The sequence below is a fragment of the Thermobia domestica genome, chromosome 17, assembly GCF_964235325.1.
Source record: "Thermobia domestica chromosome 17, izTheDome1.hap1.1, whole genome shotgun sequence".
Lineage (NCBI taxonomy): Eukaryota > Metazoa > Arthropoda > Insecta > Zygentoma > Lepismatidae > Thermobia > Thermobia domestica.
This window is the reverse complement of record NC_137470.1, coordinates 45094240-45238418: the sequence shown is the minus strand read 5'-3', so window position 1 is coordinate 45238418 and position 144179 is coordinate 45094240. Positions and strand designations below refer to the sequence as shown.

General features: G+C 35.0%; 1 protein-coding gene across 1 annotated transcript; it reads left to right on the top strand.

Annotated features, from left to right (window-relative positions):
- The first annotated feature begins 27653 nt into the window (after positions 1 to 27653).
- Positions 27654 to 129566, top strand: LOC145673855 (uncharacterized). Its single transcript, XM_081743629.1, has 2 exons — positions 27654 to 27780; positions 127876 to 129566. Exon 2 carries the CDS (start codon positions 127893 to 127895, stop codon positions 128823 to 128825), a length of 933 nt encoding a protein of 310 aa, XP_081599755.1. The 5' UTR covers positions 27654 to 27780; positions 127876 to 127892; the 3' UTR covers positions 128826 to 129566.
- The last annotated feature ends 14613 nt before the right edge of the window (positions 129567 to 144179 follow it).

The following is a 144179-nucleotide window of genomic DNA, read 5'->3' as shown; positions in this document are numbered from 1 at the left end:
GTCAGGAAATATGGATGGCCCTCCAGGCAACAAAAGGAAAGGGCGCGCCAGGATATGAAGGTCTGCCGTACGCGTTCTATAAACAATACTGGACTTTTCTTTCCGATACCCTAGTCAAGTTATTTAATACATATTTACAGGGAGGCCCCATCCGCGGTAATGTCGGAATCACAATCTTTATCCCGAAATCCGCCACTTCCCAGACTGTACAGGAGTACCGACCCATCACTTTACTGCCTACCGATTTGAAACTTTTTACCAAAATTCTGACGGCACGTTTAAAACCCATATTGCAAAAGTATATTAGTCCATATCAGGCAGCCACCCACCCCAAATGTAACATCTATTATGTGTTACGTTCGTTACGGGATTTTATAGCGTACGTGCAAACTCGGCGCATTAAAGCGGGGGTCCTTGGCATAGATTTTTCTTCCGCATATGACTGCGTTGATCACGGGTTTCTTCTTCAAACTTTAGACGCTTGGGGATTTCCTCCTGCATTTCAACAAGTCATAAGACAACTATACCAATCGGCCCAATGTCGAGTACAGATCAACGGTCATCTTTCTGACATATTTGCTCTTCAACGCGGATTACGGCAAGGTGATAGCATATCGACGAGCCTCTTTGTGATAGTTCTAGATATCTATCTCCGGGCTCTGGCTAACATTACCTCTCCCGGTATACCGGAATACCATCAATTACACGTCTTCGGATTTGCGGATGACGTAACCTTAATAGGAACTACGCCCAAAGATATGCTCACCGCCATCCGCATAACTGACGAGTTCACCCAGTGCTCCGGCTTGGCATACAATAAACACAAGACCAAACTCCTGTCATTTCACGGATTCTCACTACCCTCTTTACCTGATTCACGCTCTCACATTCCCACGGTTGATGTTTTAACAGTACTCGGCATAACTTTTCATAGCGATGTACGCAAACAAATGGATGCTGTCTGGCGTCCTATAGTTCATCAGATTAAGCAGATGCTATACTTACAACGGTTCCGAGGTCTGCATATCATACATAAGGTCCAATATCTTAACCAGTATGTTGCTGCTAAACTTTGGTACTACGCGCGCACCTTTCCCCTCCCTTCTGTTTACGCTCGCCAAATTGAATCTGTATTTATGTGGTTTCTTTGACGGGGCTACTACTTCCGCCTCCGCCACAACACTATTTATCTTCCTCGCAGCGAAGGGGGCCTTGGACTCGTAAACATTCGTCTTAAAAGTCAAGTTTTATACATGCTAGATGCGTATCAAGACGTTGAGCCCCACATGGACTATACACGGGTGTGGATCGAATGTTTCTGGCCCGAATACTCCCAACCAAGGAATCCGCCTTTCTGCAGATTTGGCAAATTATGTCCTACCTATGTCACCAATCTTGTTCAAGCATGGACATATTCTGGTGAGCTTGCTTCCCCTACTACATATACTCACCAAACCTTATACCAGCAATTGTGGAGAGCGTCACTTGTAGATGTGAGAGTCCGGGTACAGGATATGTTCCCCAATAAACAATGGCGCCATATTTGACAAAATCTAAGAACCAATGTCCTCCCTTTGCACCCACAAGCGGTATGGACGACCATCGTTCATCAACTGCCTGCCACACAAGAACGACTTCTGCGCATTGGACGTACCACAACCCTCACCTGCAAATATTGTGGCCACTCTGACACACTATCCCATCGCTACATGTCATGTTCAGGTGCCGATATTATTTGGAACCTCCTCCTTCGTATGTTGAGCTTGATCTGCCGTACACCTGTTTCTTTATTTACAGTCGATCTCCTATTCTTTCCTGCATTTCAGTATTACCCAAAAACCAAACATAATACGGTCCTCTGGTTAGTTGGTACCACATTGTTATATGTTCATCATTCCATGCCGTGGAATGATGAATGCTTATATTTCGACTTTCTACAACGGGAATGCCGCAAATATTTTTCAGTCGATCTCGAAAGACAATCTTTCAGTGGTTTTTTGCAAGCAGCTCTGTCCCACCTGTCGGGAAAGACCGGGAGGCCATGAATTGTGCTTGTGGACATTTTCCTTGTTATGCATAACCATTATCATCGTACAGCGGAGTAGGTTTGCTCAGAACCACATCTTGGACTCTCTTCCCAGTGGTCGGTCCTAGATTACGCCTATATTGTCTCCATGTAATTTTGCTATGTAATATTAGTGACAGAGTACAATAAATATTCAGTGGTTTGGGTCGATACACTATCAATCACATGTCTGTGAGTTCAAACCCCCTTAGCAAGTTGTTTATTTTTTAAGTGTCTTCCTATTTTCATCCGGAGGCTGAAAATATTTCTTTAAGTAACTCATTGAAAACTTCTTTTGTTTCAAATTCGATTAGAACGGAACATTATATGAATTGCGAATCTTAAATCCATAGCTAAAAAAAATGAAGTATACTCACTACTCCATTATCCTCTGATTTGTAACGAAACATTATTTATAAACAGTGGTGACTTCAGAAAATTATCCTCGGGGGGAATTTCAATATGCGGGTGGAGGGCAAACATTGGTAGTCCACATTGAGCACGATCGAATATATGGTCCTGAAGGCGGAAATTTCTTAGCTCGAGAGGGGTCTCAAATTCTCCCTCAGATCACGTCCTGAAAGCATCATTGCTTAAAAGCTTTTCGTAACAAATATAATATTACACTTGTTTCTCGTTCTACATTTAGAATTGGTAAAATCATAACTTATAGAGGATTATAATAAAAGCATAAAAATTACAATACCAATCATGTATAAATTATCCTGTAAGTTACCAACTTTGGGTCAGATTAAAACTCAAATATTTGTTTTCGGATTGCACTTAGAAGTAAGTCCTCTCTATATAATCCTGATTGGAAAGCCATGTATAACACTAATTAATTAATCAATATTTATACGAATATTTTTTTATTTTACTATTTTTACTATTCAATATTATATACACTTCATTTCCAAAATCAAAATTTCGAAAATGTATATTGCACGAGTACAGACTCGGAAATAAATGATTATTTATCATATATATTGGTCTCTATTCGAAATTCTATTTAATCGAATCCGACAAGAACACAGACAGAAATACCGAAAACAGGTGAAAAAAAAGAGAGAAAAAGGCGTTGTACCCGGTGGGGACTCGAAGTAAGTTCGATTGGTGCTTTACAAGCAGAACGCCTTAGACCACTTTTTTTTATTTTTTTTATTTATTTCACATGAATGTTAATAGTACAATGTACAACACAGCATATCAGGAGAAGTAAATCACTTCATAGAGAAAAATAAAAATACTACATTATTGTTGGACAAGCAAGATGCGTAAGAAATTAGCAAACTTTTTTGTCTCTATTTGAGGAGTTGCATTAAACAAATGCAATCTCCGAGTTTGTAAGTACCAAATAAAATCCAAATATGACAACTTAGTAGGATATTGTAACATATAGTATATATAATGTCCATTCAACCAATTAATCGCATTTAGTTTGGTCTGCGGGTACCAGTAATAGTCTGGAAATCGTAAGATGGAGGGAGAGAATGTAGATGGTGGCTGTCGACAAATAAGTCCCAGCATTCGACACAAGGCATCCCAAATTTGTCTTGTGAAAATACAGGACGTGATGCGATGGAGTAAAGTATCAAGCTGACCACATAAAGAACACTCCTCTTTCACTACACGATGGATAGCAAATAATTTCTCATTTGTAGGCAATAAGTCATAAATAAGGCAGTACCATGCACTTCTAACATCGGCTGTGAGACACTCTGAATTACAGTTTTTCCATATACGTGACCAATTATACCGCGGAAATTTGTGACACACTATTGGACTAGTACTCGCATACACTGGTTTTATTAACATCGAATACAGTTGTTTGGAAGACAAATCACTGGGATTATCTTCAATACCACTGTAAGCCCAGTAATGAATAAGAGTACGTGCATAATCAGGGATCAATTTATAAAAACGAATTAAAGGCGGATTATTCGGAAATATATTTTCTGCCCAAAAGTGGAACCACAGATACGTATGAGTCGTTTGGTCCATGTAATAGCGGTAGGTTGTTCGCATATACAGTGTCTGACATTTTTTTCTAATATTCACTAAATTGAATCCACCCGCAGAACATGGAAGATAAAGAGTATCTCTATGAATTCGAAAGAACATGTTCGACCATAGAAAAAAACCACATAAAGAATCCAGTTTTTTTGCATACAGTTCTGGTAACGGGTATATATGTGCGACATACCAAAGTTTGGAATAAATATACGTATTCAGGAACCAAGTTTTCTGCAGTAAATTCAGTCGACGATACTTATGTTCTTTAGTTAATAAGCGAATCTGCTGTACGATTGGATCCCATATTAAATTGTAAGAGCACTGTAAATCACAAGAGAAACGTAGTCCCAATATTTTAACACTATCGGCTATAGTATAAGTATCCATTAAAGGAAAATAGTACAGGTGGGCATCCACATAATAAAACATAACCGTTGATTTCATATAATTAATCTTAGCTCCACTCACATTTTGGTAGTCGCGTAAGCAGTCTTGGAGATAACAAAACTGCTTCGGTGTCGTTCCCATTAAACTCACATCGTCGGCAAAAGCTTGCACATTTAGTACTTGAAAATCATGTAACTGAGGTTCATGGAGTTGCATCAGTTTTTGTAGTAAAACGTCGAGAGCAAAACAATATAATCCCATAGATAACGGAGATCCTTGTTGAATGCCACAATTAATATGGAGAGGGGAGGTGAGATGCCCATTTATTTGCACTTTTGCCGTAGCATGTGTATACATTGACTGTACAACCTGGACAAATGAATGAGGAAAACCATATGCACGAAGGACCGCAAATAAGTAGTCATGAGATAGACAATCAAACGCCTGTTTAAAATCAACGGATAAGAGAAAAGCAGGATTCCGTTTAAACTTATAGTATGCTGAGATATCACGAATTTTACTAAGCGCTGCAAACACATTATACTTCGGATTTAATGCGGCTTGGTAGTCACTAATAAGCAAAGGGTATATCGCTTTAAGGCGATTATCAAGAACTTTTTGGAAAATTTTGATATCTGTGTTAAGTAGCGTGATGGGACGATAATCATTAACAGTAACTGCTTTCGCTTTCTTTGGAATTAGTATTATTATTCCTGGATTATCGGGTATGTTACGTTGACAGAGCATTTCATTATATAATTCGCATAAAATATCCTGTAAAATCCCCCAATATTGCTTGTAAAGTTCATAAGGGAAGCCATCAGGCCCTGCGCATTTGCGATCTTTGCAACTGTTAAGCACACAATAAATCTCTTCTTTCTGTATAGGTGCCATAAGGGTATTAAATAAATGTTCAGGTACTTGAGGGAGTGACACTTGTAAATATTCACTAATAGTGCGCTGATCCTTGGTAATTGGTCCATACATGTCACTAAAATGATTAAAAATAGTTTGATGAATACGATGAGTGTCTATCAAAAGCCTACCATCTTCTGTCTGAAGAGAGTTCACATATTGAGAAAGTCGCTGTTTTTGGTGACGCACATAATGGTAAAGAGACGGTTGATCATTGGGAAGTACATCACTCGTGTCCATTGTGACATAATATTTCTGAAGTAATTGTGATTGGACACTGAGAATGCGTGCTTTAATATGATTGATCTGTTGACGATTGGTAGGGCTACTAGGATGATTCCAGAAGTCATTTAAAACACGATAATAATATTCCAGGGTATTGTGTATATCCTGCTTTCGTTCACGACCTTTGGACCTGAAAAAAACACCTATTTTCGGTTTAACATAACGATTCCACCATTGAATGATATTTGAAAAATATTTTCTTTGCTTTTGCCAATATGTCCAACGCATATGAAAGTCGGTACGCACATCACTATGTTGTAAAAGGGTAGTGTTTAATTTCCAATAGCTTGATCCGTATGTTGGTCTAATAAAGTTCTGAAATTTTATAGTACAATAAAGGGCAGCATGATCACTGAACGGTGGAACAAGAATATCAATTTCGACGACCTTATACACGTGTGTATCCGTGGTATAGAACCTATCGAGCCTGGACATCATTTCCGAATTTTTGAACTTGAATTTAGGGAACTGCCAATGGAACCACCATACATCTCGAAGCGATAAAGATTTCACAAAATTCTGAAATGCCATGCTAGGACGGAAGTGAGAAGTCGTGTCCCGTTGTTGTTCCAACGTGTTGAGGTCACCACCCACAAGAAGGGAACTAGAATCAGCCGGTAAGAGGGACAATATATCTTCATTATAAAAACGTTCACGTTCAACACGTTTGTTATTGCCTGATGGACCATACAGATTTAACACATAAATGCCATCAGTGTAAACACTGATACCACGTCCCGATGGAATTCGTTTCACTTGAGAGTAGTCAATACCAGCTTTCACTAGGATCGCAGTCCCACGGGCATTGGTACCTACATTTACAATCGCACTGTATGTGGGAAGAAAACTGAAGTCAGAAAAACTGACTTCTTGTAGTAAAACGTATTCAAAATTATGTTGTTGAATAAATAGTTTAAGGCTCTGCTTATAACGGGCAGACTTGATACCATTTATATTTAAAGAACAAAATTTTCTTGCATTTGTTTGAAGAAAAGGGGGAGGGTTTGACATCACAGCCGGATTGAACTGCGGAACCTCATATATGATATAAACTTCGGCTGAACATATAATTGACAATATCGGAACGTAACTCCCTCCAAATCGACATAACAGAAAAAACAATAATAGTAAATACAAAACAGAAAGAAAACACTGCTTCACAGAAATGCATTCCATAGTTGTAAACAAAAGGATGGTCGCAAAACACCTGTAACAGACACGCACAAAAGGGGAGGGAAACACTCCAAAGCTGGTTATGTAACAGACTGCTTCGTTGCTTGGACGTGGTGTTTATCGCCTGAGGAGGTCTCCTGGATTTCAAGGCTTGGTTCAACGTCGCTATTCTGAGTCAACGACTCGTTTCACTTCCACTGTCTGTAACCGTACGGCTGTCCTTGGACAACACTTTCCTCTTCTTCCTTAAAGAACGTCTAGGGAGTTGAAAAGAACTCGGCTTCAATTGTTTTTCGTAACGAGGGGAGGGAGCATTAATATCAAGTGAAGCAGAAGTAGATTTTTGATTCTTCGTATTTTGGAGGGACATGGCATATGTATTTTCACTAATTGGTAAGGCATCCTTCGGTGCAAAATCTGAAGTATGCACTAAATTGTCTGGGTTCGAAGCTGACAACAGAGGTTCTGGGAAAGTTTCTTCACATGACGGCGGTTTGAGAGCAGGAAAGGCAGTAAGATCGGCAATTGCAGGCATGAGACTATGAGAGTCATGATTGGTAGATGTAGAGGGAGGAAAATGGTTAGAAGACTGCCCTAAAGCATGCGTTCCTATTTTTCGTTGAGTCGGTAATCCTCCAGTGGACAAATCAGTCATTTGTAAAGCACTCGGTCGAGAATCGGGTCGAGGTGAAGCACGGGATGGTACTTTACACTGAGATAGTACATGATCAATCCCCAGACATCGGAAACACGTTTTGGGTTGATTAGAGTAAGCAACGTATGCAGAGTATGACATCACTTTAAGTTTTGAAGGAATTGTTTTTTTTTAGAATCATATATACAGAGCGAATCCCATTCAAAATGGCATATTTATAAGTAGCACTCCACTTTTCGTTAATAATTTGCTTGATTTCACCATATTCACTCAACACATCATGAAGAAAACTATTGTCTACTTCAAGAGGCAAATCAAATACCCGAACTTTGAGGTAATTGATTTCAGCATTCGAAATACGAACAGTGCTGCGTACCCCATTTGAATGAACATAGGGAACAGTTTCAGGTAACTGACTCAACACTTCATTAAACACAATATCATTTTCAAATTTCACATACAAAGCAAAGTCCTCATTATGCAGCTGTAAAGCGACTGCTTGGTTCATAACGTGACTGAAGTTTTCAGATAACCAAATATGTATGTCACTCGGACTAGGTTTTATATATCGCATAGAGCGGTCGAATTCAAATTTCACAGTATTTTTACGAATTGAAAGCATGGCTTTTCCAATAATCACAATCCACAAAAGAAAAAAAAAGACTTAAAGCACACAAGCGTTAGGCACTTATCGTGATAGCACAGGAGCAAGTCGAAAGCACTTCCACACCTTTCGACGTCCACCGGTGAACTCCTCCCACTCGGCCAACCTGACCATGTGCAAACAAGCTCGCTAGTATATACCACTCGGCTATGGTAACAACTAGTGATTCTAGCAAAGGCTTCGAGTAGTAGTTCTTATTACAGAATAACATTTTCTATTGCCTAAAATTTAATCCTAATTTACTTTGATATAATATATCTATTAATTTGTTTCATGAATGTTTTCGTTACTTTGATGAATGATGTATGTTGTTGATGTAGATTCTATTACACGTTCTTTCGTAAATATTATAGAAAGTATCAGGGTTATTTATGATCTTTTATGGAAATTAACTGGCGCATGCGCAGTACACACAGTTCAATTGGAAGGCGAGGAAGGAAACGCTAACACACTATTAGAATGTTTCCCTCGCAAGCAGTAGTTCCCAACCAAGGGACAGCGGGACGCACTTCGTCCTCCTGGGGGCGTGAAGGGTTTACGAAGTCCCTTCGTTGTCTTATATTTGTTGAATGATTATACACAATATCCAGTCACATCTTCTACACATTTGGAAGTGATAAATCGTAGTATAAATAAACCGTCCTCCACAGAGTGATTCTTGCTTTTCCAAGATTATAAACTGAAACACTTTTTATTTCAATAGAATATAAAAGTTTCAATGGGAGGGGTTACAACCCCTCAACCCCCTGGGTCTTCGATATGTCACCGCCTAAACTGTAACTTTCAAGTTAGAATCGAAAAATGGAGACATGTGACCTACTAAATATATTTTTAGTTCATTTTACATTTTCATAAATAAAATATCCACAATTACAATGGCAGTAAATGCTAAGTAATTATTATAAATGTTTGTACTTTCATTTTCCCTCTTTCTTCTCAATTGAGCTTGAAAAATGTAAAAAAAGGGAGCTTAAGAACTTCAAATATTACCGATATTTTAGCGTATTACGGAATTATATTTAATAGAATCGAGCAGGATCACAAACTGATACGTCAAGAAGAGGTAAAACGAAATTGTACTAGGGAGGGGTTCGAACTACTCTTGAATGGTGCCTCAGAATCTCTAGCCGAATGCCTTAGTCCACTCGGCTAATGTGACAAGTTGAAAATATGGTAAGCGTGTTTCATGTTCAATCTTTTGTTACAGTATGAAATTTATTTTGTATTCTCTGAAGTTTAAGCCTATTTTGGCCTGATGTAATAGTCTGTTGAAATTGTTTTATGTTTACGGTATTCTTCACTTTGACGAATGATGTTGTTAATATAGGTTCTATTACGTATTCGTTCATAAATATTACAGCAATTGTCAGGATTATTTATCATCTTTCATGAAAATTGACTGGTGCATGCACAGTATAAACAGAAAGATGCACTTTACCGACATTTGTCATACACGCCAGAACGCAAATTTCTAACAGGTTCTCAAAATGCCTCGTTCTAAAGGTTGTGGAGAACTGTCTGTTGCTCTGAGAGGAGAAATCATAGGCTGAGCAAACATGGGACAAACTGTGCCTCAGATTGCTAGAGATCTGGGATATGACAAGAAAACGGTCAAGAAATGGGTTCAGCGACATGAAGAAGGTGGTGAATGGTTCAGGTCTCGGTCAAGAAGTGGAAGGCCAAAAGTGAAACTGCAGCTCAAGATCAAGTTTTAGTTACAGAAGTAATCAACAGACCTCTACGCCATACGTCAATCCTCTTGGACAAAGCCAGAGAATATAATTGTTCTCACGAAACAATAATAAGAAGATTATTGGGGGCTGGTCTACACTGTTCAAGACCCGCTAGGAAGACTCTCCTGACTGAAACTCACAAGGCCAGACGAATGAAATGGGCACAGAATAACATAACCCAACCTGAGTCATATTGGGACTTAGTCATCTGGACCGACGAGAAGGTTTTCAAGTCTAACCAACAAGGCAGAGTTATATTGTATAGACCGCGCGGAACCAGGTATGCTGAACAAAATATTATCAGAACTTCTTGTTCAGGACGAATATCAGCACACTTTTGGGGATACATGACGGCTGCTGGTCCTGGAGATTTGGTTGCGGTGCCTGAGAGAATGAACAGCAGTGTTTACATTAATATCCTCGAAAATACGTTGTTACCGTCCTTAGAAAGAAACGTTCCCGAACAGGAAGAATATATATTTATGCATGACAACAGTGCTGTTCACACTTCCCGGCACACACGAGAGTGGCTAAATGAACATCCAGAGTTAATCTGTATTGAGTGACCCCCTCTATCCCCAGATTTGAACCCAATTGAACATCTGTGGGCCTACATGGTGCAAGAATGGGAAGAGAGACGTGAAGACAGAGACCAAACGTTTCTTCAAAATCATGTTATGGAACTGTGGCAACATTTTCGTGACACACCGTCGTATTGCTCGAGACTTGTATCTAGTATCCCCTCCAGACTTCAAGAAGTTACTGACTCTGGAGGTGACTACACGAAGTACTAGTGTGTTATTTCTTGTGTAAACATTTATTTAAGTTTCATTTATTTATTATATTTTTTCAAGAGCAATACTTTCGTCCTTCATTCTTTTCCTTTGCTTGTTTACTTATTAGTTCGTTAAAACGTACAGGAAGAGTAGTATATCTTCAAAAAGTATTTGTGAATTTACTTTGAACGTTTCTAAGAACACATTTACTTTTTTTTTCTTACTCTATATCATGCCCAATATTACTTTCATTTCAGTTAATTAATAACTTTATTTCACATCTCGGATAAAAGTATTATTGTCTTTTTAACGACATTTTTCCTTTTGATTGTGTAATTTCTAGTTTCATTGAATTATCTCAATTCGAATGAGTAAATCACATTTTGTTTATTGTCCCTTCCTTAGCTAAGTTCGAATTCGAGAACAATGTGGTGTAATACAGGCCGGTAGCCAGCCCAAAAATGTAGGGGGGGGAGCGGCTGAAGTTAGGGGGCCCGAACCAACCATATTATAGTTCATTTGCAAGCCTACCGTGAAAATTTTAGAGCGGGCCCGCAAACATTTAGGGTGGGCCCAGCCCTCTAGACCCCCTGGATACGGGCCTGGTGTAATATACGTTCTTTATTCTTCATATTGTGCAGTAATGACAATATTAATTATTTTTCATGAGTCCAGTTGATTACTGTGAACTTGGACAAACATTAACCTGGTGATTCTTTACGCAATGACAAGCGTAAAATACATTTTAGCTGTTCTTTATACTTCACAGCGATGAAACATTCTAACAGTGTGTTAGCGTTTCCTTCCTCGCCTTCCAATTGAACTGTCTGTGTACTGCGCATGCGCCAGTTAATTTCCATGAAAGATCATAAATAACCCTGATACTTTCTATAATATTTACGAAAGAAAGTGTAATAGAATCTACATCAACAACATACATCATTCATCAAAGTAACGAAAACATTCATGAAACAAATTAATAGATATATTATATCAAAGTAAATTAGGTTTAAATTTTAGGCAATAGAAAATGTTATTTTGTAATAAGAACTACTACTCGAAGACTTTGCTAGTATCACTAGTTGTTACCATAGCCGAGTGGTCTAAGGCGTTCGAGTTGTAAAGCACCAATCGAACTTACTTCGAGTCCCCACCGGGTACAACGCCTTTTTCTCTCTTTTTTTCACCTGTTCTCGATGATTCTGTCTGTGTTCTTGTCGGATTCGATTAAATAGAATTTCGAATAGAGACCAATATATATGATAAATAATCATTTATTTCCGAGTCTGCACTCGTGCAATATACATTTTCGAGATTTTGATTTTGGAAATGAAGTGTATATAATATTGAATAGTAAAAATAGTAAAATAAAAAAAATCGTATAAATATTGATTAATTAATTAGTGTTAAACATGGCTTTCCAATCAGGATTATATAGAGAGGACTTACATCTAAGTGCAATCCGAAAACAAATATTTGAGTTTTAATCTGACCCAAAGTTGGTAACTTACAGGATAATTTATACATGATTGGTATTGTAATTTTTATGCTTTTATTATCAGTGGCGAAGAGTGATAGTTTCAAGGGGGTAGGCCCAATGTTATAATAATAATAATAATAATAATAATAATAATAATAATAATAATAATAATAATAATAATAATAATAATAATAATAATAATAATAATAGTAATAATAATGTTTATTTCTGTGCAATGAGCAGCCTAACGGCAAAAATACAGCACTTGATGAGACAAGATAAACACACATTACATACAATGTAAGCTACTACATAATAAAACAATGATAAAATAAAGTAAAATAATATCAGATTAATAATTCCTTGTCAAATTAACACCAAATATTTTTTAGTCTCAAAATAGTTGTCATAAATACTAAAAATAATATTTGTCAAGCTCTAAAATTCATGCTTTTATATTGATAAAAATTAAATTAAACTAAATTAAAAGAATTAGTCAATCTTCTTAAAATTAAAAATTTCGGATTCAAAGGAACTAATGTTGATCTATTTCTTGTATGATACATTGGTACTCTTATACCTATATTATGCAAGCAATATTCACTATGATAGCTATTATCTAGTAGTCGTTTAATAAAATCTCTTTCAATAAGTTTGTCGCTCAATGCCTGCAATCCCCAAAATTGACACCAGTATTCATAACTACATGAGTAGTAATCTCTATTCATTTTATGGCAGAGTAACCTAATAAAACATTTTTGTACTGACTCAATTTTGTTTGCCAATGTTATACCTATACTATTCCAAATAATAATAATAAACCAAACCATACTCTATTACTATAATAATAATAATAATAATAATAATAATAATAATAATAGTAATAATAATAATAATAATAATAATAATAATAATATCTGCATTACTTATATCATCTTGTAAATTAATTCCAAATGTCAGTTTTTCTTCTCATGAAATATATCAATTACTTTCTTCTTGAAAGCTGTATTCTTGACTAATATCCTTCAGGGTTCATTTCTGTAGCGATTGAAGCTAGCACACTAAGTCTGTTGTCACTCATTATATTCCTCTGGAATGTTTTGATTTTCTTCGGGGCACCTATGCGCTTGTCTTACATGGTGTTGTAGTAACTGGAATGCTTGAGTACACATGTAGCAAACGAAGTCATTATAGGTACACTTCTTGCAGGCCGTTTGATTAGATGTATTGAACAAAATTAACAGGTCGAAGATAGTGCTTTCCGTCGTAAAAGATGACTGTCAGTTCATTCCGCAGCTGATTAGCGTTGAAAGTGGGACACAATTTAAGAAGATTGTCTAGTTTCGTCCTAGCAAAATCACTATTGTAATCCTGAAACTGTTCACAGTTAAGTAGTTCTTAAGATTCCAAAGAAAATAAATCACATCCACCGGAGTTTCAAGTATATCCAAAATTTCGTAGGAAAGTATTTTTAAGCTTTGTTTTTCCTTATCACCGAACTGCAACGAACTAATATTTTAACAAATCATGTACAGTTTCTTGTGAACGCGCTCAATGTTTGCATCACTCCTTTGTTGCTAAGCGTGACATGCTGAAAGTATATTTTCTTTTGCAATATATGAAACAGATTATCGATAGACATAAAGGGCCTTATGCAGAGTCGTTTTTGACACGTGATTAGTACCATATTAAAGAGTTCGACTAACATATGTTTCCTGCACTAGTCAGGCCTTTAGTATAACGCTAATCAAGCGTCAAAACGACTCTGCATAAGGCAAAAATATTTTAGTACAGAAATTCACGTGAATTTGTCTTGTGCTTAACATAATTGTAGACCATCGACAGCACCTATTCGATCCGGATCTCAATTTTCGTAATAAAATTCACGTATGTGACTCATAGCTGATCTTAATTCGCCGTAATGCAATTTAATTGTTTCACTTGGGTGTGATCGAGTGGGGAAGATGGACTATCACATTACCTGAGTTTCACAAAAAACATATGCTGTTTCGTATACTTGTACTGAAACATACTCTGCTTGTAAAATTTCGTCTTTAATTATATTGTTCAAAACACATGACAAACACTGAATCAAGTCATTTTGTATGTTACTTACAATATCTCAGAAACACACACTGTCTGGTCAATTCTAATAAATACAACGAGTTCAGTATCGTATGGGTATGCGTCAACGTAACGGAATAAAGGAGAATTAGTTTGTGATGATAGGCGTAGCACCTTTACAATCTCTTGTAACAGATTTTGCGTTGCGTTAGAGTCCGCAAACTTAAGCAAAGTTGGTACGGAATGGGGCTCACATTCTCTTGCTCTTTATTTGTTTGACATATCGAATCGAAATCGAAGGTCTCGAGTGAAATGCTTTATGTAGAAACGAATGTCGAAAAGCGCTGAGGCCGGTCTCTTTCGCAGCTTAATACCAACACGTTCTGTCGCGGAATTTTCTGAGTGGCTTGGCAGTCGTTCTACTGTCGCTTGAGCAATGCCATCTGTACAGGTGACATTGGCTTGAGACACTGCTCGCTGAGCCTCCCAGCAGTGGTGCTAACCACAATTTCTTTATCGGACAAAAATATTTTCTCAACTTTGAAAATTATTATACATTCTGTGCAAGGAAAATGAATTAATTATAAATCATAATTTCTGAAAGTAAATGGGTAGGCCGGGCCTCAGGGCCTCTTACCACCCTTCGCCACTGTTTATTATAATCCTCTATAAGTTGTGATTTTACCAATTCTAAATGTAGAACGAGAAACAAGTGTAATATTATATTTGTTACGAAAAGCTTTTAAGCAATGATGCTTTCAGGACGTGATCTGAGGAAGAATTTGAGACCCCTCTCGAGCTAAGAAATTTCCGCCTTCAGGACCATATATTCGATCGTGCTCAATGTGGACTACCAATGTTTGCCCTCCACCCGCATATTGAAATTCCCCCCCGAAGATAATTTTCTGAAGTCACCACTGTTTATAAATAATGTTTCGTTACAAATCAGAGGATAATGGAGTAGTGAGTATACTTCATTTTTTTTAGCTATGGATTTAAGATTCGCAATTCATATAATGTTCCGTTCTAATCGAATTTGAAACAAAAGAAGTTTTCAATGAGTTACTTAAAGAAGTATTTTCAGCCTCCGGATGAAAATAGGAAGACACTTAAAAACGAAACAACTTGCTATGGGGTTTGAACTCACAAACATGTGATTGATAGTGTATCGACCCAAACCACTCGACCGTTTTGAGTGCCTCTGCACCTATTCTTTTGCCTTTTGTTAAAGCAGTTTACTGTTCCATACTCGCTTTTTTTTATTCCGATACGACTATGAGTTCTCAGTAAATATTTGGACGTTACAGCTCTTGCAATGTATAAAAGTGTTTTTAGAATAAATCACAATCGATATTATGTCCTAATAACATACATAAAACAGGTTGAATTCGTGAAATGATTGAGGTTGGACTGAGCGTAAATGTTTTCATAGTTAGGAGCCTGGAATATGCAACGTGGGGATTTAATTTTGTGAAATTTGGTACATCGTATTGCTTACGTTTATATTTGGCTGGAATAATCAAAACCAATGACGCAATTTCATTTGACAATTCTCAAATTATCCTACAAAGTTTAAATGTACCAATGTCCTGGACTCCTAATCCCATCATAGGTCAATAACTGATCACGTGATCATACTAATATTTGACAGTGATTTACCCAAAGAAAGGTATACCACCCAATTCTAAGAACAATTACGAATTATTGATATGACAATAAGAAATGTACCCCTCCCAAAATTTAAGATTGGTACACAAATACACCTGTGTCTTACGAAAAAGTAATAAATCCTGTACTTATTCAATAATAAAGCCGTATCAAAAAAATGGGTCAATAACCTTCAAATTTGAGTATTTGGCTATAAGAAGAACACCAACATCTACAACGGGTCCTAGAAAACGTTTACCGAATTTTGTTATTTGATAATTCCCAAATTTAAAAGGGCACACAAACATATAAAGGTAATAAACCTCTGTACATATTCATATAACGTGCTTATCAAAGTGGTCAATAGCATCCGAAATTTGATTTTTGGTAGTTCTTTACCCATGAAAGGGAACGAGGTGGATCATCAAAATTTATAGTGGTACATATTGAAGACCTGTATTATGATACCAAACGCTTATATTAAACAATTCCTAAAACTGAGTGGATGAGCCAAGCTACCTCCTCCCAAATGTTTAAAGGGCGGATCAATGTACCCATGTCTTATGATAGGAAATGAATCCATATACATGACCATATAATCATATAAGGTAATAGAACCTCATCAAAGGGGAGTAATTGGGCCAAAACCAAACACGTGGTACAACATATAGCTTATGTTTATATTTTGGCAATTTTTTTACCCATGAAAGTGAACGATGTGGACCACCCAAATTTATCATGATATATTTGAGGCATGTACCATGATACCGAATCCCCCTCCCGGGGTGCATCAATGTACCCATGTCTTATAATAGGAAATGGACCAATATATACATGACCATATAACCATATAAGGTAATAGGACCTCATCGAAGGGGATAAATTGAGCCAAAACCAAACACGTGGTTGTATTAAAATTTGGCAATTTCGTACCCATTAAAGGAAAAAAGATGAACCACCCAAATTTATACTAATCTATATTAGGGTCCTATACTATAATACCAAACATGTAAAAGGGGCAATTTCCAAAATTAAAGGGGTGGGCCAAAGTACCCCTCCCAAACATTTAAACGGGTGCACAAATGTACCTATGTCTTATGATAGGAAATGAATCCCCATACGTGACCATATAACGATATAAGGTAATAGGACCTCATCCAATGGAATAAATTAGGTAAAAAACGAAACACGTGGTACAACGTATTGCTTACGTTTATGTTTTGGCAATTTTGTACCCCTAAAAGGGAACGAGGTTATAGTAATATATATTAGGGTCCTATACTATTATACCAAATGTTTAAATTGGACAATTTCCAAAATTTAAGGGGTGGGCCAAGGTACCCCTTCCAAATTTTTCAAGGGGTGCATTAATATACCCATGTTTTATGAAAGGTAATGAACCCCTGTATACGCCCATATAGCCATACAGGATAATAACACCTCATCAAAGGCGATAAATTAGGTCAAAAGACCAAACACGTGGTTGTACTAAAATTTGGTAATTTTGTACCCATGAAAGGGAAAAAGTTGGACCACGCAAATTTATAGTGATACATACTAGGGTTCTAGACTATTATACCAAATGTTTAAATTCGGCAATTTCTAAAAATGAAGGGGTGGACCAAGGTACCCCTCCCAAATTTTTAAAGGGGTGCACCAATATACTCATGTCTTATGAAAGGTAATAGACTCCTGTATACGCTCATATAAACATACAAGGTATTAGGACCTCATCCAAGGGAATAACTTAGGTCAAAACCAAACACGTGGTACTACGTATTGCTTACGTTTATATTTTGGCAATTTGGTACCCCTAAAAGGGAACGAGGTGGACCATCCAAATTTATCATAATGCATATTAGGGTCCTATACTATAATACCAAATGTTTAAATTGGGCAATTTCCAAAATTTAAGGGGTGGGCCAAGGTACCCCTTCCAAATTTTTCAAGGGGTGCATTAATATACCCATGTTTTATGAAAGGTAGTAGACCCCTGTATACGCCCATATAACAATATAGGGTAATAACACCTCATCAAAGGGGATAAATTAGGTCAAAAACCCCCGAAATTTGACTTTTTGGCAATTTTTTACCCATGAAAGGGAACGACATAGACCCCCAATACTGATAGAGGTACATACTATGGTTCTAGGCTACCATACTAAATTTTTAAATTTGGCAATTTCCAAAATTTAAGGGGGTGGTCCTATGTACCCCTACCAAAATTTAGGGGGTGGCCATGGTACCCCTGCCAAAATTTAGAGGGGGTGGTCCTTTGTAGCCCTAGGTCATTGACCCCGGTCCAAGGTCATTGACCTTTGACCTATGACGTCACAATGAGTCATTCGCGCCAACGGGGGGGGGGGGGGGAATACTACTCTCGAAGTACCCGAAGACACGAATGTTATTTCACCCGTAGACTAAAATGGATGACACGTCCATCCTTATTCACATGCCGTAATCAATGTCTCCCTTAGCGTAAAGGACATAATAATGGAACGTTAAACTGATAGATTTCATTTCACTTTCGAATCACATAAGCTCCCACATCAAAGGTACGTATAATATGGCTTTAATCATTCAATTTTATCATGCAAAAGACAAACTTACTTTATTGCGGTGCACAGTGTCTCAATGATAGAGCGTGCTTACCTCTGGTTCTTAGTGTCCCTGATACAATCCCCGAACGAGTAAATTTCTGGTGGACAACATCGTATCCGTGAGTTTTCTGATGATACTTTCCTTCCGTATTGTAATTGCACCTATTATACCATGGATATTCACTTGCTTTAATCATATATCTCCTTTATCATAAAGGCCATATTTGTAGGACGTTAAATTGAAATATTTTATATATTTTCTCTCTCTCTCTTTTACTGAGTATTATCAGAATTTCTGTTCATATAAAATAATTGAAATGTTTTAAAATTTACGAATCACGATAAGCTTTCAGCTTCATAAGATCTATCGTTTGATATCAATTCTAAATACACACACAGAGATACATCACCATTTTTATTATTAACATACAAGTGACGTGTTTTCTCCGCATACGTTATACATGTGTTCCTTACTTTATTTCTTACTTTATGTCTAACCGAAAAAGAAACCTTCTTAACACGTGGTTAACATCATCAACAAAGAGTATCGAAAAATGCAAGTCTTCCTGGTGTTTATGAAAAAAACTTTACCAACAACCATTGCCGGCATTGGTACAGAAAGTTCACAACAAAATACATCTCACAAGGAAGGGTCACGCAGTGGCTCCGCTGAAATCCGAACGAGACAATTGTGTTTGCATTTGATATTTTATAACTAGATGAATCTCAAAGTTATACGTGCCACCGGGAGGAATATCGCGAGTTACAACATATTTCGTAATGTAAGAACTACAAAAAAATAATAAATAAATAAATAAATAAATAAAATAAATACCTGGCAGAATAGTTTTAACCGAGTCATTTGCTCGGAAACGGTTGGGTAAGTGGAAAACTCAGGCAACACGTATCCCATCATTTTCAACGACAAACTTTTTGGGGTCAAAAACTTTGTTCCAGGCTCCCCCGCAGGGTCCCAGACGGGGTCCAACTCAAAATTTTGAAATGGTAAGGGGGGTTAAGTGGCACATCATTTGAAAGTTGTTGTAAAATGAAAGAAAATGCAGCAACTCTCGACTCTCTACAACAACCCTGTGCAAAATGGCGACGGTTCAAAGTGTAAACAAAAACTTACTTGAAAAGTCCATGGTCACCCCTATAAATCGGAAACGGTGAGACAAATGTGAAAACAGGAAAGGATGTGTGGCATTATTTTCAAAGTACAACGACATAAGTGAAAACGTCTTGTCCCAGAGTGCCCACAGGGTTCCAGGTGGGGTCCAACTAAAAAGTTTCAAATGGCAAGAGAGGTAGGACATCGTTTGAAAACTCTTGTTAACTGAAAGAAAATGGAGCACGTCCCCACTTTCTACGACAACCCTGTCCAAAATTGCGGCGGGTCAAAACGTAAACAAAAGGTTAATTGAAAATGTATAGCCACCTTGAATCCAAGATGGCCGCTTAAAATCTATATCGAAAGGAACCTGCTGAAGCTAGAAAAACAAATTTGGCATTAATGTTGATTAGTAAGTGACTAAACTATGCAAAATGTTCAAAAACGCGACATGTTGAGTTCAAAATGCCGCACTATGTATCGAACGCATATGCAGCTCACACCACTGGTGTTAGAGAAGCGAATGTTTATGGTTAATAGTAGATTTCCACAAAATATCAAATAATATAATCTATAATCCAATATGGCTGCCAGCGTGAAAAATGAGTTTGTATATAAATATGTTATTTCTTGGAATACTGTAAGCACACCAACAAAGTTTGACGCAGCTCAATGTATTGAAATGACTTACACATGTTTGGTACTAGTCGCCAATCTTGGAAATGACTTTTTTTTTTTTTTTTTTTTTGCATATTTGGTATTGCTTGAAGTATTGCTATCAAACCAACGAATGACATACAAATGTAACCATCACGAATACGTTAGAATAGATCCCTCAACCTACTGGTGCAGCAAGTTCTTCCTGTATGAACTACGTATGACAAAATTAGAAAAATACCCGAACGTATTCAACGTTTGTTTAGTAGTATGAGTAGGAAGTCAGAGTTGTGTGTTCATCGCATATTCGTTATATTCAAGTAAATAATGTCGAGAGAACCGTGACGAACGTGCATTAAGACAAAATCATATATGTGTTGTCACCGAATGAAATAATAGTTGAAATGAATCGAAATTCAATTGTTCTTTAGTCTTCCTACTATTTATAAATACATAATAGAGAAAAATAGAGATTTAGATTTGTACTGTTATGAATGACATAGGTTTCAAACGGCCATCTTGGATTCAAGGTGGCCATAATTTTTCAATTAAGCTTTTGTTTACATTTTGACCAGCCGAAATTTTGGACAGGGTTGTCGTAGAAAGTAAAGACTTGCTCCATCTACTTTCATTTAACAAGATCTTGCAAACGATGAGCTTCTTAGCCTCTCTTGCCATTTGAAACTTTTTAGTTGGACCCCACCTGGGACCCTGTGGGCATCCTGGGACATAACGCGTTAACATACATTGTTGTACTTTGAAAATAATGCCATACTCCCTTTCCTATTTTCATATTTGTGTCACCGTTTCCGATTTATAGGGGTGACCATGAACTTTTCAATTAAGTTTTTGTTTACATTTTGACCCTCCGCCATTTTGCACAGGGTTGTCGTAGAGAGTCGAGAGTTGCTGCATTTTCTTTCATTTTACAACAGATTTCAAACGGTGTGCAACTTAACACCCTCACCATTTCAAAATTTTGAATTGGACCCAGTCTGGGACCCTGCAAGAACCCTGGGGCAAATTTTTTATTCGAAAAAGTGTGTCCTTGAAAATGATAGGATACGTATTGTCCGAGTTTTCCATTTACCCAACCGTTTCCGAACAAATGACTCGGTTCAAACTATTCTGCCAGCTTTTTAGCTTTTATATTACAAAATACGATGTAACTCACGACATTCCGCCCAGTGGCACGTATAACTTTGGGATTCGTCTAGTTATAACAGATCAAATGCAAACACAATTGTCTCATTCGGATCTCAGCGGAGCCACTGCGTGACCCTTCCTTGTCAGAATTCTCTGCAATGTGCCTGACTTAAAGTGCCGGATTCCACGAGCACCTCTAAGCAGCAAATTGAGCAAAGCGTCAGGCAAATTGCGCCAAATTTCCCCAACACTCCCATACATTCCTTGCCTAAAGAACTTGATGAAAGATCTTGTGTAACCGATCAAGGGAAAAAGTTCGAAATTTCTGTTTTAGAAAATAAAACTCAGCCGACTAAGGATTTCAATTTTTCACGAACTGCAAGGCGATCTTGTCGCGAGTAATTGTTTCATACGTTCCCTGGTTGCATTATGATGCAGTTAGAAATTATGTTTTGTGTTCTGATTGTATAAGGCATGTCATTTGACAGATAAAATGCTGATGCAAGGAGCAGAATTGTTTTTTTTTTCGCCATAGGGTACAAGAACTGAAAATAGGCCACAGACAAATTCAGAGCACATTAGAAAAGTGGACTCAATGGTCCGAATAATGTCCGTGTGGGCATTTCCAGTTAAAAATATGTATATAAAATTGTAACCAGATGAGAATGCTCCAAGAGCATTGCCAGAACGAACTTAAAAAGAATGGAGAGATGGAGCGGAAAGGATAACTGTCGTTGTTCTTAGATGTAAATCATTTTATCCGCACCTTCTTCTTTTACTTGCAAATATTAGCAAAATATAATCTCTCAATGATTTACAGTTCTCGAGATATGGCTGCTTTAATATCTAGAAATTGGAACTTTTTTGGCCAATATTTGGGGAACGGTGGCCAGTTGACCAGTAGACAGTTAATCAGTGCCCACCGGTTATTATTTGGCACCAAATGTTCACCATCCTCTTAGGTATCGACCAACACCAATATGATCTCTGTGTGACTTACGATTCCCGAGATTTCATTCCTTAAATCTCTCGAAATCGGTATATTTTGGCCAATATCACGGAAACGGTAAGTCATAGAGAGATGATATTGGTGTTAGTCAATCCGTAATAGATTGCTAAACATTTTCTTACCGATATTAATTGATGGCCACTATCCAACTGGCCACTGACCAAACCGGCGGCCAGTTGGCCAGTGGCCACCGGTTACTATTTGGTTCAAAATATTTACCATCCTCTTAGGTATTGATCAACATCTATATCATTTCTCTACAACTTATGGTTCCCGAGCTATTGCTCCTTAAATATCTAAAAATTGGCCATTTTTTGGCCAATATCATAGGAACGGTAAGTCATAGAGAGATTATATTGGTGTTAATCAATATCTAAGAGGATGGTAAACATTTTGGTACTGATATTAACTGGTAGCCACTGGCCAAACCAGTAGCCAGTTGGACAGTGGCCACCAGTTACTATTTGGTACCAAAATATTTACCATCCTCTTAGATATTGATTAAGATTATTGATTATGAATATCATCTCTTTATGACGTACGGTTCCCGAGATATGCCTCCTGAAATCTCTGGAAGTCCACCATTTTTCGGGAAATATTTCGGGAAAGGTATGAGTGACTCGAAAAGTTTAATCACTTCATGTGATTTGTTTTTGATGCTCTATCGAATGCAGGGTTCAAAATTGAAAAAAAAATCCAAATAACAGACAGACAGACAGACAGGCACACAGACATTGAAAATTCAGTAATGAACTTTTTAAATTCGTTGAAAATTGTAGTTACAAACAGGCATTTTTTGTAAGTAGTAAAATTTTTACTATTTTATTTGTTTTAATTGTGATTTAAGTGATTGAAAATCTTTGCATCATACCAGAATTCAGCACAAAACTGGTACTTCATTTATTAATCTTAAAGATGTAAACCAAGATGCTTCTCGTAGATGGAAATTTTACCTTCACGAAACTGCATTATATTATTATTATTATTATTATTATTATTATTATTATTATTATTATTATTATTATTATTATTATTATTATTATTATTATTATTATTATTATTATTATTGTCCAACCATGTTACATTACGAACATATATTTGTATTACCTTACCTTTGTCACATTCGCACGTCTATTTTCAAGACAGCAGTTCAAAATCAGTTTGCCCCCTCACCTCAACAATATTTCCGACGCCACTTATGGCCATAACTCTGTAACGATGCATTTCTCGACATATGGTAGTATAAACTTTTTTTGCTTCTCCGCCCATAAGGAATCGACCGATGAAATTTTTCCGTACTTTTTTGTTACACCCCGTATATACCAATCAATATATCACATCAAGCTCAAGTAAATGACATCCTGGAGTGTAAATACTTATGCATTAAAAAACAGTCCATCTTCATGCCGTTAAAAGTACGTCAATCGTAGCCAATTTGATGATCAGATGAAGCTAATATTTTTTTATTCTGCTGGAATAGATAACTTACTGTGTTTAATTATGTACAGCATGTGAAAAATATCCACTGCCAAGTTTTAGGTTGCATGTATAGCTGTTTGTTTTGTCCTAACTGTGACGCATGCACTCTAAAGAGTAACATTCATATTCCTCGCATTAATACGCATGGCCTTAACAGTGACGCACACACAACTTTTAATTTAGTGGATTGAGACTCCTGAAAACATAAGAGAACCCCGGGAAGACATGCGGACACAATTCTGTCCACCACAAACTCACTTGGGCTGAGAATGTGAAGGAAATGAATTAGGCTTACATGAAAATAAATGTGAATCATAGAATAGTCTATGCTTTCTTTACCTGCCAGTTATGCTTTTTAGAGCCAAAAATGAAAATTTCGGAATCTTACACTTTTGTTGTCACTAGAACTGAAAAAAAATATCCGAATTGAAAACTTGCGTCACTCCTATCAGTAACCTACTAAATCAGTGAAGTCCCTAGTAGCAGAGACAACTTGCAAAACGCTTGCTGTCAGCTTGAATTGAAAGTCGGCCAAGCTTGCATCCAGCTTGATTGGAAAACATGCAAACGTGCCGCAAGCTGGATACCGGTAACGAAAAAACGTCGGGGAAACCTTGCGTTCAGTGTTCCATTCAAGCATGAAGCAAGCGTTTTACAAGTCAAGAGCCAACGAACGGCCACTTATGCTATGATGCTCTGCGAAGGGTCTAAATCATCGCTTGCAAGTACAGTACAACGAAAGGCAGATTGTATGAAAGCATGCATTTCAAGTGCAAGCGTAGAAAGCGAAAAGCCAACTGGTCGAAAGCTTTCTTGCTACTAAGGGCGTTTTTTCTCATGAAGGAAATATATCCTCACCAGTGCCTGCCTAAGCAATAACTACATTTTATGTTAATATTTATTTAATCAACTATTTACCATCGGGAGGCCGCGGTGGCTCAGTGGTAGAGCACTCAACTCTACTATGTGAGGTCCTTGGTTCGATCCCAGCTCGCACCAAATATGTCTTGTGGTCCACAAATGCCGTGTTCGTGGGCTTTCTCAGGGTTCTCACGTTTCCCCCACTTTTTTCACTCCACCGTTTCATTCATCATCGTTATCACCGTCTTCCTCTCACTCGGTGCATAATCCCATAACTCAGTAATGAAATCAGGAGAGGAACATATATGTGATTGCTTGCTACTGTTCTACACCTACATATGGTTATATATTATTCTAGTGCCTATTTTGCTTATTTATGAGAGCTAACAATATAGCTTTCATTCTAATCGGTTAACATAGATTCAGGTTCACGTTCCGCCTCCTCAACTCTTAAATTCCAGGCCAATTTCACAGTTGTAATGACGGCACATATTTTCTTGTTGTGCTCCTTGATCAGCACAAATTCAGCAGCATTTTTTGTGATTGCGTTTCATCTCAATCGGTTGACTGGAATTTATTATTATTATTATTATTATTATTATTATTATTATTATTATTATTATTATTATTATTATTATTATTATTATTATTATTATTATTATTATTGTTGTTGTTAATATTATTTGGCGTGCATTTATGTAACAGCTCAATTTTTTGACCTTGTAGATCGCCAGCATTAATTGGGCATTAGTTTTTGATTTATGTTTTAAAATTATTGCGGGTCTGGATAGGGCCACGTTTATGGACGTAAGTCTTCTTGGAATGAAACAATAAATGGCGCTTCCAAACTAGAAGGGTATTGTCCTCGTGTTAAGCAACCAGTTGCAGTGTTACGTATAGCAGGTTACCGGATATTTTAGGCGCTTTACTTGACTGCATGGTAAAAGCTATTGTTCCCTAACAACTGCAGGGTCCTGTAGAGCCGCAATGAGGCCTTATCGGATAAGAATTTATGATCAAAAACTATTCCCCCTTGATGTCATGTCACTTCTCCAAGTTGGGCACAAACTTACCTAAATATCGTGTATGAAAGTGGTAAGTTTGACGTTTGCAGTCCTATCTCAATGCACTGTTTGTTGTGTAATTAGAAGCCATTTAAAAATTTACGATGCTGGAGTTTCTTAGCCTTCGATTTATAATATGAATGTATGGCTTTCATCTTGGAATAGTTCCATCAATAATTTTAAGTATATATCTTAGAAATACTCCATTTAGGTACATCCTCGAGGTACTGAAACTTGAGCCAGTCTTCTATAACTGTTTCCTCTTACCACAAATAAGTCGATGTATAACGGCTGTTGGGAGAGAAATACACACACTTCAGATATTTTTTACAATTAACCAACATGTAATGTTACTGAAAACAAAGCAATAACGACTATTAATTGGGGATATGGACTGAAAATGTCACTTAATATTACAAATGTAATTGTTTTAATATGTTTAAAAGCATGTTTACAAAATTTGAACTATATTTTTACTTTAGAGTGATCAAAGGAGAGAAGAAGGTATGGTGATCATGCAAAAAAATAATAAATTAGAGATTTTAACAACTGTACACATATCATGATCAATAGCTACCGAGAAAGTGATTTTTAGAACTCTGACTGTCCATTTGTCTCGATGTGCACTCGCCTAGGATGCGCACTTTTGAGCCCACACCGTTCAACGTATTTCAACCAAATTTTAAATTTAATGTTTTTATATTCAACATATAATAAAAGTTAAATATAAACAAATAGAGCTCCTAATTAAGCTTTATCCTATAGTGTGCAGCGGTGGCGAAGACATGGACGCTACATTTAGTAAACAGTAAAACTCAAGAAACTGTGTATGGTAAACTAAATACAATGCTTTCGTTTAAATTACATATATAAAATTTTAATTTCATAGATACACCCATTGTATATACACAAACAGCAACGATACATCAAATGAATTTTTTTATATACTGCCGAGTCCTATGAAACGAACTTTTGCGTATTTTAATTTTAAGTAGGCAGTAGCGTTGCTCGTCCCCCCCCCCAAAAAAAACGTATATATATTTATGCATGTTTAAAAATAATTTGTGACGAATATAACCTTAGTTCATTTTATCTGTTTCATGCGCACCCTAGTTTCCAGCGTAAAATTTTGAAAATAAAAAGAAAAAACTATTTTCAGTTTTGAAGATTCAAATCAGATGGGTTTTGGGTAAAATGTAGAGAAATAAAATCATCACTAGAAAACCAAGCTAAGATAAAACTGTTTTGCTGATTTATTTTGATATATCTACCACATCTTAAAGGCACTTGGAAATTTGTTGCATATGTATTGGTATGGAAATTTACGCGAAAAATACTCGCTACGTTTAGACAAAAATTGTGCTTTCGATTTCAAATTTCTCATAAAGAAATCATAAATAGCATACTATGACTCTTAACTATCCGCACATCTAGGACGATTTGACAGCAATAACATTTTTTTTTTTCTAGTTGTTTGCGCGATCTGTTAAGATTGATACTGGCTGGTTAAAACGTTGAGAATTTCCAACCCTGATGTAACAACTTGTTCAAATGGTTAATGTTTGTTTTCCCGCCTCATTCAGCTCTACACTCATTTCCCGCCATACTGATTCCCCGCGAAAGTTATTTTCAACTTTAAATTTAAAAATAAAATTCAGATATTAAAGATATGAATATGTAGAGTGTATATTTAATAACGCATTTTAATTAACTAGTAATAATTTTATTCATTGCACAAATAAAAATAATTTTCAGGGGGATAACAAAATGTTCAGTGTCTTCTGCCGGAGCATGCGCAAGAACGTCAGAAAAGGATTATAGCGTCGCGGCGCTGAGAGATGCTTTCTACTGTGCTCTGGACGTCTGTGAGAAAGTATCAAGTTGTTTCTTCAGTTGTGGGTTAGTTTACATGTGATTGGTGGTTTGTGTGGAGTGGAAGTGTGAATTAAGTTTCACCATTTGCTGAACATACAGGGATATCTAAGCAGAAAACGTGGTAAGATGGTTAATTGTATAAAGATATCAATTAGCATATTTCAACATATTCTTCAGTTATTTTCAAAACTGAAATATTTAATTTTAATGTCGTTTCTGTGACTTGTATGCATGGGCAACGATTAGTGGGGGGGGGGGGGCAAAGAGGGGCAGTTGCCCCCGCACTTTTTTGAAGTAACCCATAATGTATATAGTTTCATTTAGAAAAGTAAAGTTTTTGTATGCATTTACTGCTTCATAGAAAAAAATGGTGTCATATATTTGCCGTTCCGTCAGTATGTACTGGTTGTCTTCCCGTGGAGTAAAGAAAACTACAGGAATTGTGTTTTAAGGTGATCTGGTACCCCTAGCAACCTTGAAAGTTAGTCCATTTAAAAAGCATAGCAAAGTTTTTCACTGTTTTCTTCTTTATTATTAAAGTTACAAAGGTCAAAATTTGAACAAACCTAGAGGAGACACATATCTATGCCTTGTGTGTTTTAGATTTTGAAAAAAACACAGTAAGGAAACTTTTATCTTCAACTTTGAAAACATGGCAACAGTAAGACCTGAACTCCCTGCGACGGTATAGTTTTTCCTTTCCGCCCGAGTCGAGCGGCAAGTTCAGTTCTCTGCCTCGCTCATGTTGTTCCAATCAGGTGACTCATAAACAGCGGTACAACCGAAACCTTCTTTTCTCATCTCTCTCTCTCTTTTTTTTTCTTTCTTTTCATTCTGCGAATTCCTGGGAGGGTAGTTGTCATTTGTCAGCTTACCATTTCCGCAAAATAACATAGTATAGATGTCAGTTTGTGATCTTTGGGAAAGATTATAGAAAAAATATTGTTGGAATCAATCTAGGACAAAATTACCCTTTGAAAGCGAGGTCAAAACCCTCTCTTCAGAAATAATTGAAAGATATTTACATGAATATTTTTTGAGGGAAATATGATCAAGTGAAATGGCATGTGGGCAAAATTCCTGGGGCCTGCTTTTTTAAAAATCACTTTCGTTCTTTGTTGCCTGTCCACATGGCCACTTCTATACTATCCCCTAGAACTTTTTTAATTTTTCATGCACATATGTCCGGTGACAATACAATATTGTATAAATTACCATATACTCATGTGTAATGTCTATATCTCCCTTTTCCTGGAAGCGGAGAAGGAAAAAAAATATAGATCCATGTAATGTTCACACTAGCATTTCCTAATTTTAGATTTTTTTTCTAATAAATGAAGTTCGCAGGGCACCTGAAGGCTGTGAGATTTTACCTGGGTATCATGTGCATAGATACACCCTCGATCAAATTCGTGTGAAATATCTTGTGTAAACTTTCATTGTGAGTTCGAACAGAAGAGAACCAAGTATGATAAAGCTGGGTAACGGCTCACACAACATTTTATGTTCTTGTAAGTAAATGATGTTGGCTTATTTTAAAATTGAGCATGATTAGGGATGCGCACGAGACAAGATTTGTGGTTGTCTCGTCTCGAAAATTTACTGTAAAAGTGATGTCTCGACTCGAAAAATTATTTCTCTATTGGAAGAGCCGTGTCTCGACTCGTCTCGTGCGCATCCCTAAGCATGATTTAGTAGTAAATTTATTTTGCATTATACAAATTTGTTTAAATTATGTAATATCTGTGAAAACCTTGTTGACCAGGCTCGCAACCAGCCACTGAAGTTTGGGGAGCATAAATATGCTAGGGGGACAATCGTAACAATTCTGGGTCTCCGTATCAATGTCATACGGATGCATTGTGGTTTGAGGGGCTAAAAAATTTAGGAAGGGAGCAGTCCTCCTAACCCCCGCCGTAGTTGCACAACTATGTAAGTAGATTCCTCAGTACCGGTACTTTATTTCACAAAATAAACACCACTACTTTATTTCGCAAAAAAATTCTTCTACGTTATATAAAAATTGGATAACTCGACGGGTCAGTGTGCGAATTGAATATTTTTTCCAGGGCGGATGAATTTCACTCATATACGCACCCAGCCATCACACACGTAAGAGTGGGGAAAAGTTATTCCTGTCTGGAATAAAAATTTTCTCTTGCAGGGGGATAAAAATTTCTCAGAGGAGAAATCCCTGGCATCCCCTCGTCAATTAGCACACTAGACGGGCCTCTCACAATTTATAAGGAAATCGACGCAAAAGGCTGTAAGATGACACTTTTCATACCTTTTCTTTTCACATGACATATTTTCAACTCCAGACGACACAGGGACGGATCCAGGATGGATTCCTGAGGGATGGGGTAGTGGTGAGTTGTAACACTGCTACTTAGGGTTACTTTAGTTTTATTATGTACAGACTTGAACTTTAGCATCACTGGTGCTTGTGCCATTGGAGGTGGCGAACGACCCTTCCCTCAGGATCCGCCTACAAGTCTCTATGCCATCCCTACAGGATAAAATAAGATACGCAAGCATGTTTTCCACTTATGTTTGAAGGCATACGCGGAGCCAGAAATATTCGTTAGTCGGGTTTAAATATAGAGCCCCTACTACTACTACTACTACTACTACTACTACTACTAATAATAATAATAATAATAATAATAATAATAATAATAATAATAATAATAATAATAATAATAATAATAATAATAATATCCGCTTAGTATTGTGTTTCGTAGAACAGATGTAGACTTCTTCCTCTGACACTGTCCGTCTCCATATAAACATTTCCCACCCCCACCGCCACATTTTTAGATTCCAATCAGTCTCGGTGGTCCGTCTCTCTGTTTATTGTTAATTTCACTGGAATGCATTTCTTTATAGTCTTCAATCTTTGCATAAAATTAACAGTCCTCACCTAAAAGATGTGTGGTGTAGTGTGCGACGCAATACTTCCCTCTGGGAAACCCTGGAAATGTACGTATTGCAATTGGGCATCTCACCTGAGTCTCCCGTTTAATCAGTAAGTACGCTGGGAATTTTATTTTGTGAGGTGTTTAAAATCCAAGAGGGAGAGCATTTAGAATAGTGATACATATTTTTACAGAAACGCAAAGGAAGCAATACATTTTGTTACGCCCAGGGATGTGTGTAAAGAAAGTTTGGTTGGTGTTAGGGGGTGTTTATGGGGTTGGGAAAGATTTTAAACAAAGAAACTTCATTTCCTAACCTTCTCTGGATTACAGGGGTGCCCACAGTCAGGTTTTGGGGCACAGGTTGCACCTATGATTTTTTTTTTAGAGGAGGGACATAATTTGTCATTGAAAGTGGAACAATCGAATTTTAATTATACCACAATGATGCTTTTATGAACACGAGTGGCGTATTTAGGAATTTGTTTCGGGAAGGGGTATGCACAATACGAGATTAAGCACTTATATTTTTCCTTTTAGGTGCCGACAAATTTTAATGGAGTTGTGAATATAACAAATTTATTTCGGGGGGGGGGGCTTGAGCTCGATAGCCACCGACTGATGAACACTAAGTATGAAGGAGAACTTAGCATGAATAACATTTTTAAATAAGTAATTGTCATAATAAAGAATGATAAATTTGGGGGGAGGACAGTAAATGGGAAGGATGGTAACCTTCAGGGGAAATTAGGGACCTCTGCCTGGGTGTGTATATTCTCTACTCATTTACATTTTCTAAACATTGTGATGTGTCGTCGTACGTATATGTAAGCCCCTTCTCCACACAGGAAGATTGTTGTTGATCCAAGATGAAAGCTAAAATCTTCTCATTTCAATAGATATGAAAGGAGGGATTACAACCTGCACCAACACATCTTAAAGTATGCCACTGTTTGAAAGTATTTCTTTACTAATGTACATACTTTCCAAGAACTTCAGTTTGATGTGTTAGGTCCTATATATCGTTTCTAGCTATTTATCATTTTTAGAAAATATTTTTTCTGCATTTATATGCTTATCTACCTATCTCTCTCTCTCTCTCTCTCTCTCTCTCTCTCTCTCTCTCTCTCTCTCCCTATATATATATATATATCTTACTTCTATCCAGGGATTTATTTGTAGCCAGGGAAGCCTGGGAATTTCCCCCCTTCTAAGTTTTGGTTTCCCTGTCTCTAGATTTAATTCTATCTACCCAGCCTGGGAAGATATTTTCCACCTTTCTTACTCTATACAATCGATTTTAAAGTACAATAATTCAACTCCATATTTTAGTAACAATTCTTTACTTTTTTAGTATGTTTATTGTTGCGTGCTACGCTGGTCTTGTTTATAGAATTGTTTTCCGAAGAAAAATCTTGCACCTGATACCACTGATTATCACACTTCATCTGAGTAGCACAATAATAATAATAATAATAATAATAATAATAATAATAATAATAATAATAATAATAATAATAATAATAATAATAATAATAATAATAATAACATTTTCAGTTATTAGTGAGTTGTCACTGCAGTTGTGAATTGGTATAAGTCCACCAGCGGCCGATTTTGGAACTAAAATACAAACAACAGTGTTTCTAACCGGATCACTTGTAATTAATCTATCACAGTTGTTTTTGCCCTGATCATAATAAACCACTTCACGCATACGTTCAAGTTAAGACAAACAAAATTTCAAAAGTTATGGAAGTTATTTTCAGAACATTTTAATGGACTGCAAAAAAAAAAAAAAAAAAAAAAAAAGTACATACACCCTCCATATTAATATGACAATAACTTGCGAATAAACTAACCTCAGTGTTGTACAAAGGAACACTGAGAACTTCGTAGCATTAGAGTGTAAGGAATTCCTACTTCATCTGTTAACGAAACCTCGAAGTTCATCTTTGTGAATGAAAGTTATACTTTGGCAACTTCGCTTTCATTGTTTAAAGCAAGTTCTATTGTGTAGTTTTGAGATAAGGCGTCTTCGAAATTGCTACCAATTTGGACCATGTGATCGATCGATTGACAGTACCTTCAGTAACAAATTTGCATTGAGATCATTTTCGGATGTGCTGCAAAAGACTGGTGAGAGAGAAACTGATAATCTAACCGCCTCCGAAGGAGATTTGGATCCGCCCCTAATTAAGAAGGTAGATAAAGATAACTTTCTCTGATATCTAACCTGTCATTATTTAGCATGGTTTGGTAATTTAAAAATCCAGTATTTCTACCATATTTTGAAAAAAATATTTAAAAGAAATAAGCCCAATGTTACATTGAGGCGGTAGGGGAGCGATTAAAATTTAAAGTGGGGAGCCTGACAATTGATTTCTTATAGCTCGTGAAATTCAGAAAAAATGAATTTCATATTAAAAAAGAAATACAAAATACATTTTCAGGGTAACCCTTATATTATTATAAAGTTAATGGTACTTTTGAAATTGATTAGAGTGAATAGATAGGTATTTAAGTAACAAAACCACTTGCGTAAGTTTTTCAAAATATCAAGTTAGAAGAACGAAGTTTGTTTTCCACTGCTATCTCATTGCTCAAAGATACCGGCGATGAAACAATTGGCCGGAAATCTACGTAGCACATTTTAGTACTTACACTTGAAATAAAAATACAGCTGTTTAAAGACGATTGATTACCTTTGTCTTTGAATTTCATATGTGCACACAGGATTTGTTAAACAAGACCGTACATCTGATATGTTTGAACTATATGCAACTTATGCTCACGGGCTAAACTCAGTCTTCTGAAGTCAATCGACAAATGATTACGTATTACAGACACAAGGACAACACTAGGTTCCCAAGTTTCAAAATTATATTGTGTATGAAAACAGATAATAGAATTAATTCTTTGTCACAAGAGAACTAGGGTCTGAAAGAAATTCAGAGGGAGTTCAAAGGGAATTTCTATACTCATAAATAAAAGTTGTGAATTTATTGTGTATTGAACCAATGATATTTATGCTTACATTACCCATACACTGATGTTTTATCGATACTTTTATTTCACATTTACCAAAAGGCTGGATTACGATTATAATCCTAAAAGAAAGATACATTGTAATCAGGTTTTACAAGGCAATCCCGAAAGACAAGCTATCCAATCCCGTAGCCCTTTAAAAAATTAAGGAAAATTTCATCTTCACTTCCTTTTCCCCAAAGGGTTCACATTAATCGAAACAATGAAATGAAATTTCTTTAGTTTAACGTCCCATAATTATGCTCTTTATGCTAGAGGAGACAGATGATTAATGAAAGTGAAACATTGTAAAATTAATTGTTGGGCTCTCACAGAACCACGTACAACAAAGACACATGCGCTAGCCAATAGACCAACGGAGAGAACTTCCACAGTTCTCGAGTGGAAACGTATCGGAACTCTTTCTTGGCTACAACTCAAGAAAATAATTTAGTTGTCAATCGATAGACCTACATTAAAACAAATACAAGCATCGCGAGCCTTAACTTGATTTAAACTTACAGTTACAAGATATTGCGCAAGTACCTAAGCTACCAACCCATAATTAATATTTTAGTCATTACATCTTATTACTGAGTTTTACAGGTTTCTACTGTTTTATAATGAAATCAAATAAAACGTAATCATTTTTTTAATATAATCTGCTTAATACACGGTAGAAACTCACTTGTATGCTATCTTGTTCTTAAATTGTTAATTTCCATGCATATGCCATTATCCACAATAGGCCTACATCTGCATTACTGCAGGAATAACCATTACTGCATTCAATAACAACTATATAATTTATGGAGTTCTTTATTAAGCGAAACAGATTAGGCTACTTATAACATGTAAACTGCAACTTTTGAAAATCGTTGGATACACTGTAGAGCAGCGTTTCCCAACCTTTTTCAACTTGCGGCACACTACAGATGTAACTTGAATTCTCGCGGCACACTCATAGATATTATTATTATTATTTTATTCGTAAATATAAAATACAGTGTTTTTTGTGATTACTGATCTCACAGGGAAGAAAGCTCGATCGCTGCTTCCCCCCCCCCATGGTAAATCATTATGCTTATTTTTCATTCTAGTGTAAAAATAGAGAACAATTGCACTGAAATATAGGACTCAGGTTTTTAGAAATACTCTTTCTTTTTCCAAAACTGTTTCCAACCATTCACTAACAAGGAAGATCATTAAATAACGAACGAACAAACTATTCTCTTGTACTTTAATAACACAAATGTAGGTAATTTGTATACAAGTTTGCTTTACTGTAGGGAATGAATGATATTTTAATATTTCAAGTTACAAAATATTCTGCAACAATAAAGAGGCAATAATGGTCATAACAATGATAACAAATACTTTACTCAACGTTGAAAATGTACACAAAGGTTACACAGTATGAAACTTATAATTTATTAACATCCTTGATCTACATTACAATTTTTAAATATTTTATGAAGGTTAGAAGTGTTCAATAATATTAGTAATGTAACATTATTTCAATAATATCTATTGGAGGTTGCAATTGTTTAATAATAATATATGAAGGTTACAGTTTTTCAAAATTAAGTGAAACAAGTTGCTGCACGAAGCAAAATTAATGTGCAACTTGAGCTTGAAGTTCTTTCATAATCTTCAATTGTGGACTGATAGTTGTTAAACACAGCCTCATGTCGTGTTACGGAGTTAACAGTTGTGACCCGTTCTTACACTTGATTTTGTTCTTTGCAGAAAATCCTGCTTTACTTAAGTAGGATGTAGAAAAGGGAATATGAACTGTGTAGAAATAGCTGGATATTCTCTCCGGAGAGAAATCCAGAATGATGCCTTGTCTACTTGTGAGTGCTGGAGCTTCAAACCTCGGTCATTCCTCAAATCGACCAATTCACTTTTTTCCTGTACATTTAATTCTGCTGACTGTAGGATAGAAGGTGCAAAGTACTCCCTCACCCAGTCAAATGAATTAAACTGAAGCGTAGGAAAATACTTCTCAACATTGGTTGGTACACAACAAAGACAATGTGTCTGAAATGAGTAGAGGTCTGCGCGGATGCGGGTACCCGCGGATATCCGCATCGAAACGGGTATCTGCGGATAGATATATTTCGTTTCTATGCGGATAGCGGATAAAGTTGCGGATATGGTTTCCTACATCCTTTCCTTACCCAAAAAACGCTATGAAATTTGTGATGATGGTGGAAAGAGCACTAAGAAACGTTTGTTTTGAATTAGAAGTTTTAAAGCCGGTTGAAAAATGACTAAAATCAAAATAGGTGTGTTTGAAGGTTGTGATTCAGTGGAAGGAAAAGGGCAAGAAATTACACGAGAAAGTTGTTCTTTTATTGCTCTTTTCAATGCTATTTAAAATATGTCTAAAATATTTTCGAAATCATGAGTATTATAGAATATGTAAGTTGTATATATTTGCTATCTCACTATCTGCGGATGCGGGTGCGGATAGAGATCCTGCGGATGCGATATTTTATATCCGCGCAGACCTCTAGAAATGAGTGTTGAAAGGTTTGTGTCAATTTTGAAGCACTTTGTAATCTCAAATGTCACATTTGTTTTGTTTTCTAATTCTGACCTTCCAAAATGAGAGTTTCTCCCTAAATGAGAAAATTTTGTCACTTAAGATTAGGATATTTTCCTTTTTTTCCTGCATGCATTTGTTCAGCGTATTCAATATTTGGAATATGTCGGTAAGAAAAGTAACTTTATTGCACCAAGAATCATTACTAAGGAGATCGACATTTTCACTTTCTTCTGACAAAAAGAATAGAAAAAGTTCTTCTTTAAGTGCATAAAATCTTGACAATACACGACTACGAGACAACCACCTTTATTTCGTCGCGGCACACCAGCGGCCCATTCGCGGCACACCAGTGTGCCGCGGCACACCGGTTGGGAAACGCTGCTGTAGAGTGACGCTCTCCGTTCCCCTGTCTCACCGCGCTTACCTAGAAACTGATGTAAACACTACACTAGCGCCCTCCACGGAAAACCGCACTAATATCCTGGTCAGGTAATAATTTCTTCGTTCACAAGCATCTTAGAAAGAACATAAGGAAATGGATATTAGACTATATTTTAATAAAGGAAAAGCTCCTGACGATTAAAAGGCAAGTAACTCCGATACACAAAGTAAGAAAGTAAGAGGTTTTCGTGTTAATTGTGAATGAAATTCGTGTTGAAAAGACAACTGTGATATTTAGAACTGCCTATGTTATTGCGCAAAATCGTCTGTCGTTTACCGTGTATCTTATTAAATAGTAAGAAATAAATGGAATGAACCTCAAACAAGTTCTCTACTCTACTCAAGTGTTCAAATATTATTGACTTTGTAGCTACAAAAATGAACGAAAAATGACCCAGTATCTTGCGAATTCCGATCAACTCTTCGCCCTAATGATGGACGAATCCTCCACTGTGTCTCATAAATCTGTTCTCATGGTGTATATCCGTACTGTAGTTAATCAGGTGCGTAGCAATATATTTTTAGGTTTATTTAAGATATAGGTAACAATAGGCAGAGAGGTTTGTGATTTCATAGTTAAAATATGTGAAAGTATGAATCTTTCCAAAATGATACTACGGGAAAGACTTAATTATAGCAGTTTGTATTGATGGCGCAAATAACATGCAAGGCGAAATAATGGTGCTGTTTCTTTACTACAACGAGAATTAGACACCAATTTATTCGTGTTTCACTGCATGAGTCATAAGCTGGAACTGGCTGTTCACAACGTTGTAAATATGATTTCAGATATGGTCCATTTTCAAAGCCTTGTAGAGCGATTGCACAGTGTTTACTCTATGTTCCCGAAGAACAGGAGATAAATCGAATTAATATCACAATAACTAAATATTCACTTCTACAATATTACTGAAGTTTTAGAATGTACGGTGGTTAGGCTCTTCATACCGTTCAATAGAAGCATTGCGGAAGTCCTACCCTGCGCTAGTGTAATACTTTCGAGAAGCTTCTACAAATTTGCAGAGAAGCTTTCAGCAGCGTGCAATATTTTCAGATCTGTACGTAAAACTCACTAAGTGAAATTTTGTTTATGAAATGTCCATGATCCGAGATGCGCTGGAACCTTTACATATCCTTAGCCTGTTTGTACAAGAAAGGTCTGCATCCCTTGTAAGGTAATAAGCAAAATTGAAAAACTGTAGTTGTTCTAGAAGCGTTGAAAGAAAAAGGGGCATGTCCATGGAAGAATTACGTCAGTTTGAAGAAATCTTCAGTTTTGTAGAGTCTCACTGGCAAAACCCTTAGACAATTCTCTTGAGAAGTACCAGAAAAGATTGCAAGGGTCTAGTAGATAACATACGCTCGAAACGTTCAGTGGGGCCGAGGTTTTGCTACAATCCAATTGGCGAAAAGAATTGTCTGCAAGAATGTTAAACGGCGGCAAAGAAGTAATGAAAATTTCAAAAATAAAATAAAATAAAAAATGAGAGCATAAGATGAAACCTAATATTGGCCCAAATCTACAAAATCTTAACATGGAAATCAGTGTTCTTCCAGTTTCTTCTGCAGAGTGTGAGAGAGGCTTTTCCAGCTTAAACTTCCAGCATACTGATACTAGAAACCATTTATCTGTAAAAACCCTCGAATTTATTCTTTTCAGTGTACCAGATATTACCTCGTTCAATGCAGAAAAGTATGCCATCAGCTGGGTAAGAAATGGACATCATGCTACTACCAACAAAACCAACTGGGAAAAAGACGATGTAAAAGAACCTCGTATTGCTACACTATTCTACGTATTGCTAAAGTGAGGTATGGTGTGAAAATATTGTTAATTTCTAAAGACAGTGTTAGATAACATGCCGTAAATCATGCTTCAGCTTGACCCTGTCTTTGTTCAATTCTGGATTCATTTTAATGTCAGTATTTTTTGTTGGCCAAAAGTTCACTTTTAGCAGAACATTGATAGGTACACACACCCCTGAATCTAATTTTATTAAGTACAAGGAGCAAAATGGTAAAAAAAAAAAAACTTATGATAATAAGGAATGACATTTAGTAGAGTCTTTCCCCTTCTACTTAATAAAATTAGGCGTAAGTATAAGTGCACCTATCACTGTTCTGTCCAAAGTAAACTCTTACCTTTTGTTGTATTTATTGTTCGAGCGGGGAATTTGGTTTTTAAGGACCAAATCAGAACAGACTAAAGAATTACTTGTCATAGCAAAACCGTTTTACGGAGCAGTGTGACACTTGTTATGACAAGGTGTGCAGATTGCAATGCAACTATAGGGCTTTTACTGGATGCTCTACACTTGTCCTCAGCAGTAGGACGAAAAGTAGTAAGGTAACTAACGCATGCAATCTAATCTACCTATCCAAATCTTATCTAACGTACCTATCCATATTTATCATAAAATTGTTTTTAAAAAAGTTTAAAAAATTATGAACTTGGGGATCTCCTATCAAAATAGTACCATAATTTCAAAGTAGATAGGTTTAAAAATAATGTTATCCCAACCCCACTTTAAAGTTGTTTTATTATACGAAACACAATCTTGTATAAATATTCCCCCTTCTACAAAATCCACAAATAAATCACTGCTTCTATCTGTTTACCTGTCTATCAACCGTTCGATTTATCATCTTTCATTCAACATTCAAATACTGCATTGAAATAAAGGTATATAGAAACGGAAGAAATAACCACAGAAATGTGAAACACAATATCACTTCTTTCTTCTCTTTTCTTATGTTTCTGAAGCCGAAAGTCGTGCAATATTTTTCCTCGGTCGGCAGGAATTTCTCGCTTTCCGTTGTCTTTTCACGGCACATACATTTGTACTGCTATCCCTCCTGCTGTCACTCACAAAGTGATTATCCGTCGACATTCACATTTCAAGCAACCACGACTCGAAGGACAGGCAGAAAGACGACCGCTAAACGCGGACAGGGAGGTTCACACAGGAGTCAATAGACATTTCAACAAAAAGAGACACCAACTCAAAATTTGAGTGGGAGGGTGACATCTGCGTTGCCAAGTTTTTAAAGTCAAACATGGAAGCTTTTTTACTGTGTTTTTTTCAAAATCTAAAACACACAAGGCATAGATATGTGTCTCCTCTAGGTTTGTTCAAATTTTGACGTTTGTAACTTTAATAATAAAGAAGAAAATAGTGAAAAACTTTGCAATGCTTTTTAAATGGACTAACTTTCAAGGTTGCTAGGGGTACCAGATCACCTTAATTGCCACAGATTATAACCCCAAAATTAACCTATTGGAGCACAACAATTTCAGTATATTTTCACTTCTTACAAGGGCTCGATATATTAGTTAGCATCTTTGAAACTAATTCAGAGAGCATTTCGCGAAAGAAAAAAAAGTCTTTCATAAGGTATTTTTTAATTGCACAAAAATTGACAGTTCCTAAAATATATTTTTTTCTTTCTAAAGTAAGGGGAAAAAGCGTAATAAGAAACAACTTCTATCTTTTCCATTGTTTTGTGGTGCATTATATGAGTGAAATTGTATGTTAGGGGTGTACGGGTGTATATACAATTAAATTTAGTGAATTCAACATAATTCTAGGTTTTAGTGTTAGTTTTTATAACTGGAGTATGGAGTGATTCTAAGTATTGTTGTGTTTTGATGTGGTTCCTGAAAGTGAAAACTGCACCTAATGGCAACGAACATGTTTCGGGAAGTTGCAAAAGCAAATATTTCTTTAAATGTTTTCTAAGAGTAATAACATAAATTTAATAGCATGTGTGGAATTAAATATTAAGTTGTTCATTAATCCCTGTTTCAATATGACTTTTGCAAAATAAGCATCATTGTTTATTACTTTGATTAATATTATCCTTTCTATTTATTTGTTTTGCAAATTTGTTATTCAATAATCTGATCACACAGTTTTCCACACAGAATTTTAAGATGTTCATGAGCAAGGAATCAAATCCCTTCTTACACTTTTGTTGTTTAAGAGTACAAAGGGTTACTACCTACCTGAGTTGCTCTTGCTCTTGTCAATTTACTTAATAAAATATGAAATACTATATACGGCATTTTAAATGAAAAAGATAGTATCCTGTTACCTATACAACCTTTTGTCAAACAAAATATTAGAAACAAGCAGGAAAACTAACATTTATATTCAAATATTCAGATCATGTCTTGTCCCCCCCCCCACTTTTAACGTCCAACCGCCACTACTGCTTGTATGTTCCTCTCATAATCTCTAATGTTCGATTAACTTTATTTCTTTCTAACATTCTTCAATGTTATTTTGTTTAGTCATAAATACGTTCTTTACTTCTTTTTGATTATTTTGATCTCTATTGATATAGTGAGCAATATATATATTTGATAATAGTTTCTAATATTGCTTTCTCTTATGAATTGAAAGGTTCCGGGCAATCAACGTTGTACCACATGAAAACTTTGTGCCAACAACTAACAAATAAATACGCATAAAACTTCTAGGAATGGATTACAGGAAATGTGTCTTCACGTGCTCAGTTCGTATCGGAGGAACAGCAAATCTAATTTTGACCTTTTCTTTGTCAGTGATGCGTAGTTTTTATTAAAACAAAGAGAGAAAAACTTAGTAGGAAAATGAGTGTTATTTACATATTTTCTTGAGCCCTGCAATTGCGTTTACGTCATTTTCTTGTCAAGTAGTGCTAAAAGTTGTTATATAACTACATTTAATATTTCTGCAATAGCCTTTTTAACCTTTGAAGGTAAAATATGTTTGTCACCTCGTAATGCCTAGTTTGTAATTATATTTTAATACTTTCTCAAAGTTCCAAAGCTTGTGTTTCCTTATACCACATTGTCTGTAGTTGAACCAAATTGAACTAAAATAAAAATGCCATCAGATTTTCTTATAATTTAGGTGAATCAAATAGCAAAACTAATAATAATTACTATTCTCTGGTAATTTTCGAATTAAAATTCTGAAATGCCAAAATTTAAAAGAACATGCCTGGATTTTTCTTTTCAGTAGATTGTTGAGTTGCTGTTTTGTTTTACCCACTAATATTAGAGTATAACTTTCAATCAAAATTATACATTTCACACATTGTCCTCTTCATCATTGAAAATGTACGTTCTTCATAGTAAATTAGAGTTTGAACTTGGTTATTTTTTGTTAAATTTTGCTGAGCATTGAATAATTGACCACAATTATTATTTTGCTATCATTGTAAGTGTCAGACGCTTGGTGCATCTCGCGAACGGTTTGTTCATTTGTTTGTTTATTGAAATATGGCATCCCTTTTCAGCACTGAGACTGTTTGAGACGTGAATCTACAGTTTAAAGTGGATTCCAAACCACCGTAATGTGTTCAATGCTCCCCAACCGGTAGTCGAACCTAGGATCACATGCACATTAGCCATTAAATGGAACTGGAAGGCTACATCTTCCGATATCCTGGTTGGTCCTGGCAATGTGGATTTGATTATTTTTATGAACATAAATTCAAGATCCTAAAAAAGAGTAAAAGTATTTTATTTTTTTTCTTTTATTTGATATCGAAAAAAACGGTTGTGTACTATAGCTTTTTGAAATAAAGCATCATTAAACATTCCTTTATAGCCCCATGAATCATTCAGAGGCCAATATTCAGTCTTCATTAAATCATTTTTCAAAGTCGATTTTTTATGGAAAGAAAAGAAAAATAATACATTCTGGGACAGTCAAGCACCAAATAAATACTATTTTTTTTAGGTGTTACACTTAAGATTAATAACAACTATGAAACAACAAGCATGTGTCTTTTTTGAAACGGAAAGCACTTGTTTTCGGGTTGTTTCTTGAAACTAAATTAGTTTGTGCTAGTTAAAATAAATGAGGGATTCGGGGAAGCATAATGGTATATCCCATTTTCTAATTTTTGAGTAAAATGGGAAACAAGGTTCAATATTCCCATGCATTTCAAACTAGGATGTTATAATATAGAGGATTAGTCCATAGCTATCTTTGACCGTGTAACTCGATGAAGCCGAAAAACAAGCAAGTGTCACTAAATTGATTGATTTCTCTCTTTTCTACCATTAATGTTCGCTTAAATCATTATGTTCTCCGTGTCTGAAAATATAGTGTTTATTGCGTTTACGTTTTTTTTTTCTTTTTAAATCTTTGCTTTAACGTTCAAAATGATTACATATACAACTTACGGGTTAGTGTTCATTACATTCAATGGAACTCGCTCTTTTATTGTCATTGCTGCTCACGCTCGGGCTCACGCTATTCAATGAGGATCGCATTCATTAGACTCCCTGAAGCTCGCATTCACTAATGTCCTCGGGCGTGTGCCTGGAGCTCACTACACTCAGTGAGGCTTGGGCTCACTTTAATCAATGGAGCTCGTTTTCAATGACGTCAGTGGGGGTTTCACATATTTATGTTCGGGTTTATTACCTTCATTGAGACAACACTCACTATTCTTGTTGAGGATCGCGTTCATTTGGGTTCGTCCTCACATTTTTCAATAAAGCTCGCATTCGCAAGCCCTTTTGGACCTTACGCATTTTTCGGTTACTTTCTTACTTGGATTCGGGATAGCTACACTCAAAGCGGCTCGAGCTTACTCACGTCAATAGGACTTGTACTTATTTGTGGTCGGGTTCATTACCATCAATGGGCCACGCGATTACTATGCTCGCTGAAGCTCGTTCTTACTGTTCTCGTTCAGGCTCGCGCTTACTCGGGCTCCGGCTCACATACTTCAATGAAGTTTGCACTTACTGACTCTCGGTCTCACTTCCTCCAGTAAGGCTCGCACTCGTTATTCTCTTTCGGGCATGTGCTTACTTGGGCTCGAGCTCACTAACCTCAATTGAACTCGTGCTCACTCACGCAGGCTCCGTTCTCCTTAACTGAGCTCGAGCTCACTGACATCACTGGGGCTTGCATTCTTGTGGTTCGAGTTCACTACTTTCAGTGAGGTTCACACTTACTATTCTCGTTGAGGCTCGCACTTACTTGCGCTTAGACTCACATTTTTAAATGAGGCTCGCCGTCATTAACCTCATTGGAGGTCATGCTTACTAATCTCTTTCGGACAATCACTTACTTGGGCTCGAGCTCATTGCATTGAGTGAGGCCTGGACTCACAAATCTCAGTTGGAGCCGTGCTCACTTGCGCTCTGTCTCACTTTCCTCCATTTGGCTCGGGCTCTCAACCATCAATGGGACTTGAGCTCACTGATATCAGAAGGGCTTGCATCTATTTTGGTTCTCTTTCATTATCTTCGATGGGGCTCGCGCAAATTATTAACATTGAGGCTCGTGTTACTCGGGTTCGGGCTCACATCTTCCAATGAGGCTTGCACTTACTAGTGTCCTGAAACTCGTGTTCACTATCTCAATATGCATTCGTGCTCAAAATTATAATCTCGGTGGGATTGGACTCATTTAGGATCGCGCTCATTAATTCCATTTTTCCTCGTGCTCGCTAACCTCTAACGGGCTCATGTCCACTACCCTCAGTGTGGGTTGCACGGGTTTATTACTTTCAATGGGACTCTGGCTCAATCGGGATCGTGTTGAGTAATTTAATTTGTTCTCCTGCTCACTTTGACTCGGGTTCCGTTACCTGAAGTGGGCTCGTGCTTTGGCTCACTTCTTTCAACTAAGCTTGGGATCACTACTCTCCGCTGTACTTGCTCCCATTTGAGCTCGCGAGCAATAATTTCGTTGGAGTCATTACCTTAAGTGGAGCTCAAACTAATTACTTTCAGTGGAACTAGCGCTCACTCAGGTTCGGCCTTACTAGCCTCAATTGGATTTGCCATAAGGCTCGCTTCCAATTTTTTGCTTAATATTCAAAAAATAGCAAGTACTATCTTACATTTTTTTTGAACTTGAGCTTATGGCACATTGATTATAAGTTGAGCCAACAAAGATGGTGAGATAGATTTGGCGAAACTGTGACCTATGGCTTCCTGATTTTGCAGTACGGTCACATCCTCTGTTTTATAACATCCTTGAATCTAATGCAATGACACATACCATACAAGGTTCCCCTGCCATGTGCATTTACAAAATTAAACTACCTACATACTGTTCTATGTTTCAATTCCAGCCCCTTCCACCTAATAGATCAATTTCACCGGAAATAGTGCTTACCATTATATTCACCCCAGCAATTCAAATATGTCGTGAATAATTTTACCTGTTTAGCTCTCTTTTCTTATATACAAATACTGTAAGAGATATGTAAGATTTGGTCATGGGGGTTATGCACTTTTATGCATCATTTTGTCTACTGTAAAGTACAGTCAACGACAAAAATTCTTTCCGTTTGATGAAATTAGTTTCATAAATAGCTTCATGGTGGAAGGACAATTTGAGTACAGTTTTTAGTAAATTAAAAACTCTGTACGTTACAGACATATCACCATTGTACCTTCTAGTCATACCACCGTTATTCCCAAAATAAATTTTATCAAACGGAAAGAACTTTCGTTCCAGTCTGTAAAACCAAGAAACGAAAGCGCCATTTTATGAAATTTTGAGCTCAATGGGACTGTATCTGTTATAGTTACTTCAATTCGTTAACTTGACTGGTTGGTTGACTGAGTTTAGCATTCCTTTCAGGACCTGGACTATAATGAGACGTGTAGCTAGAGTTTAACGTAAAATTCGAATCACATGTTTTCGCACCATCTGGAATCGATCCCAGGTCTTTCAATCCGAATGTGCATACGTTCAACATAGAGCTAGGAAGGGGCTCCTACTTATAGTCATTAAGGGGATGGCCGTCAGTTGGGGAATACCAACACTTCTAAGCTTAAAGCGGTGTCAATTCTTCCTGGAAGTGAAGGAGTTGGCGTAATTAGTACTAAGTGAAACTGTGGGATGTATGGAATGTATATCTGTAAAAGCTTAAAAAATAAGTAGAATAATTTGACGAGAAAGGTCTAAGTTTATGAAGTAAGGTGTGAGAGATATGTGAGAAGTGAAGGGTTATTGTAAAATTTGATTGTGTTTTGTTAAGCTCTTGTTTGGAAGTAAAAGTTGTATTGTTCAGTACTCATGGTGGACAGCATACAGCTGAAAGTTGGTCCATCAATGTGCAGTGCTTCTAACTTGCATAAAATATAGTTAAATGCAACATATTCATTCGGGGTATTCTCGACACTCACATTTGGGGCACATTCGACAAATGCTTTCCCCCCTAACGTTGTGATTTTTAATAATAATATATCAAAAATACTACATTATTATTAACATATTGAGAATAGAATGTCTGCATCCTTTTTCGATTGCATGAGATGCTCCGGGAATTTGAACAAAATGTCAGTAGCTATAGAGGCCGAAAAGAATGCAGTGACGTTAAGTGACAGCAGGGGTGTAGCCAGCAGGTTTGTGTAGGGGGGCCGTCGTTTTTGAGGGAGGGCCAGCTACAATGTACAAAGCCAAAAAAGTATTGCTGCTAGTGTTTTTGAGGTCTGAAAGAAAGGAAAATTTTGGTTTTCTTCTGGAAAACTAAAAACACTATTTTAGCTTATTATTATTATTATTATTATTATTATTATTATTATTATTATTATTATTATTATTATTATTATTATTATTATTATTATTATTATTATCCATAAATTATATTCAAGATAGTTTTTATTATGCTTAATCAAGAACTACTGCCCGGGACCAAACGCTATACTTTTGTGCATAACTATAATGGTAACCAAGAAGGTTCTGTCCCTTTTCGTGGAAGTCTGTGTTCAATTGGACCTCACATCGTGAGTTGAATGCGAGTGGAGCTAAGGCGAACGTCAGTTGTTGGTGTGGGTATATCTAACATACTACCTGGTTGTGGTAATTCAGACACACCGTGAACTTGCGTAAAGACAGAGGGAACATGGCACATCCACAGAGCGTCATAAGAGCATGTATGCTGAACGAGTTCAAATGGAGGTCAAACGCCGCAGTAGCGGGACAGACGATATGCCAGGCCTTTGTTGAGGGTGTCGTGACGACGTGGACATTGCAGCGATGGTTTAACAAGTTTAAGGACGATGACGAAACACCCGAAAACACCACGTGCCAGAAGACCAACACATGTACAAAGAGGAACTGGGACTACAATTCAGTGTGTGGAGAAACCATTCGGCAGCATATCCATCAACTTGTGAAGCATTACAAGTTGGGTCAATGGGTCTCACATATTTTGACTTCGGGCCAGAAGGCAACGCGGCAGTCGTCTGTATTTATTTACTGTTTCGGAGCCATTTCTGGACAGGGCATTGACATGTGATAAAAAGAGTGTCATATACGAAGCTCCACGGTGCCGTCATTGGTTAGTATCCCATGAACCGATTTCAAAACAGCTAAACCAGCACTGTACCAGAATAAGGTCCTTCTGTGTGTTTGGTGCATCGTGCATCTGGAACTGCTACCAGCTGGTCAGAGTATCAATGCAACTGTGTAGTGTCAGCAGTTGAGCTGTGCTCAACAAAAACTCAAAACTCTGGAGCCATTGCTTCTAAATTGCAAATGGGTCCTCGTTTACGGGACAACACTAAGTCCCACGTGGCTAAGATGACTCAGGACACCATTTTCCGCCTTGGATGGAAAACAATATTGCAACCACTATATTCCCCGGGTATTGCACCGTCCGATTATCACCTGTTCTATTCTTTGAACAATCACCTTAGAGGACGCCAGTTCAAATCCCTAGTAAAAGTCCAAAATGCACCTGATACTTTCTTCGTTTCACGGCCCACCAAGTTCTACCGCGATGGATTGCATGGCCTTCCAGAACGTTTTCAGAAGGTCGTCCATGCTGATGGGGACTATTTTTTTATCTTCCAGGTTAGGTGACATATTAGTGTTCGAAGGAGGTGGGTGAAAAAGCAAAAAAAAAAAACTTTTCTTGGTTACCTTTATATTTAATTTTAAGACCTTGTATACAGAACCTATCTACACAAGATTGATTTTCTTTGAAATTTCACTTAATTTCTTTACGGTTTCCTGACAAAAATATTTATTATTCGTGACTAAAAAAACATAATTATTTTATTACACTGAGTAGAAATAAAAGAGAGAGCGAATGAAATCCAAATTGAATAAAAGCAGTTTCTAGCCAAATTTTCCATCCTCTATGTCTTTTAAAGCACTTGTTAAAGCATATAAAAATATACTGTACTTACAAATCAGTTTAATACCTTTGTTTTATGGCTGTATTTGTGGTACCTTATTAAAACGCTTGTCTTCAAACTGTCAAATATAAATCGCAGTAAATTGTGTAATCTGCTGTTACAAAAAAAGTATCCTATTTTTCAATTTGTATAAGGAAGAGATACTATACTATTTTTCGATCGGTATGGAAAAAAACAATATTTCTCCTTACTATTTTACCATAAATTATTAATTGTCAATAAACTTTATTACTTTTAAATGAATGAAGCAAGATAATTTTACTATGATGTTTTAAAAGCTGATCCTTTGGGGGGGGCAGGAAACCATTTGGGGGGCCCGGCCCCGATGGGCCCCTCCTTGGCTACGCCCCTGAGTGACAGGTTATTCAAAGTTAACAGCAAGAAACATTTTGGTGAACATACAACATTTGCTGAAGAAGACGAACACGTGCTAGAAGAAAAGTTAATTATATTAGACGCGTATGGGTTGACCCATGAACATAAGATGTGGTAATGTAAAGCGAAGGACAATAGTGTCAGACTTTTAACATCTACACAGAAAAATAGTAAAATAGAAAAATCAAAAGGTAGTGAAACATAAAAGAAGGTACAAATACATAAAAATGTTGCAAAACACAGTAACAAAAATGTGAAAATTCAAAAAGAAAATTATTGTGCTATCTGTCGAGTTTTTTTTTTGTTTTTTTTTTACGGCGAAAGCAATTCCGCTGATTGGGTTCAATGTAAAAAATATTATCAGGCGTTTAACGAGGACTGTGTTCTTTATCCAGACGATCCCTTCTTTGTGTGTGTGAACAGTGTGAAATCTCACACATATATGAGTATAATGTTTGTTCTTTCCTGTATATGCAGCTAACACTAATATTTTAATCTATAACCATACTTTTGATAACATATGATTAACATAAACTAGCAAATAACTTTTCATGAAGTACAGAATTTTTGTGCTCTCTGCACTAGCTCACATTTAGCATATTATTATTTTTTTTTTTTTTAATTCTTGTTTCATATATTTCTTGTAACTCAACAAATTTTGCTATTATTCTTTCCCTCACTTGTAGGTCAGTGACATTTTAAAAATATTTTCTGTAGCTGTAAATAAAGACATTCTACATTCGTAAACTTAAATATTCTCGTGTTTGTTTAAAGCTCATGAATTACTTTACGAACAGTAATGTGCGTTGTGGAATTATTAGTGACATTATCATAGTACCTAAGGTTTTAATGTTGATGTCGATATTACCCCAACAACCAGTCGGTCTTCCGTAGAGTTGGGGAAGGCCGACACTTCTTCATTGTTCATTGCAATTATGGCTCCACAGCCACACATAGCTTTTGTGTAGCATGTATTGTATCTGTCAAGTAGTTGAAACAGTATACTTAACCATGGGCTATAATTCGTTTCTTTAATAATTCGTTTCAATCTTGTAGTAGTGCAAATGGCCTTAGGGTGTCGGCATTGCCCCCAATGACCATACATCTATATAATTAAAACTGAATATAACGATGTTTGATACTTAAATCCTCCTAGACAGCTTTTAGGTGGCTCAGTAGTGAAGCGCTTACCTCTAGTGCGTTCGATCTCCGGCCAAATAAATTTGTGGTGACAACATTATGTTCTAGATTTTCTCGGGATACTCCCGTTTCCTCCCACATTCTTATGCCACCAATCCTTTCATCATCATTCACTTGTTTTATAGCCTAATCGTGGGGTATTAAACCGAAATATTTCATTTTTTTCATATTATATATGATTCTCAGTTTTAAAACGATATTAAGACAACAAATCAGTGCAGTTCTACTGAAAATTTGTATCTTGTAATCTGTGTAACATATTCCTGAATGTATAAACCACGTCTTTGTTCAAAAATACTATTTGATTTACCAGAAAGGAGAGGATTAAGCAAGCATTGTTTGTTTATCGTAAACAGAAAAGAGGAAAACGACTTGTGAAAGAATTTGTCTGTCATTTATTTTAGATGTTTTACACAAAATGTTAAACTACTATTATATATGTTTCCATGATTTTATGCCTGGATGGTGGTGGTTGCAGGGTGTTTTAAAATTTACTACTAAAGATGTTAAAGTAAACTAATGTGTTTTATCTTTTCATAGTTTGCACTGCATGAACTTTCAAGTTAGGTTGAATATACCACTATTCACTTTCCTCTCTTTTATTACTGTTGACTGATTTTATCCCATAACAATAGATTTTTTTTTTAAATCCTGAAGATAGCACCCATTAAGTCATATTAAAATAAAATACATTTGAAGACCTGGATTGGAAAAATCCCAAGTCCACTTTCAAGTTGTTTTCTTCTCCCGTCAGTATCTATGTTCCAAAGGCTATTCATTTGCATAGCACTACAGCCTAAGTCCAACTCAAAATCCTATTTTTAATATAAAATTATTTCAGCTGAATAGAATTATGATGTTCTTATTCAATTCAGTTAAGGTATTCAGAACGTTTTTATATTTTAGGCGAATCAGATCGCTGCAATGGCAAACTTTAATGACATATCATTTGTATTTGACTATAATGCTTTATTTGACTTAAGTCCCAAATAGCAAGAATCCAAAGTTAGGCACTTCTCAGACATTTAACAACAACAGCATTGGACTCTTTCGCCCGTCTTTTGTAGTCACTGTGTCAATACTTTCTTTTTTTCTTCTTTAAGGCACATTGTCACGCTACAAGAACTTGTAGCTGTCATAAAAAAAAAAAAACTTGCAACCCGAACTTTCTATTTACTGTTTAGATAATGCAACTTCCTGAAAGGAAGAAAGCTACCTCCATCCATGCAGCACTGCATCTAGTGGACAAACAGTGAACCTTCTCTTAAAAACGTGTATTTTGGCGGACTTCTTCTTCCTGTCCAAAAGAATTCATAGTTTCGGAAGCGGATAAACTGGTTTTTCCTTTATGTTAGCGGGAGGGCGATAGCATGTAGCAAGCAAGACGTCAAAGAAAGTTGCACCTGGTTCAACTCCTTGCAAAATGAAAAAAAATGCTGTGTGTCTCTTTCAAGACTGTGTTTACATGGTGAAATATGGTAGGGTTTCAAAATATTTTTTTATTACAGCTACAATTTCTTGTAGCTTGACAAGACCCTTTTAGCCTTTTTATTTCGTTATATTTTTCTATGTTACATTACAGTAATATGTAAATCACAAGAATCGCTCAACAATATCTATAGCCCGACACAGTGGTCCCATTTCAGAATTTTGCTTGGGGGAGATTTCTATATAATAGAGTTTCACATTTTTCATTGGTATATTAAAATGACATTAATTATTCACACTTTTGAATCAGTGTTAGTATTTTGAAAGAAATTTTCCTAATCTGAGGAAATTTCATAGGTAAAGTTAGCCAAAAGAGAAAAAGGGATTTTTTTCGATAAAGCATGGAAATCCAGGGAAATTCTCGCCCAGATTAGTTGACCAACACAAATATTTAATTTTTTCTTTGTTCTTCAAAAATGAACCAATATGATAACAGTAATGTGTGCATCTTTTCAAAGTAGCATAACTTAAGTTGAGTTGATTTTAAGTTTAACGTCTCATTCAGCAGCGAGGCTATATGAGACGGAACCTACTGATTAAAGTAGATACTGAACCACGTGAGCTCCCGCTTAGCCACGAAGGGACTCTAAAGTTGCATAGTTTGTACCCATTTTTGGCTGGGTATATATGTTTGTGTGTATTTGCAAAAAAAAAAAAAAAAAAAAAATGGAAGGAAAAAGTAAAAGAAACAGAAGCTAAAATCAACTGAATAAAACAAGTGTGGTTGGCAGTTCCTTTAAATTAGCTAAATTAATCTTATCGCATAACTTCTATCATATGAATAGGATATTCAATAAATCAGGAAGAATTTGACAAGAAAGGGAAAATTTTGTGTCAGTGGAGGGGAGTTTTCTTAAAAAAAAAAAAACTACGAACACTCCTTTGAACATTTAACAGTACTTAACAACGCAAAAATATTTCAAACTGAAGACCTTGATTGAAAAGTAACCCAAATTCACATATAATACACATATATATACGTATATTTTTCACGTTGATATGTATGTTTCATGCAGTTGGAACGTTGAGGAGTGGCAACAAGGAACATACTTAATAAACAAACCACAGGAAGAACACTTCCAAACAATACATTAAATATTATAACGTTTTATTTTTCCTTCCGAAAGAAAATACTCCTGTGACCTTGAGATATTTTTCAATTCAGGTCCCTTAGTTCAGGAAGTTGCATTTGAAGAATAGATAGATAGAGAAACAGACACATAGACAAGCCGAAACTTGAGCGGAATAGAAGAAGATCACTTCAATCATAATATAAATATATTTATCTACTATTTAAATTATTATCCTGGATAGTAAGATCAAGATGTGTAGTATAGGTGGAGCACGTTCTTAGCATATACAATACAGGTGATGATCATGGAGATGTGTTTCAGAAGAGATATTTGTACTTGTTAAGCGAAAATATCTATGTGTAGACCTAGAAGATAGGTTGAATTGGAGTTTAGCGCCACGTTCAACAACGAAATATACGAGACGTGGATCTACAGCTTAACGTGAGATCCAAACCACATGGAATCAAACCTGGGACTCCAGTTCCGAAGGCGCGTACGCTAGCACATAGTCACTAGGATGTTTACACCTATGACCTCAGGAGGGTCGGTAATAACAATCAACAATGGATTAGCTTGCTGTAGGATGTAATCAATTCTATAAGTTTCGTTTCATTGGCGATGAACTTTCCGGTTTCTCCCACTAACCAGTGAGTCTGTTCATATTTCAAAAAAAACAAACAAACAAAAAAAAAAACTCGATATAAATAATTATTGCAATCACTTTGATTTAAATCATTTCACCATATAACGGACAAATGGAATAAGAACGCAACACATCCTTCGGAACTGTCCACGTTTTATGTCCATGACATCAGGAAAACGTCTTGAAAATAAATATATGATTAGATTTCTTTTCTGACAATCTGTAAACCTAAGACTTTCTAAAACATAATATGTATAGAAAGCATGTAGCTAGAACGTAAGATGAGTTTCCTACTGGGGACCTAATCGTCACTTACTGATTTAAAGTTTCATAAGACGCTTTTGATTTGGAGTAATATGTTCATTTTATATTATTTCACTTTATGACAACACTTGAAGGCAAACTTGCAATAAACAATTGCTAAAAAGGTACTGTTGGGCTGGGCATCATTAAAGTGCTGAATATTCAGTTTTTAGGACTGATTCTATATGAGACTTAAATCTTTTTAATCTTGCCATGCGATCCGAACCACATTTTCCCTTATTGGAAATCAAACTCAAGTCTTCCGAATCAAATGGGAATAAGTAACCATTTAACTGACTGTAATTTTAGGTATGAAACTAACAAAAATAACTGAGTTTTGTGAGCTACTCAAGAGGGCTATGGCCGGTCGAACAGTTTATGAGTTAATGACTGCTCAACACTTCAAGTTCCATCAACGTCATTTCTGGATCAGAATGTCCTACCTCTTAATTCTATTCCCTCTTCAATTGATCCATAATGTCGACTCAGTTTCTGGGCAGTAACTTGTTTAGGACACTCTTTTCGGCGGGACACAGCATTGTTTCATCTGTTAATCAAGGTTGGATACCACGTTAACCTTTTGGTTACAATGGAGTACGTTGAACTATCCGGGCGTTATACTATGCATTAACTTATTATGCTATGCGGATAATCTAACTAAGTTTCAAGTCAACAAGTAGCATTCATTACTGTAGCCATTTCTTCGTTGTCTTCCAGCTCACTGTTGATGAGATGTCAGTCCTGGAGATAATTTCTGCTGGGCACCCTGTCTTTATGAAATTGCTGAATTCACTGGCGTATGCAAAAGAGGGATTTGCACAGTTTAATCCCCTTTAACAAGATGATATACAAATTAAATATTTACCATATTAAGATACACTAAAACCAAGTTTTTTCTTAAACAATACGAGCTTAGGTGTTTGGTCTCTAGGTGAAAATTTGAGCACGCCACTGCATGAATTTAGAGTAAAAGAAAATAGTCACGGACAACAAATCATTACTTCAAAACTATATGAGTATGTGCGTATCGGCAATGGAGTTTAGTGAAGTGCAAGGGGTTTCTGGTTCGATCCTTGGGTTTGTAATGGACAACAGAGTGACGTGAGTTTTCTCGGATCCTTCCGTCTCCTCCCACATGCTAAATCCCCGAATTATTCATTTTCATTAATGATTCGTTTCCTTTACTTAAGGAAATAATCGTGGGACGTTAAATTAAAAATGCCATTTTTATACCGCTAGCTCTGAGTCATCTTTAATAATAATAAAATAAATTGTATGTGTGTGTTTGTCGTCAGCTTTCCGAATAGATAGGAGTCACCTAGAGTCATCAAATTTAGTAAACATACAGATCTTTACCAGCTTTAATCACATTCAAAGCTGTTCCCCCATTTTTGGCCTGCGAAGGAAGAGTACAAGAGACGAAAAGTTATGTACGTATCTTATCTTATTATTTCTAAGAGTGGCTTGCCCGTACGAAACCCACGTTATAACTTTGATATGCGGGCTTACATAACAACACAGTATAAATTGAATGGTTATAGAAGCAATCTTCTTCCTCTTGTTTCAAACCAGGTTTCGAACTAAAACCAAGCAACTACGGATGCTTACTCCTCTTATCCAGGTTCTGAGTTAAATCCCGGTAACGACGAGTGCTTACAGCTAATATGTTGAAACTAGCCTTTGGCTAGCTGCGAGCTCCGCCCCAGATCCCCGAGTTTGCTCGGCCTACGACTTTGTGTCTCTTATGTATCAGAATCTGCATCAAGGGTGAATTTCGTGCATTTGCTCCTTATCATCTTCTTGGAAAAAAAAAAAAAAAAAAAAACTTGCGTTGCTCAGAAAAATATCACATGCGATTTCCAAATACTTGTAAAATAACACATAATTGCACATTTTAGTTACATTTTTTATTTAGACAAGGCTGTAACGTAATGCATCCTATAGGATACACTGCCAGGAATGGTAGTCACAAAGTAACAAAAAATATTCAAAAACATTATGTATCCCTAAGGATACATTGCCAAGAAGAGGGTTAATTACATTTCCTAAATTTGACCCAGCTAGGGGCTTCGCCCCCTGACGCGCGAGTTTACTTGGCCTACTGCCTCGCACCTCTTAAACCTACAATTCTATCAAATTTCAAGTATATTTTCGTACTTCAACTATCTAAATGAAAATATTTTGTATCCCAAGAAAACCTCCATTTAAATAACATGGGAATTTCCTCATCCCCTATTTATACCCATTGAAAACTAAAAATATTCAATTTTGGTAATTTTCTTGTGGGTTAGTCCCGGAGAGCTGCACACCGAGCCGGTGCTAACATAATAGAAGATACAGGGTTTACCAATAAGAATGTCAGAACGCTAAAATAAGATAGGATGGAAAATAAAAGTGTTAATGAATTATTATTATTATTATTATTATTATTATTATTATTATTATTATTATTATTATTATTGTTATTATTATTATTATTATTATTATTATTATTATTATTATTATTATTATTATTATTATTGTTATTATTGAAGGATGAGGTCAATGGCGTTTTGTTTTGAACATAATGTCGTTCAAACTTACTCCTCTGATTCGATGGATGGAATGTATTCTGAAGGTCCAATTTTACATCGCTTTTGCACACATTTTTCGCGTTGAATTGGCAGTGGTGCGTTCAATGTTTCCTTTCCGTTCACGAATTGTTATGGTTTATTTCCACACACCTGACACTTGAGATAACCCCATTGAAAATAATCCAGAGAGAGAGAGAGAGAGAGAGATCACATGATCTGGGCTGCAGGTTCGCATAACCATTTCTCAACTAAACTCGTCCGGGCAGCTTTTCGAGCAAAATAATCCATTCTACTCTCCGAAGCATAGGATGTCGTTACAACACATTATGTTCAAAATGTTATGGCATTCACGGACGTTCTCAACGGGAATCAAGAGGGGTCAGTTGCCTTCCCTTAGGATTTTCTAGGAGTGTTCAGTTCCTAGAAATAGATCTACATGCTAAGACGGAGACATACTAATTTGCTTTCTCACATGCTACAGTACTTAATATCTGTATATTAAATACTGTAGTACTATAGTTTATTTACTGTAGCCGATAAGGATATATGCGTAAATAAGTGTTGTTTTATATGATATATTATGGGCACGCGTGCGTCGAAGTGTGCGAATACTTGCAAATGCGCTTGTCTTTTGCACCCTTTTGAAGAAAGCCTAACTCATTGATCCTTTTCCACAACTAAAAAAGAAATATTTCATTATCACTTCTAGTTTCCTTTCTATCTAATTTTAAAGTTCTGAAGTTCTTGTTGGCAAATTCTTTATGCTCGATGCAAAATATAACGCAGCATAGCATATCTACCGTGTATAAAAGCACAGGTGGCACGGTGGCTCAGTGGTGGAGTCTTACCTTTGGTATGTAGGGTCCCTGGTTCGATCAACGGCCAAGTAAGTTTGAGGTAGACAACATCGTGTCCGTGGGTTTTCTGAGGGCACTCCCGTTTCCTTCCATTAGCTCATTCCACCAATTCTTCATCATCACTTACTTGCCTAAATCATCCGTCTCCCTTAACATAAAGGGCATAATCGTAGGACGTTAAACCGAAATATTTCATTTGTGTATAAAAACAGAACGATAAGTATTCAACAAAACCATTACACACCGAAAACTATGAATTGGACATCAATATCACTCATTTTCAATTATTTTTGAATGGCAAACACTTGACAACCTTCCCTCTCCTCCATGCCGATAGGGGTCACTATACATCTCAGCAACCCCGAACACTATGGATTGGATAGTAATATAGGTCATTTTTGGTTATTTTTACATGTAAATGACCGAGACAACTTAGCAATCTGCATAAAAATGAAGGCAGAGAGTATCTATGATCATAATTAAGATTGGTAGTAGCAATCCTAACTGGTTAACAGATAGATAACGGCATTTCAGTCACAACATGTTCTACAAGGAATGCTCTATGTTCAAATGCAAAGCATACAATTTGGGATAACAACGTAGATAAAATCAAATAAATGATGAATTTACTGATTAGTAAACTACTGTAAAATACGTCATAGATAGAGGAGATATTTTGCTTCTTGTTCGTCAACAAATGTTCTCTTTATTCCACAAGGAACATCTTTGCGAGTAAATCCAAAAGAAACACTTCAAACTAGTTCTCCATAACTATCGTTTAATCGGCGAAAGTTTTATCAGTTTTTACTTTTAAAACAATCAGTACTGCTTAGCTTTAAAAATGTGAATTTTCGCTCACCAATTGCTAACAAAAATTTAAGTTTGGGTTTCACTTTTTAAAATTTAACGTCGTTTTCAGCAGCGGGACTATGTGAGACATAAACCTACAGCTTATCGCTACCGCGAAGAATGGAACGGAGAATCCCACGCCAAAACCACGTATGCGAACTGCTTAGACACGAGGGAGCTCTCGTGAAATATAAATGTAGTAGAATTTACAACTTCAAGTCATATGTTTTACAAATATTCTAGAGTGTTATAACGTCACATAGACATAGAGCCAAAAGTACCCAGGTAATATACATTTTTGTTGTAATGATTTCCTTATTTTTTTTTACTTACCCCAAATTTTTCAAAAACTTATGGATCGTAACACATGCCATTAGTATCATTCAAAAGCCTGATTCAATCTAAAAACAACTATGTACGAACCAAGAGCCTAAGGTGAGAGCAGGCCCGTGCTGGGATAGTAATGAGGGCGGTGGAGAAGTCTACTGAAAGGGCGCCCATACAAACATATATATATATATATATATATATATATATATATATATATATATATATATATATATATATATATATAGAGAGAGAGAGAGAGAGAGAGAGAGACTTTGAAAGAAAGTATGGGCGCCATTTTATATCAAAATCATCATCAAATTTGTTTTAGTATTAACGTAAATAGCTAATTTGTGGAAAAATCGAATCGAAATCATGTTTACTAGGGAAATACATTTTAGTTCCTGTAATAACATTTCTGTCAAATAAAAAGAAGCTAAATATATCAACAAATTAATATAGCTGTATGTCCTATGGACACAGGAGGTTCAGTGCCTCGTTTAAAAAAGCTCTCCATTGATTTCTGTCCTTAGCCAACTGGATCCAGTTTCTACTTTATATTCCAGTCTCTCCGAGAAACATTTTAATATTTTACTCCCATCTGCGCCTTTGTCTTAGTAATGGTCGTTTTCCTATTTAGATTTTCAGTTAGAACTTTGAAAGCGTTTCTATTTTCTTCCATTCTGGCTACATGACCTGCCCATTTGAGCCTTCTAGACTTGATGAACTTAACAATGTTTGGTAAACGTATAAATTATGCACTTCCTCGATATGAAGTTTCCGCCATTCCACATTCCCGTTCCTCTTGGAGTCCGAATATTGGTCTAAGAATCTTGTTTTCAAATACTTTCAGTCTGCGATTTTCCCTCAGAGTCAGTCAGGGGCGGATCCAGGGGGGAGGCGATCGAGACAATTCCCTCCAGAAAAAAATTCTAATTTTATATGTATAAATAAAACCCATCCCAAAGTTTGGAGCCCTTAAAAGTAGCAGTATGACAAGTAATGCTGTCGAAATCGTTTTTTGAAAAAAATGGAAAATCGGTTTTTGAAAAAAGTGAAATTTCACAAAACCGAAATGTCGGTTTTGGAAACCGTTTTTGCGGTTTCGGTTCAGAAAACCGGTTTTCTCAAAAACCGAAGACAGCAGATGTCACAAAAATTCGACAGCACTAATGACAATCTACCGCTTTCCCCAGAAGTCCGGTCCTGGATCCGCCCCTGGTGTCAGTGGCCATGTTTCGCATCCATACAGCACAACAGGCATGATTATCGTTTTATATTTTTAAGCTACAAATTCTTCAACAGCAATCGCGACAACAAAAGATGTTTAACTGAATAATAACACAAAATCCCTGCTTTTAGTTGACATCAAATTTCTTACTGATTATAGTTTTGGTCTGTTAATAACACCGCTGTGCAATCTGAAAAAAAATATCTGATGTTTTGATTTTGAATGTTGTTTCCCTCTAATTTTGAGACGCTGATTCCAAATATGTAATCGGTTCTTCTATCACGTCTAGTTTGTTCATAAAAAAACGAAAACCAGTATGTCGCATTTACACAATATATTTATATTTGTACACTATATGAAAAGACCATTTTCATGCTTATGACTAGTATGTAATTACCAAAATTGCTTACAACCACTGACAATGATACTCCTATTAATCAGGAAGAAATTTCCTTCGCTTTGCACTTCGCCCGTACGTATCATCAGCTATATTTTCAATTTTCAGGGACCAACAGAAGTCTGCCATCATGTTCGTAGTCCACCCACCATGGTATCTTCGTTCCATGTCCTTTAAATCTTGGTGAAAACGTTGACCATGTTCTTCTCTGTAAAAGCCAAGATTGTGTGGGAAATAGTCCAGATTAGGAAATAGAAAGTGTAACTTCACACTCACCTTACATTCTAGTTTCCTGAAATTGTCCAACATGGCGTTCACAATGTGTTTGTAATCTGGAATCCTTGTATTTCCTAGGAAGTTTTTTTTATAACATCCTTGTAGCTGTGCCAGGCTTGCTTTTCTGCTTGGTTCATTGTAGGGTCAAAATTCGGATCACATATTAGTTTCTTGATCTGGGGTCCAGTAAAAACACCTGCTTTCAGTTTCTCCAGGGTTATTAAGTACATACGTAAAAACATTACATATGTACTTAAAACATGCACCGTCCTTATCCAGAGCAGGTACGAACTGGTGCATGATACCCAACTTTATACGAAGGGGAGACTTTTGTAGGTTCTACAAGCGGCACATGTTTAAGGTTCTAGGTTCGGGGTGTGAACGGTCATGTGGTTGGCCACTCCCACCTTTGCCAGTGTTTTTTTTGTCGCGACTGTCCCATTCGTACAAGATGCAAGGCATTTTCGTGTTCCCAACTGTAGTCCAAGTAAAAGGTTGATAACCTTGAGGTCACCACATAAAACCCACTCATGCTCGGAGTACATTACGCATTGCAACAAAAATTGCAAACTTTCGTATGATTCTTCACAATAGTAGAATAAGCAACTGGTACAGAACCAAGGACATTCCCGTTGTGGAGTAAAACAGCTTTCAGGCTGGTTACAGACGAATCTATGAAAGGTTTTCAGTCTGAAGCTTCATACTGTACACCAAGCCACGTAATAAGTTGTGCTATATTATTACAGTAGATCATAGACCTTTCTTCTGAAAATAAAGACACTATTTCTTGTTCCCAGGATCTGTAATGTGAAATTTTTGTTCTATGTAACAATAAATGTCTGGCTTTCAGTATGGACCCTAAAAGTTCTGCACGCTCTTTTGGTAACACAAGATCACGTACCAAGTCATTCAGTGCTGTCTGTTGTCACTTTTACTGGGTACGTAGTCGTCTGTATCTGACCCACTATTGTCTGTTGTATCACGTAACATTTCCTTTCGCGGCGATGTACTGCTTGATGGACGAGACGGTACAGACAAAGTTTCGTCATGTTTGATTGGTCGCATTGCAGATCTCAAATTAGGATACACTATATCACGTTTGTTCTTGGCACTGAAACCTTGCACTTTCACCTGACGTGCTAGGACTAAACGGATTGTACCGTTGAACTCAGCGCAAAAACTTCGTTTAGGAACACCTATTCATTCGAAAACATCATTTTTGATGCAGAGCAGTGTAATGATCCTAGATATTTGAAGGTATCCACTTTCTCGAAAGTTAGTATTATTTGAGATTTTAACGCATCCATACAATACAGTGCTATTACGACCCCAACAAACTTCCATGTATTTAGTTTTCTCTGCATTTACTTCTCACCCCATATTCCTGCAAGCGTTAATTAAGATTTCTGCATTCCTTTCTATTGTTCTATCATCTATTAAATGTACATCATCAGCGTACGCCATAACCTGGTAAATACAATTCAGCTCTAGGACCTGATTGCAGTCTTTGATTTTCCATACAGTGTTCTTCAGAACAAAGTTAAATAATAATGGCGGCAACGCATCTCCTTGTTTCAGGCCATTTTCGATGTGAAAGCTCGTGGATATAAATTTTCCTACCCGGACTTTACTTTGGAATTTATTTAAACATATATTAAATAATCTACCTTTTTCGGTATTCCAAATTCTGTAAGTATGTACAATATTTGCCTCCTATCCGCGTCTAAAGTCAATAATTGATATGCCAGGATATTGAATTCCCATTTCTTTTCAAGTATTAGTCGAATGGTAAATATCTGGCACATAGTTGATCGATTTTACCTAAATCCGCTCTGATAATTTCCAATAATTTCATCTGTGTATGGAGTCAATCTTGCTCATAGAATGTTTAGGAGGATTTATTGGATGTTGACAAAATAGAAATTTCTCAATGATTATTACAATCAATTTTGTTGCTTTTCTTCTGAACTGGGACAATGATTCTTTTCACTCTTGTGGTAATTCCTCCTTGTTTCAGATAAGGAGAATGAGTTAGTGTATCTTGCTGTAGAATTCTTCCCCTCCAGCTAAAATTAGTTCAGCCAAAATTTCGCGTACTCCCGGAGATGTGTTTATTTAATTTTTAAATAGCGATTTCTGTTTCTGTCTGGTTAGAGTCTGGAATGTATGGTTATGCTGTGTGCATTTCACTTTCTCCATGAACATTAGTTATTGGCTACGTGTTAAGTAAACAGTCAAAGAAATCTTTCACTGTATTTAAGATGCTATCCTGATCAGTGAGAACTGTTCCGTTGGCTTTCTTTAATGTATAAGCACGACGCTGATAGTCTTTCTTAAGTTCATTGATGAATTTATACATATCCCGAATGTTTTTGTTTTTACTATTATCTTCAAGTTAATTAAGTTTTGCTTACAAAACTCACGTTTCTTTGTTCTAAAAGTTTTGGAAGCTTTCCACCAGATGACAACGACATTTTATGTGGTTATTGCGTTCGGATTTTGTAGCCAACGCTGTTTCTTCTGTTTTCTCTTCTCTGCTACTTTAGTGCATTCCTGGTTGAACCATGGTTTGTTTCGACGTATTTCTGCATGCCTCAATATTTCTTTTGCTGAAATTTTAATGGTATTTCTAATTTCCGCAAAGTATCCTGAACACTAGTGCACTCCAAACCTTCTAAAACCGAGAATCTATTCGACAATTCAATCTAGCTACACTCTCACCTGACTCTCCTCTAATTTATTTAAATTAAACCGCTCCGTTTTCAGGTATGGAATATTTTCTTTATTCAACGATTGTCTCTCTTATTATCGCTGCTACCAGGTGGTAATTAGTATCACAATCAGCTCCTCCGAACGACCGAATATCAGTTGTGCTAAACTGTTTTCTTCTGTCTACTAAAACGTGATCAGTTTGACTATGTGTTTTTGCATCTGATGAAGTCCAATTATATTTATGAATGTCGCGATGTGGAAATTTTGTAATTTTCACGATAAGGTTTCTGGATGCTGCAAAGTTCACGAGTCTAACGCCGTTGTCACAACCTTCCTTATGCAGACATTTATTCCCTATAATCGGTTTGAAAATGCCATCTCGTGCTAACTTCACATTGAAATCGCCTAACAAAACTTTCATATGGTATTGCCGGAGATGATCAAATACCCGTTCTATTCTTTCGTAAAAACTGTCTTTTTTTAATCGTAATCCTTGATTTCTGTTGGGGTATGTGCATTTAAAACAATAATATTATATCACGGACCCTTAAGAGAAGTAAAACAAAATCTATCAATAACAAATTCAACCCATGTAATTGCTGATATTATTCGTTTATCAACGAAAAACCCTGCTCCTAGTTGGTAATTTTTAATTCGTTCCCCGTAAAAGAACGTAAAATGTCCCGACTTGACTCCTCTGACTTCCTGATATCCCACTAGGTCCATTCTATATTTCTAAACTCATTCGTTACACATTTTAACCCGCCTGCCTTATAGGGACTTCTTATATTCCATGTTCCAAATCTCATGTCGATTTTACTTTGTTGAGTTCGTGCCAAGTTAGTAGTTCGAGGATTCTGCGAATATATCTGAACAAGCCTCTTTTTACAGGATGAGGTTGTTAGCCCCACACCAAATCCCCTAGCTGGAGGATAATCCCTTGCCGTCTGTCCGAGACTGCTTATTCAGTATAATCGCAGCTAAGCTCTAGAGGCCTTCTCCTTGATCTACAACTGAGGACGCGCCATGCCGTGGTGAGAGGAAGACCACATTTCACGGAAAGTAATATAGCTATATTTTAGAAATACAATAGGTACTGATTATCTGAACACTCTTTAAAACACACAGAAACAATCAATATGCTCGGATATATGGATACATATTAAGACTGTGGAGGCTTCGATGCCGTGAAAATCGTAAATTAGAGACTAGTGTTAATGTAGTATTTCATGAATGCATCGTACGTTTGACTATCCGAAGTATTCTTGATGTATCACATTGTTTCATTTTATAGCTACATAACTTTATAATATTTTTGTAATTTATTATACTCTCTACTTGTTCTCTGCCAATAGCAACTGTATGAATTTATAATATAAAACTGAAACACAGAAGAATAATTTTTTTTTTTTAAATATAATGTGATATTTCGCAAGGTATATTATATAAATGACGCAAAGCTGGTATACAGGATAACTAAAACCACTTACCTATAATGTGATGTTTCATAGGGCGCCTGATGTAAAGGGCGCACTGTACCGTTCATGAGTTCTTTACCAACATTATCTGAATGTAGGCTATTTATTGTAAAGAACTGTGGTATATAGAAGAATAAATAAAATCGTTCATCTTTGATGTGGTTTCGCAAGGGCGCACTGCACCTTTCATGGGTTCTTTATCAATAAAATTGTAAGAATTTATTGCTAAAAACTTGTACCTTTATTTATATCGTGATGTTTAGGAGGGCGCACCGGGACACGTCCCTGTGTCCCGGTGGGCCACCACGGGCCTCGGTGAGAGGTATGATGACTCAATGGTAGAGCGCTTAGCTCTGGTGGTTCGATCTCCGGACAAGCAAGTTTGTGATGGGTGGCATCGTGTCCATGAATTTTCTCCTGGTATTCCCGTTTCCTCATTCCACCAATGCTTCGATCACCATTCACTTGCTTAACTGGAAGATTTCATTTTATTTCAAGAATTTAAGGTATTTACGATATGAGCACAAGCTTCCTAAGTGAACTTCCATCATTTCCCTTTTCAAAAAAAAAGTTAGTTTAAATCTAATTAATTAAATTTATCATAATAAATATGGAACGCGTATGCATTTGCAAACGTTTTGCAAAACGTTCACTTCCATGTAGTCATTTAGAGTATATGTCTCATGGTCCTTCTGGATCTACCTTAAACTCTATGTCCACGTCTCGCTGCTGAAAAGGGATGCGAAACTTAAAAAAAAAATAACTGATCTCAAACTCTAATAGCAACAATTTCCCACAAGACATAGTATTAACACAACAATGAGAAGTCTCCTTTCTGTTTCAGTAGTATATTTTTTTTTTTTTAAAAATCAAATTGATCACAAACTAGCACCAATTCCCCGCTTCGCTGGGTTAGAATAAGAAAAAAATAGTAATATTTCCGTTAGTCAGTCACTTATTACTATGAAGTGTTCTATAGTATAGTTCATTTTCGATTATTTTTATTTAATAGTTCATTTTCAAAACGTCTCTTGTCCGTTTTTGATTCAAAATTCAGATAGTGAATAATCTGAGATTTATTTATTAACTTCTACTGTTATTTCGTTTCAAAATCCATAGGAAATCTGAAAATATGTTTTCTAAGGATTTTGAAATTAAATCAGAGTAATTACAGCTAAAATTTTAAAAGGATTTCTAGTTTAAACCTCGCCTGAATTGTGAATTAAAAATGGACAAGAGATGTTTTGAAAATGAATACATTATTCGCTCCTCTCTTCCAAGTTACGGGATTGAATTTGGGTTTAAATAGCATTGGAAGTGTGACTGTTCATCTCAACGACACCGAAAACTATGGATACGACACTAATAGTGGTCATTTTCGACCCTAATAGCGGTCATGTATATCCCTCCTAAAGTTGCACCATGAAACTGAAGTGATGAAAGCCATCCCACTCTCGAACTTCATCTATGTTGAAAATTTGATCGAGATCGGTTGGGTGGTTCAAACGTTGTTAAGTTACACAGTCACTTTCATTTATATATAGTTAGATAAGGAACCATGTTCAGATCTCTTCTTTTGCCGTATTAACGGACACTATCGTTTAAAGATAAAACGCATGGCTTGTAAAGTATAATATATCAATATGCAAATGAGGGGCTGCAGAGGCTCAGTGGTAGAGCGTTCAACTATGTATTATGGGGTCCCTGGTTCGATCCTAGCTTGCGCCAAGTGAGACTTATGATGGACAAACACCGTGTGTTTTGGGGTTTCTTGGGGTTTCCCATTTCCTCCGCTTTCATCATTCCGCCATTTCGTTCATTTCTCATAATCACCGTGGACCGCTGGCATAATCGCGGGACGTAAAACTGAAAGATTTCATTTATATATATATATATATATATATATATATATATATATATATATATATATATATATATATATATATATATATATATATATATGATTTCACTTCATTTCTAGGGTCAGAACAAGATGTTGCCTAAATAGGAACAAGCTAAGAAACGGAAAAAGAAAGATAATAATAAGTATAGTCACAAAATCTACTGTCAATGCTAAATAGCAAAAAATGGCAAGAGATATCACGATGAATCCCACGAATCACTTAGTCTTACTGTAGGGATTATCAATTTTAAATCCATGAATCAGTAATCACTTTTTTACTATAGAATTATCTTTCCAATACGGAATCCTACAAATAATTATATTTTCAGGACAGAAGTAACTACTTAAAAAAGAAAAAAAATCTCAATTAAGTTTGTGCAACGCAGTAGTGTTTCATGCTGTCTAGAAAACTTTTTGAACCGTTGGAATCATTATAGAGCTATATAGGGAATGACGATATTTTCTTTACATACTAGGGTTTGCTCCACGTGTCCGTGCCCGTGTCTCTCTGGTTTCTTTTGCCCCGACAGCCTTGTTTTTTTCTTTATAAACCCGATCACTTGTGTTTGCTCCACCCAGTGTTAATGATATGTGTGTGCTTTTGTGGCACGTCCGTGTCCTTGTTTGTGACATGTCCGTGTACGACTGGTTTTGTTTGCCCCGACAGCCTTGTTTTTTTCTTTATAGACCCGACCACTTGTTTGCTTCATACAGTGTTAATGACATGTTCGTGTCCCTATTTGGTTGGTTTTGACAGCCCTGTCGCGGGGTTTTCCTTTGTAGACTTCCCCTCGCTTTGTATGACTGCCTGCTAGTTCCGCTGCGCCACGAGCTAATTATATTTTGCTGTTTGTCGGTTCTTGTATATTTTAGCTCAGGTAAGAAGAGAAACTTACTACATACCTTTTCACTTATCCTTTGATGACACGCCCGCTACTTAGGTGATGTTTATTTTCCTGGCTGTTTATTGTCGCCCGCTGGTTCATTGATGTTGGCAATCTTCTTTATGACGTAGTAAAACTTGATACCCAAACCGAAATCGAAGAAATATTACGATAGCGCAATTGAAATTATTGGCTTTTAGGGTATACTTATAACCTCGGTTGAGTATTTTGGTTAAGATCATTACTGAATTTAATAAATAATAATTAAATGCGTGAATATATGAATTTGATAATGTAATTTAAAAAACTATAGAATATTGGGTCCTATTTATTGGAGAATTTTACTAAAAGTAAGAAAACTACATTATTGTAATATGGATATTTCTATGATACGTGTCAGACATACGGAAACTACCCGGAACTACATAAGTTTACAAGCTGACGTTTGCATGCTGGTACTTGTATGTCGCTTTCTTTTAACGGAAACATGGGTTATTTGACACTGATTGCTAGCACAGCGTTTGATTGTAGGATATTTGCTGCTCCTTGCAAGTTTGAACTACGTTCTTTATACGCAGCAATTTGCATTGTTAATACAGTCTGTATTGGAATTTCAGTTTATTTCCATTTATTATTATTATTATTATTATTATTATTATTATTATTATTATTATTATTATTATTATTATTATTATTCGAATTATGAAAATAAGTATTATCTTACGCAAATAGGATTGGAACTTAGGCTATCTATATTATTAGTCCGTTATGATATTTACTATCTGTCATGATAGATATGGCTGGGAGAGCGTTAGTTTTTTGTATGTTACAGAAAGTTATTATAAATATGTGATTGCGTTTTCTAGTATAATACGGTTAATATTTTTATTACTAATTGCGGAGAACATATGATTTCAGTTTACTTTGGGATTGTGTTATTTAGATTTTTAATGTTTAGTGTGTGTGTGTATCCTAAGAGTTACATAATCGGTAACAACAAACAAACAATTTCAAAATGCGCAGTAGACTTGTTTACCAACCTAATGCCGCGCTGTTTAGATTTCATGTTGCTTATGTGTAAGAATAGACATTCCATACATAGATTGCATATTTTTGACACTGGTATTGTACTTTAGGTATTTTGGAGGGATAATTTTTCAAAGATATAAACTTTTTGTTCAGTTAGATATTTATTTGTTTCTATTTAGTATACAAACAACGCTGCAATTTTTAAATTACCACATTAATGCACGTACATTTAAAAGACAAGAACCGAATTTAATACTTTATAACTAATTTAAAACAACTTGAATTCAAAATAAGGGCTACATTACGCATTATGTAAGGTTAAGCGTCAATTTTATTAATTAAACTTTGAATTTACAATCGCACTACCTTATAGGATGTGTGTAAGATATACTAACACACAACTATTTTACTAGAATTTACACTAGTTTCAAGCCATTTCGCTTGCATGAACTTAACATTCGCGGTTTGATTTACATTGGACTTATTTGGATTATGCTTTGAAATTAGAATTCTTTTCTTTATAGTGGGAAACTTTATATTTACGATTACTTGGAAATCTTGTCTCTACGTCTGAACGGAATAGACGTTTATTGCATGATAATAATTGTTTTTGTAAATGAAATAGATATATGTATACTGAATAAAAATATGAATACAGAAATATTAATTTTACCGATACTTTCATTAGGAATTGCAGTAATAATCTCATGCACTAGAGGTTACAGCCGAATACTTAATAATCTTTTAAGTTTCATGACCTACGATTCTAGTGTAAAGGACACGCTGATGATGAGAAATGAATAAAATGATGGAATGAGAATGTGGGAGGAAACGGTTGAACTCTGAGAAAAAAACCTATGCTAGATATTTGTTCATTACAAACATATATGGTCCAGAAATGAACCAAGAGTATAGGCGCTACTAATTAGGTAGTGTGTTGCCTATAAGTAAGAATAGAGAATATTCTTTTGTTTGGAAAAAGATTGTTGCTAATTGCAGGGCTGAAAAGTTATCCACTTTATGTGATAGTCGGTGTTGCAGAACTACTTATTATGTGGACTTACAATTGATTACATTGCTAAGATTATTTATTTAGGCGAAGATCTTAGTTGAGGCATTTTATAGAGAGGAATTAGTTTACGCTTATTGATGAATGCATTATTACACTTTCAAGTAAGTATAGTGAGGATATTTAAATTTGCGCTCTCAATTGGAAGCGAATTACAAACCTTATGGTTAAAACTTGAATGTGCTAGCTGATTACTTATTTCCAATGCTACACATCATTAGTTTATTACATAATTTTGTAATTGAGTTGATGTATATACATTTAAACCGCTTTGTCAGAACCACGGTAGGTAAAAATTGTTTTGTCTTGAAATTTTATGTTATGTGTCTCGATTGTTTACCGTAAAAATATTTTCTCTTGCAGTATATGAGAAGTTGGTAGATTATTTGGCAAGGTTTTTATTGAAGTTGGAAATTAGATTGACATGTAATGCATATATATACACAATGTATATATTAGAATTTGGCATAGCTTGTATTATATTTATGATGTAGAAGGTTATCACGCAGGGCAAATATTTGAAGATTTGATTGAATAATGCTTGTATTTGCTGAAGTAGGTTGTTTAGAAGATTATTTTTTGTACAGAGATACAGATTAAGTACATGCTATTACTCTATGATAGTAAAAATGATTGATACTTTATTGTTATGATTATAGATATATGATTATTTGTTTTGTAGGAAAACAATTTGCGGAAACTTGCGTGAAACAAGATTTTTGATTGGAAGATAGAACTTTGTTTGATGTTATGTAACTGACCCATACATGATGATTACAACTTGTTGAATTATATACATACTATCCAAAATTGAAATGCGTTTTCTGTATTATATTAATGTAACAATACCAGGAACAACTACAAATTAATTTGTTATAACTTATTATTATGCCTTATTAGAAATATTTAATCAGAATTGGTAAGTATATTTGAAATAAGATTGATGACAGAGAACTATGCTTGAATTTAGCAATGATTAATATTTGCTTACAATATTGACTAGAGCTTTAATTATGTGTTATGATACCTTCACTGATTTAATACTTTGTTGCAAACATATTACACACATTTTAGGATATATTAGGCTGTTTAACTATTTGATGGTAGATATTACAGTGCGATTAGAATTTATCTTATATTTGAAATATGACACAATATTAAGTATGCAATATTGATAACTAATATTTATCTACGACTTACTAGGAACACAACTTCAGCCTATAGTTTCTAGGTTTAAAATTAGTACTTTTCTTTTAAGAAGTAGATGATTACCAAGTTTTAAGAGCAAGGACAATTGATTTGCACAATAGTACAGCTGTTATGCTAGATTGGACATATGCTATCTATAAAACTTTAATTTATTTCTATTGCAATTAGCAGATAGAAGTACCTTATTTTATAAATACTTAGTGATACTGATTCCTTTAATCATCTATAAAGGGCATACTTATTAATACCATTTAGATTTGCTGGGTTGGAATCAAGTAACAGCGTTAATTATAACCAATATTATGATCCATATGTACAAAGTTTTTTTTAATGTTGAGTTGATAACATCGTAAATATACGTTAGGGACTTATTATGTACTTGGAATTATAGGTTTCACTAAGTAATTCTATGATTATAAATTATTACGATTTTGAGTGATATATTGTTATGTTTTGCTTTTATAATAAGAACTAAATGGTTTAGAATACCACGCATTGACTGATGGTTGTTGGAATGTTGTTATCTGTTTAGAATAGAAGGCAACGCAGATAGTAGAAGTATTAAAATATTTGAATTAGTAGAATATAACTGACCGACTGGCATATATGGTTTATATTATAATACAGGGTGCGGCACGTAAAACCGGCTCGTAAAGTGAACACATAAAATGAAATGTAATGTATTGAATATGACTACTCACCTTCACAGCAGCCTTCACAGCAGGTGCTGAAAGTATCCTCCGCCCACTTCAACACACATGTGAGCACGATTGAGTCGATTCATATATACTCTTGTCAGTTCTTGTGTTGTAATGTTATTGGTGACATCCTGGATCCTGGTCTTGAGTTCTTCAATTGTGTGTGGATTTGTTTCGTATACTCTTCCCTTTAACAGTCCCCATAAGTAAAAGTCACACGTGGACAAGTCTGGTGACCGAGGAGGCCACAAGCCTTTGCTGATTGTCCTCTCTGGTGTAAACATCTCATGCACAAGGGACAATGATGCAGCTGATGTGTGGCATGTTGCACTGTCCTGCTGAAAGTAACATAACTGACGCTTCTCTTCGGTCAAGTGTGTATAAAACTCCTCCAGGATTCCCATATACACGTCACTGTTCACTGTCGTCTCAAAGAATATGGGCCCAATAACGCGTGTGGCGGAAATGGCATACCAAACACCAATCTTCTCATCATGTAAGGGTACCTGGTGGATTGCGTGTGGATTTTCTGTCGACCAACACCGGTTGTTTTGGGAATTTACGTACCCAGACAGGTGGAACCACGCCTCGTCACTCAGGATGAGCATTAGTGGATCCAAGAAACCACTGGCAACATTGCTCAACAGCCAAGAACAGAAATGCACCCTCTTCTGCAGGTCAGGCTCCTTCAGTTCTTGCACAACACTTATCCGGTACGGTTTTAACTTCAGTCCCCTTAAAACACGTCTGCAACTTCTCTCACTCGCATGGACCTGTTGACTTAATCTCCTGGTTGGCTTTCGAGGACTCCTTGTCATTATCTCCACCACCTGCATCTTTAATTCAGGTGTGCAGACAGATGGTCGTCTGTTCCTGGGAGCATTTTGAACCGATCCTGTACGCCGCCATTTTTCAATCAATTCCTGAATGGTGTTTTTGCTGTCGCAGAACGTCCTGGAAATTTCTCCCGAAACAAATTCTTTGTTTTCACAAAAGATCCAGTGAGAATGAACCCTTCAACAATGGCAACACGCTCGGGTATCGAATACGGCATTATCACACACTGACACTCACCCGGCTTAACACAACGAGGCCTTTTTCTCAACTGGTTACGACAAGTTTCACTGGCTGCGGCTGCACGTGACTGCTGCAGGTCACGTAAGTTGTCCCGACCTCGACACGCCATCTCTTGGTAGGAAGGTAGATTATTTAAGTGTTGCCAAAAACACAATATACAAGAATATTACGACGGGCCGGTTTTACGTGCCGCACCCTGTATAAATGGGTTGGAATTTTATGTCATGCTAGGTGAAGAGTATATTACTGACATTTATTTTAATAGATAGGCAGGCCAGCACAACTAGTGACAGCTATTATTTTGTTTAAAGCTATTTAAGTATGGTTGACTGAGGGATATGTTTTGTTTTATAATAAGATATATTTGGTTTACATATATGGAAGCGATTTTGTTTACTGCATTTGTCACTTATTCATGTTAGATAGAAGGCAGGACAACTAGCGCCAAATATTGACTTATTTTAATTAGTAAAATGCACGAATGTCAGATTGATTTGCTTGTTTTTATAATGCGATATAGCAAGATTCCATTTAAGGATGGGTATTTTGATTAGCACAATATTGAAATCTAATCATGTTAGATAGAAGATATTGCAAGTAGCGACATCTACAAACCCTTTTGAATTATTAAAATGCCTGAATGTAAAACCGAATTGTTTGCTCCTCCGTGGCTAAGCGGTTAGCGTATGCGCTTTTGGCGTGGGAGACCCAGGCTCAATTCCCGGCGGGAGCTCGTTTGGTTTGGATTCCACGTTAATCTGTATTTCCACGTCTCATATAGCCTCACTGCTGAACGGGACGTTAAACCTCAAATCAACTCAACTGAATTGTTTGCTTTTATAATAAGATATACAAGATTACATCTAAGGATTGATATCTGATTAGTATAATACCAAGGTTATTGATGTTAGATAGGATGCAATACAACTAGCGGCATCTGTTCACTTAATTGAATTATTAAAATGTGTGAATGTCAGACTGATTTATTTACTTTTTATTATAAGATACATTTGGTTTGAATTAAAGTTGGATATTTTGATTAGTACAATACCAAGATTTATATATGTTAGATAGAAGGCAATACAACTAGCGACCTCTACTAACTTACTTGAATTATTAAAAAACATGATTATCAAATTAATTTGTTTACTTTTACTTAACAAATATCAAGTTTACATGTAGGGATTGATATTTGACTAGTACAATACCAATATTATTCAAGATAGATAGGAGTCAGTACAACTAGCGACAAGTATTGACTTATTAGAATTATTAAATGCATGAATGTTAGACTGAATTGTTTTACTTCAAATATTTGTTTATCAAATCATAGTATCTTTTATAAAATTGACTGTATACTAACAAGGTGTATAGGCGTTAAATATGACTGAACATATCCATTAACATGTGTTACACTTTGTTTAAATTAAGAGATTCATGACTGACAGTCTAAGACGCCTTGCTTTTCATACTAAAGGACTAATTATTTTGAATAATAAATAAATAAATAAATACTAGTTGATATGCATTATAAGTTTGTTTAACACACCTTTATCTACCATTTAACTTGCTATTTATATCAACATGTTATTGTAATCGTTTTCATTTGTTAAAGAAAGCTGATATGATAAATATAATTGTATAAATGTAGGTAAATTGAAGTTATATATGTGTTGGTTGCATACTGAATAAATATTGGTTTAATTTATGAGTTGATGATGAAGGGTTGAATTACACTCTAAATTTTATATTTTATATCAGTAAACAACATTAAGGATAACTTTTAGGAATATGGACAAATTTTTGTACTGAAGATCATTATATTCTTATAGAACAGACGTTCTTTTTAGAAATGCAGAAGGTTTTACAAATCATAAGGATTATTTACAACTAATTGGATGAGAGTTGAGCTCATGATGTGGAAATATATCAGGAGAATACGATGGATGAGAAATTTCTTGTTATTTTTACTTATGAAGAGTCTTTATGTATCTTTGTTGGATAGGGACATCAAACATTTTTATTTCAGATTGATTGTAGACAAAACTATAGACTATTTTCAGTTCTGACGAATTACATGAAGATTATTTATAATATAGATTATGGTTGTTTAGAGTATCAATTGATCTGAAGCTTTGAAATCCTATCAAGACAATGTTTGTTAAAGGATGAATGTTTCGATTATTTTTATAAACATTCTGATAATCGTATTTTAATCAAAGAATCAACACAATGTAGGATTTGTTTATAGTTTCAACACATAAAAAGAAATAAGCAATTATTAAAAAAAAACTATAGGCCTTTTTTATCTTACATGACAGTTTTGAGATTATATTGACATTAACAATTGCATAAAATGGTTTTCATTATGATGATTCGTTTATTTTTCTGCAAGACATATTTTATGTTACGTCTGTTGATCCTATCTGATCAATATTGTGACAAATGTTTAACTGTATTGTGACATTTGAATGAAAATGATAAAATGATTCCAACCAATTTGGTTATTAGACATTTATGATTATTGCCGCTCTTACTATTGCTTCTGGACTTTTTATGTAGAAGGAAAAATGATTTCAGCAAATTGTGCTTTGTGTGCTAGGACAATACATCCTGTTTGCTGTTCTAATCTTGTTCTTGTATTTTAATCTACATTGTTGCATTAGAGGATAAATAAGGTTTTTCTTCTTACACGTTAAACTAGTACTTACACATTAAATTACACATTTTGCTCATATAACTCTATATTATAACGAAATGTTGGTATATGTTACTTACAAGATGAGGACATTACTCATTTTGTGTGGAATACATATTTTTTTTCATGTTCATATTACAAATATAAAATGGGTATCAGTCATTTCCTCAAGTATGTTTTGCCCAAGCGTTAAAATGTTGGACATTTGCTCAACTACCTTATCTTGCTATTGATCATGAACTTGAAATCCATGATAGGCACGAAAATCTTGACTAATGGCCAAAACGGAGGGTTGAGATTTTCATATATGATAAAATATACGCAGGGTTGTCACAAGTTAGTTAAAAATTTTACTATGATTTTTTATTAATAATATTGAATGTTTTTCATGAATCATTTATGTGAAAGATCTGAATATTCCTTATGTATGTGCATGCGCTTGCAATTTAGGACTCAATCCTAGCAGTTATCACATTCTCAGTATCATATGTTCCATATTACGAAGGTAAAACACTGTATCTGAGCAATTCAAGGTAAAAACTGGATTTCTTTCATTGCTTAAAAGACTTTTGAAAAAAAGAATAATTAATTACAGACGATATTTATTTAAAACAAACTGTCCTTTTACACCGTATGTACGAATTCTTCAATAAATCACATTTTTTTCTTAGGTTATGTCAGTATAATTCAAATGGCTCATTCCGTTTCGCCTACGGACCTTCCAGCAATATATATCATTATCTCAATCCCATCGTAGATGTAGGCCAAACAGGCATTCCAGTTTCGCCTACACTCAATCGACAAGGGATATTTAGTGAGAGTTTTTTTTTCAAAGATTTATGAATAAGTCTAGTTTTCAACGTCAGGCAACAGTTTTGACGTGATTGACTGATTCTAACCAAGTGGGTGTCGTGCCACTAGTAGTTCAAAAGGTCATCATTTCAAAACAGATATAAGTTCTATTTTTTTATGGGCTCACAGAACAATTTAAGCTTAAAACGGCGAGTGACTAGCTATTCAAGATCAGTTTCTCGAATTTTACAAGGCTGGTCGATACTCCGGTGATTCTGACTGTGAGAGATGAACCATTATGCCTTCCAACTGCCCTGCTAGTAAAATTTCTTAATGTAATTTTTCATCCTTAGTGGTGGGTGGAAGTAACTTTGTAGTTTTTCTGCCTGAATGCAGAAGTACTTGTAATAATGCAAGTAGAGTAAAACTGAGGCCCGGAGTGAAGGTTCAGGATAGCATGAATGCGGGTTTATAAATTCAATTTTGAATGTTTGATTCATGTCCAGGGTGGTGTGAAGTGAACGGAGTCAATTCTCTCCCTCGTTCTTCCTGTTTCAATAAATTGAATACGAGTTTCTCTAAATGAAGTGATGTAGCTGTTTTGCTTTGATAATATTTAACGCAGGTCTGGAGTAACGAGCGGAATACCTCGAATGGAAGCTAATTGCACTCCAAATCTGAATTTCTTTAAACTTATTTTAGCTAAATTATTTTTATACCAAATTTCTCATAATGAAGGTATTAGTTTTATAGGGTTAGTGGGCCAGGATGAGTCTTCAGTCAAGGCATAACGTTTAAAGTGAATGTAGTGATAGTAGACAACGTCTAGATTTGAACGTTGCTGAATCACATTTAAAAATATTATGGGGACTAACACACTCAATTTACCTCAATCGTAACCTTAAAAATAAAGTTGAGAAATTTAAGCACAGAAACTTAGTAACACATGAGAGAGAAGTCAAACTTACTACAGCATTTATTAATTAGTATGAGAATTTTAGACAATAAACGGATTACTATGCAGTGTTAATTCTGGAATTCTTTTCTGAAAAATTCAAGTTAATTGGTTTAATTTATTATTCCCTAGATTAATTAATTTCCATCGATTTAACTTGATTGAAAAATCACATGACTGCATTTAGTCGATATATTAATATTTTAGTTATCTCTATATTGCGTTTCCACCTCAAACACTCAAAAATTTCCTCAAACTATAAATATCCCTCGTCGAGCGAGTGTAGGCGAAACATGAATAGGCGAAACGGGAATACCTGTTTCACTTACAGATAAGATGAGATTAATATAATGATAGAAGTTGGTGGAAGGTCCGTAGGCGAAACGGGAAGACACCATTCAAATGGGTTATGAGCTGTATTGAAGGAAATTATATTAAATTTTCCATTGTTTGAAACAAAATGTTTTATGCGTAGAGTGTAACGAAGATTGAGAATAGTGTTAACCAGGAGACAAGATTTAAGGCTGTTTCGTCTTGAAAAGGAGGCGTGAAAGTGTTGTCTTTAAAAACGTGTTTAATGGAAGAGTTCGGTGTCATCTCGAAAAATCTACCTCGACATTATGTTGGGTAACACTAATACCATAATCTATATAAAAGAGTGGAAGTGATTCGCTCATCATCGCCTAGATCATACTTCTTTAGGTAAAAAGAAATGTGAAATTTGTACAGAATATTCCTTGAGTGTACTCCACTAGCTCACAAAGAAACGAAAGAAAGTGTTTATGCTATCGCGAGCACATAATATTCGATGCTGCGTTGTCATGTTTGGATTTGTTTTACAAATTATATAAGAGATGGTTTCTGTTACATAAAGAGGCAAATATCAAGAAATTAGACGTTTATTATAACACGAGTAATTGCTACATTTTGATTTTTGAAAAATATGGGAAGATGTTTTTGTAAGAAAGGGTAAATAGCAAGAAGTACAACATATACGTACGTAATATTATTATATAGTAAATTTTATATCCACGGTTTGTCTTTAATTGACATTTACCCATTTTTAGTTCGCACTTATAAAAAATAAAAAAAGTGAGCACCAATATAAGAACCGGCTACCACCACAGTATAAGTGCCGCTAAATGTGTAACTTTCGTTAAGGGGAAGATTTAAGTTTGTGTACCAGTTTTAGACAATTTAAAATAAGACTCTTGAATTTCATTTATGGACAATTATCCATGCTGTTCAACTTTAAAATGACTACCTTATGTTAATGGAGAACAGCAGTTTACATTTTTTAAATATATGCTGACAATATGAAAGTATAAAGACATGATACGTAATATGTTGACTTATCTCAAAATTCTGTTTTCTTCTCCTGCGCGAAATAAATTAACTAATCTTGTACCCAATGATAATGCAATATTTGTTTCGAGAGTTGTGGATGGTGATTTTGAAAAAAAAAATCACTATTGCCAAAAACTGTTTGACACAATGGACTATCATTGCATCATATTTTGTGCACTCGAGGTTTGTTATTTATCTTGATCGCACATAGGCCCTTGTTTGTGCGCTCCCGGCCTACACTGAGAAAAATCCATTATCCGGACAGCGGTATATTGTACAAATACAAGGATTCGTTATGTTTACTAAGGAAATCTGTACGGAGCGTACTTTATCCATATGCTACACAGGTATTGCCTTTTACCCGCTTAGATATTACATCATGTCGCTGCAGGATGTCTGACATCTAACAATCTTCTGTATTTTACATACGTATACGTATGTTAAATACTTCAGCTATATGTTATATACGTCCATCTGTGTGTGAGGTCCTGACCTCCTATAGACACCTCTTTCTTGCACCATAGATGACGTCATGAAACAACGGTCGTTTGCTTGCGAGTTGGTTTATAAACGAGGTTGTTTACAAACGGAAAAGAAGAGTGGAAGGAAACAAAAGCCTGGGTAAGTGCAATAGTAAACTATCACTTTAGTTAAATATTCCATTAATTATATATTCCTTTAGTATAACTTGCTTTAATATAGTACTAAACAAGTAATGTGATTTATGACTACAATTCTTACTATTGTAACTCGTTAATGGTTGAGGAGAAAGGAATGGGTAAATCTGAATTTTGAGAAGTCTTTGAATATTAATGTTTTGTAACTTTTTACATTTCAATGTACTCAAAATGAATGTTATGTGTTTATTCATTCCTTTTTATATGTGACGGTTTATTACTTGATGGAGATTTACTACAGGACTGCTTAACATAATTGCTAAGAAACCGTTTTCAGCGCGAACATTTTCTTGTGTAGTGAATGAAGATTTAGGATTTAGATTTCTGGGCTTTCGGCATCAATGACCTTGTTAGCCCGTCACATGTGAGTTATGACGTCCCTCGGTGAACACACTATCCGGGGAAAGGGAAGGAAGCAAACGGCCTGGGACCTATATGTTGGGTACCACCCGGCATTTGCCTGGTGTGAAATGAGGAAAACCCAAAAAAGCCTCATTCAGGATGGCTGGACTTAAAAGCCTTTGATACTTTTTCGACCGAGTGCCCCTACCGGAATCGAACCTGGGTCCGCTCGTACCGAAGGCGAGAGCGTTAGCAACTACGCTACGCGGAGCCACTTGTGTCTAGAAAATTTATTTTTACTAGGATATTTGCAACAAAATTTATTTCATTTCTTTGTTTATTTTTCTTTTTCTTTTTGTTTTTTAACAATAAAACAAAACATATTTTACAGCCTCACTGAAATTTAAAAACAGCAGTCAGTTCTTTTTGTTTTGTTTTGTTTTGCTTGTTATGTTCTCTAGTTAAGAGTCTTCATCCCGGCGAAATTAAAATACCGCTAATTTTACAGTAATTATGTAATATCATCAAATAGATAAAATATAATCGAAATGTGGAACAAAAGCGCCCTAGACAATATTATTTTACATGAGAAACCATTATCACGACTCACTTATCTGCTTTTGATTTCGAGCCATTTTGAAAATCGGCATTTATTTTCGCGTTTCTGAACAGCTGAAAACGGAAAGCCACTAGGTGACTTGTGATAACGGTACCTCACGCAAAATAATATTGTCTAGGGTGCTCTTGTTCCATATTTTAATTATCTTTTATTTATTTGAAGATATCAGATAATTACTGTAAAATTAGCGGTATTTTAATTTCGGCGGGATGAAGACTCTTACCTAATGTTTGAGTTACTGAGAATTAAAACATTATTATTATTGTTTCATAATTTTGGAACCAAAAATTAGATGTTTTTATTTTTTTTCTTGTGTTGACGTCATTGTGGCAAGTTGGGGTGTTTGTATCGTACCTTGGCATTAATTTGGTTACTAGCACTTAGTTTCAAGGTCATAAGTTGCAGACCGCTTGAACCAGCTACTACACAGCTTGAAGAGTTAGGAGTGTCAGGCGTTTGACTTGCAGCTTTCGTTACAGCGTCTAAATTGCAGTATTGGATTGCGTCCAGCTTCTATCGCTGGTAAAAAAGTTATATCGCTTTCGTAATATGGTAAGAAATACAATGTAACAGTTAGGTATAGTATATATGACTAGTTTAATCAGTCGGAAATTACTCTGTTTCCTTGTCTTATTCTTTCGATTATGTTTAAGTACTGTTACTTAATAGTATTGTTTCACTATTTCTAGAAGGAATTAAGTATTAACGAAGTAAAGAATAAGCAGAAGCCCACTTTGATTGACGTTTACTATTTCTCATACTTCATTGAGAATGTTTTGATCCCCAATTGCGCAAACTTCTAGTATATGTATGTATGTATGTATTTATGTATATATGTGTGTGATTGATTGATTGATTTTTTGAGTTTTACGTCCCGTTCAGCAGCGAGGCTATATGAGACGTGGACCTACTGATTAACGTGGAATCCGAACCACATGAGCTCCCGCCGGGAATCGAACCCGGGTCTCCCGCGCCAAAGGCGCGCATGCTAACCGCTTAGCCACGAAGGAGCTCTCTCTCTATATATATATATATGTGTGTGTGGGTGTGTGTTTGTTTCTTTTTTTGTTGTTGTTGTTGCTTACACTGCTTTAGAGATGAGCTCCTTCATGGCTAAGTGGTTAGCGTACGCGCCTTTGGTGTGGGAGACCCGCGTTCGATTCCCGGCGGGAGTGGTTCGGAGTCCATGTTAATCAGTAAGTCCACGTCTCATACAGCCTCGTTGCAGAAAAGGATATTAAAATCAACTCAGCACTGCTTTACAGGTGGAGTTGTTTGATTCAGGGTTCGAATGAAGCTTTTTACGGGAAGCAGGCACATAGCCGAGGGGTGGGTCCAGACCCCCCCCCTTTGGATCCAGAAATGAAAAATATTAAGGAAAGATGAAACAGATGAATCAGCCTCAAAAATATAAAGCTACAAGAAGCGTTTGGTTACTCTTTCTTACGAGGATCTTTGTGTGGAGGAAACGGGGGGGGGGGTCGAGTTGAAATTGGATATTATTGTAACGGAACATTCCGAATTCCATCTAGCTCCATGTTAACCCTATGCAGCGGCGCAAATCTGTCTTCAACATTGAGAGGGACGCGTAAGACAGTTCTCATAATTTTTTTAAAGATGTTCAAAATATTTATGAAGTTGAAAAACAATGCTGCGGAGGATCAGGGGAGCAGAGTTATCTTCAAAATTGTGAGGCGGGCAGATTGAAGGCTTATTCTGGGGTGGGGACATCATTTCATCTTACTTTCCTTTGTGGCAATCGGACACAAATCATCACATTTCTCCCCCAAAAACGCATTTCAAATCGGATTATTGAGGGGAAAGTCCCCCCACACTTCTAAGATTGGAGGGGACATGTCCTCATCCCCCCGGAATTTGCGCCGGTAACCCTATGGACTAAAATGACGATCGATAAACCGGTTCTTTCAGATAGCCTGTCAGTTAGAACTTAAGCAATGCCCAGAATTACCAATAATATGAACCATTTTGAATTTCGCGGCAACACTAATCCATTTTATAGGATGTCTTTACTCCCGAAAGAGATCTCGTTGCTATCCTTGACGGCATTAAACTAAGATAAGAGAAATAGAAAGAAGACGAGAAGAACCGAGTTCGAATGACCTCGGAAGACTATGTCTTTGTTAATACTTTTTTCTATTCTTTTACGCAAGATTTCTTCATAATTCTTTAATTAAAATACTTACTAACATATCCTCATTTTATTGTCCTAACAAATCAATATGGATATGTTGTCAGTAAAATAGTTTAGATTGATCGATCCCCTGGTGTTGTAACCACAGTATTTCAAGTCACGCACCCCCTTCCATTACGAAATCCTGGCTAAACGAACGAATATATGCTACCAGTAAAATAGTTTAGAATGATCGAACCCAAACGAAGCAGGTAATTAACATTAGTACTAGGTATGTGTAGACTAAATGAGGTGATTTGGTTCGTGACCCTTCGAACAATGTACGAAGCGGATGCAAGCAGTTAGTACATGGAGTTAACTTACCTAAATTTAGATTTCGCTTTCCGAAATCTTAATGGATGTATTAAGTGATTTCGTTACTTACACTCTCAGTCTCTAAATACAAGGATTCAAAACACATTTTCGATTCCAAACTATGACTCTGCTAGACAAAGAAAGCATAGGCCAGTGTATGTTTTACTTCATTTTCATATACGTGCTTGTAGGTTTTCTCGGGGACTTGGTTTCCTCCCACTTTCTCATTCCACCAAATATTCCATAACCATTAACTTGCTTTAATCACCGTCTCCCTTAGCCTAACAGCATAATCGTGGGACATTAAACTCAAAGACTTTATTTTTATTTTGAAGTAATTACTTTTCTCTCCCTTATTTATTTTTAATTTAATTTCTCTTTCAATTTCCCTCTTTTAGGAACATCAACATAATTTGCAATTCTTTCTCATTATAATAACACTATTAAAAGTCCCATATGCAGCTTACCACGTTGTAACCCAGCGGAAACGGATGAACAACGAATATTGTCGAAAATATGTATGGCTTACAGCGGCGTAGCGAGCATTACAAGATTGGGAGGGGGATGAAACTTGAAATTGCCAAGTCTTGGTTTCTTTTTTAAAAAAAATGTCAAGTCTTGATAAAAAAAAATGCCAAGTGTTTCGAAAATCTTACAAACCCTGTGGAAAACTATTACAGGAACCTTATTTTCATATTCGTTCCATTTCATGCCCTGTCTGAGACACGAGTAACATCAGCCCTTGTTCCGCTCTCGAGTCCAATTTAACATCTAACCTCAGGATCATTATCATCACCCACGATGCACAACTGTTAATTTGATAACTCATGGCTATGTCAGGTAACCTCCGCCAGCTAATCTTCACGAGAACCTTTAAAGTTACAATCAGTTGTAGAAATGCATTTTAAAACGTAGAATAAGGTAGGATATATTTACTGTTTGTGATGTAGGAGTGCCTAATTTACATATTAAACATTCAATTGAGGGGTTCAGTGAGGACCAGGCTAACCTACATCCAGGTCAAGATTGAGATTTTGACGGAACAGCATACCAATGTCATTAATTGACCTTTGCCTCAACCACTTGTCGGTGTAGCTTGTCCTGAGTTAGGGGCGGATCCAGGGAGGGTCTATCGCCCCCAAGAAGAGGAAACTTTGTGTATTTTAATATAAAAAAAAATCTACCCAGAGTTGAATCTCTTAAAAGTAGCGATAGCTTGTAAGTAGTGGCATTACAACCCACCGCCCCCCAGTAGTCCATCCTGGATGCACCCCTGTTGTATACTAAGCCAAACTATGAATATCAGTCGTATCCTTTATAACGTGCTGTTTTCATTTGTTTCCTTTTCTTTCAGAAAGTTAAAATTGTCAGTTAGCCTAGTCTCTCGCTAAACTGTCAATTGTGACAAAACACACCAATAATTGTTGATGCCAACTAAAACATACATATCCAAAGCCTACAAAATATATCACATTATTTAAGTTTTTTTTTAATTGCTTGCAATGTTTTTCTTCGTGCCAAGCATCCGAAAGTCATCTTGAATTCTGACCTTCTCATTTCAATACAATTCTTTGAAGTGTAAAACTGCACAGCTTTTTTTTTTGTTTTTTCCTCTCTCTCGCTCTCTTCAGTCCTTCAGTCTCCCCCACTTTGATTTCATGATTTCGCACTCTGATGAAAAGTATTAAACACCAAAACGGAAAAGTACTAATATATAACCTCTCTTTTAGTAGCCCCTCCAACCACGCGCCCGGGGCACGTGCCTTGCTTGCTCGCCCATAGCTCTGTGAGCTATATAAGTAACATACAATGCGCGCGCATATGTAAACTTGGTGCCAGCTTTGATTCTCGCTGAGAGAGTATACATATAATGTTGGTTCGAATTCCATCAAAACCGTAGGCTCATTTTTGTGTAACCTTGGTAGTGAAGAAGACAGTAGACTTCAACAAATATTCCTGTCGGGCCTCGATGGCTCAGTGTTAGAGCGTTCACCTCTGGTGTTTGGGGTCTTTGATTTGATCCCAGCTCGCGCCAAGTAAACTTTGTGGTGGACAAACACCGTGTGAGTGGGTTTTCTCGGGGTTCTCCCGTTTCCTCCCACTTTCTTCATTCCACCATTTCAGTCATTATATCATCATCAGCGTCTCCTTTAGCCTAGCCGGTATATCCGTCGCACGTAAAACTCAGATTTCAACAAATATTCCCTTTCCAGCAAGACATTAGGTTAAATTGGAAACAACCAGTAGCGTAGCCAGGATGTGTGTTTGGGGGGGGGGCCCAAGTGCTGTTATAGGTACATATAGAAAAATTACAAACAAAAAAATATATAAACATAAAAATGTATAAAAAATTACAAACATCAAAGTACCAAAGTACATTGTCGGACCTCTTTGGGGGGGGCCCGGCCCCTCCGGGCCCCCCCCTTCCCTACGCCACTGGAAACAACGATCTAGATCACATACTTCCAACTTCATTATTGATACAACTGTTATATACAGGATGCATCAGAAGTCCCTTGTCATCCTTTCTGAAAACTACAGGGATGTAGTTTCATTGAGTGCGAGATAAGAGATACACATTAGGCCCAGAAGGATACTTTCGGATTACATCACGCGGACGGTCGCCATCTTAGATTCGAAATTGTAATACGGATGATAAGTGGGTAGTGTGATACATGGCCATGCACTAAAATGTTCTGAGGATGTCAAATGTGCAATCAGATATCATTTAACTTATTCTGGTGAAATGTTATTGGCAGTGAACCAAGTGAGAATATATGTAGTATGACATACCCTTCTGTTTTTTTTTCAGTGATAGAGACATACCGTTTCTGGTTTTTTAGTGATCAAGATATACCTTCAGGGAAGAATAAATGCTAAATACCTTTAATAAATCCATTTTTATATATTGACAAAGATTTTATTTCTCATGTAGAAGTAACTTCTAAGTTGACAATACTGACATTTTTTTTTACCTTTTTCTACCTTTTGTTTGTAAAATGAGGTGTTTTCAAAGAAGTTCATTAGTTTATATTTTGATGTGCCATATTGAATTGTTTCTTTCGTATGTTGGTATGTGTTGTCTTGTCTGAAGTCTTATAAGCGTCGTGGTTTGAGCGTGGGCGGATTTAGGGGATTGCAGTGGGGGCGAATCTTACGGGAGTTTGAAATACCCCTCATTCGAGTGTGTGGTCCAGGAGTTTTCCCGCTGGAAATTGTTATTAAAAGTCGGTTTTTGAGCACTTTCGTGTATAATTCTCTGATACAAGGTAAGGGGCTATTTTTTTTCAGAAAGTTGTTCACGATGGATGGATCAGTCTCTCCATTTTTTCTCCGTAACTAAAGAGGCTTTCCAGTGGTTTTCAGACATTATGTAAATAGAAATGCAATCTTGTAGGCTTCACACTTCACTGCATTTGAACATTTAGATAGCCGATATGTCGAGTCAAAATCGTAATAAAACGCACCGCCTCTGATTGTTCCCACTTCGAACACATTTCCCTGTTATAGTCAGGGGTAAAAGCGAGGGGGAACGCGGGAGACACAGTTCCTCACCTCGAAAAACATGTACGGCGTCTCCCAGACCCTAAAATGGTACAATGGGCAAAGATAGGCAGGAGGAACGGCGTGGAGTGATGCCGCTACCTACCGTCCCCCCACCTTTTCAGGTCCACTTTTACCCCTGGTTATAGTATATGTTCCACATGTTCCTACTGAGCAATAAACATTTGCAGAAGCTTCTTCCAATTAATGTGGACACAAAGTAGGATATAGGGTCAAACTCGTGCACAGACGATGGCCATACTTTGTTCTAGATGATAAAAATTATGAATATTTACTGCACAAACCATAGGCTTAACATGTCCACAAAGCTAGAAATTGAACAGCGTTAGGTCCGGTGATCGGGCAGCCATTCAACTGCCTCTCGTCGATCAACTCATGTTTTAGGGAATTGTTCAAGTAGTGACGCACCACGAATCCATAATGAAGAAAGCGCCATGGTGTTGAAAAAACTGCGAGAATGTACCATCCTCGGGCATCGCAGCTCGCAATATCTATCCCTGTACGAGCGTGAGGTATTATTCCGCAGTTAATTTTATGGAATGAAAAAGTGACTGATTAGACGTATTCCTCATTTATCTGCCAACACCATAATTAATTTTCTTTGCGCTGGTCATGTTGGAGGGGTCTTGCACGCGGGGTTGTCAGGTGACCAATTGTGCATGTTCTGCCTATTAACCTTCCCATTTACGTAGAGGTCAGCTTCATCTGAAAAGAGTATTTGGATAAAAATGTTAGAGTTTAACCATAATTACTCGATAACTCGGTCACAAAACTGCACTTGGCGACCAAGATCGTTCTCGTGGAGATGTTGCTTCATTTGCACCTTGTACGGATGCACTTATACACGCGCAGACCCTATAACTCAACCCACATTGCATTAATAAATGACGTGTGCTCCTTTGGGGCCACATCGAGAAGGAAGTCAGCACTGCCGTAGGCGTTGCTTCATCTGTAGCTGTCTACGATCGTCTGCTACGACGTATGTCCACGAGTGTGCCCGTCTCCTCAAATTTAGTTAATTACTGTGACACTGCAACATGTAACACAGTCACATTGTGGATGATTCTGTTTGCAATCGGTAACCACTGCACAGGCACTCCTCCCGCCCCACAGTTTGAATATTTCGATACATTCCTCACGTTCTAACGGTATGGTTCTACATCTAGAAGAAAGAGGTAAATACAACGTTCAATTGGCAATAACTTTTCACCAAATTAAGCTCCATGGAATCTGATTGCATATTTGACATACTGAGAAAATTCTAGCCCGTGGCCATATATATATATCACATTACCCACCAATTTATAACAAACAAATTTAATCCAAAATGGCGGCCATCTGTGTGAGTATTCCCAAACGGCCTAATGTATCATCCATCTCACATTCAATTAAACTACACCCGTGTAGAATTTAGAAAGGAACTTCGTATGATGTATACAGGGTGTTTCGAATGTCCCCTGACACAGAGTAACTCTGTTATCAGTTACAACAAAATGTAAGAGGAAAAAACATTTCTAAATATGTTGTTTTCAATCTAAAGTGAACACTTTTTAAATCGGAGGAGCCGTTTGGGCTGTACTCTTTATGCGGCCAATGTGGAATGAAAATGCAGTGTTACCATTTACCTGGACCCACAACATATGTGAATGAAGTTACTGTTTGAAATGGGCCATCGACATGTTAACGTAAAAGACAGTAACTTCATTCACTTATGTTGTGGGTCCAGGTAAATGGCAACGTTGCATTTTCATTTAACATTGGACGCATAAAGAGTGTACAGCCAAACGACTCATCCGATTTCGAAAATTCCTTCAACTTACATTGGAAACATCATATTTGGAGACGGTTTCCCAATTACATTTTGTTGTAACTCTGATAATAACCGAGTTACTTTATGTCAGGGAACTTTTGACCCTTTTGTCAGGGAACCTATATATCTTATGGAATATATGTTTGATGTCCCTATAACTGTAGTATAATTTTGTTTAAATTTACAAGTTATTACAAGTAGATTCTGACTTACATGCGTAAGAGTTTGTATGTAACTAACTAATGAATTGTATTTCATGAAATTTACATTGAAATATTTAACACAAAATCTTTTATATTCATGCTTAGTGACTTGGCTTTGGACTGCAACTGATTATTGTACCCCATTATTGCTTGAGAAGAAAACCGATGTCCGAATCTTCATTTGGAGAAACCAAAGTTCTATTGGAATGCTGAGGATTGCAATTATTAATTTCTAGACTTCAAGGTGCGTAAATTATATCTAGGTATATTCTGTGTTTATTGTTATAATTACTATTACTATTATTGGGTTTAGAATCAATCAATCAATCAAGTACTTCGTGATATTTTAGAGGGATCAAGATGGCTGCCAGATAGATAAATATTTGAGCGTCAGGCCCTTATTTCTTTTCAATTTTATATTTAATCAATGTCTATTTTTCCCCCTCATTATTCCACCAAATCGTATTCCAAGATCATCAATTTTCAATACTCATTTGGGACTGTCAGCATACACAGCATAACCGTAGGACGTAAAACAAAGATTTATTTTTATTTTTCGTTTTCATGTCTTTTCTTCATAGCTGTGAAAAATAACGCCTTCAACATCAAAAATTTGTATGCTACTTGCCTGCATTCGAGCACAGTAATCAACTATTTGGACATTACGAAGCAAAGCAGGTCTACTTTGCAGTTAGCATAGTTTTGAAAGGATGTGACATAATGATATTGGTGTTGCGATGTTCAGCACCGTAGATAATTAAACAGTGCTAGTAAATAAATTTGTAACAATTGTATTGGTGTTTAGCTTGCATGACCTCTAGACGGGCCATTTTTTTACAACATATTGTTACTTGTACTCTATATGAGGGGCCGCGGTGGCTCAGTGGTAGAGCGTTCACCTCTGGTGCTTGGGGTCCCGGGTTCGATCCCAGTCCCCGCCAAGTGAACTTTGTGGTGGACAAACACCGTGTGTTCTCGGGGTTGTCCCGTTTCCTCCCACTTTCTTCATTCCACCATTTCATTCATTACTCATCATCACCGTCTCCTTTAGCATACCCGGCAAAATCGTGGAACGTAAAACTCAAAGATTTCATTTCATATAAACTTTGGTGCAAAGTAACCCCATAGATGAAGATATTTTGCACCACATACAAAAAAGCATGTTCAACATACTAACATAATGTTTATCTGCAATGTTTTCTCTCCTGTATTTATACATTTCACTTTTTACACAAAACTGCATGCAGTCTACAAATATTGATGTTGGAATTATGGTACCGGTATCAGTACTTAGTATGAATTATCGATATTTGTAAAGAAAATTATGTATTTTCTGGTACCGAAATAGGAGCCACATTCTGATAGTTTAGCATGACCCACAAAAATGGCAACTGAAAAACACAAAAAATCTCCGTGAACAGATTTGCCTTGGCTGCTCTTTATATCCAAGAATATCTTCTCAACCGTAATCAGTGGAAGATTTACGGGATTTGGGGCTTTCAGGCTGAAGCCCACCCAAATTGCAGGATTTCTTTTTAAAAAATCTAATTTAGTCATTCCTATGCGTATGCCCGTCAAGCCCTTCAAAACGTCTAGTGATTTCTAAATAAACGAAGTATTTCTGTGTGAAGTCCCTCTCAAACTATTCTTCTGAATCCGCCGCTGTTCGTAATTTATTTTCCAACAAGAAATCCATTTCGACATCTATCTAAAGAGGAAATTTTCCTAAAGTTAGACGGGAGGAGGTGCCAGTAGTAAGAATTTCCCATTTAAGGGGTTACGTTGACCCGGTGCAAAGTAACCACGATTTGAGGCTCAAAACAGCCTTCTCCCAGTGTTATTTTTCTATGACTTTACAATGTTTCACCCTTCAGTTTCAACTATTGCTTGGAAGTCCCATCATACACAGTAGAATTCAACGAAACCGACTTAACTTTGACGGAAATTCTGTAGGTGATATCTTCCAAATTTTGTCTGCATTTACAGTGAGTACTTTCCATACCTCTACAACAACAAACCCTTCAGGTGATTAGAACTGATGTTAACCGCCAACATTATAGCCAAAATCCAGTTAGATGTTCTATCTTACGGTGGCAGTTGAAACTTTCTCTTTACAGTTCATGGGTTTACCGACGGAAGACTGTGTAACTGTTTTCGTATTTTGTGCGAAGTTAACCCTGAAGTGCAAAGTAACCCCGTCTTAAGGTACTTACAGATTACCTAGGTAGTTAGCAATTTTCAAATTCTTTTTTAAGGTGGTAACAGTTGGAGCCAAGGGATGTGCGATATTTCGATCGAACGATTAATATTTTCAAATATCAAACTATCGATATCGAAATTTTTGACCGATATATCGATGTTTTTGATCTTTATCAATTTCTATATTTTCCATTTTTTATATTGCTTATATTTTGATATTGCTGTATTTTTTGATATTTCGAACAAGTTTCAATAGTATTTCAATATCGATTATCTATTTCAAAATTTGGATATCACAAAGCCCTATCGAAACCCCTCCGAAATGAAGTTTTTGTCTATGGCCTGACTAGGGTTGCGCACGGCACGAGACTAGACAGAATTTTTGTTACGAAATTCGAGACGAGACATAGCTCTTCCAATAGAAACAGATACAGATTTCGAGAGGAGACAACTTTCGCGACATCTTTGCGAGAGGTGACAGTCTCAAATCATTTCTCGTGCGCACCCCTAGCCCATATCGTGCGTTATCAAAAAGCATGTTAATGAGAAATAACAACATGTAAATACAATATAGGTAGTTAAAAACATTTTTGTTTTCATTCTTCAGTAATGCATTATTATTAACCTCAGTATTTTATAGTCCATTCTTAATCTTAAGGTGATGTATAATTAAGTTTTGAATTCGGTTAACTTATTTTGTTTCTCAAATTGTTTTAAAAATGTATGTACAAACATGTTTATTTTCATTCTTGAGTGCTTAAAGTCACTATAGTTATTAAACATAGTATTTAATATTGTACTCTTAACGTTAAAATAATATACAGTTAACTTTTGAATTCAGTTAACATTTTTCTTACTGAAATTGCTTTAAAAAAGTATGTAAAAACGTTTTTATTTTCTTTCTTGAGTGCCAAAAGTGATGCACAGTTATTAACATTAGTACTTTATACTCTATTCTTAATTTTAAACTGATAAACAGTGCGTTTCTGAATAAATTATGTCAAGTTATTTGAGTGGCGAACACTGGTAGAAAATTCTGACTACTACTGGAACATTTTGATTTTAAGCTGACGACTACTGGTGCAAGGATTTTAAAATATTGGTTTTCCTTCAACGGCTACTCCTTTTTGAATTCTGACTACATGGTCATTATAGGAAGGATCAGTGAGTCTTTCCAACTATGGTACAGCTCCGACAGATTCACGATGCTCAGAGAAGAGACAAAATAGTATGTTCTCAACCTTAAAGTGAGAACCACTGGCGTTTTTACCCTGCTATGCAAAAGTAAGTGGGTACTCCAATGGGGTTCCAATGCGGTACCTAATTTCTGCATTTTAGATATATGGAAATGCATGTGTGTAAAATGTAAAGAACTGATATTTGTTTACTGAAAACTGCAACTCGGTAAGCCTTACGGATACCGAGATATGGGAAAATAAAGAGCGACACGATATGTATGTGGGGCTTGGGGCTTGCATACTTGAAGGTACAATTTGGAAAATGAATTAAAATATGACTAAGGCTTTCAAGATATTGTCAAATAAAGGGAGGACCATTACAAGTATGAGATTTTCGTGTTAGATGATAAAATTTCCGAAACCGGTCATGGAAAGTTAATAAGCACCAGTAGCAATTCCATCTTCAAGTAATTAGATATTTCTATGGGGTGTTAGAACATCGTACAGTCTACTAAGATTAAATTTTAAAAGCTTTTGAAAATATAACTTGACATTTGTAAAGAGTATTAGAAATATGTAAGTATAAATATGTTTACCTAAAACTTCCAGCCGTTACATCTAACATATAGAGAAACACCGTAAAATAAAAGAGTATGAGATGTTGAAACTTCGGAAAAATTATTGGTCCCAACAAAATTAAATAAGATGGTACTTCTATGGGTTAAGTGAGTATCTCATTACAATTTCGATGGAAAGATTAGTTCTAGGTTTTCTTCAGGCAGTTCCAAAGGTTCATCGAGCTGTGTAAGAGAGTGAAAATTCCCTGTGAATATCTAATATAGTAACCAAAATATAACGAGTCATATGTTTTATGACGTAAAAATAGAGATCTTTTAGGATTTGTACTTCTGGGTCTTTGCTATAAGAAAGAAATTCAAAAACCTACTGTATATACCTTAATAGACAATTAAATCAGTGAGGACACAGTAACTTCGTGGTGGGGTGTTTACCTAGTATGTTTTGCAGAAACTACACTGGAGTATTCTCTTAATCCACAGAGATACGATCACACTTAACTGCCCATTTAATTTTAAAATGAAATTAAGGCAAATGAATGTTGATGATAGAATTGATGGAGTGCAAAGGTGGGAGGAAACGGGAGTACCCCGAGAATACCCACGAATACGATGTCGACTACAAACTGACTTGGCCGCGGATCGAACCAGGGACCCAATACACCAAAGGTACGCACTCTACCACTAAGCCACCGTGCCTGCACCCATTTAATTGTCTATTAAGGTATATACGGTAATTTTCTGAAATTTCTTCTTCTTACAGCAAAGACTCAACAGTACAAATCCATGTGGGTCTCCATTTTTACGACGTCATAAAATACATAATTACTTATATCTCGGTTGCTATATTAGATATTGACAAAGAATTTTCATTCTTTTTGTACGCTAGGAATTATCACGCTTGGATTTACCCGAAGAAAACTTCGAGCTGAATTAATCTTTCGATCGGAATTGCCCTGACGAGTGTGAGGTATTCACTTCACCCATATAAGTACCATCTTATTTAACTTTTATTAAGATCAAAAGTTGTTTTATGAAATTTCAAGATCTAATACTCTTTTATTTCACGGTGTCTCTCTAGCTGTAAGATGTACTGGCTGGAAGTTTTGGGTAACTCTATTCTCTTTTCTAATACTCTTTACAAATGTCAAATTATATTTTCCAAAGCTTTTAAAACTTAATATTTTTAGACCCATGATGTTCTAAAACCCCATGGAAATACCCAGTTACTTTAGGATGAAATTGCTACTGGTGCTTATTCAGATTTCATGACCGGTTTCGGAAATTTTACCACCTAACACGAAAACCCCATAACTGTGTGGGTCCTCCCTTTATTTTACAATATCTTGATAGCTATTAGTTATATTTTCATTAATTTTCTAAACTGTACTGTCAAGTATGGAAGCCCACATACCTATGGTGTTCCTATTTATTTCACCATATTTCGGTAACTGTTAAACGTACCGACTTCCGGTTTTGGTAAACACACACCTGTAACGTTCTTTATAAGTTTATTAAGATATATTTTAGAATGTTTAGAAATGGGAGGTCTGTGAATGCCATAGTACCCGAAAACCCCCATAAGGACGTGTGTGTAGTGTATTGAATTGAAACTACTTTTGAGGTTGTTGTTAGCTCTCAGTAATTACGTTTTCGAAACTGCACAATCTGGTACGCAAACCTCACACTTCTATGGTGTTGTTCTTTATTTTCCCATACCTCGGTATCCATAAGGCTTACCGAGTTGCGGTTTTCTGTACTAAACAGATATCAGTTCTTTACATTTTAGAGACATATATTTCCACATATCTAAAAATGCAGACATTAGGTACCCCATAGTACCTCGAACGCCATTGGGTACCCACTTACTTTTGCATAGTAATACATTTCGAGTTGTTCAGCATCAATAAACACTTTTTTTAATTAATCGTTTTTCTACCAGAAACCCAAAAGTCCATACCTGACTGAACAGATTTTGTCCATTTAATTTTAAAAAATGTTAAATATTTTAAAATGTAACATTTTAAATATTTTTTTGGATTTTTGTTTCAGGTATTTCATGCATAAAAACAAAACCAGGATTCTGCATGAAAGACAGCGAAAAGAAGCAATGTAATTTGTGGCTAAAAGCACGTCCTTTCTGAAGACAGACCCGATTATATTTTCATTCTTTTGTACGAATATGTAACCTTAATAAATATACTGCTCCACAAATTATTTCTTTCTGCCATAAATAAGAATAAATGTATGTCTGTTTAAAGAAAATGTTTGTTAGCGTTAAGTCCTTTCAACTCTTTTTCTCTGTAAATAAGAATATTATACCTTGCAACATTTTTTTACATTGTGCAATTCCGATTGGATAAAGTATCTGCACGAAGCACTATTATTTCAGACATACATTAATAACTAATGTATTGTTCTGTGAATAAGGCAATGGTATAGTGAACATGGTTTAACATAAAATCTGTAACTCAGCTTTTCAGTAGTCAACTTTATTGAGAATCCGAAGAAAGAAAGAAAAAATGTTGGACTTAACAACGAATTTCAAAATTATTTTTGTTCGAATTCTGGACTAATCCAAATTATCCAGAGAAATCATTTATGTTGCTCTCTACAGATGTATCCTTTATCCAAATCGTATGAAAAGGAGACTTCATACATCGCTATATTTTGTATGAACTATGTTTCGTATTTATTTAATCACATTGTACCTTTCTCTAGTGTTGACAAGGCCGCAAGTGTCAATCGAATAATTTAGTGTTTCACTCATGTAACCTTGTGACTAACGTACGTCCTGTCGGTATATATATATGTTACTGGGTTCGATTAGCGACAAACAATTTTTAGCGTTAAACAAATACAAAAATCTACACGCAATGAGATACGATGATCTTTGCCTCATAGACAATACCAAGCAACTAACGGTACTGAGTGTGGTTGAGTTTACTAGTGGTATTATCTGGCTATAATTAGTGTTCCGAGAGCTATACTTCTTTTTGTACTCTGAATTGCAAACTTTGATATAACAGTTTTAAATTATTGTATATCTATATCTATATCTATATCTATATCTATCTATCTATATATATATATATATATATATATATATATATATATATATATATATATCATATAAAATTGTAAACTAGAAACTTCCGAGTAGTTCTGAGAAACATCGTTCTTTCTTTAAATAATGTATGAGACTATTACACTGCTCGTTACTTAAAATGTTGAACTAAGAAGGATACATCCAGGAAAGTCAAAATTTGCAGAATGTATAGAGCAGGGAAGGATAAATATGTTTGGTCGATGGCTGCACAGCTTCTCATACCTGTGAACTCCGGCAGCTACAGTTGATGAGCTGTGGCATTGGATCGTAAGACGCATGGCTTACCATACCAGAAGAGAACATCCTCTCGATGTCTCGCTGTGTTACAGTCGTTCTGGTTGTCAATGCTGGGTCAGTTCTGCTCCTTTGTCACCACGTTGTCACACAGCGAAAACAGCGGTAAGTTTAACCCTTAACGTACCAAGCCTAAGTCGTCAAAGTTGTTTACCAATCTGGAGTCTTCTGGAGACTCCAAGTATTATTTTAATTTCTCAACATAGTATTGCAGAGGGTTACTCCAACTATTATTTTTTTGGATGTCTAGAAGCATACTTAAGTTAAATGAACATTGTTGACATCAAATATTATGTATATTTGAGCACTATTCAGTTCTTCATACAATTTTATATTTTTGTGTTCGTAAATCTGAAACACAGGTTTAACAATGGAGTTTTAACATTTTCAAGTGTGTTTTTAATTTTTGTATTTTTTAAAGAAACGAGTCGTTGATCTAATCATGTAATTAATATCTCAAAGGGTTGCAGGATACATATAAAAAATGAGAAGAAATTGATTCTTATGATTGCGGCAGTATCACTAAATATCACTCTCTGGGGTCCCTAGAGTACCCCGCTTGGTATGTTAAGGGTTAAGCATATTCGACACTTACTATTAGATATCGGCTTGGGAACTTTGGCGTAGCTACCTTGTCTCCCTGAAGTTGCATTTTTAATGGCGAGTACTGTGTAGGAATCATCTTGTGAGGGAACACGTTTTCAGCTGACACCATGTTTCTAATTATAGCGTCATTTAAAAAATAACTTATCTGTTAATTAAAATGTGCAGAGAAGTTATTTCTGGAAAATCCTATTCACGCCTCTTGTGGTAACAACTTCTGCATTTTGGAAGAGGATATTATTAAGGGAAAGAATGAGGTAAAGTCGTCTTTATATAGTACACACGGAAAAGAAAGTATTTGACAGTTGACAAATTTTCTTTTGCCAATAGCTCGAGAACAAATGAATTTATTTGGATCTTTTTGTTGTTATTCTTCGAATAGTTATAACTTGACAACCTGCCAAAGTCGGTACTCTAATAGGTTAATTTATTGTTGAGTTTTTAGGAAAACAAATTTTGTCAAATGAAGAATATTTAATTTCGTGACTGTACAAGCAATGGATGATAACGGCTTAATAAATGACTGTACGTAAGTTTGAGTTTGAACATAGGATTGTACATGGCTGTGCATTTTGCATTATTATTGAAGTGCTGCAACTAAGTTGTTGCAAAAGGTATGATAAATTCTTACAGTAATATTGTCACATATTGATTTACTCTGTATGAAAACTAAAATAGTTGAACATATGGTTAACCTCCTTTGTGCCAATAATTTTAAAATTAACGCTTGTGCCACTTTTCAACACTTGGCTTTGCAGTAGCTTTCCAAAGAATTAGCAGGAAGTCCAAACTTACACCCTGCAGGTAAATACATTTCACTGGACAGTTTCACTGCTCCAAACTAAGATTGAAAAGTGTAGTATTATAAATTTTATTATTATTGGCACAAAAGATCAACCATATTTTAAGCTATTTTTGTTTCCATACAGAGAAAAACAATATGTAACAACATTACAGTAAGAATGTATCCTGCATTTCTCAGTATGTTGCAGCACTTCAATAATGGTGCACTATACGTACAATCTAGATCCTGAATATGCCCAATCCATATATTACAACAAGGCAATACGTATGCGATACAGGTAAAATCCGTATATTTCATACGGACAATCTATAAGCTACATACATCCAATCCATACATTACATATGGCCAGCCTGTACGCGACATACGTATAATCTATATACTGCATGCACACAGTATGTAAGCTGCATATGTGCACTCTGTATGGTGCATACGGATATTCTGTATGCTGTATCGGGACAAGCTGTGTGCGACATAAGGAAAATCTGTATAATACATACGTACAATACGTATACTGTATCTAGTCATACGTACGGGGCACAAGTACAATATAGATGCTGCCTCGGGGTTGAACGCAAGAAACACACGTACAGAACGTATATTGCATACTTCTTGAAATTATGCTCCGTCCTGATAGTCAGTGAGTGTCGTCATTATTAACCCACATGCTACATACGATCGTGACGTCACAAAGCTAGATATTACCTCCGTATATACTTGTTACTGCAGATGACGTCACATGAATGACGTCATTGCACTTATGCAGACAGTATGTATAATACATACTTTTTCAGCTATACGTTTGCTGCAGGATGTTATATACGGTTGTACGTTAAGTCCGGAAACTACAGGAACTACGAATATAACCTAGGTTTTTAAGTATGCCACCTACATTTTTTTCTCAGTGTAGGCCTATTTCTTTTATCACGGAGGCAAGAAATAAGAAAGGATTTTTTGGAGCATGTATTCCAAGGGAAATAAAGATATTTTTAAACTTTTTTAAAAAGAATTTAGTATCTCACACATTCATGAAATTAGAAAGGTGAAACTCAGCACATAAACTCTTCTTAAAATGAGGGAATACGTATTTCAGCGCTTTCAAAAATCCCGTTTCTAACGGAGACATTTCTTAAATATTCAAACTTATCTTCCTTTCTTCAGAGGCTGTCGAATGTCAAGATTCGCTTAAGTTGGAGGTGTGGAATTCGGTACATAGATTCTTAATTAAAAATAAGGGAACACGTTTTCAAGAGCAGAAATAAGGTCGTATTTATTATATTGAAATTTCCTTTTATTTATACATAAAGCGCCGAGTGTGACAATTTAAATTTCAGGTTTTATATTTATTACACCTTATCTTCCCAAGAGGAGAACGGAAACTTCTGCTACTGTATGTATGATCAGAATACAATAAAATATATATTTAATAACGAACCTTCTGTTAGCTGGGGACCTCGCCCAGAAACCGCGGTGTTTTCTCGGTCTACGGCCTCACATCTCATACACCTGCAAGCATACCGAATTTCAAATCAAACATCAAGTTTCATGTTTCTAACTTTCAGGGTCCCCAGATATGAATGTGTTATTATAATAAACTCAAAGACCGTAAAGAGGAATACGTAATATTTTATCATTTAATATGGAATATGGAAGTTGTATGGTTCTTTCAATTCCGGTTTGAGTAGATAGATTGGTGTTGAGATGGAATATATTCTTGAGACACTTAATTGATTAAAGAAAATCGCTTCTCGCTATCTATTACCGTTTTGAATTTATAGTGATCAATACTATAACCGGATGTGAGTAATTTCTACTTCCGGCTATACTAGAGTGTTAAGGATGGAGATGAAAGTTGTCCTTGAAACGTGTAATCGATTTCCGAAAATCGTTTATCTCTGTCTATTACAGTATCATTTTTCTTTTACGGTGATAAAAATGTTAACTGGAAATGACTCATTTCTACTACCTCCGGTGGGCGAATCACCTCCATCAACGAACTCCCTCGAGATAATAACTCCATCTATCTATGGCAAAAGAAAAACAATTTAAAAATTCGCATCCGTTCAAAAGTTATCGTGCATAGTAACGGATGTACGGACGGAAGGACTAACATTATAATCTTAGAAGTACCAGTACGTGATCCTAATAATTGTAATACTTAGACTAGCTGGGTGCTTCGCCCTCAGACTCTTGCATTTGTTCAGCTATTGCCTCGCACCTTATAAACCTACAAGCATAACGAATTTCAGTTCAAATACTAACCGTCCTGAATGCTCAGATACACTGAACATTTCAATCACCAGGAACTTCGCCCCCAAACCCACGTTCGATCGGCCTAGGGATTCACATCCCATGAACCTACAGATTACTGAATTTCAGTTCACATACCAAGTTTCATGCCTCTAATCTTCAGGGATCCAAAAATATGAACGTCTTATTGTAATTGTGATACTCACCTTTTATTCTTTCCTTCTAAGCCAGATATAAAAAATACATATATTCGGGAATTTTATTTTTATTCTTAATGTGGCATCTTACTATAATAATTGCAGTCCCTACCTTTTTCCCCACCACTTTTCTTTCTCTTTTTATTAAAATATCAGAAAACGCTTAAACACGTCTCACATTAGTTTAAATGAGAAAGACAAAGACCAAATTTCAAGTCTCTAACCTGAAATTTAGAAGAAGAAGAATAGGAGGAAAAGAGGAAGACAAAATATGTAAAATCAGATTAGAATATTAGAAAGACGTGCGCAGAATATGAATTTGACAGGGATATTAGGAAGTTGCAGATAAATATGACTTACATTCAAAAACTAGAGTAAAACCAGTGAAATTTCTTGAGGACTGCTTCACATGTAAATAATTTATCAGAAATTACAGTAAATTAGTGAAAATTTTTGAGGACTGCTTCATGTGTACATAATTGATTTGACAAAGGAAATAGCTTGCAAATCTTGTAATTGTAGTTTTTTTTGACAAAAGCAATAACCTGCAACTTTAAAGCAGCCTATTTTCTGTATCTCACATAGAAAATAGCTAGTTCCAAGCATAGATGATAAAGTGTGAGGGAAAGTTGCAATAGCATTAATTTGTCTAATAAATTCTGCCAGAACGTGACGAGATGTTCTATATTTTGAGGAACATTTTCCTTTGCTACCTGTGAAATTTAAAACTTTAAAGTGTTCAGTTCTAATAATTTCATATCTTGGCTTCATTGAGATTCCCAGTTTACCATGGATGCAACGCCCTCGAAAAATAACAATTCTCGCCTTCCAAAAGTAATAGTTGAGACAGGAATTGTTTTTGATCAAACCCTGATAACTTGCTATGTAAAATAACTTTTATTCAATTTCGGGATTTTTTTCATTCTTAACAGTATTATTATGGTACAATTAAAGGTTACATCCTAAAACCTGCCTGCGGATTTCAAGTCAATACAGAGACAAAAAAAGAAGGAAAAGATCCAGTAACAATGTACATCTTTTCTAAATGAGATACAACCAAATCTTGTATCCAAGCAACACTTGTGATACATAGCTCACTTCTGATGAGGGTTGTTTAATCCCGGCAAGTGCAAGTTATATTTTGTGGTAAACAAATCTCGTGGGGATGGTATCTCTTTGGAATATTCTTAATTTCATCGATTCCTCCATTATCATTAAGTTCTTTCATTCATCAATGTCTCATATAACCTTTGAGCGTAATTGGGAGATGTTAAATTTAAATATATATACTACATAGGCTTATGCAGAAATATTCGATGGGAGGGGATATATAATAACTATGATAACAATAATATCTTCCTATTGTGTTTCGTAGAGTGCATGTTCACTTCTGTTCTTAACACTCCCCCTCTCCACATAAATAAGAAGAGTACGTGGGACGAACGATGAAAGTCATATTTTCACATATCTGAGATACTAGATTTTTTAAAAACTGTTTTACATAGGAAAATTGACTTTCATCGTTCTTCCCGCGTACTCTTCATATGTTTTCTCCACTCCTTGATATTCAGGTTCCAAATACAAAATCCCGATATTCCCTCTCCCCATTATTTGTTTATTTAACTAAAATAGTAAACTTGATTTTCCTTCTTTATTTACAAATAATAAAATATTTGGAATTTTATATTATCTCCCCTTTCAAAAGTTCTTGAGGTACACTATGCACTACAATACATCACTCTGGAAAACTTTGGGAATGTGTAAAATACAATCGGGGATCTCATCCAAGTCTCCTGTCCAATGCAGTTATGGTGTGGTGCTTAAAGTAATCGTCTCTACATTTCCTTCACGATTTGGTTAAAATAATCCTTAATCTCGTTTCCCTGGATAAGTATATACCTCAGCCTGTTAAAAATTTTCTAGACATTTAGAAGCGATGTAATGTAATGTCTATAAATTAACCCTCCTCCACACATTAAGATCTCACTTTTCCAAAATTTAAGTAATCTGAAATCCACTCTATTTAAGTAGTACATGAAAGTTCAATGCAATGGGTTACAACCCCCATCAACCCCCCTTAGATACGCCCCTGATACATTGTTACTAAAGAGGAATTTCAACCAAAAAGCAAGGAAGAAATGCATATGTATATAATTTACAGTAATTCTTTTCTTTTCAGAAATTTCTTTCCTCATTATATAATGTTGAGATAGATACTGATGCACGAAAAACTTAAAAAGAATGAAGAACATGTGCTTATGTTTTCTGAAATCCCTCCAATATAGAATTTCCGAAAGTGAATGTCTGAGTTTCTTGAACATGAGTGCATATCACTATTTCTGAATAATACAAATACATAATGATGTAGCGACACAGAAAACTATTGCCCTTTTGCTGGTGCTAAAGCCCCGGAGAATTGAATTTTGCCAGAGTCTACTTTTCCTCCTTCAGAATTCCTAATTATGAATATTGAACTTTCCATTTCCTTTCAACTAGTTAACAAACTAGGTATAATCAAAATATATTATACTTATTAAGAGAAAAAAAGAAATACCATTTTTTCCTTTGCCGAGGAATAAATGAATGTGTGCACTAGAACAGTTCTGAGTGGGTCGTATCCGTATATTGTTCCAATCTAGAAGTAGTATTTGAAATAAGCTTAATTATTTCGAAAAATGATACTAAATTGCTTTGTTGTTGTTGACCTGTACCTTTTGGTTTATCTAGGTTGAACGCCAGTGACATGCGAGCACGAAGCGCAAGTGTGAACCTTATTCAAGTTACAAGAAAGAATGTTAGTTACAATTAATAAATTTAAATTGAAATATAATACAAATAATACTTAACGTACGTAAAAATTATGCATATTATTCATTATTTCAATGTTCAGATATGCTGTGTGGTTCATTTAATACTGAATTGCAGAATTGAATTAGTCATTGTTGAAAAGGATTATGTGTCATTTTGGGCCAAGTTGAATTATTAATAGATTCGTATGTACTATGTACTGTATATTAGTAAACCTGTATGTCTGTGGGAAACTATGTTGTTATTTCACTCATAACCCCGCTTTAAAACACTGAAACAACTATGCTTAGTTTACCATATTTTTAAAAACAACACAATTTTATCTGACACTCTGCAACCCTGTCTATCGGAGATATTTCAGAATAGCCTGCAGCGAAATATCACCCATTCCCTTTCTGATATTTGCTAAGAATGTAGCAGGTGTCCCTTCTGTTTCGGTTGATGATCATCAGATTAAGAAAAAGATAACCACTGTAGGAAATGACCCTAGTTTAGAGACTTGAGGAAATAGACACTTGGGCAAATGACGCTATTTATATAAAATGTATATACATTAACAGAAATTATTTGCAAAACCTCAACTACCAGTTCTTCTTTACATATATCTTTTCGCTATACTGATTATTTTACATTTTGTTATCAAATTATTTTTGTGTTCTTTGGAACAATATGAACTATCTGTTATCGTATATGTTTATTCGTTTGACATTTTGTTTAGATTTCAAAAGTTTGATACATACGCAATGTCTTTTCACTTTGATTTTTTCTTTACAAGGTAATGATACAAACTTAAGATAACTTAGATTGCATCGATTACGTATTTTGTTTTACTTTATCATAATACAACAAGGAATATTTATATATACACCAATTACATTGAGGATAGAATTAATACTTATACAGTACATTTTTATCAGAAAGCTGTAGTTTTAAATTTGTTCGAAATCATTTAGATAGAATTACAGCTTTTCTGCACTTTATCCTGTTTGATAGTTGAACCATATGCCATTTTACTATTAACTTAAACAAAAATATGTTCTTTTAGCTTGTTGTCCATGACTATGTTGTTTAGACTAAGAGAGATGGATGAATAATGCAACTGATTGATGACGAAGGAAGTGCAGGAAAGAGGATACAGGAGGAAATTAACTTTTCATTGAAAACTATAGAGACATGATGTTATTTAACACAAAATATTTTACCTATGATATTGAATTAAGAGTTTTGTACACTAGAGCTAACTGATATATCATTATATCATTATTTTATTGTGCTACTACCTAACAACTTAATCAATTTAAATGAATAAACAGGCACAAGATATTTTCGGGCAGAAGATATTGATACATTTTTAGTGTGGATATTTCTGATATGATGTTTAATGGTATACACATTAGCTGCAACATGATGATGCTATACACACCAGGTGTGACAAGATGATGCAACTGTAAGTTTTTTTTTCTGAATCGAACTTTTACGTGAACATAGGATTGAAAGAAGGAGTTGAGTTCTTAGCATTATTATTTAACATTGCTTGGAGGATCTTCAGATTATACTATTTGAACTCTAATTTCGTGTCGTATTTAGAGAACAAAGAGTATAACCTGATGTGCTTTAATCTAGGGATTGTGGTGTAACGTTACAGGATCTGCTCATGAACAATAGGTATTGTCAAATATTCAGAAGAATCTAAGTTGGTCTTGATTGATCTCCACAACAAAGTGAAAACAACATTATTATCGCTTCATGAATGATAATTAGGTATTTCCTTTGGTCAATGTTTTCCGAAATTTTAATCTGTTAGTACTATAAGGTTCTTATGTGAAATCAATAATATTTACAAATGATAAACAACCTTCCAAAAATACTAAAAAGCAATGTATTAATAGAAATATTTGTACTAATGCAAATGCCCCTAGTCATTGAACTTAGCCTGTTGACCATGTTTATTGAATTCGTGCAGTCAAATATAACCGCTTCAAACTTTTAGAGTTGTACATATTAAAACAAAAGTAATTGATGTGATGAGATAATAATATGGCATAAGTAATGTTCGTAAACTTATGTTTTTATTTATTTATTTATTTCTTATTTAAAGTGGCGGAGTTAAGGCATAACCTTTTTCACTCAACAATTTACATTTTTCTTGTACAGTCGGATCTCATAATAGTTTTTTTACGACGAGAAAAAAAGGATATACACTTACGACGTTAAAGAGTTACCGACATACAAAACAATACAGAAAATAAATCATGAAAAGTGAAAATGAAACTTATTACATATAAAATATACACTATAATAAATAAGCGACAATGCTGAAGATATGCTAAGCTATACAAGGAGAACTAAAGAAATCAATCTTGATTATATATAACATATAAAATGCATTCCTATGATTGACTATGTATAGATAAAATGTTGCACATACTTAAGTGATTGTGTATAATGTATACGTTCATACACATGTATCAGAAGGGAATAGAAAAGAAAATAAGAAGAAATAGAAAGAGAGAAGATAAGAAAAACGAACAACTGCATGGTAACGCAAGGAATAGTTTCGTGTGTAACTTTTTTTTTTTTTTTTTTTTACTGAAGATCTTCATTAGAAAAATATTCTTTAAGCCGACGTTTAAAAGTCAACACTGAACCAGAGTTTCTGATGCTTTCAGGTGTGTCATTCCAAAGTTTGGTGACAAATATTGTGAAAGATTTGGAAAAGAAATTAGATATGTGCGTTTGAACGGCGAGTGTTGTGTTTTCTTTAGAACGGGTATTTAGTGGGTGTGTATCGCCGAGAAATTTAAATTTAGAGAATAGATAAGTAGTTTTCTTACAATTAAATATTTTATATAAAAGTGTTAGAGAATGAATGCGGCGGTGGGTGATTAGATTGCACCATCCTAGTTGCTGATAACAATGGGGGATGTGGTTGAAGCGCTTTTTATTAAATATGAAGCGAACCCAGGCATTCTGAATGCGCTGTAACGTTTTGCCAGATCTTCGGTTAAATCAACATATGCTGCATCACAATAATCTAAATGAGAGATTACCAATGATTGAACCAGGGACGCTTTAATGGGTTCCGGAAGAAGGTTTTTTAAACGCTGAAGATAATGCAGGGAGCCGTAAGCTTATTTGCATACTCTATTAATATGGTCTGACCAATTTAAAAATTTATCGATTTGGAGTCCTAGGCTATTGACGCTATCGCTTACAGGAATGGCTACGTTGTTTACAAGAACATTCGGTAGGCTTGTAATATTGATTGTAGGGAGTAGTTTACGAGAACCAAGCATGATAAATTTTGATCTGGTTGGGTTTACTTGCAGTCCATTGTTACGTGCCCATGAGCAGATATTTTCAATGTCACTGTTTAAGTGATCAATCGCGGTGGTTAAATTTAGGGGATTAGTGGTTAAATAGCATTGTATATCATCTGCGCGTAAGTGATATTTACAATGGGGGATGTCTTCAGGTAAGTCGTTGATGTATAAGGAAAAAAAAAAGGTCCTAGGACGCTACCCTGCGGGTCTCCTCATGGGACAAGTTTCGTATTGGAACGTGTGTTATTGGTGACAACTTTTTGTTTTCTATTTGATAAATAGGTGCTAAACCAAGATAAAGTTGACTGGGAAAACCTGTAGAAGGAAGACAGTTTGGCAATCAGTATGTCATGGTCTATATCTTGGAAAGCTTTAGAAAAATCTAATGGGGATAGAAAAATATAGTAGGCTTTTGACAGTGATGGATAAATTATAAAATCTGCTGCTACTAACCTGCGACTGAATGATACAGATCTAGTGCCAGTATTGACAAATAATTTGCATGCATGTCCCAAATCAAAGGAATGGGTGGTACAGACCAAAGAAAGAGTGTATGATATAATGACATCAGTATAAGCAACGAAATATAAACAATTACCAGAAAATGGATAACCTAGTATTACATGGTTTAATGCAGTCATCATATACTACAAATCTAGCACCCTTAAAATCAATAGTTTCGCTTTCTGTTGAATTCTCTGAATAATGTTAAGTTAATTTCAAACATCACATTACAATATATTAAAAAAATTCGTATCCACTCTTTCTTAAGATGTCTCTCCCTACAACAAGTATATGTTTCTCTTTTTCTGTGACGTGTCTTCATAAGAAAACATTCCATGTTGCTTAGATGTATAAAATATTGTCTTCATCGTTTCATAAATTTCAAACTTTCTTTCCTATAAGTTCCAATCGATGTGTCAACGCTAACGAAGTGTATTTCTAATTGTATCTGAATAATGTTTAGTTTATAGTATTTTACAATATTAACTAACTTAGTCTATGGTCTATCACCGACCCGAAGCTCATTGTTTTTGATTTGAAAGAGATTGCAAAAGACAGTGTTCATTTTATACTTTATTAACCCAGTCTTGTATATAGAGAAACAATTTCAGGTCTGTTGAACCCCAAGGTTTAGTGCTGTGTTCACACACAAAAAAATTCTCTGTCTCTCTGTCGATTTGTATCCAGAGGCATCTAGATTCAGTTTATAGTTTGTACTTCTATTTCTATGGGATCCATCTTAATGTAGTCCTCCCACCTACTCCCTGGTCTTCCTTATGGTCGTTTTCCAATTAAATTTTCTGTTAGAACTTTGAAAAGCGTTCGTAAATTCTTCCATTTTGAGTACATGATCTAAGCACCTGAATCTCCTAGCTTGGTAATCCTAACACTGTTTGGTGAACCATATAAATTCTGCATTTCATCATTATGAAATTTCCGCCCTCCCCATTTCCCATTCCCCTTGCATCAAAATATTCGTCTTAGGATGTTGTTCTCAAATACTTTCAGCCTATTTTCATCCTTTCGTATAAGTGCCTTTTTTTCGCAACCATATAAGAAAATAGTAATGACTATCAATATATATATTTTAAGCTTCAAATTCCTCTTGAAAATTCACGACAACAACATATAATGAACTAAATAGTATCACGAATTCCATGGTTTTATTCTATATTTAATTTCCCATGAATATGCTTTTGGTCTGTTAATATTGGCAAATTATATTTGAACTACCCCTGTATTGAAAGTATTATTTGATATATATAATTCATTATCATAATTTACAGTATCTCAATCCCAACGGACTTATATATATTAAGTTTTCACTGCTTTTACTTCTAGACTTATCTTCCTGCAACATTTAGTAAGTTCTCTGAACGTTTCTATTATATTGTTATCATCACGTAATGTCCCCATCAGGATCCTGCAGCCTACAGTCGGACAATTTGTCCATGCCGACCAGATGCCGCGGTCGTATTGCCAGCGCCGGACACCGGCGTCTTTCCGCGCGATTTTCGAACGCGACGAGCAAAAACAGAGTCATTCACCAAAAGAAATCAAAGAGCGTTAAAATGTTATTTGTTTCTTTAAAATATGAAGCAGGACTTATATTTCCCTCGTACAAAGCTTTCTCGAAACAGTCGGCAGACAGTCGGGCGACGACTGCCAAAAGACACTGCCGGCAATTTCTTGAAAACAAAATATCGGCATAACGTTGGCGAAAGTTTCAATATCGCGTACCAGCAGCAACGAGACGAATTTTGGAAAATGAATACAGCCTTCATCTTCTTTAATGATGAAGTAAAAATTGAAAGTATCCGAAGGCTTTTCTTGTAGTGGACACTAATTCCATTAAATATGTCTTATGAAAACGGAGTCGGCAGAAAGTCGGCATACAGCGGACGAAACGACCGCGAAAAATGATGGTCGTAAAGACGTCAATATGCTGACGGCTTGCCGAGCACAAAAAGGTAAATATATGAAAAGAAATGTAGTAAAGGGACTACGCGTAAAGAGTATATGAGAAGTTAATATTTAAAATAAAATTACCAGTACGAGAGGATCCTTGACAAACAGTTTGGAAGAAGACGGCAAACTGCGGACCGGTCGACTGCGACAAATGTTGTCGGAAAGACGCCGAAACGTTGGCGGCGTGGCGACAAGTAAAGGAGCCGAAAGAAGGTCGGCAAACAGCGGACGGATCGACCTCGACAAAGATGATCGGACAAGTGCCGAGCTGTCTTTGCCGCTGAAGAGCCCGATTGGAGAAATCGTCATCTGGTCGCGCTGACTATATGTTCGGTTCGCGTTCTTCATTTGTCACATGGTGATGCAGTATGAGTAGACTGGTTCAAACAAAGTTTGTTGATTCTTATAGTCAAGTGAGGTGAGTTTACAATTGGGAAAAGAGTTTTTGCGTGTTAAAAATGTTCATTCATTTTCAACTGTACCAAGTTACTGGTTAAGCAAATATGACCAAAACGTGATGGTAAGTGCCCTTGGTGTGGAAGACGACTAATAAACTAAATATTAACCGGCTAATAGTATTCCATGTGAAACCTGTGGAATCGTGGCCTGAGTATGAAGAGGAAGAGCTATATACATGTGATGAGTAAATTTAATATTATGCATATACATTTCAAATTGTCGTAAATTTTTTTTTGTTATGTTACATATGTTAAATGTTGCTGTGCATGGAAAAGATTTGGTTATAGTATGTTTCCGCGCACTGGCGTCTCTGGCATGCAAAATTTTGGGGGATCAAAGAAAGTGATTTAAATGGTACTACCTATTCCAACCAGTTTATTAACTTCGAATCAGTTACATTTCTGTTTACCTTCACGGACCCCCTGAGGTATATCAAGAACTAGATTACAATCGTAGGGGAAGTTGTGGCTCAGTGGTAGAGCGTTCACCTCTGGTCCTTCGGGTCCCAGGTTCGATCCCAGACCCCGCCAAGTGAACTTTGTGGTGGACAAACACCGTGTGCGTGGGTTTCCTCGGGGTTCTTCCGTTTCATCCCACATTCTTCATTCCACCATTTCATTCATTACACATCATCACCGTCTCCTTTAGCCTCACTGGCATAACCGTCAGACGTAAAATTGAAAGATTTCATTTCATTTCATTTTTGGATTACAATCGTTTCACAGCCTTAATATTATATTCCAAATAATTATAAATATTTTTATTTATATGATATTCTGTTGTTAGTAAATAGATTAAATTAGAATAAAATATTGAATATTTTGTACTTTAAAATAGTGGGGGACACGTCCCCCTCGTCCCCCCGCCAGAGTCGCCCGTGTTCTCGCGCAATAAAACGCTGGGTTACTATTTCATAATCGCTCTCAGCTACACCCGAACAAGACACGTAATAAGAATAAGTGGGTAAGACTACGACTCAAGGTACTAGATTTGGGTTAATTGCTGTATCGCAGGACCAATGTTAGGAAATTTGCCGGGTCAATTGGAGAATTTGTTTAACTTCGTGAGGAAGAATGAGTGGAAGTCAGGTAATGGGAATAACAAAAGTTAAGAAAGTGGTTGTTTTCGATGTAAGCTTCACTGTAGTTGGAGGCGAATAGCTTATTTCTCGGAGAGGTACTCTTGTCACGATATAGTGGCGCGAAAGGCATAGTGGAAATGGTGCGTGTATGTCAAGGGAATGACATATCATGTGTGAGTTATATAGAACTGTTAAAAAATAGGGGCGTGGTGGTTCAGAGGTAGAGCGTTCACTTCCGGTGCTTGGGGTCCCTGGTTCGATCCCAGCTTGCGCCGTGTGGACTTTGTGGTGGACAAACACCGTGTCCGTGGGTTTTCTCAGGGTTTTCCGTTTCCTCCCACTTTCTTCATTCTACTATTTCATTCATTTCTCATCATCACCGTCTTCTTTAGCATAACCGGTATAACGGTGGGACGTAAAACTTGAAGATTTCATTTCATTTTTCATTAAAAAATGAGCGACAGTTAAGAAACTGTAGTAAACGATTTTCTTCTTGAAATTGCAAAAGTTTACAAACTTTAGTTTGAAGGTAAGTGGCTTCTAACTCAACGGCAATGGTATTTCTGCATAGTGTACGAAAGCTTTATTTTATGTTTACAACTGAAGCGTTACTAGTATGAAACCATAAGAAGTGACATTGAAATATGTATGATTACCAAAGCCCACATATTTTCACAACCCTCGCTTACGCGTATACCCACCATCGCTGACACACCTGCTCCTTTGGGCACACCCCCGCGCTACCACGCGAGCCAATCACAGTCGCCCTGCCTGACCCAGTTATATAGAATTCGTGCTTTTTAGTGCCCAACTAGCACCAGAGGCGGATCCAGGGGGAGATTGGGGTGAGTGCTCCCCCAAAAAGAAATTTTCTTATTTTATATATAAACAAAACCTATTCCAGAGCTTTGAGTTCTTAAAAGTATCCCTAAGTAGTAGTATTACAACCCATCTCCCCCCAGAAGTCCGTCCTAGATCCGCCCCTGACTAGCACAGATTAGTTAATGTTTCTTGCACTATAGTTTTTATGCCCCTAACCTAATGTAACGTAATCGAATGTAACTTATTCTAATCCAACCAAATATAACGGATTGGAGTACCTTTTGGTACATATTTTTCTTTCAATTTTCAAATTTGTCCTGCGATACAGAAGTAATTGCCTAACTTTAGGTTAGGTTAGTTTGAATAATTTTTAGATTAAGAGCTCTGAATTACTGCTAGAAGTGATCACTTGATTTTGTCTTTTTGAGAGTAGTTGTTGCATAATAGAGTGAGAAAGTGAACCACAACGTTTTGCAACAAAAATACTTAATAAAGCGAGGCGATATACAGGCTGAACACCTATAATACAATCAAAAGAACGCTATTTCCAAGGAGAAATCCGTACTCCAGGGGAAAAAGTCAGCGCGGTGATTGTTAGGCCCGATTTGAACATATCACATATATTTTATTACACTATTTTTGTTTATAATTTTTACGTCATTTATTTTTATTTAAATCTCATATTCCAGGGGGAGTGTGACCCTTGTACTTTTAAAAAAAATAGAAAATCATTGACGTTTAAAATTCTTTTTCAAATAGTTGATGAGAAAACGACAACCTGAAAAGTCCGTATTCCAACGGATTGCTGTGCTTTTTTTTTTTTTTTTTTTTTTTTTTTTTTGAAGAAAACGTTTGCAATGACCAAACTTTGAATGCATAGAACAGTGTTGTTCCTAGTGGTCCTGATAGTGAAAAATATGCTTTAAGGGGGGAATGTTCTGACTGTTAACGTTTATCACATTAGGCCCACAGACATGTTAATAGAATTATTCTTAATGGGCATTATTAACTGCTTACTTGTTATTTTTAGGTTGATTTCAAGCTTTCTAAGTTATCCCCAGATACTTTCCCTCTACATAGCGCTTAAATCGTACTGAGAATTGTAGAAATGTACTGCGTATGTACCAAGTGAAACATTACTGGTAGGAATCCGCCATGATATTCATTGCATTGCTACGCACCTTTTCTGCTGTTTGCCGACTGCTCGGAAAAGTTACTTTACAGCGGCGGTGCCGGCGCATTTTATGCACCTTTTACGGATGTTTGCTGACTGCTCGAAAGAACCACTTTTCTATGTCAGCTTCCCGATTTTCACACAGCCGGCATCCAACCTCTTGCCGCCGTCAAAAAGTGGCCCTTAGCCGACTGGAAATCAACCCTTCAGGAAGGCAAAAGTTTCACCATCTTTTACAGTAGCTTTGCCTAAGTCTGCCTCGTGCTATGATTTCTAGTTGTGAAAGTATATAATACTTGCATATCCCATTCAATTTCTTATTTTTTTTTTTTTTTTTTTTTTGCTTAGAGTGCTGCATAAAAGCAAAAAGGAAGAAATTATACACTGGAACACACACACACACATAAAAGCAAGTATTATACTTCAACAACTTGGAAGGGTCCCCCCTTGTCGACAAATCATAGCATGCGGGAAGACTTAGGAAAGACTAATGTAAAAAGTAATGAAAACTTCCCCATCCTGAAGGGTTGATTTCCAGGCGGCAAAGGACCACTTTTCGAGGGCAGCAAGAGGTCGGATGCCGCCTGTGGGAGAACTGGGAAGCTGACACCAAAATGAAGCCCTTTCGAGGAGTCGGCAAAAAGCCTAAAAGGTGCATAAAATGCGCCGGCGCGCCCACTCGAAAGTAGTCATTTCGAGCAGTCGGCAAACAGTCGAAAATGAGCATTAAATGCGCCGGCGCCGTCGCAAAGTTGCCTTCCGAGCAGTCGGCAAAGAGCCGCAAAGGCTCAGTAAAGCGCCGGCGCCGCCGTCGAAAAGAGGCCGTCACAAGGGGTCGGCAAAGGGTCCAAAAGAGGACTTTCCGACTGTTTTGCAGACTCTGACGTTCGGCAACAGTCGGCAAAGAGTCGGGAAAGTTCATTTTTTTACGATTTTCTACCCCTTGCCGCATTGGCAAAAGGTGGCACCCTTGAACAAGTAGATCGTCGTCCCGCCGAAGACGGGTGCCAGCTGCCTACCGGCGGTCTGCCACCGTCTACGGCAGCAATCTATCTTGCCGACCGAGACTTCCTGATGTAAGTATTTAGAAGATTGCTGTGCATCATAACTTCATAAATACCCTTTCAGCTCTAAGCACTGGCCATTGTTTTTAATTTTTTTATAGTATACTCCAAACAATGTTAAATAATAATTATAAGAACTCAACTCCTTGCTCCAATCCAATCTTCACGTAAAAGTTCGTTCAGAAAAAAGAACTTAAAGTTGCATCATCATTTATTTATTTATTTATTGTCTTCAACAGAGAATATATTCTCCAATTACAGAAGACCTGTACAATATATTTTACAAGTTTACTATTGTAATAGATTTAAAAGAAAAAGAATTAAAAAGTAATAAGAATATAGACAAATATATACAATTGATTTTGTAACAAACTATTTAAAACTGAAATAGCTACAGTAGCAGAAATACATGAATTTAATACGCTTATACATAAACATGTGAATATGCTTTTAGGGATTCATAAAACATTTTGTCGCAACAATTCACAATAGGTTTTAAATGACATATTAAAATCTAAATACGGCAATTTCTGTGATATAATATTACATGTTTCGCACATTCGTATCAATGGTGAACTGCCGTAATGCTCCGTTCTAGGTGTATCATATAATAATAAGCACCTCTGTCGAGTATTAGCCATTTTTGTGTTAAATTTTAATAGTCCCAGAAACGAACTGTTATCATATATACCTTTAACCAGTTTGTATAAAAATATTTGTTCATTTAGTTTTTGTCTATTACATAATTTAGTATAATCAAATTCATTTAGCAAATGCTGGTATGATATTCTACGTCTTGTAGCTGAGATGTGGTATTTCCGGAAATACAAATAACGTAGAAAACGTTTCTGAACTGCTTGTATTTTATTGAAATGGGAGAATGTAGAAGTTTTCCATATTAAGGATCCGTATTCCAACTAACTTCTTACTAGACTATTAAATAAAACTTTACTAGAAATAATAGTTCTAAAGTTTGCAGCGTTTCTGATAATAAAACCTAATTGTTTGTATGCACATTTAACTATATAATCCAGATGATTGTTAAACGTAAGTTTTGAATCTAATATTACACCCAAATCTTTAATATAATTTACCCTCTGAACTAACTGTTTATTAATTGTATATTGAACTTCCGGGCTGTGCTTAATATTACTAAACACAATATAATTACATTTTTTAACATTAAATTGAAGTCTATTTCTTACTGACCAGTTATACAATTCATCAATGTCTTGTTGTAGATATAGGCTATCTCTTTGATTATTTACTTCGATAAATAATTTAATATCATCTGCGTACATTAGGAAGTTGGCATATTTAACAGTATTAAATATATCATTAATATATAATATAAAAAGAAGAGGTCCAAGGTTGGATCCTAGAGGTACTCCAGTATTACATCTATATTCTACGGACTTAAATTGTTTGTACATCACATATTGCACTCGATCCGTAAGGTATGATCGGAAGAGTTTTATATATTGTGAACATAATCCAAATTTATCAAGTTTATCCATTAGTATTGTGTGATCAATCTTGTCAAATGCTTTGGAAAAGTCAAAATAGACTGAGTGGACAGACGAACGCCTATGGAAGATAGTGTATATGTATTGAACATAATTAATCAAATTTTTCATTGTAGATCTGCCAGGGTAAAAACCATGTAGAAATTTCGAAATATGTGGTTTGACATGCTTTAGAAGTCGATCAAACAACATTTGTTCAAATATTTTTGCTGGTGCACATAATATTGCTATAGGTCGATAATTTTCAATTACTTTGCTATCTTCTGATTTCAAAACAGGACATACTCGAGTTGTTTTCCATAATGTTGGGAAACAACTAGATTTTATAACCATATTAAAGATGGAGCAAAGTGGATTCATAAGTAGTTCAGCATGCCTATAAAGAGGCAATCCATCAGGTCCACCAGTCTTTTTTGGTTTAAGTTTCTTTATAGCAATTCTATATTCATTGATGGATACACTATTTAAAGTTAAACTATGAGAAACAAACATATTATCACTAGTTGGCCAGTCCATGGTATTGGGGGAGGTTTCATATACAGATTGAAAGAATTGGGCATACCCATCAGCTATAAATTTACCAGTTTCCAATACCTTATTTTGATGTTTTAGTATGCTATTATTATGCCTCATTTTTCCCTTTTTATTTTGAACTAAATTCCAAAAAGAACGGATATCACATTTAATGTCCTTTTCAATTTGTTTTACAAAATCAGAGTATGCAATACTTATCATTTTCTTTAATTCTCTCCTGATCTGTACGAACATAAATTTATTATATTCAGAAAATTTTGCCTCTTTTCTGTAATATTCTTTTAATTTTAATTTATCTATAATATTCTTCGTGAACCAATATGGATATTTCTTTTGAGTATATATCCTTTTCTTGGGAACAGTTACATCAAATATTGAGTTCAAAATCTGATAAAAATTATAAACTGCGTCCTCTACATTGCAGGAGGTACTTACAACGTTAAAGTTAGCTTTACTTAACAGTTTATATAATTGCATAAAATCCGCTCTTTTAAAATTTCGTTCAATAATATATTCCTTTTATATAGTTAATTACTCTTTCTTGTTTAATCGTAATAATTAATGGATGATGGTGTTTATCCGGTTTAACCATTGGGTCATTTTCATTGAATATTTCAATTCTTTCTTCAAAATTCGAATAAACTAGGTCAAGAGTTCTATAATTACAATTCCTAATATTATTCAGTGAACACAAACCAGAAATATTCAAAAAAATCTGATAGTGTTTTGTAACAAGTCCCTCCTGTTGTAAGATCATACTTAGATTCAGTGATTAAAGGAAGATTAAAATCTCCTATTACAATTACATTTTCATTAAACCACTCGTAATTTGTTTCAAATAAATTATAAAAATATATATAACTTTCAATTTTAGGTGCAGGGCAAAAATAAATTCCAAAAATATAATATACTTGGTGGTTTAAAATTATTCTAACACAGATAACTTCATTTTCATTACCCAGATTAATTCTATAAGAGCTGATATCCTCTTTTACTGCAATCAGCACTCCACCACCTCTTTTGTTTAATCTGCCAGTACGATAAATTTTGTAATAATCAGTAAATAATTCATTATTTGTAATTCCATCATGCAACCATGTTTCTGTTAATACAATAATGTCATATTCACAAGACAAGCTATTCAGATAAAACTCATTTTTTTAGTATTCAAACCATTTACATTTTGATAATAAACAGTCATGCCATTATGACAATCCATCTATTATATATTTAAAACATCTTCAAGTGTTTTTAATACAAATACATTCCTATCATCTACCCTTTTTCTCAGTTTTATTATACCCGCATCATCCACTCACAAATAAGCATAACCCTTTTCCCCTTTAACTTTCCTAGCCTGTCTCATGATATCCTTTCTATATCGAGTTAGACTTTGATTGATGTGCACGGGTTGGTCTTTACTGAAGCCAACTTGAATTGCGTTCAAATTTCTTTTAACCTTCCTTTTTCACAAGAGTTCCTCTTTATCAACCCTCCTAACAAACTTAACAATAATACCACTTTCGGGCTGATTTGGAGTCTGTTTCAACCTATGACATACATCAATTGCTTCCGTTTTAACATCTAAGTCCAAAGCATGACGGACACTTTTTACAATTTTATAAGTATTTTCATTCGGTAACTGTGGAATTCCATATATTTCCATAGTATTTCTCCTGTTATATTGATCTATATATCGTACCGTGCATAGTGTGTATAGCATCATCATGTTGCAGCTAATGTGTATACCATTAAACATCATATCAGAAATATCCACACTAAAAATGTATCAATATCTTCTGCCCGAAAATATCTTGTGCCTGTTTATTCATTTAAATTGATTAAGTTGTTAGGTAGTAGCACAATAAAATAATGATATAATGATATATCAGTTAGCTCTAGTGTACAAAACTCTTAATTCAATATCATAGGTAAAATATTTTGTGTTAAATAACATCATGTCTCTATAGTTTTCAATGAAAAGTTAATTTCCTCCTGTATCCTCTTTCCTGCACTTCCTTCGTCATCAATCAGTTGCATTATTCATCCATCTCTCTTAGTCTAAACAACATAGTCATGGACAACAAGCTAAAAGAACATATTTTTGTTTAAGTTAATAGTAAAATGGCATATGGTTCAACTATCAAACAGGATAAAGTGCAGAAAAGCTGTAATTCTATCTAAATGATTTCGAACAAATTTAAAACTACAGCTTTCTGATAAAAATGTACTGTATAAGTATTAATTCTATCCTCAATGTAATTGGTGTATATATAAATATTCCTTGTTGTATTATGATAAAGTAAAACAAAATACGTAATCGATGCAATCTAAGTTATCTTAAGTTTGTATCATTACCTTGTAAAGAAAAAATCAAAGTGAAAAGACATTGCGTATGTATCAAACTTTTGAAATCTAAACAAAATGTCAAACGAATAAACATATACGATAACAGATAGTTCATATTGTTCCAAAGAACACAAAAATAATTTGATAACAAAATGTAAAATAATCAGTATAGCGAAAAGATATATGTAAAGAAGAACTGATAGTTGAGGTTTTGCAAATAATTTCTGTTAATGTATATACATTTTATATTTGTAATATGAAAATGAAAAAAAAATATGTATTCCACACAAAATGAATAATGTCCTCATGTAGTAAGTATCATGTACCTACATTTCTTTATAATATAGAGTTATATGAGCAAAATGTGTAATTTAATGTGTAAGTACTAGTATAACGTGTAAGAAGAAAAACCTTATTTATCCCCTAATGCAATAATGTAGAATAAAATACAAGAACAAGATTAGAACAGAAAACAGGATGCATTGTCCTAGTACACAAAGCACAATTTGCTGAAATCATTTTTCCTTCTACATAAAAAGTCCAGAAGCAATAGTAAGAGCGGCAATAATCATAAATGTCTAATAACCAAATCGGTTGGAATCATTTTATCATTTTCATTCAAATGTCACAATACAGTTAAACAGTTGTCACAATATTGATCAGATAGGATCAACAGACGTAACATAAAATATGTCTTGCAGAAAAATAAACGAATCATCATAATGAAAACCATTCTATGCAATTGTTAATGTCAATATAATCTCAAAACTGTCATGTAAGATGAAAAAAGGCCTATAGTTTTTTTTAAATAATTGCTTATTTCTTTTTATGTGTTGAAACTATAAACAAATCCTACATTGTGTTGATTCTTTGATTAAAATACGATTATCAGAATGTTTATAAAAATAATCGAAACATTCATCCATTAACAAACATTGTCTTGATAGGATTTCAAAGCTTCAGATCAATTAATACTCTAAACAACCATAATCTATATTATAACTAAATCTTCATGTAATTCGTCAGAACTGAAAATAGTCTATAGTTTTGCCTACAATCAATCTGAAATAAAAATGTTTGATGTCCCTATCCAACAAAGATACATAAAGACTCTTCATAAGTAAAAATAACAAGAAATTTCTCATCCATCGTATTCTCCTGATATATTTCCACATCATGAGCTCAACTCTCATCCAATTAGTTGTAAATAATCCTTATGATTTGTAAAACCTTCTGCATTTCTAAAAAGAACGTCTGTTCTATAAGAATATAATGATCTTCAGTACAAAAATTAGTCCATATTCCTAAAAGCTATCCTTAATGTTGTTTACTGATATAAAATATAAAATTTAGAGTGTAATTCAACCCTTCATCATCAACTCATAAATTAAACCAATATTTATTCAGTATGCAACCAACACATATATAATTTCAATTTACCTACATTTATACAATTATATTTATCATATCAGCTTTCTTTAACAAATGAAAACGATTAAAATAATACGTTGATATAAATAGCAAGTTAAATGGTAGATAAAGGTGTGTTAAACAAACTTATAATGCATATCCACTAGTATTTATTTATTTATTTGTTATTCAAAATAATTAGTCCTTTAGTATGAAAAGCGAGGCGTCTTAGACTGTCAGTCATGAATCTCTTAATTTAAACAAAGTGTAACACATGTTAATGGATATGTTGATTGTTATTTAACGCTTATACACCTTGTTAGTATACAGTCAACTTTAAAAAGATACGTTCAATTTGATAAACAAATTTTTAAAATAAAACAATTCATTCTAACAGTCATGTATTTAATAATTCAAATAAGTCAATATATGTTGCTAGTTGTGCTGCCTTATATCTACCATGAGTAATCTTCGTATTGTACTAATCAAATATTAATCCCTACATCTCAACCTGGTATATGTTAAATAAAAGTAAACAAATCAATTTGATAATCATGTTTTTTAATAATTCAAGTAAGTTAGTAGATGTCGCAAGTTGTATTGCCTTCTATCTAACATATATAAATTTTGGTATTGTACTAATCAAAATAACCAATTTTAATGCAAACCAAATGTATCTTATAATAAAAAGTAAATAAATCAGTCTGACATTCACACATTTTAATAATTCAATTAAGTGAACAGATGCCGCTAGTTGTATTGCATCCTATCTAACGTCAATAACCTTGGTATTATACTAATCAGATATCAATCCCTAAATGTAGTAATCTATACCTTATTATAAAAGCAAAAATTTCAGTTTTACATTCACGCATTTTAATAATCCAAATGAGTTATTAGATGTCGCTACTTGCAATATGACATCTAATAGCTCATATAGATTCCAATATTGTACTAATCAAAATACCAATCCTTAAATGGAAACCTGCTATATCGCATTATAAAAGCAAACAAATCAGTCTGACCTTCACACACTTTAATAATTAAAATAAGTCAATACTTGTCGCTAGTGGCGCTGTCTCCTACCTAACATGAATAAGTGACAAATGCAGTAAACTAAATCGCCTCCATATATGTAAACCAAATATATCTTATTATAAAAGCAAAACATAGCCCTCAGTCAACCATACTTAAATAGCTTTAAACAAAATAATAGCTGTCACTAGTTGTGCTGGCCTGCCTATCTATTAAAATAAATGTCAGTAATATACTCTTCACCTAGCATGACATAAAATTCCAACCCATTTATATTATAATATAAACCATATATGCCAGTCGGTCAGTTATATTCTACTAATTCAAATATGTTAATACTTCTACTATCTGCGTTGCCTTCTATTTATTCTAAACAGATAACAACATTCCAACAACCATCAGTCAATGCGTGGTATTCTAAACCATTTAGTTCTTATTTAAAATCAAAACATAGCAATATATCCCTCAAAATCGTAATAATTTATAATCATAGAATTACTTAGTGAAACCTATGATTCAAGTACGTAATAAGTCTCTACCGTATAGTTTCGATTTTATCAACACAAAAATTAAAAAAAAAAAACTGTCCATATGGATCATAATATTGGTCATAATTAACGCTGTTACTTGATTCCAACCCAGCAAATCTAAATGGTATTAATAAGTATGCCCTTTATAGATGATTAAAGGAATCAGTATCATCAAGTATTTATAAAATAAGGTACTTCTATCTGCTAATTGCAATAGAAATAAATTAAAGTTTTATAGATAGCATATGTCCAATCTAGTATAACAGCTATGCTATTTGCAAATCAATTGTCCTTGCTCTTAAAACTTGGTAATCATCTACGTCTTAAAAGAAAAGTACTAATTTTAAACCTAGAAACTATAGGCTGAACTTGTGTTCCTAGTAAGTCGTAGATAAATATTAGTTATCAGTATTTCATACTTAATATTGTGTCATATTTCAAATATAAGATAAATTCTAATCGCACTGTAATATCTACCATCAAGTAGTCAAAACAGCCTAATATATCCTAAAATGTGTGTAATATGTTTGCAACAAAGTATTAAATCAGTGAAGGTATCATAACACATAATTAAAGCTCTAGTCAATATCGTAAGCAAATATTAATCATTGCTAAATCCAAGCATAGTTCTCTGTCTTCAATCTTATTTCTAATGTACTTACCAATTCTGATTAAATATTTCTAATAAGGCAAAATAATAAGTTATAACAAATTAATTTGTAGTTGTTCCTGGTATTATTACATTAATATAATACAGAAAACGCATTTCAATTTTGGATAGTATGTATATAATTCAACAAGTTCTAATCATCATCTATGCGTCAGTTAATAACATCAAACAAAGTTCTATCTTTCAAAAAAATCATAATTCACACAAATTTCCAGAAATTGTTTTCCTACAAAACAAATAATCACATATCTATAATCAAAATAATAAAGTATCAATCACTTACACCATCATACAGTAACAGCGTGTAATTAATCTGTATCTCTATACAAAAAATAATCTTCTAAACAACCTACTTCTGCAAATACAAGCATTATTCAATCGAATCTTCAAATAGTTGTCCTGCGTGATAACCTTCTACATCATAAATATAATACAAGCTATATCAAATTCTAATATTACCGTGCATTGTAAATTTAAATATATCTACAATATACCAAATATCACTGTGTTGTGTATATATACATTACATGTCAATGTGTGGATCTCTAATTTCCAACTTCAATTTAAAGCCATGCCAAATAATCTATCAACTTCTCATATACTGCAAGAGAAAATATTTTTACGGTAAACAATCGAGACACATAACATAAAATTTCAAGACAAAACAATTTTTACCTTCCGTGGTTCTGACAAAGCGGTTTAAATGTATATACATCAACTCAAATACAAAATTATGTAATAAACTAATGATGTGTAGCATTGGAAATAAGTAATCAGCTAGCACATTCAAGTTTTAACCATAAGGTTTGTAATTCGCTTCCAATTGAGAGCGCAAATTTAAATATCCTCACTATACTTACTTGAAAGTGTAATAATGCATTCATCAATAAGCGTAAACTAATTCCTCTCTATAAAATGCCTCAACTAAGATCTTCGCCTAAATAAATAATCTTAGCAATGTAATCAATTGTACGTCCACATAATAAGTAGTTCTGCAACACCGACTATCACATAAAGTGGATAACTTTTCAGCCCTGCAATTAGCAACAATCTTTTTCCAAACAAAAGAATATTCTCTATTCTTACTTATAGGCAACACACTACCTAATTAGTAGCGCCTATACTCTTGGTTCAATTCTGGACAATATATGTTTGTAATGAACAAATATCTAGCATAGGTTATTTTCTCAGAGTTCAACCGTCTCAGAGTTCAACCGTTCTAGCATAGATGATTAAAGGAATCAGTATCACTAAGTATTTATAAAATAAGGTACTTCTGTCTGCTAATTGCAATAGAAATAAATTAAAGTTTTATAGATAGCATATGTCCAATCTAGCATAACAGCTGTACTATTGTGCAAATCAATTGTCCTTGCTCTTAAAACTTGGTAATCATCTACTTCTTAAAAGAAAAGTACTAATTTTAAACCTAGAAACTATAGGCTGAAGTTGTGTTCCTAGTAAGTCGTAGATAAATATTAGTTATCAATATTTCATACTTAATATTGTGTCATATTTCAAATATAAGATAAATTCTAATCGCACTGTAATATCTACCATCAAATAGTCAAAACAGCCTAATATATCCTAAAATGTGTGTAATATGTTTGCAACAAAGTATTAAAACAGTGAAGGTATCATAACACATAATTAAAGCTCTAGTCAATATCGTAAGCAAATATTAATCATTGCTAAATTCAAGCATAGTTCTCTGTCATCAATCTTATTTCAAATATACTTACCAATTCTGATTAAATATTTCTAATAAGGCATAATAATAAGTTATAACAAATTAATTTGTAGTTGTTCCTGGTATTGTTACATTAATATAATACAGAAAACGCATTTCAATTTTGGATAGTATGTATATAATTCAACAAGTTGTAATCATCATGTATGGGTCAGTTACATAACATCAAACAAAGTTCTATCTTCCAATCAAAAATCTTGTTTCACGAAAGTTTCCGCAAATTGTTTTCCTACAAAACAAATAATCATATATCTATAATCATAACAATAAAGTATCAATCATTTTTACTATCATAGAGTAATAGCATGTACTTAATCTGTATCTCTGTACAAAAAATAATCTTCTAAACAACCTACTTCAGCAAATACAAGCATTATTCAATCAAATCTTCAAATATTTGCCCTATAATACAAGCTATGCCAAATTCTAATATATTCATTATGTATATATATATGCATTACATGTCAATCTAATTTCCAACTTCAAAAAAAAAAACCTTGCCAAATAATCTATCAACTTCTCATATACTGCAAGAGAAAATATTTTTACGGTAAACAATCGAGACACATAACATAAAATTTCAAGACAAAACAATTTTTACCTACCGTGGTTCTGACAAAGCGGTTTAAATGTATATACATAAACTCAAATACAAAATTATGTAATAAACTAATGATGTGTAGCATTGGAAATAAGTAATCAGCTAACACATTCAAGTTTTAACCATAAGGTTTGTAATTCGCTTCCAATTGAGAGCGCAAATTTAAATATCCTCACTATATTTACTTGAAAGTGTAATAATGCATTCATCAATAAGCGTAAACTAATTCCTCTCTATAAAATGCCTCAACTAAGATCTTCGCCTAAATAAATAATCTTAGCAATGTAATCAATTGTACGTCCACATAATAAGTAGTTCTGCAACACCGACTATCACATAAAGTGGATAACTTTTCAGCCCTGCAATTAGCAACAATCTTTTTTCCAAACAAAAGAATATTCTCTATTCTTACTTATAGGCAACACACTACCTAATTAGTAGCGCCTATACTCTTGGTTCATTTCTGGACCATATATGTTTGTAATGAACAAATATCTAGCATAGGTTTTTTTCTCAGAGTTCAACCGTTTCCTCCCACATTCTCATTCCATCATTTCATTCATTTCTCATCATCAGCGTGTCCTTTACACTAGAATCGTAGGTCATGAAACTTAAAAGATTATTAAGTATTCGGCTGTAACCTCTAGTGCATGAGATTATTACTGCAATTCCTAATGAAAGTATCGGTAAAATTAATATTTCGGTATTCATATTTTTATTCAGTATACATATATCCATTTCATTTACAAAAACAATTATTATCATGCAATAACCGTTTATTCCCTTCAGATGTAGTGATAAGATTTCCAGGTAATCACAAATATAAAGTTTCCCACTAAGTTTCAGAGCATAATCCAAATAAGTCCAATGTAAACCAAACCGCGAATGTTAATTTCATGCAAGCAAAACTGCTTATGCCTAGTGTAAGTTCTAGTACAAAGTTTAATAATAAAGAGTAATAAATACAAAGTTTAATTAGTAAGATTGAAGCTTAACTTGACATAATTCGTAATGTAGCCATTATTTTGAATACAAGTTGTATTAAATTAGTTATAAAATATTAAATTCGGTTCTTTTCCCTTAAATATATTTGCATCAATGTGGTAAATTAAAAAATGCAACGTTCTTTGTTAGAGATGCAAGGGTTCGAAAAAAAACGTCTTTTTTTTAAAAAAACTCGGTTGTTTCTGCTTCTCTTTTTTGCTTGGGAAATTTTGGGCTTTTTTCAAAATTCTGCTTTAAATTGATAAAGCAGACTTTGTTTCGCTTCTCTATAACACAAAAAGTCATTTAATTAGTGGTTGATGCCGACAATAATATAAAACCTCCAAAATAAACCATGAATTTCGAAAAGATATTTCAAACAATTTTACTTCAACATTTTTACATTATGAATTCCAGAGGATTAACCAATGTATATAATACAAAATATTAACCTGCTATATACAAAAGCAAGCAGAGTTGGCAAGAACCATGGTTGTTTCTGAAAATGCCAAAAACCCGTTTTTTGGGGGAGTTTAAACCAGTTTTTTGTTTAAACCAGGGTTTTTGATTTAGATATTTTGCTTTATGTATTTATGTTACATATTCACACAAATAAGTTTGTTTCGCCTTGGTGTTATTATGCAACAACGGGGTTACGCTGGAAGAGGTCCCATAAGCTTAAAGAAGTCCGGTTAGTAAATTTCTTAAATTGAGAAACTCCGCCCTAGCCATCGGGAAAATCCCGTCATTATTTTAAATGTAAAACAATAACGGGAAAATCCTGTTATTGCTTTCCATGTAAAATTTAAAGCTCAACGTATTATAATCAGTACACTAAAACTGAGGTATTAAATTACAAATTAGTCTGTACCGGAACACAGCAAATTATGGATGCGTTAAAATATTAAATAATACTTTTGATAAAGTGGATAGTTTCAAATATCTAGGATCAATATTAACAGAGGAAAATCATATTCACGGAGAAATTAAATGTAGACTAAAAGCAGGGAATTCGTGTTACTATTCGGTTCAAAATCTCTTGTCGTCGCGAATTCTTTCGAGGAATTTGAAGCTTAAAATATACAAAACGATAATCATGCCTGTTGTTCTGTATGGCTGCGAAACATGGTCACTTACTCTGAGGGAAGAACATAAACTGAAAGTATTTGAGAACAAGATCCTGAGACGAATATTCGGACCCAAGAGGAACGGGAATGGGGAATGGCGGAAACTTCATAACGAGGAACTACATAATTTATATGGTTTACCCAACATTGTTAGGGTCGTGAAGTCTAGGAGGCTTAGGTGGGCGGGTCATGTAGCTAGAATAGAAGAAAATAGAAACGCTTTCAATGTCTTGACTGGAAGACCAATCGGAAAACGACCATTAGAAAAACCTAGGCGCAGATGGGAGGACAATATTAAGATGGATCTCGCAGAGATTGGAATACAAAGTAGGAACTGGATGCAGTTATCTAAGGATAGAAGTCAGTGGAGAGCTTTTTGTGAACGCGGCATTGAACCTTCGGATTCCATAGGCCACAGAGTTAGTCTAGTTAGTTAGTTAGTATGTAGATATCATTGAAAGTCCAATCCACGCTAATGTTGGAAGCTACGTAGGCAATCGATAAATTTTGCCAATTTCTATTAATTAATATATTTAAGCAACCTTGGCTTCTTTATAAAACAACAGGTATGCAGAAATATATAATTTGGTTTCGTTTCGTATGTTTAGGCTTAACATCCTTACGTAATACCGAGGTTATCAAGGAGAAGACTTTCGCTTAAAGTGACATCCGAACCGCTACTTGGTTTACACATGAAAGAAGGGTTGTGGTTCGACCGAGAATTGAACATGGGACACCTTGATTAAAAGGTGAAAAGGAAATAAGACTAATGCAGATGGTTTGACATGTGGAAATGTCACCATGAAGTTCACACAATTCGCATTTTTTCTTTTTCTTCTTCTTCTTCTTCTTCTTCTTCTTCTTATTATTATTATTATTATTATTATTATTATTATTATTATTATTATTATTATTATTATTATTATTATTATTGGTTTAAACCATTAAAAAACAGCTGGTGTAAACGAGCCAACCCTAAAAGTAAAAACTTCTTTTAAAAAAATATACAAATAAGTAGCAAAATTGTATGTAGTATTTTTACTTCAAAATATTCCATACCCTCTTTTTGAAACAAAATAAAATTAAAATAATACATAAGAGAAATACTTAGATTTATATGATACACTTAAAGGCTGCACATCTAGAGCTTTTGGTTCTGTATATTCTTGAAATTCTACAGTTAAGTTTTATATAACCACCATCACGGTTTACCCAATCCTCAAGTTTTCTGAATTTTTAACAAGAGGGATTCAACATATCATTACGGAACTCCCCCCCTTACCAAAAAAATGGACTACGAAATATATTTAAACTAAATACAACTGCACAACAAACATGACTGAGTGGTTAGCTTTTGCGCTTCTATCGGGAAGTCCGGGATTCAACACAGCATTCGATCATTCTGACAAAGCTTTTCTTCATTCCATCTGTGAATGTAGAAATAGTGAGCGTACTGGCCGACTAGGAGTGCAGGAGTTGGCCGATTTCCTTTCTTATTTTTTTTAAATCGTTATTATTACTAATTATCAGCAGTGACGGTTTTGCGAAGGTTAGGGGGTCGGTCTTTCGGACTGAAGCCTGTTCCCCAAAGTTGCGGAATGTCTAAAACGAATGAAATATCTATTAGTTATGCCTTTACTCATAAACTTTAAGCTCCCGTCAAATAAAAATTACGAATGTTTAGAAAAACTAAACATTAGAAAGAAAAAACACTCCCAAAACACTTTTCTAAATTCGCCACTGATTCTCAGTATAAAATGATCTTCAAGGTTGTATCCGGAAGATTATTGCTAAACATGTAAACGAAACGAAGTATTAGTTATGCCTGTAATCAAAAACTTCAAGCACCTCCCAAATAAATTAGGACTTTTTTGAAAACGAAACAATCAGAAAAACCCTTCCCAAAGTACTTTTCTAAATCCGCTACTGATTATTTGTATAAATTGGTATTAAAGGTAATATCCGGAAAATTATTGCTAAATCATTGTACAACTACAGTATAACAGAGATGTGGAAGTACGGTTTGACGGACATATTGAAAAACGTATGCTTTAACAAATATATATAGAAAAACGTAAGTTTAACTTTTGTGCAAGAAGCTAGAGTACTAAGCTCTTAGAAATGAAACACGGATGACAAACTAAAATGATCTAGAGAAGAAAAAAATGTCGAAAACTCAAAAGTTAAAATAAAGTTAAATAGCCTGTAAAATTTCTCTCAAATACTACATTCTTCATGTTAGCTTTAATTCGTAAAACATGTGCTCCATCCATCTTGATAATGAATTACAGAGGTAAATGTGGCATTTAGGTCATGGAATTCTTATCTAACTATAGAATATACTATAAGAAAGCTATTTAGATAGAAAAGTCATGAAAATGAAAAATGCCAAAATTTCCAAAATTCTCGTTTTTTTCCCAAAAACGCCGGCTTTTTATGTAAAAAAAAACATTGATTCAAAAAAGCCGGCGTTTTTGCATCTCTATTCTTTGTATACTAAATAGAAAAAATAAGTATACATACAAAACCTAACTCTCTGCTAGCCACATATATGACAGATAGTAAATGTCACAACGAACTAGTAACACAGATAGCCCAAATTCCAATTCTATATGCGTAAGTTAATACCTATGTTCATAATTCGAATAATAATAATAATAATAATAATAATAATAATAATAATAATAATAATAATAATAATGATAATGATAATAATAATAATAAATGGAAATAAACTGAAATTCCAATACAGACTATATTAGCAATGTAAATTGCTGCGTATAAAGAACGTAGTTCAAACTTGCAAGGAGCAGCAAATATCCTACAATCAAACGCTATGTTCGCAATCAGTGTCAAATAACCCATGTTTCCGTTAAAAGAAAGCGACATACAAGTACCAGCATGCAAACGTCAGCTTGTAAACTTATGTAGTTCCGGGTAGTTTCCGTATGTCTGACACGTATCATAGAAATATCCATATTGCAATAATGTAGTTTTCTTACTTTTTTTAAAAGAAAATTCTTCACTAAATAATACCCAATATTTATACTTTTCTTAAAATTACATTATAAAATTCATATATTCACGCGATTTATTATTATTTATTAAATTCAGTAGTGATCTGAATCAAAATACTCAACCGAGGTTATAAGTAAACCCTAAAAACCATAAATTTTAATTGCGCCATCGCAACATTTCTTCGATTTCGGTTCAGGTAGCAAGTTCTACTACGTCATAAAGAAGATTTCAACATCAATGAACCAGCGGGCGACAATAAACAACCAGGAAAATAAGGATCACCAAAGTAGCGGGCGTGTCATCAAAGGATAAGTGAAAACGTATGTAATAATTTTCTCTTCTTACCTGAGCTAAAGTATACAATAACCAAAGAACAGGAAAATACCATTAGCGCGTGGCGCAGCAGGACTAGTCGGACAATCATACAAAGCGAGTGGAAGTCTATAAAGGAAAACCCCGCGACGGGGCTGTCAGAACCAACCAAACACGGACATACCACAAACACGGATACGAACATGTCATTAACACTGTATGAAGCAAACAAGTGGTTTGGTCTACAAAGAAAAAACAAGGCTATCGAGGCAAACAAAACCAGTCGGACATGGTCATGACACAAACACGGACATGGGCATGCCAGAAAAACACAGAAATATCATTAACGCTGGGTGGAGCAAATAGAAGTGATCGGGTCTATAATGAAAAAAAAATAAGGCTTTCTGGGCAAACAAAACCTGACGGAGACATATACGAACACGTGGAGCAAACCCTAATATGTAAAGAAAATATCGTCATTCCCTATATAGCTCTATAGTTATTCCAACGGATGAAAAAGTTTTCCGGATAATATGAAACAATACTACTCAACGCTCAATCTAATTTCAAATATGTATACATATTTAAGTTTAATATATTCTAATGTATGACATTTCTTCCCTTTATATACATATTCTTAAATAATAACTTGTTTTTAAAACTATGTGTTTCTTTTTTGTTTACAGATCGATAATAATTGGCCATGAGTTATCAAGAGGGAGTCGACAATTCCATTCTTCCGTTTCTGACTGAGACGATCACCGATGATGTTTCCTACCGTTTGCACTACCGTCTTACGTGCCGAGTGCTCTGCTTTGTTGCCATTGTACCTCTTGTCCTCGTCTCCCTGGGATACGGCATTAAGTGCGATGGAGATACTGACTTTCCAAAAGAAGTGGTAGACAACGTTTGCTCGCTCGAAGCACTATCCGCTTTACCGTATCCCGGATTCGGAATTTCCAGCATCAGTGCTAAGATACTTGGAGTCCACGATGTCGGAGATACACCTAGCAACATCTACCTCTTCAAATGGTTGCCGTATATCTTTCTGGCTCAGGCACTTGTATTTTCTTATCCATACATTGCATGGAAAGCATGGAGAAACAACATACTCTCTCAATTTATGAACCGCGTCAAACACATTCCTATGTCCAGCGGCAAGATGAATGATGTTTCCAAAGAAGTTGTTGACAACATTAGCAAATTTAGATTCAACAGGTCCGTGGTTTTGATTTTTCAAATATACTATATATCCACAGCTTTAGCCAACCTCTTAATTATAAATGTCTTCTTAACAAAGGATGAATCGGATGCAAGCAACTGCACTACTAATTGCTCTATTACTGATACACAAGACTCTACGTATACATTTTTCCCATCAGTGATGAAATGTACATTAACGGCTGGAAATGTGTCTGCCGCATACATGTGTACTGCATATATAAACGACATTTATAAGGACATATGCATTGGACTTCGGATTTTGTTCCTTGCACTGTTCATGATCAGTAGCATTTACCTGATATTTTCCATTTTTCTTTGGTATTGGAAGGTTGCTCGTGCTACATATTTGGGAATACCGTTTCGTTGCATCAATCGTCGCCATTCCCGCGATCCTGCTGAATCCTTCGTATAAGAAGAATACATTTTGCTCCTTCTGCTCCGTGATAACATACATGAAACAATTAGCGAGGAATTCACTTTAGAATTATCGGCTATAATGTTGGTCCCAAATAAAGTATTCGTAGTCTCGATAACAACAAATAGCGAGCAGGAGGCCTATAATGGAAAACAACAAAACGATTTCTTGAGAATCTATTTAGAAGTTTTAAAATGTATTGCTTTTCTAATATTCATTTTAATGAACAAATTATATCATTTCCAAACTAATAGTTTATGTGTGATCTTTAATTGAACGCTCGTATAGAGGTTAATTAACACCTAATATGTTCACTTCCTAAGTAACATCTTATATAGTAATTTCAATTAACATTTTAAATATTTGCTTATTAGTATTAAACATCTTATATAGATATTCTTAAATACCAGTTTATGCAACGATTTGTTATGCTTACTTGGAATTATTGTGTTAACGGAAATAACTTTAAATAATAATATTCAGTTATTTTCCTGGAGAACAAATGTTTGCATCACAGACTCCTAATTTTGTATTGCTAAATTTCTCTTTGAAATGAGGATCGTATATTTAGTGAAGTCTTTAAAGTAAAGAACGATATTTAATATGTATTCAAATCAGATCATTTTATATCTAAGTATATTGTACTTTCATAAATAGAAGTTTGTGCCTTACTTTTTATTGATGCTTGACACAATCATCCAGATTTTGTATTACACTATTTGCAATAAAGCTATAATTTCCAGAATGTACAGGTCTATGTGTTTTTCATATTTATGTTCTACATAATCGTTTAATATAAATCATCAAATAATTAAACATATGAACATTTAAATAAGTACTTTGCTCTTAATTTGATTTCAATTATGATGCATGTTTCTTCATAATGCCTTTATAATAATGTTCTTTCTTTTCAGTTCTAGGAAACATAGGAGGTGAGTTGAAAAAGTATCGAACCTTCGATTGGCAAAAATGCATTTATTGATTTGGAAATCCGAAACATTAATCTCCTTCAAAGTAGTCTCCTTAGTAATGCACACACTTCTCCCAGCGTTTCCGCCATTGTTGGAAACACTTCTGGAACGCAGTTTTCGGAGTGGTAAGCAGCCCTGGGCGGTCGTATGATGTCTTTTCTTGACTCAAATCGGGTTATATTTAGTGGCGTCGCATGGAGCCATATCGGATGAGCAGGGAGCCTAAAGACACATGTTTTCCCCTTGGGTATCACCAAGCATTTGGAAAAATTTGATGCAACATCGCTGCTCAAGTTTTTCTGTTTTTTTCTCTCTCTCTACCGCTCACTACACATCTTCACTCGTTCTCTGCCTATACTGAAGAAAGTTTCCCGCGCTTCGTTGTTTCACGCGGGAAAAAATAAGGTTCAATACTTTTCGAACACACCTCCTACATTGTTAAGTATACGTATAATACAGGTAATTATACACAACCGTAAATATGTGGGTACAATCTAAGAGAGTTTTTTTCTAAATGGGCCTATTACAATCTGGGGAAATCAGAGAGCAACGCAATGAGGAAAGGAGAGGAGGCTGTGAAAGGTGGTTGTTGTGAAGGAAAGCAGTAAACTGTGATATTAAAGACTCTTCAGCTTGAAATTACTGCTCAAAAAAGTAATATAAACACTGCCAAGTAAGGTGGGTAGATTTGTTTCTTTTTCAAGTCATAGTACCACAAAAAAGTTTCTAATTGGGGAGAGACTAAAAAGGAGTAAAAATAAAAACAAAAATTAAATAGGTTTATATCTTTCGGTCGCATATGCGCTTTAAAGTTTGCCGAAATTTGAAAAAAAGAATCACATTTCTACTATATTTTTTGTTTTACAAATGGTTTAAAATAATTAGGTTTTAAATATTTAAACTTGTATTCAATAAAGACCCCCCCCCAAAAAAAATACTTGGAAGTTTTTAGTATTTTTTTCCCTTGAATTACGATCTACCTTTACTTGCAAATTATTTTCCAAAATTTCATTAACTTTGAAGGCAATGTGTAACCGGAAGGTGTTGTTGGATTTAAATAATATTTAAACATTATTTTATGTGGTTCTAATACATTTAGGAGAAGGCTAATATACAAATGTTAAAAATTATCGTAAAAATGTTTTTTTTTTCAAGTTTCGGTAAACTTTAGAACACATGCGAGACCAGAACATATAAACTGATTTTATTTTTTATTATTATGCCTTTTTAGTCTCCCCAATTTGCAACTTTTCCACTGTATTACGACTTTAAAAAATGAATTTTTACGGCTCACCCTAACAAAAAAGTCGAATCACCAAAACACATGGAACGAGCCATATGGGTACTATACATTTCTAGTTCTGCTTTTAGAGTTCCTGTCATTCTGAATGCTAATATGCAGTGGTGATTTCAGACAATTTCTTCCGAGGGCGTTCAATACACGGGAATGAAAATAGTACTGTAAAAGTACTGGTAATTCAGTTGAGTACGATCGTAGATAGATCCAGCGTGGATTTCAGTGCTCTAAAAGGAATTTATTCCCCCTACCTCCAAATAATCAATGTTAATACTTATAATTAGCCTGTCTAAGACCTGTTGATGGATCCAAATCCATAGTTTCTAAAGCTTTTAGTAAAAGTACAATTGTGTATGCAACGGTGTAGTAAGACAACAATTCAACTTTTCCTGCTGTTTAAATCAATTCCTAAGATTGAGAACTTGATCAAAATGGACTTCTTTTTGTTTGGAATCAGTTTGTGACCAAGGCCATTGTCGTTTCTGTAGCGACTAACTTTCATTGAGTTATGATATGAGCCACTAAAATTAATTTGGGATGAATCGGTGATGGATTCTTTACAAAACATTTGAGAAGGAGAAATCGCTGAACCAGTTTTTGGATTTTTAATTCTTTATAAAATATAATAAGTTGTAACTCATACGAAAAAACCTAAAATAAATTAAGAGAAAACTTCAGTTGCCTCTCAACGTAGCGCAAATTTTAGCTCACTGGCAGATTTGAGCTCATTCGCAAATTAAGTATAATAATAGTAATGTAAACCAAACCCCAAGTGCTTGTGCAAATGGTATTAAAATCTCCATTAGCAAGCAACTTCTAGTTAATCAACACTGGAAAGAGATAAAAACTCTCTACAAGTGTGTATAAGGTGCTGAGTCAAATTCAAATTTGTACAGAAGTTATAAACTTGTGTATTCTGAGGTATCTCATGAAGTTGCCTATATACTTAGAATTTTAATTCAATTTTTTGAAAAACTTTTTTTTTTCTTTTCTTCACTTAACAGCTTTTGCACAAGCACCCGAGAAATATGTTACTGTCTTCAATTTTTAATTTATTATTTTCTTGTATATGAAAACTATATGTGTTATTGTTTGTATTATTGATGTAAAAATAATCATTAATGTAAGATGTATCTACAGGAGATCATAGACACTAATAGCACAATTTTATATCAAAATTACAAACATTCAGAATTGAACTCTGGAAAAATTTGTATAATTTTTAAAACATTGGTCAGAATTCTAAGAATTTATTGACGAATACTTCAGTTTCGTATGCTGATCTGAAATATCATCTACCCATTAAAAGAATAACTAAGTTTAGTGGTCCGGGTCATCCACATTTGAAATAGAATTGAGAATAAAAACTATAGTGTTCCGCAGTTTGACTGCTTCCTATTATAATAATTGCCGAAACTTGTGTTTATTATATGGAGCGTACAGAGCACAAGGCAATCAAGCCATAGAGTTGTGAGAAAATAGATATACAACTTGTATTGTAAGCTTACATGGAAATTAATTATATGGAAAATTTTACAGTTTTTTTTTGTCTTTACGTTGGCCTACTTTACCTTGATTTTTGAGACTTTTAAATTTAATCTATTTTCCACTGAAAAGTACTTGTAATTCAACAGGGAAATAATTATATATGTTAATTAAATTGAAATTCATCGTAATTTGGCCCATGAGAAACATTTTACTATTTTACATCGTAAAGGTCAGATCCACTGGTATTGTAACAGAGCGATGCTTGAGCAATTGACCGTAGAAATTCAACCCGCGATTAGTAATAATTTCACGGTCTTCTTTTATTGCAGATTTAAACTCTTTAGCCAGTAGAGCAGCGTTTCCCAACCGGTGTGCCGCAAGGAAATCGAAACAAAATTATTAATTCTATAGCAATCAAATTGCAAGACATAGGGAAAAAATGTATATTTTTGTATTTCACATTACTATCAATTTCTACCATGGAAAAATATTGTGTAACCCATTCAGCTTTTGTACTAAGCAGAAAATTTGTTGGCTTTTTTTAGAAAGACCATTTTATCTTTTGTATTCAGATTTTCCGGCTACTTTTTGCGCTCTATAAATAGAGATCATTTTATGTATCTTTTGTAACGAAGGAACAAATTTGAAGGAGGCTCATTTTAACTAATCCTGCTTCGAGTAGATCAATTAGTACATAGATTAAAAAAAATAAAACAATGTGGCATTATTGCGACTTTCATTTTCGAATACATACGGATTAAATCACTATGGCAAAAAATACTACTTTCTCCTTATGCTTATTTGGAGTAGACTTAAAAGGATCAATAATTAGAAACCCACTAGTAGGGCGTCGATTCAGTAAAAACGTTTATGCTTTCTTCTACGGTCTTCAGCATGCATTTTAAACCAAGAGCAGCAAAATTAATATTCGATACTTGGAAATTGACCCAATAAGCATCTGTTAACTTTATCCATATCCGTAAAATATTCTTTGGTGTGTAAAATTGGATCCACTCATCAGTATAGTAGTTAAAGATAGTTGCTTCCAATCTCGTAATACCCTGTAAAGTCTTGTCTGAACAATGAACAAAATCAATTAGATAGTTGTAAATTTTAGTGGAAGAATTACCTGTATTCTATCTAAGACAATCTACACCCACGGAATCATCGTTGTTACAAATAGTGTTAATAGGCATGTTTTTCCACCCCAAAATTGAAAATAGATATTCTGAAATTTTTCTATTTGCACATCTGCTAATTCCATCCTAGTACTTCCTACTTATATCTCCCAAATACTTTTGTACAATTTGTGGTACACCTCTTCCCCATTTAATTTAGCCTTAAATCTGAGAAATTGGATCGTATAAATGTGTTCGGAACATTGTCACAGAATGGTGATGTAATTGTTATCGGGTAAGTTTTTTCTTTACCTAATAACTCTCTCAGAGATCATTATTGTTGGTAGACTAGAAAATGTACACTACAATACACCTTTAAAACTCTTGTGCAATGTAACCTATTTAAAAAGTTTTAATGTTCTTGTAAAACCTACTCTCATTCGAAAAATAAACTGCTCTATTACAGATTATTATTATTATTTTATAAGCACAGTGCAATACCGTTATTAATTGGAAATTCTTACACAATGTATCGTTCTTGTAATCGGGGTATAATGTAATACCACCTAAATTCTCTTAAGTCTACTCCAAATAAGCATAAAGAGAAAGTAGTATTTTTTGCCATAATGGATTATTCTGTATGTATAGCTTTATTGTGAGAAAAAGCATTTGTTATTCTTTTTCACCAAGTTTCCAAATACTGCGAGGTCCAACAGATAGGCATCAGGAGATACCGCAAGAAGGCCAGTTTTACCACATCATGTAAAGAAACCAAGTAAATCTGCAATCTGGATACTTGGCCTGAACTCGCACTCATGATTCCAAAACGGTAGTAGTTCATCCAAAGTGTCATGTGTTTTCAAATAGCGAAAGAAGCGATAATATCTATCCATCAAATAATTGTCTACCACATCGTTATAGTGAGCATTGTGTTCAACAAAACATGGCTGTATACCATTATCCAACCGAAAATATCTAACCTACAATACTATGCCTTGGTACAAAACTAAATATTCTATCCCAATTTATACCTTCATTTATTTGAATGTTTTTTCTCGGTGGTACAAATAGTACAAAATACTTAGTTTGTTACAATGGTACAAAACTAAATTCCTTCGTTTATTTGAGTAGTGCATTTCCCTACATTTCTTTAACAGCACACGATAATAAATTAAAATGGCATATCTTGTTCGTACATATGCCACTCAAATTCATTTATTCTTTTCTTTGACCTCTAAAATAATAATAATAATGATTTAAAATTTAATTATCCATTTTTTCACACTCTCTCTTTATATCTACTTAATTAAAAAAAAAACCTTCGTTTCTACTACTACAGTAGTTACCCATATGGAACTGTCTCAAAATATCTATTTGTTTTCTTTTACTAGTTGTAACCTCAAATTCTAAGATATGGATAAAGTTAACAGATGCTTATTGGGTCAATTTCCAAGTATCGAATATTAATCTTGCTGCTCTTGGTTTAAAATGCATGCTGAAAACCGTAGAATAAAGCATAAACGTTTTTACTGAATCGACGCCCTACTAGTGGGTTTCTAATTGTTGATCCTTTTAAGTCTACTCCAAATAAGCATAAGGAGAAAGTAGTATTTTTTTTGCCATAGTGATTTAATCCGTATGTATTCGAAAATGAAAGTCGCTATAATGCCACATTGTTTTATTTTTTTTAAATCTATGTACTAATTGATCTACTCGAAGCAGGATTAGTTAAAATGAGCCTCCTTCAAATTTGTTCCTTCGTTACAAAAGACACATAAAATGATCTCTATTTATAGAGCGTAAAAAGTAGCCGGAAAATCTGAATACAAAAGATAAAATGGTCTTTCTAAAAAAAAACCAACAAATTTTCTGCTTAGTACAAAAACTGAATGGGTTACACAGATTTATACCTTTGTATATTTGAGTACTACAAAATTAAATAAAATGGCCATTCTCCGTTTTCTTCCTTCGTTTATTTTAGTAGTACAAAACTGAACAGCTCACCCAAATTTATTCCTCCTTCGGTTTCTCTTTTTTTGTTGGTACATAAGAAAATAGTCCATCCAAATTTTATTCGTTCTTCACTGCTTTTTCTTATTTTGCTTGGTACAAAACTAAATATACCTTCATTTATTTGATTAGTACAAAATGTTAGTTCTTTCCTTTTTTCTTCTTGCTACAAAATTGAATAACCACTCAAATTTATCCCTTTGTTTGTTTAAATAGTACAACATGGTCTAGAAATTCTGAGCTAGTTAAAAATGTCATTTCTTCGCTTTTTTTGTGGTTATTAAAAATTTATTCCTTTGTTTATTTGTGTAGCTTTTTTTTCTGTTTGGTAGAAATATTACAAAAAAGGCATAACAATCTAAGCCTGTTATAAATGGTTCTCGTTGGAACCAAAGGAAATATGAATGGTAAAAAATGTATAAAATGGTCCTTCTTCGCTTTTTTTTTCGAATGAGTACCAAAATATAAATAGACCACCCAAATTTATTCCCTCGATTATTTGAATAGCACCAAAAGGTATAAAATTAACCTTCTTCACTTTTTTCTGGTTCGTACAAATTTATACCTTCGTTTATTAGACTAGTTTAAAATGGTCCTTTTTTGCTTTTTCTGGTTAATATAAATTTATTCCTTTGTTTGCTGAAATAATACAAAATGGTATAAGATGATCCTGCTTCGGTTTTTCAAATTAAATAGCTCACTTATATTTATGCCTTCGTTTATTAGACTAGTTTAAAATGATATAAAATTCGCAGCTAGTAAAAATGGTTCTTTTTTTGCTTTTTCCTTTGTTTGTTGAAATAATACAAAATGGTATAAGATGATCCTGCTTCGGTTTTTTCAAATTAAATAGCTCACTCAAATGCATTACTTCGTTTAATTGATTCTGTGTTGACACAAATTATAAGTCCTTTGTTTATTTGAATACTCCAAAATGGTACAATTTTTTTTCTCGGTGATATAAAACTAAATACTCCATTGTTTATTTCAGTAGTAAAATTCTGAGCCAGTTAAAATGCAATTTCTCATGGGTAGAAAATTGAATAGGTCACTTAAATTTATTCTTTCGTATATTTGATTAGTACAAAATGTATATAAATTCTGAGCTTGTTAAAATGGTCTTTTTTCACTTTTTTCTGATTAATACAACAATAGAACATTTCAGTAGTTCAAAAGTTACATAAATTCTGAGCTAGTTAAAGCAGCTCTTCTTCTCTTTTCTAGTTGGTACAAAAGAAAATAATCCACCTAATCTTCACTTCTTTTTTTTTTCTGGTTGGTATTCCTTCGTTTATTGGAGTAGTACAAAATGGTATAAAAGTCTGAGTGAGTTAAAATGATCCTTCTTCGTTTTTTTTATTTGATTAGTACAAAATGGCATTTCTCGTTGGTACAAAATTGAATAGGTCATTCAAATGTATCCTTTCGTTTGTTTAAATAGTTAGAATGGCATATCTTTGCTTTTCTTCTGATTGGTACAAAAATAAAATAGACCACTGAAATTTGTTCCCTCTATTATTTGAATAACACAAAAAGGTATAAAATGACCCTTCTTTGATTTTTGGTAGTACGTTTATTTGGGTAGTACAAAATTATATAAAAATATTGAACCTTCTTCATTTTTTTTCTGGTTCATACAAAGATAAATACTCCATCCAAATTTGAGTAAAATGGTCCATGTTCGCTTTCTCAAATTTAGCCCTTCGTTTTGCTTAAATAATACAAGATGACATATAATTCTCAGCTAGTTAATATGGCATATCTTTGCTTTCTTTCTTGTTAATTCTTGCTTTGAATAGCCCAAAAAGGTACAGAAATTCTGCTCTAGTTAAAATTGTGTTCCTTTGATTTCTTTCTCATTAATACAAAAGTAAATAAGCCACTCAAATTTATTCCTTCTTCACTTTTTTCTGCTTTGTACAAAATTGAATAAATCACACAAATTTACTAAATGAGGAAACGTTATCTCAATATGTGGTTTCATTTACGAGATTGACCTTTGACCTCAATGACCATTATTTTTGAAACTTTTAGTAGTTGATGACCAATTACTAAATGTGGAAACAGCACTTCAATACGTTGCTTCGTTTTTGAGTTATTAGGTTTTAAGTGTCATACAAAGGGCGTATCCCACATAAACTTTAAGACCCAGGTAAAAATCAGTATGATATCATTATTTTGGAACTTGTAGTAGTTGGTAACCAATTACTAAATATGGAAACAACATCTCAATATGTGGTTCCGTTTTCGAGTTATTAGGTCTTAAGTATGTTGACCTTTGACCTCGATGGCCACTAATTTTGGGACATGTAGTACCTGATGACCAATTACTAAATGTGGAAACACCACCTCAATACGTTGCTTCGTTTTCGAGTTATTGGGTTTTAAGTATGTTGACCTTTGACCTCGATGGTCATTATTTTGGAACTTGTAGTATCTGATGATCTATTGCTAAATGTGGAAACACCACCTCAATACGTTGCTTCGTTTTCGAGTTATTGGGTTTTAAGTATTGTGACCTTTGACCTCGATGGTTATTATTTTTTGGAACTTGTAGTGGTTGATGACCAATTACTAAATGTGGAAACAGCACTTCAATACGTTGCTTCGTTTTTGAGTTATTAGGTTTTAAGTGTCATACAAAGGGCGTGTCCCACATAAACTATAAGACCCAGGTAAAAATAAGTATGATATTCGTAATCAGCATGGTCGAAAACCCCCATATGCCGAGTTTCATCCAAATCGGTTCAAAGAGCGTATCGAATCGCTATGTTGCATAGGTATTCATTGTCTTAAAATAGGGGTTGAAAAAAAAATTTATGTAATTTCTGCTATGGTAAAATAGGGGTTGAAAAAGTAATCATAAAAGAGAACGAGTACACCCCTTAAAATGTATTCTCTGGTCTGCTGTGTGTTCGTAGTCTCAGTGTAATTTCTGCTATGTTCATTGAGTTGAGTTGATTTTAGTTTAGCGTCCCTTTCAGCAGCGAGGCTATATGAGACGTGGACCTACTGATTAACGTGGAATAAGAACCACAAGAACTCCAGCCAGGAATCGAACCTGGGTCTCCCACGCCAAAGGCGCGTATGCTAACCGCTTAGCCACAGAGGAGCTCTCTGCTATGTTCAATTAGGGATGGAGAAAATGAATATACCACCTGTGCTATGTCCGCTATGTTTCGTAGTCTCTGTCATGTTGAAATAGGGGTTGGAAAATATGCTCATAAAAGGGAATGAATACACCCCCTAAAATGGAGGTTGTTGTGTTTATTATCTGCTCTACTATGTGTTCGTAACTGCTATGTTATATAGTCTTATGCTAAGGGGTTGAAAACGAATACACCCCTAAAATGGAGGTTGTTGTGTGTTACGTAGTCTTATGCTCTGCTGTATGTTCATAGTCTCAGTGTAATTTCTGCTATGTTAAAATAGGGTTTGAACCCTTGTTATGTTACGTACTCTTATGTGTTATCTGCTCTGCTGTGTGTTGATAGTCTCACTGTAATTTCTGCTATGTTAAAATAAGGGTTGAAAAATATGCTCATAAAAGGGAATGAATACACCCTTGTTATGTTAGGTAGTCTTATGTTCTGCTATGTGTTCGTAATCTTATATGTTAACTCCTATGTTAAAATAGGGGTTGAAAAATATGCTCATAAAAGAGAACGAGTACACCCTTGTTATGTTATGTACTCTTATGTGTTATCTGTTCTGCTGTGTGTTACGTACTCTTATGTGTTATCTGCTCTTCTATGTGTTCGTAATTAAAATAGGGGTTGGAAAATATGCTCATAAAAGGGAGCGAGTTCACCCCTTAAAATGTGCTCGTAAAAGAGAACGAATACACCCCCTAAAAAGTGTTCATAAAAGGGAACAAATTCACCCCTAAAATGGATGTCGTCAAAGACCGCGGGCTCACGGTGTAAGGTGCTCAATTTCCCAGGGGCTTGTGAATTGTCTGATGCTGTCCCAGATCGATCCATTTTCTACTACTGTTGAATAAATAAAATTATTAAGGCAGACCTTACAGTTAGTAATGATAGTCGTTGGATCGTTGTATGAACTGAAAGTAACAATACTAAAACAACAGATTCACTGTCTTATCAACGCAAAAGGAAGTTGAAGGGCGTAAAAACTATCGGTCGTTAACTGACAAACATTCTGTCCTTGTAAAACATACATAATTCGTCAGTATCAAGGAATTTCATTAATCAGACATGCAAGAGATGTTTGCAATACTTTCGTGATCTTTGAATTCCATCACAAGTGTATCGAATCACACTGTTGACACGTGATTTATGTCGGATGATCAAAAACGTGATCAAAACGTGTAATACCTGAAATGAAGTTACCTGTATCCTTTTCTAATTAAATCGAACAAATGGAATAAAAACGATCCCTTTATAATAATTAAAGGATGGATTATGAGTGAACAAAGAAGCGTCTATCATTATCAAACTAGGGTACCTATCGTAATTAGTTCAACGAACTACCTAGAAACTTGGATCCATTCTACCTAAATATACATGCTTCAGAATCCTTAGATACTGGCGCATCGAATTTTATAAAGGAAGTCAGGATATGAAAAGGTATATTTAAGCGCATATCTACATCTCTCTCTCTCTCTCTCTCTCTCTCTCTCTCTCTCTATATATATATATATATATATATATATATATATATATATATACAAGTTGTTTCAAAACAACACTGACATCGCTTGGGAGGTATTTCCTGACACCACTATAAGATAAAACGTTAGACCAACCTGGATGCACAAATGCTTCCTTTTGGAGTTATAGCCTGCCAAAAACATGAAAAAATAAACTTTAAAGGTCCATAGCTCCAACACTATGGGACCCACCGTAATCGGGTCAAGACTTTATTTAGGAACTAGTATATGGCCTATCCAAATATCCATGTTCTTGAATCCTGCGGTACTCACACTACAATTTTTATAGAGGTAGTTGGTGAGTACTTCAAATTATATGTCGGTATATATATATATATATATATATATATATATATATAGAGAGAGAGAGAGAGAGAGAGAGAGAGAGAGAGAGAGAGAGGGAGGGAGAGAAAGAGAGAGAGAGAGAGCTATATGTTACATTCCAGTATTCCAGTATGACTCTAGAATGCCTGGTGGAGCAATTTTAACCAAACTTGGTATACATATAGTCACTGTCTGGAAGAGCGTATTTGAAGGGTAGGATCCCTGTAACAGATCTCTTGAGGAAGTGAGAGTGGGTAAAATGTAAAACTGATCGAAAATTACCAATATTAGTGTTGAAATTATAGTTTTCTGAGACGAACAGCGACATTCCAATTCCGTTTTCATCTAATTTCAAGGTTCAATACTGATAAAGTGTATTGAATGACAAATTATTATTGTAGGGACACAATGATTCAGGTGCGTGGGTTTCCTGTTTCGAAAACATGCCATGGAAATTTGAGGCGAACAATATCCTGTCTGTTTTTTCTAGTTATTTTATTTTCTCCCAGATTTTCATTCTACCAATCATTTTGTAATCATTCATTTTCATGACTAAAGGATGGAAAGACAGGATGGTAAATTAAGAATAAAAATTATTGTGACGAAATGGATTTAAGTAAGAGAACTGAACATTATTCAGAAATAAATGCAACACTAAAGTACCAAAAAAAATGTCCATATTACGGTGAGGTTCGTCATTGAGATGAGTGCGTTACGGGAATTTTTACTCTATTACCAAATCATTATTCATTCAAGCAAGCATACTGATGTATTTTGACCTTAAATTACTGTGATATAGAGGCATGAAATCCAGTCAATGAACAATATAGAGAACATAATAGAGTGGAAGAGTTATCTCTTTCCCTACAAAGGTTCTCAAAGGTTTGCTTTTAGGATACCTCAAAAACAACAGGGTTTTGTTGTTTATTTTTCTGGAATCTTTCGTCTGTTTCTTAGATCTTCATACAGTAAAATCTTGTAGCGTCATTCTGTTATATTAAGCATAAGCTATAAGGCATAAGCGAAGATAAACAAAAATATAATTTCAAAGGTTTAGTAATCATTCACTTATATATAGGAATATTATCCAACACTACACCCAACAAAGGGCTCTGGTCGGTCATTTGGCTCACTTTTAATTGTGTGATATAGAGGTAGAATATCAATCTCTAAGACTGTTCCTGGCTTCCTAATCTATATATTTGATATCTGCTGCCTCTGAAATCATTGGGAGATTTTATGTTGCTGGGCTACAGTGTGGATCAACTCCAAAAATTTGTTCCCTCCAACGGGAATCAAAGTCAGAACCAAAGACACATACGCACTAATTGCTCGGCTAAACAGGGTAATAGGAATTATTGCACCAGATCAAAAATTTAATTTTAGTTTCTAGGAACAGTGTAAGTCAGCATACAAATATCGCAGCTGGGTAGAGAAAATTTAATTTTATTGTGAATATGGAGTTACGCGACTATTGGCACAACTTCACTGCCTTGTTTCATTACTTTTTGCAAATAACAATAATATAATCGCATTGCATAAAACAATGGTCTTAGCTAGAACAATGAATACGATGCCGAGCGCAATCAATTAGTTTCCAGGAATGTTAACATAAGAAAAAAAATATTTGAATTGCGTAATATTATTCACTGGAATTTAGAGATAGCTAGTCTTATATGAAATCGTATTACTAGCACGTATTATTTCATTGATACGAGGGTAAGTCAAAAATTATCTGCAATTTTGACTTAAGTCTTCTTACACTGTTCACACGGACCTCTGTCCTAGTGTATTTTACTGTTATGCTCTTCTGGCCATGCTATGGAAGTTTCATCTTAATTCCTCCATTTGTACTTGATGGATTGCGGTCCCAGATACACCTTCCGACCACAAAATACTGGATCACTGCTTGTTGTTCCTCTTTGGTGTAAACTTGCAATGGAACAGCCATGATCTATCTTCAGCAAAAGGAAGACAAATGGAGAAATTGGATCAAATTTTCATAACATGTCAAAATCGCGAATAATTTTTGACTGACGCTCGCACATACGATTAAATAAAACTACACTCTTGAAATATTTTGAGAAAGTTTCCCTTTTTCCTTTTTATTGCCTTTTCTTTTCCTTTCTTTCTTTGTTTTACTCATTTTTTGAAGAAGCCATTGCACAACTGAGAAATAATGTATTTCAACAGCTGGAAAAGGTAAAAATTAACCTTTTCATTTAGAAAACATCATACATATTAGTATTTTCTTTTCTGTTTTTTTATTATTATTTTATTTTTCATGAAGCGGACTTGAATGCTTAATGCAACCTTCCAGCCTCCAAAGGGATAACAAATGATCTTTCTCTACATATGGAAGCAGTTTAAATCTTTTTTTACATTCATAGTCACTAACTTTAATTTAAAAAAGAAAATCTAGAAAATTCACTTTTAAATTGGAGAACTGTCATGCTTGGTGTCACAATTATTATCTTACACGGATTTAGTTTAGGTAAGTTTTTATGACCCTCCGTCGAAGATTTAGTGAAGTGATACCATAAGAAGTCAGAGCGATTACAACAAGAAGAGCATTATTTGACGCATGTAATTGAATATAGGTAGCTAATTACTGAGTGCTTTTATAAATTAAATCAGTGATTCTAATACTTGACATATCTTTCCGTTCTACTCCTTCATTTTCAATTTTACATGTGTTCTTTTGAGCTAAAACGGATAGCAAATACACATTGTACTCCTGTTCTATTCTCAAACTCATCTTTCACTACTTCAAATCGTTGTAACTCCTCTTTTACTTAATGGGCCTGCGTACCGTAGTCGCTAACGCTCTCGCCTTTGGTGGGAGCGGTCCTGGGTTTCGTTCCCGGTGTTGGTACTCGGTCGAAAATGTGACAAAAGATTTTTCAGGTTAGTCATAATGAATGAGGTTTTCCTGGGATTTCTTCATTCACACCAGACAAATGCCGGGGTAGTACCTAACCTACTAACTAACCCAGGACGCTTCCTTCCCTTTCCCTGGACAGTGTGCTCGCCAACAGACGTCATCCCTCATACGTGACGGGCTAAATGGTCATAGATACCGAAAGTGTGTTGCGCATTCCATAGTGGATTCATGAACATGCCATCGAAAGAGAAGAATCGTACCGGTAGTACACTGGATGTTGCCATTTTGTTCTATCTTACATTTTCCAGAATTCGGTATCAAGCCAATGAACTGTTTGGTGAAAATTGCAACATAAAACTACATTGTTTATATCTTCACTTTACTATTTCAAATTAGAGTCTAAAAGATAGCATAACTGTCCACAAATGTCTCTCTTGCAAGCTGTCAGACATCACATACATATAAAAGATAGAAAATTAAGTAATATTAAAAAGTTATTCATTGTTGATACAATAATAGATGAACCTATTCAAATATGTGACGAATTTAATCGACATTTTACGGAAACAGCCGACAAGCTAGCAAAA

Excerpts from the sequence above, each read along its gene's own strand:
- LOC145673855 (XM_081743629.1), top strand. The coding sequence starts at position 127,893 with ATGAGTTATCAAGAGGGAGTCGACAATTCCATTCTTCCGTTTCTGACT.